Genomic DNA, 144,179 nt, shown 5'->3' with positions numbered 1-144,179 from the left:
TTCCTGGAGGGAATTCTGACAGGAAGGTTAATCTCTGTCACAGAACCATTTTCGGGGCATGTACATTGTTTATACATCATGAGGGTAATTAAATTGCCATTAACTGTAACTATGAGTATTTGTAAAGCCAAAATTATTCTATAGTTGGAGCAATTTGTGTTATAAAGTAGTTTGCACCAGTTATGTGGTAAAATGTTGTGTGAATTCACAGTGCACATTATGTTTTGTAAACTAAAGAAGGTTTATGCCAGTAGACAGAAGCATCACTGTAGCATTACGTACAGTAAAATAAAACCCTCTATGTGTCGTTCACCTCCTCTCACTACCATTAGTGTCTTTTTGAAGCAATGCATTCACCACAGCAATGCATTCTGGGCCGCAGTACTCATTTGTCTCTGTCAAACAACTATGAAGTGTTTCATAATTTCGGAGCCAATTCTTCTCTCGGATTAGAGGTGTTTTGTAGAGTAACTTTTCGTATGACTGTGCATGACAGAGTGCTTCTTCCTGTCAGTGCTTGACATGAGGAAAGTGGGTTCCGATTTCAAGTGGAGATAAATAACCTCTCCAAGTTTGCTCATGTTTATTTTTCTTTCAACTTACATTTAAAGCTGAAGTGTCATTTATTTACCATGTTGAAATACTGTTGACCCAATCTTATGTACAGAAACAACTGTAACTAAGCTATTTGTAGGTTAATTCAGCTGAAAAGTATAGATATTTTGCTATCAAAACTGATTTTGTAATATGATTTTATAATTTAAAACTAGTCTGACTCAGAATCAAGTCAGGCTACACTGAGTTAGTCTTCCTTTTTTTTTTTTTTTTTGCATTTTTAGAATATTATCCTTTTGTGTTTGTATGTTTTAGTGCTTTGATTAAAAAGAAAAGGCTTTTTAAATGCATTAAAATGAAATAAAAAATATTTTTTTTACTCAAAACTGCTTGACATAAATGAAATCTATTATTATTTTTGCCATTCCATTTGGTCCCACTATCAAACCCTGTTTTCTGTCTAGTCCAGCTAGTCCGAAACATGCACTTAACGAATTGTTAGGCTTCACTGAGCAAGTCTTTCTTTTTATTTTGGTTGACTGGTAAACAAAAATTTATTTTTTAGCTTGTTTGAGGAGCAGAAATCTTCACATCAGCTTTTTGGGTTATTTTTCACCGTAAAAGTATCTCCTTTTTTATTTTGTGGATATTTCACCATGCCTTTTTTTCTGATTGGAATGAATTGGTCCTATGGTAACAGGGAACTAAACCACACCCCCAGTGTATGATGCTGATATGAATTTGGGACAGGACTATTTTTTTATGGCTAATGGAAGATTTGTGAGCGTTCGGGAAACCTGTTTGAATATAGTCATTATTTTTGTAGCTTTTTTTGTAGTCACAAACCATGTAGAAACAGGGCATTTCACCTTTAAGGGAAATGTATCTGTGTTTATGAACTTTTCTTTGGCAGAGACTAAATTCAGGAAATCTAATATCTTTCTGTGTACATCATAGATTGTAAAAAAAGACAAAGTGCAGACATGCTAAATGTTATTTAAAATCCATCAGCATCTCACGGAGCTCTTGTCATGTTTGTCTGGTTGAAATGATCGATGGCAACATGGGATTAATGATTCCTCATCATGGCTTCTAAGTTATATTCTGTGAAAAACAGAAGCTGGCATAGTCAGATGAGTGATCTTCATCAATCAAACACAAGCACACACCCTATACAGTATATAGACACGCCAACTTCCTCCATAAATGGGTCATGGGGGGGGGGCTGCAGTTTATATGGTTAAAACTCACGAAACCTGTCAGAAATATGCTAAATATAATTTCCTTTGATCTTAAGGTGAAATGTGACCCAGCTTTTTTTTTTTTTTTTTTGTGAGATTCACCCATATTTTTTTAGCCATCATTGCCATTATTTAAAATATTATGGCATCTCAAGAGAACTTCTGTCCCAGATGATTGCTTTGTTTGTGACACGTAATTCATGGGAAATAAGCATAATACCAACATCCCTCACACTATTGCTGCAGGGTTTTGCTGAGAGAAATTTGTGCCATCTAAATTGCCAGTCAAAGCTCAACTTTTGCTAAAGGCTATAAAAACATCCAGACTTCCATCCCAAGATAACACATTTGAGTCTAAACATATTTTTTCCACAAGTAAGCTCACCGAGTTGGAATATGATGGAAAATAATTGTCTCAGGTACTTAAAGCTAATGAGGTCTATAATAACAAAGGTAAGCTGTAGGTAATCTCATTCATCTCAATGGCAGTAACTTGCAGAAATGTTTATTTTGTCAGAAACTACTTTTGGATGGCCATCAACTTGTAGGTTAGACTTCTTTTAATAGCTACTCTGTTCTGTTTTCCGATTGTCTTTTTTTTTATATTGTCAATATGTTAAAATTAGATGTATTATTGTTATTATTTGATTGTATTTGATGTTTGTTATTGTAAAGCAACACTGTGTGTGTGTGTGTGTGTGTGTGTGTGTGTGTGTGTGTGTGTGTGTGTGTGTGTGTGTGTGTGTATACTTACTTTTTTCCCAGTTAGGTTTTTCATCTGATATTTAAATGTTATTTTATTTCAGGTTGACTAACAAATTGTTAGTTTTTAATTATCAAATTATTACTTTTTTATTATTATTTATCTCTACATATTTCAGTTTTAGTAATTTTAGCACTTACAATTATACAGTTGGTTGCCATTAATTAATATAATATATAGTATATGATATATTAGTATTCTTATTATTATATATTAATATTTTGTTTACTTTTAATAACTATATTTTATCTGTCATAATACATGGTGATCAGCATAAACTAGTTTAGTTTAGTTTAGTTTAGTTTAGTTTAGTTTAGTTTAGTTTAGTTTAGTTTAGTTTAGACTAATCCTGTCCACTTGAATGAGGAAACACCAAAATCTATAAAATTGTTTGCCAAACATTTCAATAGCACATGTCAAATAACCAAAAAAAGCTTACAGAATATATATAAATTATTTAACTAATAATTATAAATTGATAAAGTGCTACCGTTTCTGTAAACTTTTTTTATCTTTTTATTTTTATGTTTTGGTGTAAAATAAAAATTGCCGTTTTAAACAACATGTCTGTTTGTGTATTTGCTTGTTCTCTCTCTCTCTTCTTACAAGAATCAGGAAACTCAAAATTTGATTCAGTTGTAGTGGGAATTCATAGTTGTCTTATCTAGGCTCTTGGAGTAATCAGCTCGGCTATGAAAGCTGCATCATTTTCCGCTGTCATGTTGGCAGGTGCTAAAGACCAGAGGAGTGACGAGAATCAGGAGAGTAGGAGTATACGAGGAAGGAGCGGACAGACTTCCTGAGAACATCAGACGCCATCTTCCTCCACTCTTCCCCAGCGCGATGAGTGACGCGACGTCTGGCAGCTCCCTGACAGTGCAGAGGCCAAGAAGTTAACCGCCATGTTGTGTACCATGAACAAAAGCTGAACGAGACCAGACGACGGATGACATGCTCTGAGGTTAAAGTACAAACAGTCGTGATAAATCAGATACCGACTGCAGAGAGAAAGCAGTTCAATCCTCAGGCATGTAGTTACAGGAATTGATACAAATTGGGGTGCTCATAAACTGGTTTCACTTCAGGATCCTAGTTTTAAACTGAAGCAAGCCTTGACCCAAAGCAGAGCCATAATTGTGTTATAACTGTGTTATTATTATTCATATACTCATATAGTATTTATTAATATTTATAATTAGCTTCCATTTTTATATTTTAGTTATTTCAGTAACTTGCCTTTATTTTTTTGTTTGTTTAAGTTTTTCTTTTCAGTTTATTTTATTCTTCTAATAAAATGATTTTCTATAAATATGAATTATTTACCTAATACAGTAGATAAATAATAATAATAATAATAATAATAATAATAATTGTAATATTTGATTTTAAACCATTTTTTTAATTTGTACCGGTTTTGTTATTGATAACTAAAACTATTACAAATATTTTTTGTTAATTGAACTGCAATAAAATATAGATAAATATAGGTTTCAGTTTGAGTCGTTTTTAGCACTATCAAGCAATAGTAGTTTAAAAAAAATAAAAATAAAAACTTTTCCCAGTTTAGGTTTTTCATTTAATAGTTATGTTTTATTTTATTTCATCTCAATGAACAAAAATGATTTCTAATAGTATTAGTTAACAATAACAACACTGGTACAAAAAATATGTTGTTAAAATAAAATATTACATTTTTATTATTATTTACCTGTGTATTATGGCAATAATGCAAGGCACATTAGATGGCAGTCTGCACAAACTATTATTTTAATTCCTTGTAGTATTTATTGCTATTTTCAATTAGCTTAATTTTATATTTTAATGTAAGTATAGGTATATATATATATATATATATATATATATATATATATATATATATATATATATATATATATATATATATACCTATAAAATGCAGTGATAGGTCAGCAGTTTCAGATACTCGTCTCATTGTGTTTTGCTGGTTATTGGCTGAAGGCGGAGTTCCTCCGTCCGGTCAGTGCAGATATTGGAGGTCTGATTGGTTGTCTGGCTGGATCTGTGTTAGGTACCTGCTTTCCATCTTCTAGAATCTCTCTCAGTGTCTGTTCTGTCACAACACGGTATATATCTCAGCAATGAAGATGGATTACCATAAAGCGGCATACGGCTGAGAGAAGGAAAAGAGAGAGAGAGAATAGCTCCACATAAATAATAACAGAGGAGTATTTTCATGTAAAGAACAGAGGAGGAACGAACGTCCCTCTGCCTGCTACCTAGCTGTCCTCACCCATTCATTCATTAGACCTGACCTTTGACCTCGCAGAAGGTGATCATGAGATCAAATTACAGGCTGGCCTGAGGTGCTGGGGAAGGCATTATGGGTAATATGCTGCCGTGCACATGCGATGTTTCTGTCAGGCAGCGTTCAGGTGCTGTCTTTCACCTTCTGTGATGTTGAGTCTGTCAGGAGTCTCGAGGGGTTTGCCTGAGCACAAATGGGGGCTTTTGTTTTCAAACAAACACCTTCAAGATGACTCATGTTTGCACACAGCTCAGTGAAATGCACTAGTTGTGTTAAGTTAAGCTCTATCAGCAGCACATGCACAGAATATAGTATCAACCAACCCTCACAGTTTGCAGAGTCAAAGAAAGCTGTGTTGTACACAATTGCAGTGAAACACTTTTTCAAGGACAATTTTACTTCATTTCAACTAGAGTACCTAGAACTGTGAATTATAATATAATTATATAAGTCGTCTGACATTTGTATCACAGACATATAATTAAACAATATATTCATTTTTAATGCTATTTTTATTTATTAAATTGTATTTTTAGATTGACCTATAATTTTATGTTGGTATTATTATTATTATTATTATTATTATTATTACTTCTACTACTACTACGTCATACAATTTTTTTACTCTATACTTCTTTATACTAGTTTATAGTATTTTTTTTATTTTTTTGTTTTTTGCTTACAAAATATGAAGTATTTTTTTAACCATACAAACAATTACCTTTTTTATTTTTATGAGTATTAACTTTTGTGTTATATATATAATCATCATGATTATTATTTAAATCAATAGATGAAAAGTTCAGATGCAGAAGCCTCTAAGAGCCATTTGCAATTTTATTCTAAAAATTAGCATTTTTATCAGGCCTCCTATGTGTAGGTTGAGTAATTTCCCTTTAAAGGCAATTAACAGGTTCTTTAATTGCCATTAAAATTAAATAACTGAACATAAACATAGGAGCAAAATGAAAATTATAGAAGAACATTTCAGACGCCAGTTAAAGGCTTTTGCATCTGAACTCTTCAGTAATTAATCAATAAATTATATATACTCTCTATAAAATAATCATATGTTTTTGCGTTAGAGTGATGAGAATGACATTAATATAAAATTGTTAATTTTAAAAACTATCTTCATGCTAAATACAATTTCTTTTCTTTCTTTTTTTTTTCTTCTTCTTTTGTTTATTGGATAAAATATTACCTGAACGTGTTCTTCTCACTACTGCTCTAATGTACTTCAGTACTGAACTCCACACAAGGATTTATATAATATCCAGTAATGTCATTGTCTGTCGTAGTGTGTCTGTCTGATGTAACAGAATGAAAGTATTGTAGCAGTCTGGACAGAGACTTTCCTCACTTAAGGGCCCTAAGAGTCTGAAGTGCCACTGGACAGCACTTACTGTTGGATTGTCTTTATTAGCCATACTGTAAAAGTTTTTTGATCACCTAGTGAGGTTCTTCAGATTGGAGATGGATTCCTTTGTGTCGTCTGTTGAATTTTGTACACAGATAAATGATGTCAAGCAGCCATAAAGAAGTCCATGATTATTCCATGATTATTCACGTGAACAGAACTTATCCACAGTCAAATACAAGTTACATTTCAGAAGTCACACTGAATGACAAAATTGATGACTGAAAATTAATTGTGGATTTATTTGTTTGATTTTTGGCCTTCTCCTTCTATTTGTCGTTTTTCTCACTGGAAATGTCATTCAGTCGCTTAATTAAATTCTAATTTAAGTGTAAAGTATAAATCAACTACAGTACTAAAAAAAAAAGATGGAAATTGCTGTAAAAAAAAAAATTATTGTTTAATGTTACAAATAAATGAAAGATATTTATAATATGCATTCTACATTTGTATATATGCGTGTATAGATGTGATATAGAATAGAACATTTATTATAGTGTAAAACAGATTCGTATGTGTGTACTTTGACGAGCTCTGATGTTCTCACTTGAGTATGTGATCAGAAGCATAATGTAACAGCAGCAGCAGCAATATCTGATAGCAAAACCGTTGAGAGGAGAATGTCACAGCGGAGACGTCTAAACCGAAAGAGCAAGAGAGAGCGAGAGAGATGCAGTGAGAGAGAGTGAGACAGACACACAGAGAGAGCAGCTTTTAAAAGGATTTTGTCGGTTATTGACTGGTTGCTCTCCACTGCTAATAGCCATTTAAAGATTATAGGCCTGCTGGTGGAAATCAAGGCCTTCATTGTTCTCCTTATTGCATTCTGGCAGATGGGGGCTGACACAACAACACGCTCTCTCCCCGCGGGCAGCCTCACTCCACACCGCTTTCCATCAGCAGCCATTCTATTGAACCGGCCCTAATAACTAGCCATGAATTATTTATCTCCATACGATATTGAGGGCCAAGAGGAGGAAGAGGACGACGTGAGGAAGAAGGCAGGGTGGGGGTCTGCGTGCAGGTGCCAGGTCGGAAGATCTTGTGGTCCGCCCCAAACACTCCCAGGATGGCTCTTTCCCGGAACGCAGCAAGCATTCCGATCACGAGAGAGGAGGAGATAAAATATATATTCATTAAATGTCAGTCGACTGATGAAATGAGAGCGATCCATTAGAGGCTGGCCGGGGCGGCGGTGTGGAGGGCTAATGTTTCCCGGTTGTTCGGAGGGCCGGACTGCTTTTAGTGGGCACGCCGGTGCCGCAGGGAGCAAAGCTCTTCATCTAGCCTGTGCTGCTTTAATAGGGGAAGGGCACAGGACAGAGATGGAGGATCATAATCTTTATTATTTGGGAATTGTGGCCTCAGCGCCTTCGGGGTTGGTCCAACTTTTACACATTACAACTTCAGTAATGAATATGTTCACACTTTTCTACTGGAAGTCACAAAGCCTTCTTATGAAGAAAAAAGGGCTGATTTAAAAAGCACATTTTATCCCAAAACTGAAAAGTAGGCCTACAGTATGGTGCACATTGCTGCCACACACATTTTTTTCAAACTCACTTGTGTCGTAATAACATGATATGTTGTTTTAACGACATATTTTCTCATTTAAAAGGGGTCCTATTGTGTTTTTTTCACTTTTTGAATTTTAGTCAGTGTTTAGTGTGTATTTTTGGGCATAAAAAAATATTTACAAAGTTACAAATCTCAAAGTACACTCCTAAGTGAGATATTTCTCTGACAGTACAATACTGGACAGTGATGTAGACTAATCTGCAGAATTTACACTTCAATTATGAGACTTCAGTGTTTGCCATACATTAAGTGCAGGTGTTTTTATATCAATGTATTTCTGAAGGAAACCGACTGTCTTCAGAAAATTGGATGTCATTTTCATTTCATTTTGCATGTAATGTGATTTTTAAGCCGTTATTGACATTCTATCTAAAACAATAACATTACCACTGTAATAAAATGCCTTGCAATATCCGTGCATGCAAAGGTTCTGTGTGATCCTCTTATATTCAATATTCTTGGGGTCTGAATCCAGCTCAAATTGATAGGCGCCATCTTTAACTATGCCGAAACAGATGGAACTTGCTGCTTTGGAAAGGGGCGGGGCAGTACTGAAACACTGTCTAAGCTGTTCGCCAATCACAACGCACTGCATGGGACAGATAGCCAATCACGACACATTTCTTTTTTCGGAAGGCAGGCCTTCATCAAACCCAGAACTAACCAAGTCGTTTGAGCCAGGCTGGGGAGAGAGATATAATTTAATAAGGTAAATGATATGAATAATAATGCTTTTTTTGAACCACCAAGCATGAGAGCATGTTTAAGTACACCCCCAAAACAAAATCAAGACTTTGTAAAAGAGCATAATTGGACCCCTTTATTCTCGTAATAATGAGATGTTTTCTCATAAAAACGAAATGTAATGTTGTAAAAACCATATAATTATCTCTTATTAAAAAAAATATATATATATCTTTTCTTGTTAAAACGCCTTTTTTTTCTCGTAATAACGACATATATTTTATCATAAAAACTATGTTTTCCCGTTATTATAGATTTATGGTATATTATGTGAGCAAGCTAAGCGATTGTCTGCACTGCTGTTGCCAAAGCCAGACATAAACGGAGATCTGCAGGCTGCTGAAATGATTGAAATACACTGTTTTAAATGTATTTAAATGTAATAGTTTTAATTGTAGTGATATGTTTATTAGGATTAATCTCCAATCTGTTTACAATATAGTGCTATCCAATAATTGCACTCAGACAGATGTCTCGTTTAAGATAATATATATATTTATATATATATATATATATATATATATATATATATATATATATATATGAATGATAATATTTTTGAATAATCGACTCTGGGATTGGAAAATTTCTTTATTTGAATGACTGAAGTTTGATTTAACAACAAATCGAAATACAAACAAAAAAAATAAGATATTTTAAAAGGCTAATAATAATATATTTTTTATTATTATATTATTATTATTATTATTTTCTGTTTGAAAACAGGCAAATGAAAATTAAGCTAGATTTTTTGTAGGTCCATTTTTGTTTGTGGGTAGACAACATGAGCATATCAGCATCATTTCTTGAAACATAATGGCCTGGTTTCATAGACAGGGCTTAGCCTAAACCAGGATTAGGCCATAGTTCAATTAGGACATTTAAGTAATTTTTATAAACATGCCTTAGAAAAAAACATTACTGGTGTGCATCTTGAGACAAAACAAAGGCACTGATATATTTTAAGATCAATCAGTACAAGTTTCTTTCATTTGAAACAACTCAGACTTGCATTTTAGTCTAGGACTAGACTTAAGCCTTGTCTGTGAAACCGGGGGAATATGTTGACAGTTTTCCTGACATATTTTTATCTGTAAATGCCTAACATCTTTATGCCCCTAAATCTTTTTTCTAGTTGTGAATTGGTTTAACATCACATTTATTGTTGAGTGTTTCTCAAAGGATTTTCGTTCCTTTCTTGCAATTTAACACAGCATCTAGAGATGGCACACTGGAATTACATGGCCAGTGGCAAAGCTGTTTTCATAATGATTTGAAATTAAATATGTAGAGTGTTTGATCGATACAATTTCCTTGGTCCAAATATAGAGAAATAATGAGCAGCAGCTGAAGAATCCACCTCAAACACTCATTATGGACAATAATGTTTTAATTGCCAAGAAACGCTGTTAAAAACACTTTGTCATTTTAGTTTGCAGGGGATCATTCACAGCCTTTGATTAAAACTCCAACACAGATGCGTCAATCACATTGTTTTCATAAATACGTATAACAGAAATATTTATTGCTTAACTGTAATGCTTCTGTTATGTGAATTAATCCATTTTATGCCCTCATTGTGTCAATAGCGCAGTCTTGATCTTTCTAGAATGATATGCGATTTAGTGACTCACGTAACCTGACCAGGAAGCTGTCTTATCATTTTCCTTTTGGTTTAACATGGCAATATGCATCAAAATGACTTAAAATTAATGTTTGTGTGTGTGTTTGGGTCAGTGCCACATTTTAATCTTATGGCAGGGAAAGAGAAGAAACTTTAATAACAGTTTGGAGTCCAGCCAGAGTCAAGACAAATAGCCTTGGATCGCTTCCAATGAAAACATGCCAACTGTCCACAACTGGCATCATTACTGGCTTCTTCACACCCAAAGGAAATGCCCCCAAATGACACAATTCCATGCCAAAGCCATATTAGAAATGGAGACAATTATCCTGAAACTTAGCATAGGTTTAAGACCCACAGACCAAATAAACGCCTTCTCAAACATCTTTGAAAAATGGGAGAGAAGGAGGGAGAGAAAATGCAGGTGTCACTGAACTCAACTATAGTTCCGCTATAATGAACCCCACTGAAGCAGAAGGAAACTTTACATCTCATGCTACATGACTGGCGCCACATCTGATCTCCCATCCATCAGAACAGCAAACAGAGTGACGCAGAATCCAAGACCATTCTGGTTTGATTCATGTTATATGATATGCAGTAAAAGATGCTGAAATATTCCAGTAGATCTAGAGTGGAATAAACGGACAGATAAGTAGACAGACAGACAGACAGACAGTAATACAGATAGATGGGTGGACAGACAGCCGATAGATGGATAGATACACTGAACAAAATTATAGATGCAGCACTTTTGTTTTTGCCCCCATTTTTCATGAGCTGAACTCAAAGATCTAAAACTTTTTCTATGTACACAAAAGGCCTAGTTCTCTCAAATATTGTTTGGATATTGGCAGGAACTGGAACACACTGTTGTGTATGCCAATCCAGAGTAGTGTTGTTTTTGGCGGCCTATTTTAATTTTAGTTTTAGTCTAGTCTTTGTGTGAAGCTGTCATTTTAGTTTTTGTTAGTTTTAGCCACGTTCATACTCTTTTTAGTCTAGTCTAGTTTTAGTCAATGAAAACTGATGACATTTTTGTCTCTGTTTAGTAATGCCATTCTATTTAACCCAGTCAATATAGTACAAGTAACTAGTAGTATAGACAAAACCAAAATGTTATTTTAGCCAAACCCATTTCAAACAAGGTTATCAATTATACATCCATTCCAGACACGGAAGACTCTTTAATTTAAATATACAACATTTATTTTACCTACAAACATGTTAGAGTTACACACACATACATTTAAATAAAATAAATAAAAACAGTAAATATAATAAAATAAAATCTTGTAATTCTTCTCCCAAAGACAAACCCCAGCTGGCTGCACATCTGTCCGATTCTCTGTTTCGTGTGGCGGAGTGCACGGCATTTTTTTTTACTTTCCGCATGCTCCGCATCCGAAATTGAAGTATGTTTTATTTTTATTGTTTAAAATAGAAGTATAATTCATATAAATATTAATTACACTATTTTATACACTATTTGCTTAAAGTTGTCTTGTGTTTGCTGCGAAATACAGCCAATAGTTTAAGATTGTTTTAAGTTTTACATAAATAAATTATTAATTCATCAACTCATTCATCACAAGACTTGTACTGGCCATACTGGAAAATGACTTTTTTCCACCGGTGATTCCCAATGGTTTTAGAGAACAATTACTCCTTGCCGCTCACCCTGTCATTTCAAAGAATAGTGCAACGGCGAACGCAACAAGTATAAAAGCCTCGTTCGTTTGGGAAGGTGCGCTCGCAATCAGTGGAGGCTCGTAAAGCGGAGCCAGGTGAAAGTATAAATCCCACTTAACTTAGTTTGTTGTCGTCTTCTAAATAATGCTGTGAGTGGGGCTTGAGGAAGTGACGTCGGTTGCGTCTGTGCAGTGCGACCTGATGTAGCCCCTGAAGTGAGACACTGGAAACAGAAATACTGCAAAATAATAATAATAATGCGACTAAACGAGAATGTTATAACATTTAGTTTGGTCTGGCTTTGGTCATAGAAAATGAAGAGATATTTTAGCATAGTTCATAGTACATTTAGTCTTGTTTTTTTCTTCAACAATATTGCGTTATAAAGTTAATTATAGTAATTGTTTTCAGCTTCCAGGAATTGTGTACAGATCCTTGCAACATGGGGCCATGCATTATCATGCTGCAACATGATGGTCGTGGATGAATGGTACAGTAATGGGCCTTAGGATCTCGTCACGGTATCTCTGTGCAAAATACAATCAATAAAGTGCACCTGTGTTCGTTGTCCATAACATATGCCTGCCCATGCCATAACCCGACCCCCACCATGGGCCACTCGATCCACAACGTTGACATCAGCAACACGCTCACCCACACGACGCCATACACGCTGTCTGCCATCTGCCCTGTACAGTGAAAACCGGGATTCATCCGTGAAGAGAACACCTCTCCAAAGTGCCAGACACCATCAAAAGCGAGCATTTGCCCACTCAAGTGGGTTAAGAATGAGTGACGTGAAATACAGCCAAGTATTGTGACCCATACTTAGAATTCATGCTCTTCATTTAACCCATCCAAAGTGCACACACACAGCAGTGAACACACCCCCTGAGCAATGGGCAGCCATTTATGTTGCGGCGGCCAGGGAGCAGTTGGGGTTCAGTGCCTTGCTCAAGGGCACCTCAGTCATGGTATTGCCAGCACGAGACTCAAACCCGCAACCTTAGGGTTAGGAGTCAAACTCTCTAACCACTAGGCCACAACTTCCCCACAAAATACAACGACGGACTGCAGTCAGATCAAGACCTCGATGAGGACGATGAGCATCCCTGAGATGGTTACTGATAGTTTGTGCCGAAATTCTTTGGTTATGCAAACCAATTGTTGCAGCAGCTGCCTGGGTGGCTGGTCTCAGATGATCTTGGAGGTGAAGATGTTGGATGTGGAGGTCCTGGGCTGGTGTGGTTACACGTTGTCTGCGGTTGTGAGGCCGGTTGGATGTACTGCCAAATTCTCTGAAATGCCTTTGGAGACAGCTTTTGATAGAGAAATGAACATTCAGTTCATGGGCAACAGCTCTGGTGGACATTCCTGCAGTCAGCATGCCAATTGCCGCTTCCTTAAAACTTGCGACATCTGTGGCATTTTTATGTGTTATTATGGCCAGCCTAAGGTTTACCTGTGCAATAATCATGCCGTCTAATCAGCATCTTGATATGCCACACCTGTGAGAAGGATGGATTATCTCGGCAAAGGAGAAGTGCTCACAAACACAGATTTAGACAGATTTGTGAACAATATTTAAGAGAAATAGGGCTTTTGTGTACATAGAAAACATCTTAGATCTTTGAGTTCAGCTCATGAACGATGGGGGCAAAAACAAAAGCGCTGCGTTTAAACTTTTGTTCTGTATAGATAGATAGACAGATAGATATTTTAGAGTTTGCCACTCTGAAGAACATTTCATGTCATTTCAGCCAAGTTTACACAAAACTATTACACTGCACTATTACAATGCATTTTGTCTCTAAAAAGGAGGAGTTGAGATGGTGTAGGATGTCTTGAGATGTAACTCAGTGCTCTGTAGGAGAAATTGGGAGAGATGAAAACAGAAAAAGGCAAGAAATGAGTGAAGGATGCCTGCAGGGTAGAATGAAAAACCCAAATAAACATTTAGGGGAGGAACTGTCCACCAGCTACTGCAAAATGAACCATCTGGGTACAAGAAAAAGAGGGTGAAGACAACAAACAAAAGAAGCAGGGGTGCCAGAGAGCGTCCGACCCTCCTCCAGGCAGGCGCTTGGCGGTTCTCCTTAAAAGGCCATCTCTCCCCGGGGGCTGCTGTGAGAAGCAGAGGAACCGCAGACCCCTGCAGGCTGACAGTGATCCAGGCTAATGGGCCGGTCTGTGTACTCTGTAGTGTGGGGAGTGGATTAGAGGGGTAATTAAGGTTAATGATCCACCCGCTCTGATCTGTGCTTCACCACCTCAGGCTACATGCTTGAGCAGATGCTAACTCCCGCCACACACAGGTGGATTCAACACCAGCATGTTTAGAAAGCTCTGGTGAATGATGGGATGTGTCCACAAATTATGCTAGCAGTGTGTCAGGGTTGTGCAAAAGTAAAAATTGAAGAATTGGAAATTCATGAGTTTGGTTTTAAATGAATTGTCCACACCCCACAGGAACTTGAATTGGAATTTGAATATGAATGACATGGAATTGAATGAATTGTAAATCAACAAAAAAGTGCATTCTGGGAAATAAATGGTTTTTCAACCTGGGCCAAATCTATCTATCTGTCTGTCTGTCTGTCTATGAGTTATAAGACAATTATTTTTTAATTCTTTCTTTAATTAAATTATCTTTAATTCTGTACTACCCTACATTCATATTCAAGAACTGAACTGGAATTGAAAAGGCATTGTCGTTTGAAAATAACCCAGATGTGTGTCTTGTTGTAACTGGTTGGATGTCTTAGTTGTCTAATTTAGCACTAATTTACCCATTGGAGTATCCCACACTGGACTTTGATTCAAACGCAGTTAGCCAACAGCTAGTTGACCAGTAAGATTTACTTTTTTCACATTGTAGCAGTTTAGCTTTATTAATATCATTGAGTTTTGATGAAAACCTCCGAAGTTTGGTCTAATGAGCCTTACGCAGCCTTTGAAAACATATCTGCTTTTCATATACATTGTCGAAACAATTGATATAAATAGATGCCATCACAATAATTAATGATCTCCTCATATAGTTGTAATTATTTTATCACAGTCGGAATGTCTGACATCTCCCTTTCTCTCAAGCAAATATGAGTGTAAAGTGAGAATGGGGATTTCCACGGACATAATGCGTGGCATAAATCATCTTAAATGTAGCGCCTTTCATCTAATTGCTCTGCTTTGTGTAGCACATGTAACAGAAGGCCGTCCCCACTGGAAGGAAACATGGTCGTTTTTCACAGTATAAACTGATCAATTGAATGGGACATCAAAAAATTAAATTTGAAGAAGCAATTTTTTGCTCTTATCCATCTTTGAAATACCACAGTAATAGCAACAAAGTGGTTTTTCCTCAAAAATGCAGTTTCTGCTGATCAAATCAGGATTTCAGGGCAGCACATTTGAGAGTATGAACGACAGGACCCATCAGACTTAAGTGAATTATGACCCTGTTAAACCAGGTTTTAGTGCCATCCAAAGCAGACACATTTTCCAGCCTTTTCCTGTAATTTTTGAAAGCCTTTTTGCTGTAATAAAATATCACTTTTTCCAGCATTTATGCATTAAACGCTCATCGTCCTTGTGTCTCCGATGATAATCACATTGCATCTCGCTTCCTTTTCTACGCCTCTCTCGGATCACTCTCGATAAAGATGACACGAGGGCCTGCAAACTGGACCAAATTGACCTTGGTGTCTCTCTCTCGCTTCAGTTTTTCCTTCAGTCATTCGTGTTATGATTACATCATCTAAAGTAACACTGAGATGCTTGTATGACTGTCACCAAGGGCTCTAATGCCCCATCATGTAGCTCTTTACACATAATGCCTTGGGACCAAGTCCCACACATATTCACTGCTCCGTAACTTGGTACACATCCCCAAACTAGCCATTACAGCACATCGGTGTGTCGCCAATGGCCGTGTTTACAAAATCCTGATGTCCCCAACAGGTCCTTTTACTGTGAGAGTGAAACACTTTCAGTTTTATTTCTCATAAAGCAAACCCCCCACTTATTTCACTCTGGAAATATGATGACTGGTGATGTGGTAACTCACTGAGAACCACTGAAACCCAGCTGTGGATATTGGCAATTAAGACAGACATAATTGTTTGGAAGTGAGAATAGGAGGCGATAAAACAGGATGGAAGAATTGACGATCACTCTCAGTCCGCGATTAGATGGCTCACAACAGGTTTGATTCTGCATTACTGATTTGAGTTGTTCAGTTGAAGTTAACAATAATGCGCTCCTCGCCTGAGGTAGCCCTACTGCAATTTTTAGAGTGCTCAGGACCAGAGGCAATGATAGGTACCCATCCATTACCAACAAACCTCAGCACCTGCTGTAGCCTCCGGTGCCCATTTATTCTCGCAGCATGATGTCACTGCAGATTGTCCTGAAATGCATTGCAGTTAGGATTTAATTCGTTTTGGCCTCTGATGGCACATTCACTGTCCATTCAGTGACCGCTTGATCTATATAGCACACAAAAATTGCTGAGAACTGGCAGGAATCTAGTAACAAAGGCATGTACAAGGTACTGGGTTGAGACAGGAAGCACATTTAAAAAGGAACAACGATGAAAATGTTTGGTCTAGGATTAACTCTAAAACAATTTTCACTCAAATTTTTTTTTTTTTTTTGAATGTAAGGAAGTAATTAAAGTGAAAGAAAATCAAATTACCATCATATAAGTTGCAAAGATAGATAGATGCATTTGCTTGAGAAGCACAATTAAATTCTGTTTTCTGAAGAAAAAAAATTTGACTAAGAAAAATCTATTTTTTCTCTTTGGAATTAAGTTTATTTTGTGTGTGTGTGTTAAACATATTTTTTTAACTGTATATACTGTTTATTTAAAGTTATGTATGTATATTTCTTTTTTTATTATTATTATTACTTCTGGTCGATCTACACACAATAAATTCATTGATTAATATGGAACCAACTTTTTCAAATAAACTCTGCACACAAACTTAAGTAAGATGAACTGTGTGGGTTATTGAACAATGGTAATTAACAGTCAAGCTTGTTATTTAGGGTAGCTAAATGTTATTGTTTTAGCTTGAATAAAAGAAATGGAATATAAAAAAGAAAGAAATATAGGTTTTGAAAGTGAACGGAAGCTGGGAGAGAGTTGCCAAAAGGAAGAACGAATGACTAGACAGTTGATTTATTATGTTGGTGACAGTACCTGCTGGCAAACTGCATGACAGCTTTCCCTGATGGCACCCTCAACACATCAAACACCACACTCTTCCATGTCCTCACAATAGGCACTGTGTCAGTCTTAAAGGACAGGCGGCACTGTCAGCGGTGGCTAGGTTGGATTAAAGACAGGCAGTAAATAAAAATATGCCACATCACCATCACAAAGTTTCTCTGGGGATCAATACATCTGTCAATCACTGACTGCTGTCTGCCTGGGCCAAATGGAAATGCATGCATAAGAAAACATGCGATTTTTAAACATGCGAAGTCAAAGGCAAATATACTTTTATTTGAAACATGAGTATGCTATAGCTGTCACTTTAAAGAGAAATATGAAAAAGATTATTAGCACAGCTACAGAATGCATTATGTTCCTTCAACTTGTTCCAGAAAGATTAAAGCCATAGTAACACCCTCGCCATCTTTACTTAAGTCAATATACATGTTTGTTTTGAATACACAATTACATTTTTAACATGCCGTACTGCAAATATTTATTGTTCCGTGCTATTCATTTGACTGTATACATTATTAAACAGTGAACAATTCCGCTAAAAAACCCTTAATAGTTACTGACACAACAGATTTTAAAATGAAAGGACACAAAAAGCGCTGATCTGATGTGTTTGCAAAGGCAAATGTGAGCGTGTGTAACACTGTGGTTGATTCTTAAGGCTATGCATGGCTGGCATTGTACATTTACCTGCATATACTGTAGTCTCCTCTGTGAGGGTTTGTTTGCGTGAAAGCTGATCTGTGAAAAGTGCCATAGACAAAGCTGCATCCACAGGCTCCGAGGCACTGAACTCAGAACAAGCTGAGATGGAAAAATACCTGCATGTTTACCACTTACCGTAGTAATCAAATCCTGCTTTCACAGGAAAAAGCTAAGTGAAAGAGTACCTCTCCGGAGAGCAAAATAGAAGGGTTAAATGATACATTTCTGCAAATGGAAGTCCATTTCTACAGCACTGTATTCCGTCTATAAGAGTAAGGATTTAAATAAGATTGAAACTCTATTATGGCTCTGTTTGCTCCTGCATTTGGAAAAAAAAAGTAATGTTTTTAAAAACTATACAATCTAACACAACTAATAGGGAAGCTGGGGCTAGTTGTCACAGCAGCCATATCTCAACTATTTTGAGTCAAAGGTCAGAAATGAACCACTGTTTTCTCAGACAGTGGTTTTGGGTGTTGGTTTTAAACAATTTCTGCTTGTTTGTGCTTTTTAATGAATTATTTTACTGTATAATGTTTTGCTGAAATGCCATTAAATACCTTAATGTAACTTGACTGCTGGGTCAAGATGTTTAATCATTTTCATAGGCCTGCAATAGCCTATCTTTCTTTTCTTTTTTTAAGTATTTATGTAAAAAGTGCACCCAGTCTCCCAGAAGAGTAATCTTAAATATTGTTTGTTTTACTCGCCTATTGTTGTTCTTGTATTTTGTAATAGTGGCATGAAATCAAAATTCTTTATTTTACTGTCATATCACTGTTGTAAATATTCAGTTTTTTTCCCCAAGTGTTGTTTAATCATTGGAATTAATATTCCTTATGCCCGTGGTTATTTCATATTGGCCGGTCTATGAGCAGCTGGTTGTGAAAACACCAGTCAGACTGTGCCACCTAATGCCACTGCAGAAAACGCACAGGCCCTTAACTAATTCACCGCCATTTCCAATTAGTCTGACAACAATAACCTTTCATCCTGTCATTTATCAATTAGAAGAGAGAAAAAAATTGTACAGCTGAGAGCTGTGCAATAATGTGCAGCTGTGGTGAAGAATTCGGCTTCCCTTTATTACTTTGCGACAAAGGGGAGACAAAGACATATTTCACTCATTGCGTGACTTAATGACTCTAAATGCCGCCCAAGAGCCGACAGAATTCTCGCAAGAGTTCCTTTAAAAGGGAACAGGGTTCTCGCGAGAGTAACTGCCGAGAACGAATGAGACAGCAGCACGCGCCACCTGATGGTGTTAATGAGACATTTTCCATGGCTTTTCCCAACTTCATCTCGATTCTGAGCTCTTAGATAGCAGGCCTATTAAAACTTGGGAAATTAGCAATAAACTAACGATTTCCGCATGAATTATTATTTTTATTTATTTATTTATTTATTTATTTATTTTTCTGGCGTTCTCCAGACACGAGGACAAGATCTTGTAAAGCAAAATGAGGTAAATAGGAAATACAGTAACAACTATCAAATAAATAATAAATACATAAAAATCTCGTTTTTGTATTTCTTTCTTTCTTTTCTCCCTTTCTAAATATAATATATAATATCTTAATTATTCTTTCTTTCTAAATATAATTAAATAATAATTGATAATAATTAATGAATAATTCATGAATTAATTGCATTTTATTAATTAAATTCAGTAAATAACGAATTCACTAAGTAAGTCTTATTATTTTTTTTATTTAGGTTTGATCCTCCAGATATGAATTTCTTTGCTTTGTATGAAATAAAAAAAAAAAAATCAGTTGAATATCTGTCAGCAAGCGATTCTTTGCTAGAGTCTGTTTTACTGCAGTCAATATGATCTCTGTCCATCTCTCCTGTGGATATTCATGGTCTTTTTCATCGACCATCACAATATTAAAATGCTTCATTCACTGTCATGACTGCTTCATTAAGTCCAACGTCTTTCCTGCATGTTTCTTTTTTCACTTTTATTTCAATTTTCTATATTTTTCAGCTTATTTTTATATGAAAATAATTCAGTTTTTTTTTTTGCCAAATAATACCTGTCTGTCTTGATATATACTTATTTCATAGCATTTTTATTGCAGGCTATAGTGAAGATTGTGACCACATCCTCTTCTGTTTAAATGATGTGAGTCTTGTGTTTACACTCTAGTGAAATAATGAGTGTGTGTGTGTGTGTGTGTCAGATCAGGCTGGGCAACTGGTAACCCGACCCTGCGTTTTATTGAGATGTCCATTAATCCTAGCTCTCTGCCCATGACCTCTGACCTCGGCTGACCCCTGCACATGGTGTTGCCGGCCAGAGGGACTCGAGCACTTTTGCGTCCGGATCGTGTCTCCCATCCTGACAGCAGCCCACTCTCTCCCATCGGAGATGGAATCATTAAGCGCGAATCTAAAACGAGGGCCAAGGGAGAGCTTTATCCACACAAATACAGCCATGAGAAAGAGGCTCGGCTCTCATCTCAACGGATAGAGTTACGCTGGAGTGAGAATGATTCAGCTTTTAATTGCATTCTTCTAACTTCATATCACATCTTCATCCATCTCTTCCTCTCTCTCACTATGTCTGTCTCTCCGTTTCTCGCTCGCCCAATCGCCTTGCACACTCCCCAACAAATGCCTTTTGAAGTACAAATCATTCCAAACTGGAATTCATTTTCAAAGGGCTTTTAAGAAGACGAATATGAGAGCCACTTACTTTAAATGATCCATTTATTTGAACGCTCAACGTCGTATCGTTTACCTGCTGCCTATAAAAGAAAACCCTCACCTGTTACCAAGAGTCTAAAAATAAAAGCCGTCCCGAAAGCGCATAGATAAGCTTTCGTTAGGTATCACTGCTTTCTCACCGACGGTCTGAAAGAGAACACCTGATTGGCTCGCTGTCTCTCCTCGAAGCTGTTGTCACCTATCCAAGCTCTGGTGAGCAATTACCTGGCCTGTCGGAATCCAAGCCGAACAGATTGAATTCTGATTGATTTCTGCCCAGGAAAAAGGAGAGAATTTAAAGGTCTTCTTTTTTAATTGGGTATTTGGTGTGTGCTGATGTGAGGAACTTGTCCCTCCCCAGGGATCCTTTATGGGGCAATAATGGCGCTGAGAAACAGCCTGGTCTGCTCTCTCCCTGGAAGGCCGTAACCCCACATTTGTTCTGAGTGCTTTTCTATTATGCATTGATAGCTAAGCATCAATCAATAGTGGAGGGAAGAGAAAACCCAGCGAAACCAACTTCTTAAGTGTAAAACGCCTCTTAATACCAGAGCTTTCAAACAACTTAACCTGGGTGCTTTTATTTCTGCTCAGTGTCTTTGAGAAGAAAGAAGTGTGGAGAGACACTGCTGATGTTTTATTCAACAGCAGGGAATGGGTTCAGGGTAAATGCATGCCACAACAGCATCGATGGCATTTTTATTTTTATTTTTGGCTTTTAGAAAAGTTTGGCATATGCATTTTTGCATAATAACTTTTGGCAATAATGATTTAGCCTAACCGGACTCTTAGCAAATATTTTTGATATTAGACCACAAACAATTAAGCACTCAATTCGTAAAACAACTATTTAATTAAGTTCTATTTTTAAGTACAATTATCAAGAGTGAATAGAAATGATTTGGATTTATATACAATGCTCACACATAAACATAAACCCTTAAAAGGGCAATAAAACATTTTAATAGTACACATTTTATGCTGAGCTGACATTTCAATCATCTGTGTTTAAATGCTATGATTTTATAATCTCTGTATGTTACAAATACATATATCCACTCGGCTGGCCTTCGTAATCTTCATCGTCTACATTCTCCTCTTCGCCTGATATTCTATAAGCTCCGTTTTCTTTTTCCCGGAACTCTTTCCTGAGCTGGGAACCTGGGAAATATAAAGACAAAATGTTTGATTAATTGTAGCATTAATTAATGCACTAAATAAAGCGCAGCCTGTTTACTTTTGATCATATTTAGAAAGCTCCACATTTTCTTAATATTTTTGCCCACAACTTCCTGTAAAACATACACACAGATGCTTGTTATATTTAAACCTCCTCTTTCTATTTTTCTTATAGCTTCTGAACCTATAGGAATGGGTCTGTCCTGTGTCCAGAGTCACCTTTAACTTCCACCTATCCCAGAGTTCATAGCAGTTGGGACGTTCTGGGAAGCAAGGGATAGGGGGGTTGGGACGGCAGGCACTGGTGGTTAAGATAAGGGACAGTCTAAAGGATCAAACCCCCCAGAGAAAGAGATAACAGCCAGACAGTCACAGCAACGACCTGCCACATAATACACAAGCCCTTCCACCCCTTCTCTCTTTCCCTTCCAAATCTCCCCCCATCTAGGACCCTCTCGACCTCCTGTCATCACCAGCCTTTACGTTCCTGCTGGAGAAAGTCCTCGAGTGGTGTACGGTTATCGTCAGCTCTGTCGGATTCTCGGAAGGCCAAGTTCACCTTTAGTGATGAGGAGATGATAAGCTTTGATAGTGGCATATGCGAATCGATCTCCTCCCACTGTTGGTGCGTTCGCATGTCTTTTCTGACCACGCCACAGACCACAGAGAGAACACGAATAACCTAACATACCTCTTTCTGCAGTGTGGACGCATGTTTTTCAATGTTAAAACAAGACAAATGTTCAGGTTAAACATCTGTTGCTTGTATTAAGTTAAAAATTTGCACTGCAATTAGATGAGGAAATCAGCTTGCATGACCGCAAAAGAGTCAGCTAGTCAACTAATATACTAACACTTTTTAATCAGTTTTTATCAGATTATGTAGTTTCAAGCAGGTTTGAAGAGATTACCAATCAGATATACATTATATATATACTCCTGATCTATGAACTAGTTCTGAACAATACAGTTTTCATGAGTGTAAAACATGGAAACAGTGTTGTCTGTGTGTGTGTGTGTGTGTGTGTGTGTGTGTGTGTGTTGAAGCAGCCCCAACAATCATGTTTTTTCAGCTTGTTGACCTCTGACCTTGTTTTCTAAAGGCCGTGTCTGTCTATGAATGAGTGTGTTCTCAGACATACCTCCATGTGTAACCTGTAATCTGGCGGAGGCAGACACCTCTCCGAAGGCGTTCCTGGCGGTGCATGTGTACACACCTGCATCAGTCGGCCCCACTCCTTGAATCTGGAGCCAGCCGGTCAATTCAAACCGCCGCGGACCCCCGCGGGCCTGTAATTACAGAGACACACACCATTGCACATTTAAGCGAAACCAGAACTGTTTCTGAACATTTGACTAGAACGTAAACCTCCTGTTTGAGAGGTTCTTTATCTGTGTACTCTTAAAAATAAAGGATCTGTTAGAATGTCAAGGGTTTTTTTTTTTTTCAATTTTATTGTCCACCAGGAACAAATTAATGTGCACATACCTGTACAGCTGTGCTTGAATCATCAGCAGGAAAAGAAATAACGTCTCCTTCTTTACTCCAATGGATGGAGGCCAATGGATAAGATGACACCTCACAGGAAAAGATGACATCACTTCCTTTGGTTGTGACGATGTCACGGGGAGCATAAGTGATAACTGGTTCTGTAAAGTTTGCAGAAGATAGAAAACTTTGAGCTTTAGAGTAACTGATAAAAAACAATCATGCAAGATTAAAAAAAAAACACCCTGAAGAAAATCTTTGCTACTGAATGCATTTTTTACACGAGCTTCTGTGTTTACTGTAGCCATTTGTTCTGTGTTTTGATTAGCTTGGTTAATTCTTTTAAAGTGTGAGATTGGACACTCACCAGCTGCTAATCATAAACACGATTATAAGGTAAATTCAAACTTAATGGCTGACTTTTTATTCCCACAGCTGAACAAATGGGTTTTCATTTGGGCTTTTCCATGACAAAACTTTTAAATGTGATGGTTATGTTGGCACTCAGACTGTATCCATGACAATGGTTCCTCCTGAGAAGACATTTACATCTATATAAACATTTACATTTACATTAGCAGATGCATTCATACCAAACTGATGAGGCCATTACTTTAGCTGAGGTCACTGAACAAACACGCACTAGACCAAAAATTAAATATCAAATACCAGTAAGAATTTTTTTTAATAGCCAAAGGCCTTTAGAAAGATAAACATATGTCAGGACATGTCCCAGCCATATTGTTATCCCCAAAAGCAAAAGAATCATATTTTTAATGATTTTGGGAGGAATAATATTTTCTTGAAGTAAAAATAAACTTTATTTAGGATGATTGCAATTGCAACTTTATTTTTATATTTATTTGATCAATTTAAAGAAATATAAAATATAAAAACTGTAAAATGTTATTTTAAAATAAATAAAATAGATGTAATAATTGATGAGTGTTGATGCATCATTGTAGTATTTGTTGTGCTGCCTTTAATCCATGCAAAATGTTATACTATCTGTAATAAATTCAAATGCACTTTTAAAAGTTGCATTTAAGGACAACAAAAATGACAGTTTATTGTAGTGTGTATTAGGATTTAATCATAGTACATTTAGAAATACTCACTTGACTTGCAGGGTCCATGGTGCACCAATGTCAGCATCTGACCTTTGCCTTGCTTGTGTTGGGCCGCCCGAAACTGGCATATATTTTTATATGTCTTTCCATCAGAAGCGCAGACTGCTTCCTGCTTACTGCACACACAGATGGCTCTGGGTTCACCTGCAGGGTTTCTGCGTGGGGCTCTGCAGCGCAGACCTTCAGCACAGCGCCCGTAAAAAGCAGACCCAGATCGGGGCTCCGGGTCACACAGTTGCCCCTCATCGTTTCCACATTCCCAGCAACACCCACACTGGTCACGAACCAGCCCGGCTGGACAACCCTGCAGCTGTCTAACATCTGGACAGCGCTCAGGGTGGCACCTTTTAGGGCATCCCTCACCTGGTCGAATGCTCTTCTGCCAGTCAAATCGACCGAGGCGATCCAGATGGACAGACTCAGATATTGAAACTAGCATCAGCACCAGTACAACTAGTAAATAAGCCATTGTCTGTTAGGTTACACTGGTTGAAGTCACCAAAGTCCTCGTCTCTGATAGCAGAAGTAGCTTTTATGTTGATGTAGCAGGCCAAAAGTAGCAGTCTTGTAGGGCAGTCACTAGGCCTGAAAATCCCAAAATGCAGTGTTTCTAGAATTCCTGTGATCATCAGCAAAGCCTTTTCTCCCTGCTCAGTCCTTGAAGTATCTTTATAAACTGAACTTTGTTGCAGTGTCACAAAAGTGCAACAATGAGCAAGGTGGGAAAGAAAACACAGAGGCAGCTCTAACTTTGGTGACCCCCTCTTAAACTGTAGGGTGCCTCCCCCCATTGGCTCAACAAAAGTGTAAAAAAGGTGTGAGCTGGGAGATGAGCAACAACCAATCAAAACACTCAATCCTGAGTTAGAGTGGGGGTGAAACCTGAGTTTGAAATCATAAGTTTGAAACCAAACTGGACACAGATATGGTCATAAATTAACCCTCGCAAACTTGGTCTCAGGTAGTAAATGATTTTTTACATACCCCTTCTATACCCTAACCAAGGCTGTTTTCCCACATAATATGTGAGTTAAGTAATAATAAAACATCAATTCATAAAACAATAATGATTTAAATATTGTGTAACTCAGAGCTTATAGCTCACTGAATCAAAGCGTTCCTATTCACTTTTTATAGCCAATCACAAGAGCCATAAATATCATGTGACTGATCACAGTTTTCAAGGTGCATTTTACAGATCTGATTACAAGTGGAACATTGTTGATTTACATTTACATTTAATCATTTAGCAGATGCTTTTATCCAAAGCAATTTACAAATGAGAACAATAGAAGCAGTCAGGTCAACAAGAGAACAACAACAGTCTACAAGTGCCATGACAAGTCTCAGTTAGTCTAGTATACGCCTAGCCAGGTTTTTGTTGTTGTTGTTGTTTTTTAAATGAAAAAACAAGAAAAGGAAAAGTGCTAGTATTAGTTGGTTAAGTGCTGTCGAAAAAGATGAGTCTTTAGATGTTTCTTGAAAATGAGTAAAGACTCAGCTGTACGAATTGAGATTGGGAGGTCATTCCACCAGCTGGGCACAGTCCAGGAAAAGGTCTGTGAGAGAGATTTTGAACTTCTTTGGGATGGCACCACAAGGCGTCGTTCACTTGCAGAGCGCAAACTTCTGGAAGGCACATAAGATTTAACCAATGAGTTTAGGTAAGTTGGTGCCGTGCCAGTGGTCGTCTTGTAGGCAAGCATCAGTACCTTAAATCTGAAGCGAGCGGCTACTGGTAGCCAGTGTAACCTGATGAGGAGAGGAGTAACGTGAGCTTTTTTTGCTCATTGAAGACAACCTCGCTGCTGCATTCTGGATCAACTGCAGAGGCTTGACAGTACATGCAGGATGGCCCGCCAGGAGAGCATTACAATAGTCCAGTCTGGAGAGAACAAGAGCTTGGACAAGAAGTTGGGTGGCTTGCTCTGATAGGAAGGGTCTAATCTTCCTAATGTTGTATAAGGCAAACCTGCAGGACCGGGTCGTTGTAGCAATGTGGTCTGTGAAGCTTAACTGATGATCCATCACAACTCCTAGGTTTCTGGCTGTCCTCGAAGGAGTAATGGTTGACGAACTCAGCTGTATAGAGAAGTTGTGATGAAGCAATGGGTTAGCTGGAATCACCAGGAGTTCTGTCTTCGTAAGGTTAAGCTGAAGGTGATGGTCATTCATCCAGCTAGAAATGTCACTCAGACAGGCTGAAATGCGAGCAGCTGCCGTCGGATCATCTAGCTGGAATGAGAAGTAGAGTTGGGTGTCATCAGCGTAGCAGTGATAATAAAAGTTCATAAAGTACAAAAAGATATTAAAAAGAAAGACAGTAAGAGTCTTCATTTTATTGTGTTGTTTAATCACAAATTTGACATTTTAGCTCTGTAGTTGCAGTTGTTGATATCAGACATGCTGAAGACGTTCAGTAAGGTATTGCACATTTATTTGGACACGTTTCTACAGTCATTCAGTCTAGGTTATTAAGTTATTTTTATTTTTAATAGTTATTTATTCATATCCTTTGTTGCTCAAATGCTTTCAACCAGCTATTTGTTAATAGGACCATGTTGATGTGAAATTGGTCTGGAAAAAAACGGTTTGGACCCTGTTTACACCTGAATTTAGGTAGACTTTGTTCTTTAATCTTTTTTTTCCAGTGACACCAAGAAATTACTAATTTAGTGTAAGTGTTAAGACCGATTAAAAGCCACAAAACTCTCATTTTGACTAAGAGGGGACTAAAAACATTGAGCAGATTTGTTGTTGCAGGCCTATGTGAAAAACAAAATGCTCCTCCATTACAAGAGAGCTTATCTGTGCTGTGAAAGAAAGTGAGAAGACATTTAGCTCCTCTCTCTCTCACTAATGTCCTTAGTTTATCTGCTGCTCTCACCTCGCCACGTTAAGCCAAAACAAACAATTAGGCGGCCATTAAGGGCCCATTGTTAATTGTAAATAATCCATCATTAATATTGATTAGCTGTGGCGAGCAGATCTCATTCACTTCTTACCTCCTAATGAGTGGGTCTTAGTGGGCTAATTGCTTCAGGCTATTTCTATCCGACACCGTAGAGGCTGCAGCGAGCTCTGGAGTGTGCCTTGAGTTTTACTATTAACTAACACAGATTGAACGTCCATGATAAGATCAGACCCCACTCCAATTAAGTTTCTTTGAGAATCTTTCCCAAGGTTACAATGTGCTTTTTCTATTACTGTCTGAAAAGCACCATAAATGCAGGTCACATGACTCGCACAACTCAAGTCTTCTGAATGTAGAGTACAGGACATAAAGACCATTTGCTTTTGTTGTTGTTGTTTTTTTTATTTGTTTTTTACCTCGACAGCTTCTGGTCAGTGTTATAAAAATTTTATGGTTTGAGTAACCTTTAAGGACTTTAACTTAAAAATGCATGCTGTCACAATAATTAGACAGCCTTCAAAAAGACTGTATCTACAGTATTTCCGTAAATGCGCTGTTAGAAAGTATTATTTAGCCAGAGACTGTATCATAACAAGTTTTGGTTTGAAGGCAAACCAGCTGTCTGTAATTGTGTAAACTCTTGTTGAGATGACAGCAACAAAAGATGTTACATCTTCTCCCCATGTGAGTGAGGGGAGCATGATGTCTGTTGAAGTTTTAAATATGTTGTCAAAGTCAAAAATGTAAGCAAAAAATCTAAAATGAGCTTAATTTATTTACTAATATTTCTTAAATACTTTCTCACAAAATAAATATATATATTTGTCATGCATTTTATATACCAATTACAAATATAAAAAAAAATAAGGGGCATTAAGATTTTGCATTATTTTTCATGACAAGACATTTTGTGAGTGTGTGCATTTTCCATTATGTGTCCATATGTTAATTATTAGTATCCTCATTGAAATCAGCATTTCTCTGCATTATTGAATTTTTAATATTCTTTAAAAATAAGCTGATTAAAATCAACATATTAAACATTAAATTCAAGGCACTAGAAAAAATGTAATAAATACTTCACCTCAGAATTTATTGTGCCTTCATGGAAATATTATAGTGGATAAAATAAATTAATAAAATAACGCAAAATATAGTTTCTTATGGTGTTCTGTATTTTGGATAGAAATATGATCCTTTTTTGCACATGTTAGTGACTGAAGAAACTTTTGGAAGCTATACCAGCATTATAAATCTAGGCTAGTTAATCATAACTAAATAAATGAAAGTTATTACGAATAAAACAGAGTCGAACAACAATGCAGAATTATCAGATTGCCTCACCCAAAGAAATGCAAATCTTACCAATCAAATATTCTTTAGAAAACCTTTAATGGCAATTAGAGACCTGTTTAAAGAAAACAAAACTTGATATGTAAATCATTCTTATTCATGTCCATTTCTGTTGTCTGTTTTGCAGTGTAATGGGTACCTTGCTCTTGTGATTTATTTTCAAGTAGACAGGAATGTCAGTTTCATGAAGATCAATTGCCTTATCCTGTCTCGTCTGTCTCTCTCGTGTGTCTCTCACTCACACACAAGCAGTCTCAGTCTTCAAGGAGCCTCCGCAAATTCAATTGCTTTATAACAGTGATGTCACCAAGCGGAAGTCACATGTGGAGCAAATGTTTGTAAATCCAAATGTCTGTAGTGTATTAAACAGTGCCAGCAATGGAATTACAGGAGGTGACGCAGGGGAGAGGTTCAGCTCACCTCGGGGAGTAGAAATATTGGTTTGTGATAACACTGAAGCCATGAATCAGCGCAGTGTGAGCCATTATCATGAGCCTTTAAATGATGATCAGTAGGATCTTTATTTGACTCATTTGCCAATTTGAATGCTGTAGTTTGATAAGTTCCTCTACAAAACTGTGAAATCACCTCAAAGCAGAATCAGTCAGGGATTGTTAAATATTTCATATTAAATAAATGTGTATTTCTTATTGTTTCTTGAGAATATATGAATATAGATAAATTTAATCATATCTTAGAGCTGCTTTACTGTAAAATGTCATCTGTCTGTGTCTAAGTTTCTATTTACCACTGTAAAAATTATACAATATAAAGTGCTAATGAAATAACTTTATTTACTACACTAAAATATATATTGTATACAGTGTATATACCATGTATAGACTACTTCTGTTGTGCTGTAGGGTAGTTGTTTTCATCATGGTGCTCTGGCAAAGCACGTAGGGCTTTTATTCATTACACTCTTTTGTTTTGGTCTCCCATATAAAGATGCATTTCCTTGAGAAAGCAATATAAATCCCATTCAGCACATCACCTGCTGTGAAATCGCAGTAAGATGTTTTGTCGTGCTGTGTACGCATGCTGTGTTGAAAATATTGAGTGTAGCATAATGGATTTTGGAAAATATTTCTGTTGACGTTTTTGAATTGTATCTTAATTCACTTGCATCTTGTAGCCTGTTAGCGAAGGAAACAAGAATATTAAACAAAACAAGTCAAATACATCAGCGCAATCATTTTCTCCAGCCCATATTTGCAAAATACACCAATCCACATTTATGGCACTTTCATTATCCATTATATCCCATATTATGAAACACCTTATAACCTGTCAAGTCCTTTATCTCAACAGGCAGGTACTTAACTTCAGCGTTATTAACACGATTCAACTGCCGTAGACTCACCACAGGATGCGTTTCCCGCAAAGTTCACCCCTTGATTTCTTTTTAAATTGTTTTAAAGTGCCTTTATTTTCCTTTGACAGACATTAGCCTCACAGCGTTAGCCACGACTTGAGGACTTGGCACGCTAGGACACTGAAATGGTCAATCAGAGCAAGTAATATTGGTCAGGGAGGGTGGTTGATTTCTCTTTTCAATCTTCCAGTCCACATGAATTGCTGAGACGGACCATTTAAGCAGCATTATTCCATCGTTTTGATAGTTTGAATGCTCAACAGGTACACAGATCTGGGCAGCGTGTGCTGTGTTTCCCAAAAGTCACACCCTGTGCCAAGCTGGACTTGAATAATTGAAGTGGTTTTGTGTGCACTCATTCATCTGAAGTGCTCTCTCATAAGTCTTTCTCCAGAGATGGATTTGAACGGGAAAAGGCGGCCCTGTTCCTGCATTAATGAGAAGCTCTTTGCTGCATCCCAGCTGGACTCTGTAGAGAATGACTGTACGACCCAACATTACAGTTGTTACAGCCATTAATCACATCAATCACAACTGACTTACATGTGTGTGTGTGTGTGTGTGTGTGTATGTGTGTGTGTGTGTGTGTGTGTGTGTGTATGTGTGTGTGCATTCTGATCATTAATACTTCTCAGTATACACATTTTGATATTATATGGTTTTTATTATTAATTAAAAGGTTTTTATTAATATTATCATTATTTTTTCATTATTATTTATTTATTTAACCGAAAGCTGTGGATTTGAAAATTTTGGGTATCAACATTTGTCTTCAATGACATAAATATACAATTTTCCCGCTCCTCTATGGCAGTGAAAAGAACACATCTTAGGTGCTTAGAAATGCATTTCATGGCTTTGGTACATTGAGGAAAGTGTGTTTAAAAATACTTAATTTACTAAAAGGACCTAATGTGGCCACCATACTCATAATACACTCATAAATGGATGTTTTATATAGACAGATAAACATAGTCTCATATCAAGGCCTTTAAACACAGTGGATGTCTAATTAAAGCCTTAAAGTTGGCTGAAAAATTACTGCTTTTAAAGGTATACCGTTTTTTGTAAAGTGAGTCATTTTGTTCTTCTTAATACATCAGCTTATATATATATATATATATATATATATATATATATATATATATATATATATATATATATACAATAGGCACTGAAACGGACACCCGGCAAACACAGAGGACGTACCGATGCAGCCCAGCACCACAACTTCTACTGTTACACAAACTTTGCTTTTGCCCCCTCTAAATCAAACCCCTTTACCAGCATCTGCCATCTGTTCCAGGAGAATCTGTTTCACTCTCCGAGCCAAGCAAGGCCGTTATTGGTCCTAATGGCGCTATCAGCTAAGCCGCTAAACCCAATTACTGCTTAAAAAGGGAGGCCACCCCAGCTAATCATAGCCGCCTAACCTGATTTGGCTGTGATGAAGAGATGGGATAAAGATCAGTTAATGCAGGGAGAATGATCTCACAAATACAAAAAACTCAATTCATTTCTCTGGGAGGCCAATCTGTCCGATTCAGCACTAATGGAGTGGAGTTTCATTAGACTCGAAGCGTTCTGCTAGCTCTTATCAGCCTGATGACAAATAATATCAAAAAAGGGTGATCTTCATTAGAGACATGTCTCCGAAAGCTTTGATTTGTGAGGGGGTCAAGCAGAATATGTTAATATACTGATCGGGACATAATGGTGGTGAGACAGGACCAACATGGAAGTTTCTACAGTGCACTAGTGTCTAAAGGGAATATACATAGGGATTTGAACAAAGTTAGCATGTATTTGTGTATCATTTGTACAGACATGAATGATACCTTTAAGTAGCATGTTCAAAAGAGTGTTTTTGGAGTGACTTTTCTCATCTTAAAATTAAAAACAAAGGAATGATGTGAAAATCATTGAGATTTGGGCCAGGTCATTTTTCAAACTATATTTCTAAATATTTTCTAAAACTAGTTCCTGGTCGAACAGAAGTGTCCTTGTTTTGTCTTATGGTGGACATGTTCAAACATCCGCTTTTTTACAGTGTGGTTTTAGGCCTTCAAGTCAAGTCCTCTTAACACACTGTTAATGACACCATCTGTTAATAGGTCTGGACCCACAGCGTGTTTGCGTGTGTGTTCACCTGAGGCTACAGATTCATTTATTGGTCCGTTCTCATCTGCAGCCCTGCAGTAAGCGTGAGCTGTGCATGAGGCCGCGGGGCTGAAGGGCAGGTCTGGTCTAACAGAGCCGGGTCTGGTCTAACAGAGCCGGGCCAGGCCTTACAGACGGACATTAGGCCAAACCGGAGTTAAAATCCTATTAGTTTCAGCTGGGAATCAGATTATCGTCGTCGAGAATCACTCGTCTGGCAACTAGGTTCTAATTTATGCCAATCAACAGCAATTATTGAGGGGAAGGGGAGCATCTATTAGGGAAGCTCATCCACTTAGGCTAATGAATGGGGCAGATTCAATCTCTAACTGAAGAGACATATTTGGGAACTGCAGCTGGGGGCGAATGCGCTACATTCAAGGGGCACCAGTTATCTGAGTCTTAATGTGTGTGTCTGTGTTTGTGGACTCATTCATATAGTGAGTTTTATTATAGATGGCAGCCGTATAGATCGGACGTTTCAGTATTTTTGTGTAGTATATTACCTTTGCAGTATACTTGGATCAATATATGACAAACTGTTATTTGGTTTGTCAGTATACTGTCAAACTGTTCATGAGAGAGATGTAGTTTGCTACAGTTAATGTACCGTAATCTGACTGATTACCCTGAAGGAGAAAAAGTTGGAAAAATAAAGAATTGTATTGTTTTATTAATCAATTTAATGGTTAATTTGTGAATTAATATGGAGGGCTAACAAAAAGTGATAGGACATGACAGCCGAAGTTCTGTTTTGAGAGTTTGAGAGTTGGAAAGAACATTGGGAAATAAGAAAGATTGTGTTGCCCTCTATTGTTTGAAACCCGCAAGTGTTTCTTGCACAAAATGAATTCCTTACAAAAATAATAGCCTATAGAATTTTGTACACAATGCAAAAAGGTGTTTTCCCCCACTTGAAGATTATTAATATTATGATTATTAGAATTTTTTTTTTTTTAGCAGAATTACAAGTAGGCCTACATGTCTAAAATGTTTAACTTTTCTGACAGGATTGCAAAAAAATAAATAAAAATAAAATAAATAAAAAAATATATATAGTACCAAAAGTTTGGAAACACTACTATTTTTAATGTTTTTTGAAAGAAGTTTCTTCTGCTCATCAAGCCTGCATTTATTTTTATCAAAAATACAGAACAAAATGTAATATTGTGATATATTATTACAATTTAAAATAATTGTTTTTAAATTTATTATACTTTAAATTATCATTTATTTCTGTGATGCAAAGCTGAATTTTTAGGATCATTATTACATGATCCTTTAGAAATTATTCTAATATGATGAATCATTATCAAAGTTGGAAACAGTTCTGCTGCTTAATATTTTTTCAGAACATGTGATACTTTTTTAGGATACTTTGATGAATAACAATAATAACAATATACACTACTGGTCAGTAATTTGGGGTCAGTAATTTTTTTTTTCTTATTTTTAAATAAAATCAATACTTTTATTCAGCAAGGATGTGTTAAATTGATAAAAAGTGATAGTAAAGAAAATATATTATTAGAATATATATTATTAGAATTTTTTTTTTTTTTAATAAATGCAGTTCTTTTTAACCTTTTATTCATCAAATATATTAGACAGCAGAACTGTTTCCAACACTCATAATAAATCAGAATATTAGAATGATTTCTAAATGATCATGTGATAGACTGGATGTTACATGTGACACCGAAGGCTGGAGTAATGATGCTGAAAATTCAGCTTTGCATATATATATATATATATATATATATATATATATATATATATATATTTATTTTTAATCCCGTGGAGGAAAACAAACTTCACCACTAGAGTGCTAATCTGTAAAAAAAATAATAATAATAATTAAAAAATAATAATAATAATTTAAGGCTGTGAAAGGTTGTCAGACTGTATCGAAGTTCATATTCCATAACGCAAGATGTCAGCCTTTTGACTAAAAAATGCGCCTGCCAAAGCAAGTGAATAAGATGATGAAAGGTGAGCTGTCCTTTGAAAACTCAAGAGGAACATAGAAGCTATACTTACCAGCTCGTCCACTCTTCACTATTTAGCAGTTATCAAATACGCAATGAGAACGATGGACTTTTAACCTAAGGCTAATAACTGAAATGGTAAATGCAAAACAGTAATTAAGGCACTTATTTTTGCAAAATAACACATAGATAAATATTTACAGTATTTATATAATAATTAATAATTCATTACATTTATATAGCGCTTTTCTAGGCACTCAATGCTTACATTGTCGGGGGTATCTCCTCATCCACCACCAGTGTGCAGCATCCAACTGGATGATGCGACGGCAGCCATAGTGCGCCAGAACCCCCACCACACACCAGCTTACTGGTGGAGAGGAGACAGAGTGATGAAGCCAATCAGCAGATATGGGGATTGTTAGGAGGCCATGATGGTCGGAGGCCAATGGGCGAATTTCGCCAGGATGCTGAGGTCACACCTGTACTCTTTTCGAAAGACATCCTGGGATTTTTACTGACCACAGAGAGTCAGGACCTCGGATTAACGTCTTATCCGAAGACGGTGCTTGTTGACAGTATAGTGTCCCCATCACTTCACTGGGGCGCTAGGACCCACACGGACCTCAGGGTGGGCACCCCCTGTTGGCCTCACTAGCACCTCTTCCAGCAGCAACCTAGTTTTCTCACGAGGTCTCCCATCCAGGTACTGACCAGGCTCAGTCCTGCTTAGCTTCAGTGGGAAAACAGTCTTGGGCTCCAGGGTGATATGGCTGCCAAGTGTATAAAATATCGGTTTCGTTGTATTAACGAAAACACGTTGCTCTATATCAAACAATATATATATTATTTGCAGATAACTGTACTTCTCCTATAATTATTATTTGGTGGTGTGCATTGTTAAATATTGAGAAATATAATTCTTGTGTAAAACCCATAGAAACTCAGTAAATCGAACCGCAACATCTAGGGACCAATCAGATGCGCCACAGCGAAGCACCTGGCCTAACACGGAAATAGCTCTGGAGTGTCTAATCTCTCGTGAAGTTCTTTGTTCCCCATCTAGAAACATCATCAGCGTCTCAACATGGCGAATAACAGCACAGGCTAATGGCGAGCTAGCGTCTCTCCCCTCTCACCCGACGTTAAAGTCTGAAGAATAGCATGCAGCAGCCTTTGAAAATATCCAAGAAAGAGTTTAAATAATGGAAACGCGGGGGATTGATCAGATGTTCGACTTCCAGCGGTAACTTTCTCACATTCCAAGCTTGAAATGATAACAGTTGCAGAGCTAATGTAATTAGCCGTAGCATGTTCTACATCAAACTCACAAAACACAAGCGTATAAAGTCTGACACGTATACAATCTTCAGATACATGTATATGAGAATGGATTGTCAATGTATGTTGTCCGTTTATTCCTTTTCTTTTTTTTCTTTTTTTGCTCTTATGTAATTTAATACACCATATTTGCCCTAAAGGTTATTCATAACGTTATATGCATAATATGGTTAATGAGAGTACTGCAGTACACAAAAAACCTAAAATATGTTGCAAAATAACAGAAAGTGTTAATATTTGTGGATGTCATCAGTAAGGCCTGTTGCATAACACTGATCTAAGTTAATTAAAATAACAATGAAAGAACCTATATTAGCTGATTTTCTCACAAAAACCAATATGTTTGCCATAACACACGTTTGTTAGGTTTGTCTTTCTGATCTCTGAATAACTCAAGCATGATAGAAATGAAGCCCTGGTTAGTTCATATTATTTGAATTGTGTGCACTGCTCAGGTCTCTGACATTAGAGATGTTAGTTTCTGGCTAACTGCTCTGGTCATAAATAGATCCTGAAGCTGGTTGCTATTCCTGTCCATACTCTTTCCACAGGTTACCAAATGATCGCTTCATCCTGCTGTTGTTGTTGCTGTACTCCCCTGTCGGCGTATGTTTGATGCTACTGCGAATATTTATTGGTGTCCATGTGTTTCTAGTGAGTTGTGCACTGCCTGATAGTATTGTCAGAAGGTAAGATTCCACACTGGAGCGTTAATTGTACAATTCAGAACAGCAAAAGGCTACATTTTGCTTTTTTATTTTATTCGTTTTGAGGGATTTCAAATATTTCGGTTTGGCTTTTAAGTATTTTTTTTCCCTCAGTTTTTACTTATATTTTACAACTGTTTATTTTTATTTCAGATTTGTAATATTTTTAGTTAACAATAACAACAATGTGACATTCTCAAGTTTTTTTTAAACTGCATTCATATATAACTATCACACATGCAGATCAGATTAATATTATTATTACACATGTAGACTATTATTATTATTTTTACTTTTAAAACTTAATATGTCACAGACAGGATATTTAATTAAGCTTCAAACAAGCTAAAAGGTGTTAAAAAAATTGGAATAACTTGTCACCTAGAATACAAACTTTTTATAATACATGTATTTGATTTTTGTTACTTTTGGTTTGGCCAATTTTGTTTTTGCATTAGGAAGTGTTTTTAGTATTGCTTGTTACACATTTGTCTTTTGTTGTTACAGGTTCATAGTGAGAATAATGTGTTCAGTGTTGGGTCTGCATGTCCGGCAGAACAATCCACGCTTACGGGACAAAACCGCCCGACTTTACATCTGCAATCACGTTACACATTTCGACCACAATATTATCAACCTTCTTACCTCCTGTAACACGGTGAGTGTCAGTGTTTTCCCAGCATGATTTAATCTTTTTCTCCTCCTCTGCTCTGCCCTTGACCTCTGTCTTTTGTTTTTTTCATTGGTTTACTCACACAATGAGGTCTGTTTCTCCTTTGGCAGCTGAGCTGACTTAATGTTGGGCCAGAGGCCAGTGAATGAGGTTTAGTTCTCTCTGTTTGCTTACTTCAAATGATTCAATTTGTTTGGTTGCAGGGCAGCAGGAATAACTTAAACGTTAAGTCATGCATGAATACTGTCTGCATGACTTGACCTAGGATTTAGTTCGAAAATAAATGTTATATATATATATATTTGTTATGAATAATTCTTTGTAACTATATTAAAATAAACATAAGATTCACAGTTAGTGTATTAAGTCATCAAATTATTATAAACTTATGAAACATTCCAGAAATCCTGGAAAGTTTTCAGGATATTATGGAATCTTTCAGGGATTTTTGAAAAGTTTCTGGAAATTTTCCACCCCTTTGCAACCCTACATATTATATATGTAATATATAATTTACATTTACACAACTATTACAGTTTACGTTATATGCTAAACATGGGTAATATGAGTTTATTACTAGCATATATATATATATATATATATATATATATATGTACACACACTTTGTTAAACATGAATCCTGAAAAACTATAACAGATTTCACAAAAATATTAAGCATTGATAATAGGGGTCATATGACTCATGACTAATATTTCTACACACTGATTTTACTTTGTTTTTGATCAAATAAAATGCAGCCTTGGTGAGCAAAAGAGACTTCATAACATTAGCATAATAACAGCAAAATATTTTTCCCTGATCACAAACTTTTATGTGGTAGTGTATGCATTGCTCAGATGCATTTTAAAATGTACTTTTATTTTCACACAATGTTCCCTACTTGATTCAGCTTCAATAACAAAAGAATAAGATACTTTTAATGACTATATAGCCCTTTATATTTATTTTACACATTTCATTATTGTGGACTTCATGACTAACATCATGCTTTAGTTAATCAGCTACATGTAACCATGTTTTCCTGTCTGTTTCTTTGTGTTTAGCCACTGCTGGAGGGCCCTGTGGGGTTCCTGTGCTGGGCGAGGGGTTTTATGGAGCTGGGTCAGGGTGTCCAGAGCAGGGCGGAGCTGACAGAGACCCTCCGCAGGTATTGCTCATCTCCTGCCGCTTTACCCCTCCTGCTTTTTCCAGAAGAGGACACCACCAACGGCCGAAACGGCCTCCTCAAGTTCAGGTACTCCAGCATCACACAGCTGCCATCAAAACAATATTCCTTTATACATTTGACTATAGTCAAATTAAAGTGCTTTTTTTCAGCTTTTAAAGCAGCTTTAAAGTAAATCATAAAGTTAATGTTTTATAATAACTTGATGCTTTATAGTCACATTTAGTAGATTACAAGCAACTGCTATTTAATATATATATATATATATATATATATATATATATATATATATATATATATATATACAGTACAGACCAAATGTTTGGACACACCTTCTCATTCAAAGAGTTTTCTTTATTTAAAATTATAGATTCAGACTGAAGGCATCAAAACTATGAATTAACACATGTGGAATTACATACATAACAAAAAAGTGTGAAAAATAACTGAAAATGTCATATTCTAGGTTCTTCAAAGTAGCCACCTTTTGCTTGGATTACTGCTTTGCACACTCTTGGCATTCTCTTGATGAGCTTCAAGAGGTAGTCACCTGAAATGGTCTTCACTTCACAGGTGTGCCCAGTCAGGTTTAATAAGTGTGATTTCTTGCCTTATAAATGGGGTTGGGACCATCAGTTGTGTTGTGCAGAAGTCACGTGGATACACAGCTGATAGTCCTACTGAATAGACTGTGAGAATTTGTGTTATGGCAAGAAAAAAGCAGCAAAGTACAGGAAAATGAGTGGCCATCATTACTTTAAGAAATGAAGGTCAGTCAGTCCGAAAAATTGGGAAAACTTTGAAAGTGTCCCCAAGTGCAGTCACAAAAACCATCAAGCGCTACAAAGAAACTGGCTCAGATGCGGACCGCCCCAGGAAAGGAAGACCAAGAGTCACCTCTGCTGCGGAGGATAAGTTCATCCGAGTCACCAGCCTCAGAAATCGCAGGTTAACAGCAGCTCAAATTAGAGACCAGGTCAATTGCACACGGAGTTCTAGCAGCAGACACATCTCTAGAACAACTGTTAAAGAGGAGACTGTGTGAATTCATGGTAGAATACCTGCTAGGAAACCACTGCTAAAGAAAGGCAGCAAGCAGAAGAGACTTGTTTGGGCTAAAGAACACAAGGAATGGACATTAGACCAGTGGAAATCTGTGCTTTGGTCTTTGAGTCCAAATTTGAGATCTTTGGTTCCAACCACCGTGTCTTTGTGCGATGCAGAAAATGTGAACGGATGGACTCTACATGCCTGGTTCCCACCGTGAAGCATGGAGGAGGAGGTGTGGGGGTGTGGGTGTGCTTTGCTGGTGACACTGTTGGGGATTTATTCAAAGTTGAAGGCATACTGAACCAGCATGACTACCACAGCATCTTGCAGCAGCATGCTATTCCATCCGGTTTGCGTTTAGTTGGACCATCATTTATTTTTCAACAGGACAATGACCCCAAACACACCTCCAGACTGTGTAAGGGCTATTTGACCAAGAAGGAGAGTGATGGGGTGCTGCGCCAGATGACCTGGCCTCCATAGTCACCGGATCTGAACCCAATCGAGATGGTTTAAGGGTGAGCTGGACCGCAGACAGAAGGCAAAAGGGCCAACAAGTGCTAAGCATATCTCGGGGAACTCCTTCAAGACTGTTGGAAGACCATTTCAGGTGACTTCCTCTTGAAGCTCATCAAGAGAATGCCAAGAGTGTGCAAAGCATTAATCAAAGCAAAAGGTTGCTACTTTGAAGAACCTAGAATATGACATATTTTCAGTTGTTTCACACTTTTTTGTTATGTATATAATTCCACATGTGTTAATTCATAGTTTTGATGCTTTCAGTGTGAATCTACGATTTTCATAGTCATGAAAAAAAGAAACCTCTTTGAATGAGAAGGTGTGTCCAAACTTTTGGTCTGTACTGTATATATATATATATATATATATATATATATATATACTTACGTTCTTCTTTTAAGCTTTCAGTGGAGTAAAGTGGAGTGGCTTTCAGTGTGTTTGTTGTCAACAGTTCAGAAGACATGAAATAAAGCACATCCATAATAAAACATACATTGCATGGCTCTGGGGCATGAATAAAGGTCTCCTGTAGCAAATCCATGCGTTTTCATAAGAAAATATTTCAGAAGTAATAAACACTTTCTATCACTTCCACCATCTGTCATATGCGGAAGGCGTTCGGGCTGATGATGTAGGACATCAGCGCTGCGTGGCTAGCGTGGAGAAAGAACAAAACAAATCATTGTTCATGAATTAGAAGCACAAAATTTGTAATGTAAAGGATTTGTAAAGAAAAATGTTGGAGGATTTCGATATAAGCCAATAGGTTTTCCTTTGCTGAAGTAAGGAAACTTTGTTTTCTTTGCTCCTGCATTTCTCAAGACTACATCATCCGCCTGAAAGTCTTCCGCGTCCCACAGTTAGCGGAAGTGAGAAAACAGTGTTTATTAATAAACAATATGAACTGTTTTTTTTTTAAATGCTTCACTTACTTTATGTAACAGTAATATTACTGAGGAAAGTCGTGGCCTAATTGTTAGAGAGTCGGACTTGCAATTGAAGGGTTGTGAGTTCGAGTCTCGGGCCGGCAGGAATTGTATGTGGGGGGAGTGCATGTACAGTGCTCTCTCCACCTTCAATACCATGACTTAGGCTACGTTCACACTGCAGGCTGAAACGACCCAATTCCGATTTTTTTGCCCCTATGCGACCTGTATCTGATCTTTTCATGACAGTCTGAACGACACAGATCCGATCTTTTCAAATGTGACCCAGGCCACTTGGGTATGTGGTCCTGAATCCGATACGTTTCCGATCTTTTGAAATGCGACCTCCGTCTGAACGGTCAGGCCACATGTATCCGACCCGTACGTCATTGATACGCTACAAACGTCATACGTCTGCGTTGAAGTAGGCGGGAACGAGAAGATAAACTGATGAATTCTGTATTAGTGAAGCCACTCACATCAGTATCCCACCACTCCTGGCTGCGACTCCGCACCCACACGTTTCTCTGTACCGAGGTTGCTAACACTGCTCCACAAAACGCCATGGCCAAAAACCTTGCTCTCCTTCTTCTTTTTAATTTTCTTCTTAAAACGAGGAGATTGTAATTGTGCTGGCTCCGTTGGGAAAATAACTTTAATGTTGCAAAAAGAGCTCCTCTGTTGACTACACTGTTGTTGACATTCATGTTTAACGTTAGCTACTTCCGCAAACAACGAGTGACGTTGTTGAGCGTTGTGTACTCTTCTGCGCATGCGGGTCACTTCTGGGTCATTTCACGTTCACACAGGAGATCACAAAAGATCGCATTTAATTGGAAATGTGAACGGCCATGCAAAAAAATCTAATTTTTTTCATCGGAATTGAGCATTAAGCCCTGCAGTGTGAACGTAGCCTTAGGTGTCCTTGAGCAAGGCACCAAACCCCCAACTGCTCCCCGGGCGCCGCAGCATAAATGGCTGCCCACCGCTCTGGGTGTGTGTTCACTGTGTGTGTGTGTGTTCACTGCTGTGTGGATGGGTTAAAAAAGCAGAGCACGAATTCAGAGTATGGGTCACCATACTTGGCCGTATGTCACGTCACTTTCTTTTTTATTTATTTATTTTATTTTTTTACTAAAAGATATCAGACAAGTCTTTAATGTACAACAAATTTAATGTAAAAATACCATGAATACTGTTTGTCATGTCTCATCTGGTTTTAAATGTGACCATACTGTGCATAGACGGTCAGGTGCCTGATATAAATATTTTTTGGTTAGTAAGGACTGCTTTAATACTTAGTCTCTGGTGATTAAATGTTGATCTGTTCTGGGAGGATTGCCAGGTCCTCGCTAAGCATCCTTGAAGGGTGTAAGGTGTAGGGCTGGGTACCGAACTTCGATGCCTTTATGGTATTGAACGAAAAACTTATGTTAAAATTATTTATCTTTCGGTGCCAAATTTCCGTTTTACAATGCCAAAGAGGTCTAAAGAGTATTGCAACCAAAGCTGGTGTTACGGTTTAACTGGTTACTAGTGATGTGCGGATCGATACTAAAATATCGATATCTCCGATACCAGCTTTATATGTTCTAGAATCGATTATCTTATCAAAATATCGATATTTCAGTAATTTGGAGCAAATATGTAGTTTATTGGAAATAGAAAGACAGCGGAAAGTAACCACAATTACCCTCGTTTATCTGAATAATGCCAACTTAGTCGGAACTACTTGTTCTTCCGCCTGCCAAGTCATGAGCGTAATATGGCACTGTACAACTGGCTGCAGTGCAGAGCACGCGTCGCAAGCAGCCACTCACACTCAGTCCGCTGCTGGCACATGTTGTTGTTCAGTCACGCTGTGTCAGTCCGGGGGATTGGATATGGCTGAACGCAAGCGAAGTTACGTGTGGAGCTACTTCACTTCCATAAACTCAAACGATGCGGTTTGTGACACGTGTAACAAAACAGTGAGGTACTGTGGTAATACCACAAACCTAATCAAACATCTACATATAAATCACAAGACAGAATATGACGACGTCATGACGAGGCGGTCAGAGGAGGAGGAAAGGAGAGGTACAGGTGCTGCTAGGGCGAGACAGACATCGCTTTCAGAGTCCTTTGGTGCAGCAGGCAGGCCCTATCCAGGTACAGACTAGGGAGAAAATGAGGCGATGTGGCTGTATTTTGGGGGCTTGGGTTTTAGTGACAATGATAAAACAACGGCAGTTCCCTGATTTCTTAAAACAAATTTGTTTTAGAACTTTGGTTATACATACAGTTTCTATTTTATAAAAAAAATGCTGTGACTCAAATTGAAATGGCTAGTACAATACATAATTAGAGAAGTACCATAATAACTTCATAATTGTCAGAACCCACATTTTGAAATTTTTATTTAACCATCAGTCAAAACAAATGAGACGAAGAATAATACAACTGAGTATTATTCTACTGATACAATATTATCTGTCTTCTTACCTATCAAATACTTTTCCTGGCAAACGTACTGTAAAGTCCAATGCAGCCTTGTCAATGTAATTTAAATGATCTACTCTGCAGATAACCTTACCTAACTAAATCTGGGCCGGCTAAATTGATGTGCGATTATCTCAGGGACACATTTTACTAAAATAAAGTAAATAAATAAGTAATGAAATAATTAAATGACCAAAATGTCTGCAATAGTTCAGCTTGGAGTAAAATGTGAATCTTTTCAAAGGCAGGCGAGGTTGTGAGCAAAAAAAGGAGCAGACTCAAAGGAAAAACTGTTAATATGTTGTTGTTCCTAAACAAAAACCTGTGAATGAGAGAAATTTAGAGGGAAGGTTAAAAATCTTCTAGGGGACCGGATTAACATGTCACTAAACCATAAAGTGTGAATGTTTATTGTTTTATGTTAAGATGTTCAAGCAGGCGTTTTAAGATATACATGCTGCTCAGATGCTGTCAATAAATATGTAAGTTGGCTCTTTTTTTGTATGATAATTCTTCATCAATAAACAAGAAGAACCCATAATATGTCTCGTATTCAGTATGAAGTGACACTTTTGAGTACACTAACGTTACTTGTTACTTTAATTTCCCAAACAGTAATTTTTGGGCAAAGTATCGGTATCGGATCGGTATCGCCGATACTCGCCTTGATTTTACTTGGTATCGGATCGGATAGGAAACCAGTGGTATCAAACATCACTACTGGTTACCGTGTTATCTGGCGACCAACTTCCTGGTTTAGGTCTCCACTGCAGATGTGCTGGAACAACGGCAGCAGATTCGGCGATTCTGAAAGCACCAACTGACGTGATATTAAGTGTCTAATAAACGCAGGCATGCTCATTGCATGACTCTGATATTCTTGTAAATATTACAAGTTATTAGTATGATCACCCCGTTTCACGGCTGAAGTAAGTAGGATAAACAAAAAAATAAAAATAAAGTACGTCTGTGTTCGCGCGGATTTCGAACACGCGCTAAAAGACGGCGCGCTGTGAGACAGCAGTCATGAACCACCAAGCTACCGATCTACACCGAATCAGCTCCAGGTCTCTGGATTCAAGACAGGACTCTCGGCGTCACATCGTACAGCTGCTGAATCAAGGAAATGTGACCTGTGTTTACCTATTATGAAAATAAACCATAGCAGAACGATGACTACATTTTATGGTTCATGATGTTAAAGAACATTTCATGACTTCTCAGACAGCTGTACATTTGTGGCTACTGTGGGTTAATTATAAACTAAAGAAAATGTACCATGTTTTTACTATGGTAAATATGAGTTAACGATAGCATTTATAATTAACCCACAGTAGCCGCAAATGTACAGTTGTCTGATAAGTCATGAAATGTTCTTTAACCCACAAATGCAGTTTGATTTTGCACTAAAAAAAGTTTTTTTTTTTTTTTTTTTTTACATTCCTTTTGGTTCAATATTAGCCTGTACGTACACAATATCATTTGTTTATTTATAATATGTTCATGTTGTGGATTTTTGTTAATTTTGGCCAAGTTAGGATTGATACCAATCCTGAGTGTCTGCTGGCACACCCCTATCCAAAAAGCACAACCAGTTGTATTAATAATGTTATCCTGAATGTGAAGTGTTACCAGAATTTGTTTTAAGGTGAAAAATAAAAGTTTTGTGTTTAATGTATTTGTGTTGATGTTGAAATGGATTTTAAAACATATGGTATCGAAAAAAGTATCGTTAGGAACCGGTATCGAAACTGAGGTATCGGAATTGGCACCGGATCGAAAGATTTTGAACAATACCCAGCCCTACTAAGGTGTGATAAGTCTTTACTGATCCTCAAGGTTTAGACTTTACTGCCTGTAAATCAGCTGACACCCTCTTTGCCATTAGCTTTTAAAATACAACATTCTCTTTCTCTTTAAGAAAGACACCATTTTAAAAGACCAACTTCTACTCTCTCCTCAGCTCTTGGCCTTTCGCTATGTCTGACACCATCCAGCCTGTGGCATTGCTGGTGAAGAGGCCTTTCATATCTGTGGTAATTACATTCAAAACCTCTTCTGTAATCCACTGTTGACAAATGATTGGTCATTATGGATGTGACCCTTTTATATTCTCAAACATTACAACAAAAAACTGATTGTAGTGAATGTGTATGTAATTCGACCCATAGTTTTTGTCATGGCTGCTCTTGTCATTTCTGCAAATCACTTTGCTGTAAAACCATCCACCCAGGCATTTAAATGTGACTGAACAATCTTGTCTAGAGTTTCCATATCTTTTTTCCATCCTCAAGTTCCTGTTTAAGCACATAAGAGGGTCTTTGTGTGAGTGTGACACATCAGGAGGATATTTATAGCAGTTCTGATAAAGTGATTGACTATACAGTAGAAAGATGGACTGTGAAATGCAGACACATCGGCTCATAGTGACCTCTTGCTCCCATTACAGCATTGCAAAATGGGTTTATTTATTTTTGGGTGAACATTGGAGTATGTTTATGATCTATTCCCTCAGCTGCTGTATTGTATCAGGGTTTTCAGTCTTTTAGATGCCACGTACGTTATGGCCATATTGAAATTTAAAAGGTTTCAGGGTGGTTTTTCTACAGTGGTGAAACCACCCTTAACAAGGCAAAATTTGATATTTATGTGTGATCCAATTTATGCATTGAAAAACAATCATACTCATGTAACATTATTTGGAAGATACTTATTTTTTCTGGTAACATGCCTACACTTTTGCCTACTTTTTTAGTGCTGTCAATCGATTAAAAAAAAAATCAATTGCAATTAATCCCAAATAATGTTAAAGTTTTTAAATAAAATTTTAAATTACGAAAACTTAACATTGGATCTTCAAATTAATGCAGAAACAACATAAACAGTATATTTTCTATATTTGTTTAATGCCATCTTTTTTATGACTGAAGGCGAGTATCATTGAGACCAATATTTCTCATGTCTCTATGAAATTGTTTTCCCCCATAATATTTTATGATTGACTATAGCCATACACCATTACAGTGTAATTGAGAGCTATTAATTTTAACTTAAAAAATATTTTTTTTTAATTTAAGTTAACTTAAAAGAATTTCACAAACTCATTATAATAAATGTCATATTTAGCTACCTGTGCACTTCAGCAGTAGAAGTGTACAGAAATTGAATAAAATAATCAAACACTAAATTCAAAATTAAATAGATGATTTCGTAAAGCTTCAAAAGTCATTTTTATCCAGATTTTTCTTTTGTTCTTTGATTAACAGACATCACAGCAGCTGAGTTGTTTTGTTATTTGGCTGCTATTACTTTAAGAGTGGCCAATGCTGAACATGACGCAGATCTGACATGTATGCTCGTAGTTTCATTCGCACTTTAAAATAAAATGAAACCGGCTACAGCACGCGTCACCGGATTTGTGTCTACAGTTTAAGAGCATGCCTTACGAGCACAGTATATAAAGGCTGACAGGGCAGAAAAAAATAGTTTTTACTGACATAATATGGCCATCACAACATCTCATCTGACCAAAGTCCATTGATGATCTACTGAAGCTCCCTCGTAATATGTAGCATTTCCGCGCTCGTTTGACTACTGCCTCGCGCTGAGGTGTAGTGGAGTGTCAGTCTGAATAGTCTCCCATTTGATGTAGTTGTAAAAATGTTTTGCCTTTAAATAAACACAATTCTTGTCAAGAAAAAAGAGACAGTTGTTGGGAATAGGGTGGCTCTGCCCATGCATAAACAGCATTAAATATTTTTAATGCCATTAAACTGGAAAAATTAATTGCCTGATCTTGCCTGAAGTCTTTTGGTTTTGTTTGTCATGTCATCACTTGGTTTTGTTATTGTATAGTACAGTAGTGATATTCTACAGTTTTTAGCTTTTTATTTGCTACCAGGCTTTCTTGCATACAGAGGTTAAACACTACTGTAGCTTTAAGTCATATATTGAAATGACCTCTGTTACGATTTGCTAACCTGTTTGCATGTGAAAACAGCTAGTGCAGCTCGCACTGTGGTTCAGGATGGCATGGGGGTGATTCTCAATACTGTATATAAGTGTTTTATGTAAATGTGGGCGGTCATAAGTTAATGTGCTTATGGTTGTGATGGTAATTCCCGGACAGTTTTTGAATGACCTAATTTTGAAGCTCTGTAAATTATTTCTGTCAACTGGAAAGGGATATTTGCATTGTGAAAGTAAAAGTATGTGTATATAATAAGTGTCAAATCATCTACATTCACTTAACTGTGTTCTGTTAAACACTAACATCTGGGATGATATAAAAGGTCTTTCTTTGATTTTTTTTTTTCAGAACATACCAGAATCCTCATGGCTGACAGAGCTACTATGGACCTTTTTTATACCGTTCACAGTGTACCATGTAAGGTACTACATATTACAATCTCTTCTTTGTCCAGTGGCAGTATTTTAAATGTACAATCCTCTCTTGCTGCTGTCGACAGGCCAGCACTGGTAATATGACAATAATGAAGCTTTTTAGTATTTAATAGCCTCAGGAGTCTTAGGCATGCAGCTTATAAGATTGACAGTTTCAGATTTAGTCCTGAATTTTTGTGCATACTTGCCTGTTGTAAAATATATTAACTTCATTACTATCCCTTTTGAATATTTGGTTAGTAAACACTTTCACACCATTGCAAAAATTTAGTTTTATATAATGTTGACCTTTAAGAATAGATACAAATGTTTAATGACAATGTTTAATGTTGTAAAATTTGAGTGAATAAAGGAAGAACCATTGCAAGAAGCATTGCATCATTCTGAATAGATCTGTACAAAAATGTAAGGTGTAATTGTTTTGAAATGCTTTCAACTAGATGGCTTCCACTACTGTCTAAAGAAGATGGTGAATCCCATCAAGAATTTGCCATCAAAGTACAAGAGGTAAAACACTTTTCCTTCTATCTTTTTGTGTTGCATTCTGTGTCTTTTTTTCTGTCAAATTTCGCATGGTGGCAGTTTGCCATGATGGTTTTTATTTATATTTTTTGCAATGTGCAGTGATTGTAGTCACATTTACAATACAACGATATAGTTAAAAGTGGAAAAGTTTAAAAAAAGTTGAACCTATACACAACAAAGTTTTCCAAACGATTCGCATTTATACATATCCGCAACATGTCCAAAAACATTCTTCTACGTTTGCCAGGCCAGTAGTTGGCGCTGTCACCTTGTTAGTAAACAGTACCTGTAGGGAATTGATCATTATATGTTGTATGTGATAGTGTTGGGCGATATGGTAATTTTTCAAATCGTCAATTCCTCAGCCCGTGAGTTTGACGATACACGATATTATTGTGCATGGGTGGAGCAAGAGAGAGACTCTTTGTTCTTGTCATAGCAGAAGTATTTGGTGTTTTAAACCGCGCAGGTGTGCAAGAGAGAGCCTATGAGATCACCAATAATTGAAAAAATATACTTTCAAACATACTGATAAACTAATGTTAAATATAAAAATACTGTATTTAAAACAGCTAGTTCATATATAGTCGGACGCAACTGTCATATCACGCATCCTGTGACAAATTTGCTAAATTTGTTGAAATGTTCTGCAAAAACAGTCAACGGTGAAAATCAATAGTAGATTTCATTTACTAATTCACTAATATTGGACATAAACGAACATGTTAAATATAAAGTATTCAAAACGGGTAAGTTCATATATTTGGAGTAAGTTGAGTTGAACTGATGCCATCAGTCATACAGCGCTCCGGACCACGCGCCTCATGACGAGTCTGACGCACCGCCACAGAAACAAGAATGAGATGCATTCTAACATAACTGTGGCAATAAACTCAGTTAGTGAGGGCTAGTTTAAAATATTGCACATATATATGCCATTCAGATTACTTGTTAAAGTGCAATGAAACGCCTTATATCAGTAGACGATGTACGTCTGTTTGTGGATGGCGTCGCCCCCTCACCCAAGATGAGTTTTTGTTTTCGATACGTTTTATTTCGTTAAGTAGTAAATTGAAGTTTTCTATAGATATATTTATCATATCTGTGAGGCATGTATTTGCTGAGTTTCGGTTCATTTTCTGAAGCGCTCCTGTTCAAGACCAGATGGCAAAAAGCGCAGCATGTTTGTTTTCTTTGTTTTATAAAAGTACAAAGTTTGTTGATATTGTGAGTGAACAAAAATAAAAGTAGACCCTTTACAGTTATGAATGATGTATTACTCTTACCTTTTATGAGCAAAAATGATGGCGTATCTACTGAAAAAAATGCAAGTGATCACGCTGCTGTCTCCATGTCTTGAAGCGTCTCTGCGCAAACTATTGGATATAGTGCACATTTATCTGAGTCTAACGTTAAAACATTGTTATATGCTTGGACTGTTTTAGTATATCTATAGATTTTGTTTAAGGCAAGTCATGATGATTTTAGAAGGCTAAATTGATCAAACATATATGATCAGCTTACTCAAAAACGATAACTGTGCCGTTTTCAAAAACTTGCACTTTAAAACCCGTTTTCAAAAATATGTCTTCAGTCCCAAAAACGCAGTTTTTGTGTAAACGTACAGGCAAAACAAAAGTTTACCGTTTTTGGCTGAAAACGTGTAAACGGCTCCTTAGTCTGATTAACATGAGCCCCTTTCACATTGCACGTTGGTCCCGGAAAATTGCTGGAGTGCCTTCTGTGTGAACGCAAACATCCCGCGGGATTGGTTCCAGGATCAATCCCGGGTTGGGGACCTAGTAACGTTGCTGTGTTCAGTCCCAGAATAAGCTCTGTGTGAACAAAAGCCAAAACCAAAAAAATGAAAAAATATGTGCAAACTTTAATGAAGTAGGGATCAGGTAGTGCCTATCGTTTGCCAGCTTAAGTGAAACAGAACCCATCACATTGTAATGTCATATGTCATTACGGGATTTGTGTTAAGGTGTGAACACGCATAGATTCCGGAAAATCACTGGCAGTGTGAATGAACCATAACCAATCGCCACGGATAAATATTGGACGAAGCCAAGCTACCATCGTATTGACATTATCATTCAAAATTTATTTTCTTTTTTTTTACGTTGATCAAAAATGCATTAAATTGATAAAATTTAGCTTATTACTTTTTTTTAAACAAAGGCTGTTCTTTTGAACTTTGAACAAAGAATCTTGAAAAAAAAGTGTCCACAAAAAATATTACACACATTCCCTATTACACAATGATAATAAGAAATGTTTCTTGAGCAGCATATTAGAATGATTTTTGAAGAATTATGTGACACTGAAGACTTTTGAATGGTAGTGTTATGTCTGTTAGTCTGATTTTTACAAAAAAAAAGATTTCAGTTGGACTAAATAATTCTTACAAGAATTATTGCATTAGTCCTACTGAAATGTGTCATTTGAAATGCACATAAATGCATTTACCGATCCTCTGCTTATAGCCTGTTCAAAAATCTGTGAGTCATGCTCCTGTAGCAATTAACACTTTCTGATATGTCTTGAAATTGAATGGATTTGAAACCATTTTCCAGTAATGTCATATTTAGTTGAATTACCATTAAGAAGGTTCAAACAAACTATTATCTTATTGTCTGCTGACATGGCTTTTCATCTGCCTAACCTTCAGATCTATATCTTGTCCAGTTCAAAGCTTTGACTTGGTTTGGTTTGTTGTTTGATATAATGTCCATTGTGTCCCTTCATCAGCTGCTGGCCACCGAGCTGGGCGTGATCTCCACACAGATCACTAAAGCAGACAAAGCAGAGCACATCAAAAGGAAAAGACACACGGCCGCTCAGACTGCACATTCAAGTAAGAACGGATTCAATGGTGAGAAAGAAATTATGATGTATATATCCATTAAGTTAGATAACCAAATCTATATAGTAGATGAATTTATTCTTGTAGTGTAACATGAAAATTTTTGTCTTCAGATTTGGGAGCCAGACCTCGCACAGTGGCACAGGGTTTCCTGGGCACAAATGCAGGAGCTGAAGACATACGAATAGCACGTATGGCGCAGCAGGTGAAAGAGGTGCTGCCTGATGTCCCGTTATCGGTCATCACCAGAGACTTGTGTATGTCATCCTCCATGCTTTGAATTAACATGAATTATTATTAGGAGTAAATGACCCAATAATGAAAATTTGCTAAAAATGTACTCCCGATCCAAGACAGGGCTCGAAAAATAAGGACTGCCCGATGAAATATGTTCAGGACAGTTTACAGATTTGTCACTTGCTATTTTTTCATTCACCTATTTTTATGCAAATTTCGGCATATTGCATTAAAAAAACAATGGATGGAAATGCCAAGATGCGAGTAAATTCTAAAATCCTGCATAAAATAACATGTGCGTTCAATTACGCAGTTTTAATTTCTTATCCAAGAAGAAAATATTTGCATATTTGCACACGTGACGTGCAACAAAAGGTATCTTTTCCATGTCAATCAGAGTTTTTTTTCCTAACTAGAGGCGACACATGAAATTTCTAATTTAGAAACAGTTTCTATTTCTGCGACGTCGCAACTAGAACAACAACATACAAACTATAGATAATCTCAGGTGATTACCGTATTTTTCGGACTACAAGTCGCACTGGACTATAAGTCGCATTTATTTAGAACCAAGAACCAAGAGAAAACATTACCGTCTACAGCCACGAGAGTCCGGAAAATATGGTATGTGTTTTATTCTAGGGATGGGCATTTTCCGCAAATATCAAATTCGAATATTTGAGCTCACAAAAAACGAATATTCAAATATTCGTTTATTTAAATTAAGTTTAATGAGACAGACGTTATTTTTCAGCAACATTTATTGTTTCCGTCATTTTGAACAAGCTTACACACAATAAGCTTGAACATTACACATCGTGTTTTGTATCTGAAAACTATGGAATGATATTGCGGACTTTATTCAAAAGGCATTGCAAATTGTATTTGCAATTGCGTTTTCAATTTGTGGACGCATAAAATGTGACATAATCCAAACGCAAATGCAAATCGCGCATTACCGTTTTCATTTTCGATTAAGTGAACGCACAGTGTCTGCCAAATTTAAAATGGAAATGCAAAGTCCGTTTGCAATTGTGTTTCCCATATCTTAGGAGCTATGAGCCTGTCATATTTAAATAGCAATATTAATTACCACATTTCCCTTTTCACTCTCTCTGCACTGTGCATGTAAACTGCCATAACTCAAATGGAATCGCAATACCTTTTGCATTTGAATTTCCAACGTCTACACGGAAACCTGTCAATCAAGTGACAGGGGTGGGGCCGTTTTATTGGGCGTGTTTGCATTGGGAAGTGATGATCGTACTAAAATGTAATATGTTTTTACTAGGGTAAATATGAGTTAACGATAGTGTTTATAATTAAGCCACAGTAGCCACAAATGTACAGTTGTCTTAGACGAATTCTCCTTGATTCAGCAGTTGCACGATGTACAGCTGAGAGTCCTGTCTTGAATCTAGAGATCTGGTACTATTTCAGTGTAGCTTGGTAGCTCAGTGGTTAGTGACTGTCATCTCTCACGGCATACCGTCTTTTAGCGCGTGTTCGAAACCCGGGCAGACATAGACATTCTTTATTTTTTTGTTTATCCTACTAACTTCAGCCGCTGATTTCGGACTTGCATCCTCAGTAGTTCAGACTTTGTGCAGTCGACTCGGGAGTGTGATGTCTGCGAGGACGCAGGTCCGGTAATTCTGCAAACAGCAGCGTACTTGATAACATGTCAGCTCGCCTTGACTACTGCAATTTTCCTCACTGTATGATCGCCCGTTTGGCGGCTGAAGTTAGTAGGATAAACAAAAAAATAAAGAACGTCTGTGTCGGCCCGGGTTTCGAACACGCGCTAAAAGACTGTATGTCGTGAGAGATGATAGTCACTAACCACTGAGCTACCAAGCTACAATGAAGTAGCACCAGATCTCTAGATTCAAGACAGGACTCTCTGCTGTACATCGTGCAGCTGCTGAATCAAGGAGAATTCGTCTAAGACAACTGTACATTTGTGGCTACTGTGGCTTAATTATAAACACTATCGTTAACTCATATTTACCCTAGTAAAAACATATTACATTTTAGTACGATCGTCACTTCCCAATGCAAACACGCCCAATAAAACGGCCCCACCCCTGTCACTTGATTGACAGGTTTCCGTGTAGACGTTGGAAATTCAAATGCAAAAGGTATTGCGATTCCATTTGAGTTTTGGCAGTTTACATGCACAGTGCAGAGAGAGTGAAAAGGCAAATGTGGTAATTAATATTGCTATTTAAATATGCCAGGCTCAAAGCTCCTAAGATATGGGAAACACAATTGCAAACGTACTTTGCATTTCCATTTTAAATTTGGCAGACACTGTGCATTCACTTAATCGAAAATGAAAACGGTAATGCGCGATTTGCATTTGCGTTTGGATTATGTCACATTTTATGCGTCCACAAATTGAAAACGCAATTGCAAATACAATTTGCAATGCCTTTTGAATAAAGTCCGCAATATCATTCCATAGAAAACCTTTAGCAATGCGTGCAAACAAACAAAAGTACAGATTAAAAAAAAAAAAGTGAACAAAGAAAAAACGTAAAGCAGCCTGCAGCAATTAGGCTATTGTAGAACGTAGCCTACACTTAACTTTGAAACTGTCAGCAAATCTTTTTTGCCTTTTTTCTATTATTTTACATGTTCTTGTTAAGAAATACGGGCATGTAAACATGATCGGGGGAAAGTCGGCTCCTTAGTCTGTTAACAATAAGGCCGGTCGCAGAGAAAACGAGCTCTGACGGCACAGACGTTGGCGGGACTCACAAATAACGGTGTGCTAAGCGAATGAGTTTTGTGAAGCGCTTCGTGTTTTCCTTTCACCACTGAATGGGATCCCCATCTGGTGGAAAACATGGCTCCAGCAAGAACTGTTCCCACTCGTCTCGGCTGGACTCTCTATAATCATCGCTGAAGAACTGGCTCAGCCTTTTCCGACGAGTGGGCATTGCATCCTCTTCATCGTTGGTGACAGCGGCTGCATCCGCACCACTCGCATCAAGGAAAATGTTCCGATAATGTTCAAAAAAAAAATTTTTTCTTACTTCTCTCATGTTTTCATTGAGAAACCTGAGATGTTTGTGCCGAGGGTCTAGGGCAGAAGCGAAGAGGAGTTTTCACTGCATTCTCCAAGTTAGCGGTGTTTATTCATTGCTTGAGAGATGCTGCAACAATGTTCTTGAATGCGGTCACTTTCTGTAATTCTCCACGGCATATTTGAAGGACTGTAGAAGACCGCAGTTCTTAGGGGCCGTTCACATACCGCGTCTTTTTCGTGCTCAAGTTCGTTATTTCCAATGTAGGCGCGCGGTATGCGCGCTTATAATGGAAGCGACGCGTGCGCATCAGACGCTCCGTTTTTTTCCAGGCGCGTCCGCACCGCATCGAGTCAAAAACATCTCAACTTTTCAGAATGCCGCAAGCGCACCGTGGGTCATGTGACAAGAACTAAACATTCAGCTCCTTTCCCGTAAAAACAACGTTGAAAGCTCAGCCAAGATAAAGGAACAGCTGATCATAGCTGTATATGGATTGCCATTTTGAAATAAATTTAGTAGCAGAGCTACTGAAAGCGTTTTTTTGTGCTGCAAATCCATTTATCCTTTGCTGAAATTTCTGCGTTTTCATGGAGAGAGCGCGTCATTGTTGATTAGCAACGGCAGAGGCCTCAGGAGCGCTTCTGCCCGAGCGCTTTGGAAAGGAGGAGAAAGCGGCCAGCCTAGCGTTTTCCACGCGTTTTTAGGCGCAATATGTGAACGGCCCCTTATTCATTAATTATTTTTTGCTTGCATACATCTTCAAATATGCTATGGAGAATCACAGAAAGTCTTTTTTTTTTTTTGCGAAATTCGAATTTAATTTTTATTTATCGAATAATTAGAGCAGAACGAATATTCGAATGTTCGACTATCCGTGCACACCCCACTTTTATTCTAAATTAAACATGTCTAATATGAGTTAAAATATAATTTTGCGTGACCTTACAGCCTTACTGAAAGCAACAAAATATGGTTTACCTCAGATCTTGAAAATAAATTAAAGCTAATATGTACGTTAAAACTTAACTCAATGCGAACTGTATTCCGTGACAAAGATTTTATCAGTCACTCAGTATGTACATTTAATGATGTTAAAAAGGTTTAATATTTATGGATTGGATTATAAATGTATCCATTTCGTTGCGAAAGCATGCTTCCAGAGAGAGCCTGCCCACACACGGTTTTAATTGGCTGTGATATTTGATAGATTCTGTCCAAACAGCTTCTAAATACATCACAATAATAAACACAAGTAATCCACAAGGCTACAGTCCATCAGTTAGCATATTGTGAATAGAAAAGCTGCGCCTTTGCAAGAAACAAATTCTTCATTAAGATGTTTTAACTTCAAACCGTCAGACGGCACCCATTCACTACAGAAGATCAATTGGTTAGCAGGTGAATTAATTATAAATTTTTCCCAATCTGTTTTGACAGAGAAACAAACTCATCTTCATCTTCGGTTGCCTGAGGGTGAGCAAATATTCAGCAACATTTTTGGATGAACTATTCCTTTAATTTAGATGTACTTAATTTTCATCAAAAAGCTTATGTGCCATTATACACTTCAGTGGCTTCCACATATGCGTAGGTCACGTGTTTTCTCTACTTCCTGTTGGCCTTCTGTTGCTAGTCGTAGCTCCGTGTAGCTGTTTCTATTATTTTTTTTTCTTCTTCTTTAGAATCTTTATCGTACTATCACTCTCTGTTTTTTAAAGTGATAAAATATAACTTCATTCACACCATATTTCTGATATTATCGATCAATCTATTCAGATTCATTTTGATCATTCACTTTTATTTTATATCCATGAGTGCAGTACACCTGCAAAGCGTTAGCACTCATTAGGTTGTCATTAGCGTTTTCATTCGAACCTATCGCCGTTTTCTTTTCTCCTCTGCTCTCTCTCGCTCCAGTTTTTCACAAGTTCATCAAACAACCGCAGTAAGAATATTTCATCAAGCATGGTGAGTAATGGCTTCTCCTGCTATTGTTATTTGCACCTCTTGCCACATGTACAGTTTATCTATCTCTGTCGCTGATGAGGGATTCACATGTGATAAATGCAGGGAATTAGTTAGGCTGACAGAGAAGATTTCAGAATTAGAGACATGCATCCAAACTTTAATTGAGGACAGTAAGAATGTTAGGGCTCTAGATACGGCTTTGGATGCGTCTAGCTCAGGGGTTCCTGTACATTGTTCGGTTCCGGCAACAGAGCCCCTGCAGCAGGGCAACTGGGTGACAGTGAGGCAGCGTAGTCGTGGGTCAAAACACCGCTCTTCTGTTCCGATCAAAACATTAAACAGGTTCTCCCCACTCAGTGATGCACCCATTGAGAAACCTGATGAAAGTGCTCTAGTTATTGGTGATCCTATTGTATGGAACGTGAATATAGAGACACCAGCCACCATAGTCAAATGTTTACCGGGAGCCAGAGAGCCTGACATCTTGGCAAATTTAAAAGTGCTGGCTAATGCTAAACGTAAATACAGTAAGATTGTTATTCATGCCGGCGCTAATGATGTTCGACTTCGCCGGTCAGATATCACTAAAAATAACTTTAAAGAGGTGTGTGAACTTGCAAGCACGATGTCAGACACTGTAATATGCTCTGGTCCCCTCCCTGCTTACCGTGGTGACGAGATGCATAGCAGATTGTCATCACTCAATGGCTGGATGTCTAAGTGGTGCCCACAGAATAACATAGGTTTCATAGACAATTGGACGAGCTTTTGGGGCAGACCTGACCTGTTGAAAAGAGATGGTCTTCATCCCTCCTGGTGTGGCACCACCCTTCTCTCTAGAAATATGGCAAATAGTCTTAGTGTTTATACTTGACTAACTGGGGCCCAGGTCAGGAAGCAGACAGACTGGCTAAACCGACCGTCTGCTAACTGCCTCACGTCACAGAGGTCAGTTAATTCTCAGCACATAGAGACTCTTTCACCTAGATATCACACTATAGAGACTGTGTCTGTTCCCCGAACTAGAAAATACAAAAAACGTCCAAACCAAGTTAAGATTAACAATTGAATTGAGGTTCAACAAATAAAAAACAGATACGGATAAACAAATGATAAAGCTTGGCTTATTGAATATCAGATCGCTTTCTACGGAAACACTTTTTGTAAATAATATGATCACTGATCATAATATAGATGTGCTGTGTTTGACAGAAACCTTGCTAAAACCTGATGATTACATTATTTTAAACGAGTCCACCCCCAAAGATTACTGTTATAAACATGAGCCGCGTCTAAAAGGCAAAGGGGGAGGTGTTGCTACAATTTATGACAACGTTTTCAGGATTTCTCAAAAGGTTTCAAGTATAACTCGTTTGAAGTAATGGTGCTTCATATAACATTATCCAGAGAAACAAATGTTAATGATAAATCCCCTTTTATGTTTGTACTGGCTACTGTATACAGGCCACCAGGGCACCATACAGACTTTATTAAATTTAATATCCATGTTGATAATGAAAAAGATGCATTGGGATCAGCATTTATAGACATTCTGAACTCTATTGGGGTAAGACAACACGTTTCAGGACCTAATCATTGTCGAAATCATGCTCTAGATTTAATACGGTCACATGGAATTGATGTTGATAGTGTTGAAATTATGCAGCCAAGTGATGATATCTCAGATCATTATTTAGTTTTGTGCAAACTTCATATAGCCAAAATTGTAAATTCTACTTCTTGTTACAAGTATGGAAGAACCATCACTTCTACCACAAAAGACTGCTTTTTAAGTTATCTTCCTGATGTATCCAAATTCCTTAGCATATCCAAAACCTCAGAACAACTTGATGATGTAACAGAAACTATGGACTCTCTCTTTTCTAGCACTTTAAATACAGTTGCTCCTTTACGCTTAAGGAAGGTTAAGGAAACCAGTCTGACACCATGGTATAATGAGCATACTCGCACCCTAAAGAGAGCAGCCCGAAAAATGGAGCGCAGCTGGAGGAAAACAGAACTAGAGGTATTTCGTATTGCTTGGCGGGAAAGTAACCTACCCTACAGAAAAGCATTAAAAACTGCTAGATCCGATTACTTTTCTTCTCTTTTAGAAGAAAACAAACATAACCCCAGGTATTTATTCAATACAGTGGCTAAATTAACGAAAAATAAAGCCTCAACAAGTGTTGACATTTCCCAACACCACAGCAGTAATGACTTTATGAACTACTTTACTTCTAAAATCGATACTATTAGAGATAAAATTGCAACCATTCAGCCGTCAGCTACAGTATCGCATCAGACAGTGCACTATAGACCCCCTGAGGAACAGTTCCACTAATTCTCTACTATAGGAGAGGAAGAATTGTATAAACTTGTTAAATCATCTAAACCAACAACATGTATGTTAGACCCTATACCATCTAAGCTCCTTAAAGAGGTGCTTCCAGAAGTCATAGATCCTCTTTTGACTATTATTAATTCCTCATTGTCATTAGGATATGTCCCCAAAACCTTCAAACTGGCTGTTATTAAGCCTCTCATCAAAAAACCTTGACCCCAAAAAACTAGTTATAGACCAATCTCGAATCTCCCTTTTCTGTCCAAGATACTAGAAAAGGTGGTATCCTTACAATTATATTCCTTCTTAGAGAAAAATGGTATATGTGAGGATTTCCAGTCAGGATTTAGACCGTATCATAGTACTGAGACTGCTCTCCTTAGAGTTACAAATGATCTGCTCTTATCATCTGATCGTGGGTGTATCTCTCTATTAGTTTTATTGGATCTTAGTACTGTGTTTGTCACAATTGACCACAACATTCTTTTGCATAGACTTGAACACTTTGTTGGCATTAATGGAAGTGCATTAGCATGGTTTAAATCGTACTTATATGACCGCCATCAGTTTGTAGCAGTGAATGAAGATGTATCATATCGATCACAAGTGCAGTATGGAGTACCTCAAGGCTGAGTACTAGGGCCGCTACTCTTCATGCTTTGTGTTACCCTTGGGAGATATCAGGAAACATGGTGTTAGCTTTCACTGTTATACTGATGATACTCAGCTCTATATTTCTTCGCGGCCCGGTGAAACACACCAATTTGAAAAACGAATGGAATGCATAGTCGATATAAAAAAATTAGATGATGAGTAATTTCTTACTGCTAAATTCTGAAAAAAGAGAGGTGTTAATTATAGGACCTAAAAACTCTGCTTGTAATAACCTAGAACACTGTTCAAGACTTGATGGTTGCTCTGTCAGTTCTTCGTCATCAGTTAGTAACCTAGGTGTGCTATTTGATCGCAATCTTTCCTTAGAAAGCCACGTTTCTAGCATTTGTAAAACTGCATTTTTCCATCTCAAAAATATATCTAAATTATGGCCTATGCTCTCAATGTCAAATGCAGAACTGTTAATCCATGCATATATGACCTCAAGGTTAGATTATTGTAATGCTTTATTGGGTGGTTGTTCTGCACTCTTAGTAAACAAACTACAGCTGAAAAAAGTGAAAGTGAAAGTGAAGTGACATTCAGCCAAGTATGGTGACCCATACTCAGAATTTTTGCTCTGCATTTAACCCATCCGAAATGCACACACACAGAGCAGTGAACACACACACACACTGTGAGCACACACCCGGAGCAGTGGGCAGCCATTTATGCTGCGGCGCCCGGGGAGCAGTTGGGGGTTCGATGCCTTGCTCAAGGGCACCTAAGTCGTGGTATTGAAGGTGGAGAGAGAACTGTACATGCACTCCCCCCACCCACAATTCCTGCCGGCCCGGGACTCGAACTCACAACCTTTCGATTGGGAGTCCGACTCTCTAACCATTAGGCCACGACTTCCCTGTGCTAGTCCAAAAAGCTAGTCCAAAATGCAGCAGCAAGAGTTCTTACTAGAACCAGGAAGTATTACCATATTAGCCCGGTCCTGTCAACACTGTTCTGGCTCCCTATCAAACATCGTATAGATTTTAAAATATTGCTTATTACTTATAAAGCCCTGAATGGTTTAGCACCTCAGTATTTGAATGAGCTCCTTTTACATTATAATCCTCTACGTCCACTACGTTCTCAAAACAAAAGGCAATTTGATAATACCTAGAATATCAAAATCAACTGCGGGCGGCAGATCCTTTTCCTATTTGGCGCCTAAACTCTGGAATAACCTACCTAACATTGTTCGGGAGGCAGACACACTCTTGCAGTTTAAATCTAGATTAAAGACCCATCTCTTTAACCTGGCTTACACATAACATACTAATATGCTTTTAATATCCAAATCCGTTAAAGGATTTTTAGGCTGCATTAATTGGGTAAACCGGAACCGGGAACACTTCCCATAACACCCTATGTACTTGCTACATCATTAGAAGAATGGCATCTACGCTAATATTTGTCTGTTTCTCTCTTATTCCGAGGTCACCGTAGCCACCAGATCCAGTCTGTATCCAGATCAGAGGGTCACTGCAGTCACCCGGATCCAGTACGTATCCAGACCAGATGGTGGATCAGCACCTAGAAAGGACCTCTACTGCCCTGAAAGACAGCGGAGACCAGGACAACTAGAGCCCCAGATACAGATCCCCTGTAAAGACCTTGTCTCAGAGGACCACCAGTACAATACCACAGGAAACAGATGATTCTTCTACACAATCTGACTTTGCTGCAGCCTGGAATTGAACTACTGGTTTCGTCTGGTCAGAGGAGAACTGGCCCCCCAACTGAGCCTGGTTTCTCCCAAGGTTTTTTTCTCCATTCTGTCACCGATGGAGTTTTGGTTCCTTGCCGCTGTCGCCTCTGGCTTGCTTAGTTGGGTTCACTTCATCTACAGCGATATCGTTGACTTGATTGCAAATAAATGCACAGACACTATTTAACTGAACAGAGACAACATCACTGAATTCAATGATGAACTGCCTTTAACTATCATTTTGCATTATTGACACACTGTTTTCCTAATGAATTTTGTTCAGTTGCTTTGACGCAATGTATTTTGTTTAAAGCGCTACATAAATAAAGGTGACTTGACTTGACCTGACTAATCCAAAGCTGGTTCCTTGGGTGTAAGCAATGCAATTTCATCAAGTATGGTTTTGGTTTAAGTAACCCCTTGATATTGTATCTGTACAGTGCAAACCAATTGTGTGGACACAACCATAACCAACCTGCTGGAGAATACTGACCAGTTCACCTCGGAGGTGGCTGTGGGCACACCTTCAGGTCCAGCTAAACAAGCAGCTTCTTCCACTCCGTCTGTAACACCATCCACACCCAATTTGAAGGTACAGTTGACCCTCAAATCAACCATTGAAAAACTGAAAAGCAAATGCAGGAGCAAGACAAACTTTAGTCAAAGTCCCAAAAGTGTCTTGTCCCATATTAATGAAGACCATTTATTACACAAGATCTGCACTATACAGCCGTGTAAAAAAAAATGGCCCTCAGAAAGTCCCTGCTGGCGAGGTAGTACTTTTTCAAAGTTATGGAACTTTCGGGGGCGGGACTTGGGCGCTAAACATGCTGATTGGTTGTTCACACAGCATTGTGATTTCGACCAACATTTATTCGGATCATTTTCAAAATATTACTGTTATTTTGTCATGAAATGTAATTTTAAAAGTATTTCAGGTGAGAATGTAGCTGTTTAAAACTAAAAATCTTTTATTTATAAAGACAGTGCCTATTTAAAAATGTGTTTCGCCGAGCTCGGAGACATGAGCTCCACATGATCAGCGAGAGCTCAGTCCTCATGTATCCGCCGAGAGCAGCCTCACCTCGGCTAGACCTTCTGATATGTTGCCGCTGTCTCTGGTGTCTCTTTAGTGGTTAAACATAAAATATAATTTGTTTTGGGTAAATCTAACAGGTAATCTTTGGCCTGTATTCAATTTATCCATATGTTGAAATTAAAATAAAAAGAGGTAATTTATATAATATTTCATTTCATTCTAATGGCTGTATATATACACATTTCCCTTAACTAAGTACATTTCTGCTGCCATTGTTTAAATGGAAAAACGAAAGGAGGCAGTGATATTTGATATCATAATTAGTCTTATTGTAAATGTACAGTGAGGAAAATTGCAGTAGCCAAGGCGAGCTGACTGATGTTATCAAATACGTTGCAGAATTACTGGATTTGCGTCGTCGCAGACATCACACTCCCGAGTCGAATGCGCAAAGTCTAAACTACCGAGGATGCAAGTCTGAAATCAGCGTACTTTATATTGAGAAAAACGCGCAGACCTACGTCACCAGACTATTTGCATAATGTTCCCGGTACTTTACACCGCGGTGGAAACACAGAAACCAACAGGTCCGGGAGGAAACAAGTTCCTGGTACAAATTTTCTTGGTAATTTCGTTGGAAACGCGGAATACTTCATTGCCCCACAAAGAAACAAGCTCTGTGTTTTGGATTTGGCCTTATCCTGCGTGAACAGCACAATGGCCTCCATCTTGCATAGCCTATATTAGTGAATTTATCTATAAATATTAATCAAAGCCTTTTGTCTGACAGGATATTTATATAAATATGTCTGTGTATTCATCAACAGCCAGCTGCCAGTTCTTTTGGAAGAACACCCATAGACAGACACATGTCTCTACATGAAAGAAAAGAAGCCTTATATGAATATGCAAGAAGGTAATTGTTTTAAAATCCATAACATAATAATTAAAACGTGTTGCATTTTAGACATATCTGAAATGTTTGGCACACAACGGCATTGTGCCTGAAATCAATTCTATGCCAGTATCAACCAAGTTTTTTTGTGTGTGTGTAATAAGGTATGTTGCACTCCAGTTGTATTTTTCTTTTGAGTAATCTTATTCTCTTTCTGTTCACCCCACCCGCAGACGATACATTGAAAAACATGGACTGAAAAAACAGGACGATCTATGACCGTGGACAAAGACACACCCGAGGAGTTGTTTAGGAAAGACTGCTTAACACAAAATCCACATAGACAAAGAAAAAATTATAGAGTTGACCCAGAATGAAACAATATTTGAGTTTACCAAACATGCTGAGAGAAGTCTGGATTTTTTCTTTTCTTGTTTTGTTCCTTTGTAAATCTTCTTGCATGGCAATCATGCATGTCTTTTTATTATTTCTCTCTGCAACAGAAAAAAAAATATTTTGGTAAAAAATTTGTATTAAGAACCAGTGACCACACTTCATATTATTTTTATAAGGTCCTTGGGTAGAGAATAGGGGATCAGAAACATATGACAGTGAGCTAAAACAACTTGGTTCATTATGTTGTCAAGGATACATGTTGATGCAATATCAGCTTTTAAAGATATTAAAAATCATATAGAAATGCAAAGACTACTCTCCTTGTGTCTATTAATGCATCGTATTGATGCCTTTTTTTTAATGAAAATGTGGTCAGGAGAGATTGGTGTACATTTCTAGGCATAAAGACTGGGCATAAAGCTTGTATAATCTTTAACACTTTTTGGAAAGATTGTTTTTCAGGACCCCTTTATACACGACATTAAATGACTGTACTGTTTGTGGTTATCTTTGTTTACACATTTGCTCACGCTTAATAGATAAGCTTTAAACCTATTAGCGATTTTTATTTATTTATTGCTGCCATATAAAATAACTATCTTTACTTTGTCAACGTGGTGAGTGAGGTGCAAATAGTAAGGTTAAACTCAAAATGACATCAGCCCTGATTTCATTCTTTACCAGCAACCACGTTTTGGAAAATAATATCCCTGCAGCCCCTCCTATTTCACAAAAACGTTTGATTTTAGGAGATTAGCGCTTTGAATGTCTAGAGCCGTTATAACCGCGCTTCCTTTCCATCCAATAGCTATAAGGCACTTGTAGTGACGTCAATGCCCGTACGAATCAATCATAACAACGAGCACACAAGAGAGCCAGTGAGAATGCTGGGGAGGGCGTACAGCAACCAATGAGAATGAAGAAAATGTAGGTGATTTCTCCAGACTGAATAAGTAGGAGCACGTCTGATATTACGATCTCATTGTCGAGGGTTTTGAGTGAGAAGGGGCTTGTTTCAGTTACGTTTTGTGTTGTTAAGCAAGCAAATAATCGACAATGAGGGAGATTGTGCATTTACAGGCTGGACAGTGCGGCAACCAGATTGGTGCTAAGGTATGAACCGAACAAATGTATATATTTTAATCGTACTGTATTAAATAACGATTAGGCTTTTGTGGTTAAAAATAACTAATCCGTGGAGTTTAGAGCTGCGATTTTATTTATAGTTTATGCGTTTGGTCTTAAATGTATAGAGCATACACCATCTTGACTTCGATGGTGGTTATCATTTTTAAATTTCACTTTAAAGCTACTCCAGTCCTGAATTAATCTCACACGCAAGTTTTTAAAAATAAGGTCTTTTTTTGAGTTCTCGGTTCAGACGAAAACTGGCTTTTTTTTTTTAAATGACGTATATTTCACGAAAAATCAGGGCGATTTGAATGAAGTAATGGTGAAACAATGCGTTAGTTTTAGGGTGTTGGCCGCGCCTGACCGGTGTAATATCTGATTCGCCAGTGAATCGGTTCTTTTGATTTGGTAGAGCCGAATTGCTCGAGTTTTTGCTCTTCAACAGATGTCACCCCACTTTGGGGAGTGTTGACGCAAGCGAATCGCGAACCATTCAAACGAGTCGATTCGCTTGGAAGAATCACGTGTCGTAATGTGGCCGGTTGTATCTGGTTCAGCTGATGGAAAAGTGCGGGAACGCTAATATGACGAAAATGCCGTTCTGGCCCCATGTAGAGACCTGATTTGAAGGATTCTGTAGCACTGAGCAATAAACGAGACCAATATTCGTGACTCTAGTTTTGCATTGTCTGCGCTGTTTCTTTAAGCTCCTGGGTGATGTAAAATGGCCCCGGTGACTTGGCAAACTCCATTTTACAAGTCCGGAGCTCGACTAACGGGAAGCGCTGGTCATTAAATATTGGATTAGGCTTTTTTTTCTCTCTCATCTGAATATATTTGTCCAAGGTCCAAAAACGTTTTAAATCTTAACTTTCTTGTTCCTACTTTTGAATCCATCTTGTTACAGTTCTGGGAAGTCATTAGTGACGAGCATGGAATTGACCCGACAGGCAGTTACCATGGCGACAGTGACCTTCAGCTGGACAGAATTAATGTTTATTATAATGAAGCATCAGGTGAGCAGAAATACCATGCCTTTTGTAAGGTCACTTCACATGACAACTTGCATATGCACACTTGGTTTGACCTAAAACTCTGTTTTTTGTTTTTAAGGTGGAAAGTATGTTCCACGTGCTGTTCTGGTGGATTTGGAGCCTGGTACAATGGACTCTGTGAGGTCCGGTCCATTTGGTCAGATCTTCAGACCAGATAACTTCGTTTTCGGTAAGAGGTTGTTTTTTTTATTGTTTTTTTTACAAATATGCACCCTAAAGCGGAGTTTGACTGTCAAATGTTTATTGGGACATTCGATTTGGAAAGGATTGATCCTGCACCGGCTCGGAACAAAATTTGAATGGCAGATTGTGACCTGATATGGATCTAGTTTCCTTTTGCACAGATGTAACTAAACTTCCGACCTTTTTTTTTTTTTTTGATGGTAGGCCAGAGTGGTGCTGGGAACAACTGGGCTAAGGGCCATTACACTGAAGGAGCGGAGCTGGTTGACTCCGTTTTGGATGTGGTTCGGAAAGAGGCGGAGAGCTGTGACTGTCTGCAGGGCTTCCAGCTCACTCACTCTTTGGGTGGAGGAACGGGGTCCGGTATGGGCACCCTCCTCATTAGCAAAATCCGTGAGGAGTATCCTGACCGTATCATGAACACCTTCAGCGTGGTGCCCTCTCCTAAAGTCTCAGACACTGTGGTCGAGCCCTACAACGCCACACTGTCTGTCCATCAGTTGGTGGAAAACACAGATGAAACCTACTGCATTGACAACGAAGCCCTTTACGACATCTGCTTCCGCACTCTCAAACTCACAACACCCACATATGGTGACCTCAACCACCTCGTCTCTGCCACCATGAGCGGAGTCACCACCTGCTTGAGGTTCCCCGGCCAGTTGAATGCCGATCTCCGAAAACTGGCGGTGAACATGGTGCCCTTCCCTCGTCTGCACTTCTTCATGCCCGGCTTTGCTCCTCTGACCAGCAGGGGCAGTCAGCAGTACCGCGCACTGACCGTTCCCGAACTCACCCAGCAGATGTTCGACGCCAAGAACATGATGGCCGCCTGCGACCCTCGTCACGGCCGCTACCTGACCGTTGCCGCCGTCTTCCGTGGCCGCATGTCCATGAAGGAGGTGGACGAGCAGATGCTCAACGTTCAGAACAAGAATAGCAGCTACTTCGTTGAATGGATCCCCAACAACGTCAAGACCGCCGTCTGCGACATTCCACCCCGTGGGCTCAAAATGGCCGCCACCTTCATTGGCAACAGCACTGCTATCCAGGAGCTGTTCAAGAGAATCTCCGAGCAGTTCACGGCCATGTTCAGGCGCAAGGCTTTCCTGCATTGGTACACAGGAGAGGGCATGGACGAGATGGAGTTCACGGAGGCTGAGAGCAACATGAACGACCTGGTGTCCGAATACCAACAGTACCAGGACGCCACCGCTGAGGAGGAAGGGGAGTTTGAGGAGGAGGGGGAAGAAGAGCTTGCTTAAATTAACCATTCTGCTTCGTTTTCCATGTCTTTTCCTTTTTCAAGTCCTGTTACATCAGTTTTTTTTCCCTTACTGCATTTCCTGTCACTTACACCTTCAGTTGTACCTTCTCATGTTAATAAAACCAATGTAAGAACCTGACTGGTTTACTAGTGTTTTTCTTTCTATTTTTAAAGGAAGATCTCGAGTTCAAATAGATGAATTTTATAAATCAAAGCTGAGCCTGAAGTTGTATTGTAAGCTTAAAACTTAGGCTAATGATGCTTCTTGGAAATGCAGCCCAGGTACAAACCATTTGTCTTGTAAATTTAAGACTGGTGCCTGATCCTGGAGATCTACCTACCTGCAGAGGTTAGTTCAAACACACCTGTCTGTAGTTATCAAGTGTTCGATCAGATCCTAAGTGATCGGTTTACGTATGTTGAAGCTGAACTTTGCAAGAAGGTAGATCTCCAGGAAAAGGATTAGGCACCCCCATTTAAGATTATGCGACTGGTTAAAATGTACACTTTTTTTTTTTTTTTTTTTAAAGCTATAACTACTTGGTTCTAAACATTCAGAATTTGTCCGTCTGTTAAATGCATACACATTTGATTCTGAAACCATGACTTCTGAGAATTGCTCTCCATTTATCATGTATGACTGCAAAGGAAAGCTTTTCTTAAAAACTAGAACATTTTCAATCTCCGTTCTGTTATCATTATAGAGTTTTCTGTAGCATTTACTAAAGTCATCTGACTTTCATTTGAGGAAAAATGCCCCGAAACTGCAACATTCAAACCTTTTTGCATTTTTTTTTTCTCTGAATGTAGGCAGAGAAGATTTAGTGACACCAAGATGGTTTTTAAAAGTGCAGTATTTAAACTGTATTTTACAAACCTGATTATAGGACATTCCAGAAATATACAAATATACACATACATTGCACACACAAATCCTTCATGGGCATACACATAAATGCACATACTGTGATGAAGTACAAGAAGCCTATTTCATCCACAATCACAGTCTGTAAAGATATATAAAGCATCTTTTATAATTCCCTGATGCATGTTGAAAATTCATTAAAGGAAACTGGTGTTTCATGTGAACGTCTGCTCTGAGGTGTTCAGCATTTCATCAAGAGGAAGTGTATAGCCACTGTCTTTCTCTAAACCAACCACTTACATTTGCATGGACAAAAGCCCAGGCCACAATCACAGCTTTGTTCTCTCTGAGGCCCTTGGCTACATGATGATTTCTGATGACCTAACCTAAAAGTAAACTCGGCATGATTGGACCACAGTAGCAATGGATTCAAAAGAGAATAAATAATAATGTTAAGTGATTAAAGTTTCTCTTTGTCCTGAGCCATGTGGTTTGCAGTTCCATGGGTTCATTCTCAAAAATGTTAAGATATCTTGTTGTTGAGTTGCCCTGGATAATGTTCAAACTCTTTCTCAGCCTCCTCGCTGAATGAATCACCTGGAAGCACAAACAATACAAATTAAGCTGAAATTGGCCACCAACAACAAAACTGAGGGTAAAGAAACTTCCATTTGGTGCACATCTAAAATATCTGTGTAAGCAAGCATGTAATTTCATTGCCATCAAATGTTTAATCGAATCAGGCAGGTCTGAAGAAGCCAGCGAACAACAGCCCATCTCACCGAGATGACATTTATGCAACCAGACACGGTTGCCATCGTATTTGCAGTTGCACCGCATAGCATTGTTGGTGAAGTCGCTCTCAGCTACCTCAAAGTCGGGGTTTATTATGACCTGCGAAAGAGGAAAAAGATGAGACTGATACTAGAAAACCGGGTAGCATAATTGAAATCAAATTTGATCTAGCTAACAGCATAATCAGCAAAGCATGTGGACAAACGTGGTCTTTTTATTAGTTAATCCTAATCTGGGAGGGGTTTTTTCCAGTAAAACCTGGCCCTCCCTCTGTGTACTCAAGGTTTATTACATCATTAATCAAACCAAATCCTATTATTCTTCTAACCCTTGCATTCTTGGACAGGATGGTGAGCGCTTTGACGCATCTCCACCACTAGAGAGCAGAACTGCAGCAGCTCTTTGACAAACGTTTGACTTGCTGAAAAGCCCAGACAATGGGGTCCTACGGGACCAAAGTCTGCTCGTGTAACAGTCTCTCCTGTTAGTGTGCTATCTAACTATCAGAAATACATTTCTACCAAAGTACCAAGGCGGTTAATCTTTCTGCGACAAGGTAGCACATCTGAATACCTGTAGAATGTAGTTTCCTGGTTTAACATCTGTGATGTCAATCCACTGGCAGTCAATATCATGTCTGTACAAGTCCCAGCAGCCCGCTGTGATGCCCTGCTCACCAAAGTTGGCACACTCGTAGTGTTTCGAAACACCTGTATCAAGATAAGCAACAGGTCAGTGGAGACACAAGCCAGTATTCCTGCTGAAGTACACCTTGAAATAATCAAAGGTGTTGTCCACAAGAAACGTGTTTTTGCAATGGTTTTGCATTCTACTGCACTTCTTTTCCATAGTTTTTTTTCTATTTAAAGTGTTAGATGGACATCTTTGACCATTACTCTCTTGCCATGCATCCTTGCAGCATCTCTCTGATGACAATTGATGACAACTAAACCAGCTTAGATCAGCTAAGACCTGCAAACTACCTTTGGTTGGTTTAATGTCTTTAATATTTATTTATTCAAATTCAAAGTATTGAATAACATACCAGATGTATAAAGGTGATAGAGCAGGTTTACAGTAACGGTCACTGTAATGTGACGTTATTATAACTGATAAATAAATACATTTCTATACTTAAAAGTTTAGGGACCCCTAGTGGATAAACAACTGACCTGACACAATGCTACTCTAAAACAGTTAAAGGGCACATATCATTGATAGAACATGACAGAAATATAATTTTCTTTTATTTTTAGAAAATACAATTAGATTATAGTTATGAATGAAACTTTGGGTAAAAAAAATGTAACCAAAATTTGGGTCTAGTTTCATAAACAGGGCTTAAATGGTTAGTTCACCCGAGAATGAAAATTCATCCATCTTCTAATCATCCTCGAAGCATCCTAGGTGTATGTGACTTTCTTCTTTCAGAATAATCCAATTGAAGTTATATTACAACAAACACCCACTTACTCCATTGAAAGCCTTTGGAAGAGCAAGGACCATATTTAATACAACTTCGATTGGATTATTCTGAAAGAAAAATGTCACATACACCTAGGATGCTTCGAGGGTGAGTAAAAGATGGACGAACTTTCATTCTCAAGTGAACTAACCCTTTGGCCGTAGTTCAGTTAGGGCATTTAAGTAGTTTTTATAAATGTACCTTAGAAGGGTTGGTTGGTTAGGTTGGTTTTCATTATACAGACATGTCCAGCATGACCTTTGACACCTTTCTTACCTTCATGGCAATCTGTGTCCTCTAGGCAGAAGCTGGCTTTATGTCCGTCTGCCACTTTGGTCCCATTTAGAGACAGCAGGTCATAATAGGTGAAGATATCCATACTATGATAGTGCCTGGAGGTTATAAACACAGTCTACTGAAATCTAACAGGGTTAAACCATCCAAAAAACCATTAGATATTGCTGAAATGTGACTGGCTGTACAGAATATAACTTTAAAATCAGCTTACCAATATGTATGTGTACAATAACTGACTTTAAGCTACTCTGAATCCTGGATACAGCAAACTACAAATCTGCCGTTTTCATTGACAAAATGATTTAAACAGCCTTGGAGAGCAGATTCAGTGCTGTAGGCCTGTAGGAGGGAACTGAAGCCATAGAGTAAACACTAGCTTCTCAGACACTGGCCTCTGTCCCAAACCCAACTGTGTGTCCTTTTAGCCTGAGCACATAACAGGTTTCCTCATCATCACTGTGTCAGGCAAATGCATTGGGAAACCTAATGTCTGCTATGAAGCTTACAGTGTAAACACAGACCACCACAAAGAGTTAATGGAGACTACTCAGAGCTGCACTTATTCATTAATCAATCCAAAAAGCATGGCGAGGAGAGTATGAAATTCACTATGTAACAAATAAAATGGAAAAATAATTTACTACTAATTTAAAGGGGATAGTTCATACAAAAATTAAATTTCTGTCATTATTTACTCACTCTCAAGTATTTTTTTTTTTTTTTAAATCTCTATGCTTTTATTTTTTCTGTGGATCTCAAAAGTAGAATTTTTGAAGAACTATATCTTGGGCAGTTCAAATCGAACACAAGAACCAATCAGTGAACAAATCATTCAAATTGGTTCTTGAATTAGTTCAGTTGGTTCACAAATCTGTTAAATTCACTTTAGCTGGTAAGTTTAGAATGTTTGAAAGGATTTACTTTTAAAATATCTAGTTTCTGTTCAACAGAATAACACAAGGGTGAGTAAATGATGACAAAGTTTTCATTTTTAGGTGTACTGACACCGTGCTGGTTTAGCAATGGCATTCTAATTATTGTTATGGTAATTTATTTACCATAATTTTTTTCCCCATTTGTCCTGTGGTTGGACAACATGACCAAAACAAACAAAAGTAAATATAACAGCAAGCAGCAATTACAAGGTAATTTTGAAACCTGTTCCAAATGTTGGAAAGGCATATGGGAGGCCATTCTACAGCTATATGGAGACAGCCAGCATGATATCAGGCCAAAAACTTAATGAGTTTGAGTATGTTTTATAAACGTTGGCCAGTAGGTATCGCATCCACCACCACTACCACCAGTGATTCTCAATAAGAGTACACATTTTAATCATTTAAGATTCAGTTTTAAGGGCTGCCATAGAATTCAATGCACAAAGCAGAATAATCATTTTAACAGATGCAAGAAGAAATTGTAACCGTGCAGACATAAAAATATTAATATTTAAGCACTTAGCTCATGCTTTGCCTCTGTGTAATTAAATGTTAGAACCATGACAAACAGAAACCACTGTTAGACTGTTATAACCAGCCCTGGATCATGTTAGCACATATGTGTTCATTTAAAGCAGAGACAGCTAGCGTGAACTTTCATTCACCCTGTAGGTTGTCCAGGGTCTTGAAAGCTTCTGCTCTGGTTTGTAAAAAACAAATTTATATCAGTTTATGATCTTTGGAAATCAGATGCTCAGCCGACATGACCACGAGCGCTCAGTGTTAGTAAAGCCATATGGGTCCTTGGGGCTGCCGCTGGATCCGAACGGAGCAAAAGCAGATTCAGCAAGGCGGCCAGACACTCAAAAGAAAAACACAGTTGATAGATCCCTGTTCAAAACAGTTTCAAGTGCTCTCTGCGAACAACATTAGCATAAGTGAACATGAATCTATTTATGCATATTTCAGTCTGAGTTTAAATCGTGATGCTGTCATGCTTAGACCTGAAACATACTCTTTACTCTCATACTCTTTCTACATATATATATATATATATATATATATATATATATATATATATATAAAAACATCACAGCTACTTATTTTAAATCTGCCTTCGCTGTCTGGCACAGAGCCAGAGACACATATTTTTAAAGTATTCCCCTTTATAACTAATCCCATATGATTCTGTTGAGCGTATGAATGCAAGGACCAATCAGAGGCGTTCAGATGAGTCACTGCTGAAACACCCTGTTTCGTCACCACTCGCGCTGGCTGACTGAATTGTGAAAGAGTGAAGATGTACAAATTTAAGTAAGATATTAATTCCACAGTGTAAACAGCTTTAGAGATTACTTTGACAGTTTTTGAGAGCAATTGAACTCGTTGGACTGAAGTGAAAATATTCTTTGATAATGCAAAAGTTATTTGCTCTCTTTTTGTACAATGAAAGTGTTATATAGGCTAATTAGTAACATATGTTTTTATTAAATTCACATTAAATAGAAAGTCAGTCATATTAAAAGTATTTTATGGTATGACACCCATATCTGGTACTTGAGTAAAAACACAGGCTTTTATGCAAAGTTAATAGATTACAGTATCAGGCTACTTTGACCATCGCTCATTATATATCAACTTAATCTATAAAGGTGCAAAATTTATTTACTTACACATATTTGAGAATCAAGATATTTCATCATATATTTTTGGGATATATCGAATAAAAACAAAAAACCTTGCTGAAAAAAACTATAGACAACATTACAAAATTAGTAATGGTTTTACTGGTTATAATGGGACTTGTATTGGTTTACCTGTAATGGATCCTGTTGGTCTCTACTGGTAATTGGTTGCCTTCTATTGGTTGCTTGTTAAAACCAATAAATCCTAATAGAATATGTCCCCAAAACACACTACAGAAAACCATTTTTTAATGGTTAAAAGTTGATATTTTGTAATATCTGTAATGGTATTTTTGGTGAAAACCATTCAAATGTTTTTTTTTATTATGTTTCAGTGGGGACATAAGCCTATATTAGTTATACATACAGTGGTATTGTGGTTGCTGTGTGTCACATGAAAAAAATGACAGCCCCAGCAAAAACTGACACTGAAGAGAAGAATTGTTGAATAAAGTTATTTTTGTTTTCTTTGTGCACAAAAAAGTATTCTTATAACTTCATAAAATCATTGAACCACTGATGTCACATGGACTATTTTAACAATTTCCTTACTACCTTTCTGGGCCTTGAACGTTGGTAGTTACATTGCTGTCTATGGAGGGTCAGAAAGCACTCAGATTTCATCAAAAATAATGAAAATGAACAAAGGTTTTATAGGTTTGGAATGACATGAGGGTGAGTAATCAATGACAGAATTTTTTATTTTTGAGTGAACTATCCCTTCAAGTATTAAGTTATAAGTTAAGTATATTAACACCTAACATGCAATCTTACATTACTGGGCAGTAACAAATCTCAGTACTGGAATGATTTTCAAATGTCTGAGGCATTAATTTAGAAGTCGACAGTTTAACTGAGTTTAATTAGCTTGTCTTTAAATTTTTTGCTTGAAAAGACCAAACTGACAATAGAAAAAGACAGTTCATGGACAATGGCCACTGTATTGCCACTGTAGTCCATGTATTAGACACCATGAACTAACAATGATATTTTTTTACATCATTAATTAGTATAGGATCCAAGATTGATAAATGCTGTAAAAGTTTTAGTCCACTTCATTGTGTTAATAGTCAGTCTCATTGTGTTAATAGTCATCTATTTGCAAACTATTCTATCTCAGACTTTCAGGAATAATTTTTTTTTTTTGTAAATAAAATTTAAAGAGCTTAGTACTGGTAAAGCTGAAGTCACGTGACAGCTGCATAATTCGTTTACAGCCTAAATTTAGCTTTTACTTCTGGTGACTGAATTAACCTCATATTAAATGAGTGTTTGCATACTTGTGTAGTGTGTGTTTTTGAGTGTTAAACACCTGCACTACATGCAAGACTGGGCACATAGATCAAGTATACAAGATCTAAAAAACAGCCACAGCTCCAGCATTTACCTATGGCATTCATGCCACACCCAGGAGTGGCGACCGAGCCGTGGCCGGAAGTCAGCCTTGCCGATGTTGTGTATGTAAGAGGAGAAGCGCAGCAGGCGGCGGTGGCCGTACGGCCAGTCGGCTTGAGCAGCTGATTTGGCCAGGCAATTCTCCTCTGCTGCGCAGTACAGCAAGTGCAGGGGACGGTCTTCGATGTAAACCGTCTGCTCCACCAGTGGAGCGTTCAGCACAAGGTCCGAAGCCGCTAGGGATTGTAGGACAAAGAGACCATTATTACACTCAAATACAATGGAATAACATTAGCTATTGCTTTACCCTTTCTCTTGCGAATAAACTTTTGTTTATAGACTTGCATATGACTTACTGTCTGAGCAAATGACGCCAGCAGAGAACTGTGCTCCCGCTCTTTTGCAGCTGACGACAGAATGATGCTGACAGTCGGTCAGAGTCATCTCATCTCCTTTACACTTTACTCCGCTCAGAACCATCTCCGTCACATTACTGCTGTCCCAGTACCAAGTTTCCTTTACACATGGGAAAGCTCATCAGTAGATGAATGAATGTATTAAATTACTGAACACGGATAAAGGAAGAAACCCAATACAAAGCATGTCAGCAGCAGACATTAATCAAACAGAATAGCAAAAATAACAGCAAATTCTTCCAATTGGTCAAACAAACACTATTGGTTGAGTGTTGCTGGTTGCCATATTCTAAGCTACAATGTTTACAATTCAGTATATGAATAGATTGCTTTAAGTTTCTCATCTTTGCAAATAATGAAAAAAAAAACTAATTGAAAATGTTTAAAATTACAATCATTAAGTAAAGAAAACATATACAGTTTGAGTTTCAATGTTTTAGTAACCTTATGTTGACTATTTTAGCTTCCACTAGGTCTGTTAAGTGGGAGAATAATTCCACAAAAATGTAGCCTCTAGCTTTATTATTATTATTAATATTTATTTTATTTATTTATTGTAATTTTTTCATGTTCTACACCGTTCAGAAGTTTGGGGTTTGTAAGATATTTTTTGTGATTAAAAAAAGAGGAAAAGAGTCTCTCATAATAAGCAAGGCTCTGTTTATTTAATCAAAAATACAGTAAAAATTTTAATATTTTGAAATGCTATTGAATTATAAATTTATATTATAAATATTACTTTCTGTGTTAATATTTTTAAAATGTAATTTATTCCTGTGATGCAAATCTGATTTTTCAGCATCATTACTCCAGTCTTAAATGTCATATGATCATTCAGTAATCATTTTAATAAGCTGATTTGCTGCTCAAGATACATTTATTATCAACATTGAAAACAGTTTTGCTGCTTGATATTTTTGTAAAAACAAAATATTTAAGGATTCTTCAATATAGCATTTATTTGAAATAGAAATAATTTTTTATTTTTTTTTCTTATTGGCCCCAAACATTTGAACGGTAACGTACACATTTGAATAATAATTCACATTTAATGCTAACATGGGATTTCATAACCAATCAATCGGCAGCGCTTGATTAGTCCCATAGCGCCTCTCTTACTCACAGTGATAGCATGCAGGCAGTATCTGAGGCCTAACTGTCTGCACGCCACCATGGCTTCTCTTGTGGTCCAGTTGTCACTGCATACAGTGCCCCACCTGGACTTGACCTGAACCTCCACGCGCCCCTCGTGATCCGTCCTGCCCCCCACTATACGGATCTGAAGAAAGACCCCCACTGCAAGGCCTTAGCATGTGAAGTAGTCTAAATACAGTGCTAGCCAGGTATGAGCCAGCTATGCTAAAGCTTCAATTACAAAGTTCTATACTATCTCATACTATCCAGTAGTCATTTTAGTGGATTATTGTGATCATTCACAAAGGCAAGAGAGTATTTTATTTGTAAAGTTAATGTATTGCAGGGATAAGAGGTGTTAGCATTATGCCCCGTTCACACAGTTTTGAAAACGTATAGAGTGTTTTCATGAAACATCATTAATCCGCAAGTCAGCCATGTTGACTGCACACAACATAAAAAATTACACCGAACCGAACAGAACTTGTAAAATTTTCTGATCATCGCTACTTTTTGGTCAATTATTGTTGTGTTTCGGGCTTTAATAATCAGTCGGACAGGAAAAAACATCTGGAGTGCTATAGACTGTCAGAAGGTATAACAAATCAAGGAAAAGTGTGCAAAACCTGAGGAAAAAAGGCATTTGTGGTTGGCCAAAATGAACCAGGATTTCCAGGGCAAGAATCTTGACAACATTCGTGTTTGTTCTTATAATTAAATTTCAGGGTAGGTGAAATGTTAGGGTAATATCTTAACCACATATTAACCTTTGTTTGTCAAAATATTTCACCCTTTCCTGCTAACTGCTTTCTTGCTTACGTCCTTCTCTATGTGATTTAGCATCTACCACAAGTTTTTTCCCCTGGTTTAGACATCCTAAATTATTAGAACGTCTTCAGTAGTACATCAACTGTGCAATCCATGCTGTTGTTTACATCCAAGTATCTCTACGATATAGCCACGTATCCAGGTAACTGACCAAACCGTGATACACTGTAGGTGCAAATGCTCTATTATTATGGTAATCAGCTGAAAACTTCCCGTCAGTGTGAATGCCTACACTGCAAAAAATTTTTTTAAATAAATTATTATCTTGTTGTTCAGTGCAAATATCGAAACATTCCTAAATAATGGATATTAATTAAATTAAATTAGCCCTTGCAGTTCCTTCACGAACCCCAGTTGGGAAACCCTGATAATGAAGTGTTTAATGCACTTTAGGTCACAAACAGAATATATTTTAATATTAATATTTAATATTTAATACTAATTTTGGAATCAGTAACAGACAATTTGTAAGTAATCTACCCAGCTTTGCTAGTGCTTGAATGGGTGAAGAAAAAACTTGTCACTGCTAAAAGCGTGTGTATATATGTGTAAACAATAACTTTCATGCCTAATTACATAACACAAAATAGTTTTCATGGATCAGCCTATCTTCCTTTATTATCTTCAAGAAGCAATCTTTTCTGTTTAGATGCTAAGATTATTCAGCAATCTTGTGAATTTAAAGTCTGTTAGGAATTTACGCCCACAGAAAGTTCAGCAGAAATACACATTAATTGTAAAGATTTGTTCCAGATTTTCTCACATAATCAACACAGAAAATGTGGAAAAGCGTGCATATTCTGTCTGGGTCTACTTATTGTACACTGCAGGCCAAAAAACTGTGCCAAAACATGCTGTCACCACTTGATCTGTTGGAACTGCCTAAAAACATCATTTTCAGATTTTGAAAACCCTTGCAACAAATTGTCTGACTAGCTATCTCTTTACAGTTACCTTCTGATTGATCTGTGTCTCTGTAACTCTGAACTTTTCATATGGTGCTTGAGATGCGGTATCTGTGCAACCCCCTATATTCACCTATTTGTCTACCATATATATGTGCATGATTGTGTTGTATGATATACAGCGGTTATCTTACTCTCAAGCCACTGCTGGCATGTCCCAACCCCAGCTGTCTGCACACTACCATGGCCTCCCGAGACGTCCATCCATCCCCGCAGACCAAACCCCAGTTTCTCACCCTACTGTCTGTAGAGAACAGCAGCTCAACCCTCCCTTCCAACCGTGTTCGACCCCCTGTCAGGCGGATCTGTGATGGGTTACAAAGCAAGCATGAGAATGAATTAAAAGACTTAAGGACCTTGACTTTGATCATTTAACAGTGCTGATCTAGGGCTGTGAGAACTTGATTTTACCATGCATTGCATCACCTATTTGAATAAAAACATGCTCGTTTTAAGTGACTTTACAAATTCTGGTGATGCAATGCTTTAGTTAGGATCAGCCTTGAAAAGCATTGTTAGATTTCATAGCTGAGCTAGGAAAAACTTTTACACAATGCATAAAACTGCACATAAGCGTTATGTTGCACAGGAAGGCACTTTGATGAGAGCCTTAAAGGTTTTCTTAGTGTTGACTCGAACATCAGAGACAATTCTGGTTAAGTATATTAATTGTTACATGCTGAATAAAAGCCAATTTGAGGCAGTTTTTTTATCCAAACACATTATAGTTTACTTTAGCAGTGGGCATCATGTAAGTGTCTGACCGATTTCTCAAAGCCCATGTAGGGGGTGTTGCAGATGACGGAGGTGTCCTCCATGTGTTTGCAGTCTTTAGCAGTGATGCTCTTATGAGGACAGTCCCACAGACTCTTCTCATCACCACGACACTGAACTTCATTCATGTAGATGGGACCCATACCTATGGACAAGAGATCATAACAGTTTTTCAATGGGGAGCATGGATCAACTATGATCAGCTGAAGCCCTACTATCTATTGTTAGTAAAAGCCCACCTTGGCCCATTCGTGCTCCGGTCAGAGCCTCTTTAGCAGTGCCGAAGCCCAGCTCTCTACACACCACACTGGCGGACTGCAGGTTCCAGTGATCGTCACACACCGTACCCCACTCACTCCCATTTAGGACCTCCACACGACCCTCACCTGTCTTTGCCCCGCCCTTCAGACGCACCTGAGACTGGAGAATGAGAAGGAGCATGGTCACTGGAAGCCTTAATGCAGGTGTTCGTTGTTATACTGCTGTTATTACCTTCATAAATCTTAATGATTTGAAATCAGTTATTAAAACGAGTTTTATTTGATCACCATTGGATTCAGCTTGACTCTGCGAGCTCTGCCCTGTGTGAACAGTGGCCCGGGCACACAGCTGACTACAGCAGCTCCTCCATCGGGACAGGAGGCGCTAGAGTTCGCATTGCTAAACTCCATAGAGCATGCTGAAAGATGGGCCTCATTTCCTGTGCAGGCCACTGAGTGGATCCTATACACAGTCTGGAGACTAAACACAAACACAATTGATCAAATGAACACAAACTAAAAAAATATACATTGTATCCGTAAACAGTAGGAAGAGATTCAGCTGAAAGAATAATGACAATGACAGCAATTTATGTACCACATTCAGTAAAATACACCAGAAGATGTCTTTGAAAACTGAACTTTGCAGTGTTCAGAAAACCCCACCGAATAGAAAGCATGACAGATTTCTCACGTTCTGTCAGCTTGCTGAGAAATAGTACCCGGTCCAGTGTGAGCAAATAGGGCATGTTGACGATGCTTTTCCACTGAAGGCCTTGTTTAATTTACCCTTAGAACAAAAGTTTGGAATAATTATAATATTTAAATGTTTCTGAAAGATGTCTCTTATGCTCACGAAGGCTGCATTTATTAAAAAAAAAACACTAAATGAAAATATATTCAAATCTAGTAAAACAGAAACATTATTACAATTTATTAAAAAAAAATTCAGTTTGAAAATAGTTTAAATATATTTTATTCCTGGGATCCAAGCTGAATTTTGAGTATAATTTCTTCAGTCAGTGTCACATGAAATCATCAAGAAATCATATTAATATGCTGATTTGCTGCTCTCAAGAAACATTTCTTATTATTATCAATGTTCAAATCAGTAGTGCTGCATAATATTTTTGTGAAAAAAAAACATTATTTAGTCCATAGACACATGCATACAAAGTTCTGTCATGAAACTCTAGATCAGCACAGGTCTAACTCAGTCTGACATAGTGATATCATTATTCACATGGCTCAAATGATTGGATTCCTTCACATAAGCAGCCAATGGGCTTGCTTCTCAACATTCAAATACTCAGCTAGTCTTTGCTTTAGCAGGTTCAGCAAGCTTCAGAAACCCTCCACCTTCCCCAGCTCCACCTGTATAGATCTGTTATGGGGTGATCAATGTATTTTACATATAGGGGTTATTTTATAAATATTATATGTGCAGCAGCAGTTTTTCTTACATGATCAAAGAAGCATGTCTGTGGATTTATTGGCAGTAGCAAGTCTTGATGCTTGCTCTGCAACAGCAGCAGCAGCAACGCTGCAGATCTATTCTGCCAAGACCCATTAACATTGACAATGACATGTACATTACCATGCTAAACTCTCTGAGAGTTGTCCTAAAACAGTCCTTAAAAAAGGGTTATCTCCTATTTCTTTCTATTATCGGATGAAATATGACCCAGAAATGTTCTTGACAGCTTTCCAAAGATTCACCCACAGCATGTCTAGCTCACACTGCAGTATTTGCTTTATGAAAGGCTAGACTTTTACATTGGTTTGTCTGATTTATGACACGTTCTAGACTCTCATGCAGGCGATGACATGACCATGAGAAATCTGGTATGGAGTAATATTACCGTAGTGAGTGGCGGTATGAGGTTGAGTCACCGAGGTTTTATCACACTCCTGAGAGAAAGGATACTTTCCACTCACGTGTGTGTGTTACATATTCAGAGAAAAGCAATCTGTCCAATTAAATGACCATATAAAAAAATCTAATAAAATATTGGAGAACATTGTAATGTACATTGGCCCCAAAAATATTTACATGCTTACAAATGTCTGAATGTCATTGCATCACAAGGAATAACACCAAGTAAGCAAACAAATCATTTCACTGCAAAATTTCACTTTTTAAAACTGAATTTCTCATCTGAGAAGTGTAAGATATCCACAGTCTTCTGAATGTGCAGAGTGTGCTATTTCTGAAGTGTATCTAGCCAAGCACTTATGGCACAAACCTGATATGAATGTCATAATTACAAAGATGAAGAGAAGTATAGTATTTTATACATTTCCTTTCAGTAAATTGTCTGAGCCCACAATCATTTAAAAGCAATGGAAAAGATAAATGGCATCTTTTTCATCCACTGAAGATTACTTGTGTTTAGTCAGCTGGTAGACTTTAATATTAAACGACATTCAGTGTAAATAAAATGGACTTCTGTCAAGAGAGGATTTTTATCTGTCAGAATGAAGAACAGCCAGCAGGAGTGTGTTTTTGGAGCTTAACTTCAGCATGCTGAGGACTTGAGCTCATGTCTAAGGGGGTATGAGTCACTCATTCAGTTTAATACACACACAGAGAGCTCATTGGTTGAAATTATAGCTATTCTGTCAAACAATGAGGATGCACACGTGAATTCTCAGATGCTTGCTTGTTTTTCTGTCCTGTCACAGACTGCTTACATTTCACCATCTGCTGTGAATCTGAGTAAGTGTCTCAGAGTTCAGATGTGGATGATTGTTCCAATGCAGATGAAGAAGAGAAGCCAAACAAGCAAAGCAGAACAAAGCAATGCAATCACATTCAGCCTTATTATAAAATCATCAAAAACTTGCACAAGCTGGTGCCAGAGTATTGCCTCTGGAGGGTCAGAACAACCCCCCCCCCCCCACCCCCCCCCACACACACACAAACACACACCTAGGGTTGTCCCCCCTAAAAATAAAAAATATGATTTAAAAACCATGCTGTATTTTACGATTTTAGCTGTATTATTTGTGTCCCCTTCAGAAAATTTCTCTTCAGAAATGACGTGTTTATTGCCCCCAATCCCCAACTGTTAGAGGAATTTTACGCCACCTGGGAGTTTGGTCTTTTTGTTTAAAGAAATTGAACAACTGAGGGGTTTAAATGGATTTAAGAGATTAAAGAAAATTACAAACAGTTTTTTTTTTTTTGTAATCAGTTTGAACTATTTGCAAATAATATTTTTATTTTAAAACCAGCATATATGTAAGTATGAATGTGTGCACAATGTGCATGTCGAAAACACAAAATGGCAAAATGAGTCTTACCACATTCAGTTATGAATTACATTAAAAATGTAATGATTCATCCTATATTTTCAATTCAAAAGGCAAAATCTGTCAAAAAAGTTGAGCCGTTTGGTCATTTAAATTTCTATTGTAAAACAGTTGACAACTATTAAATAGTTTACATATTACCTCACACTTTTTCACTGTTTTGATGCCAAAAACAAACAGCCGCAATTTGGCTATTTAGAATTATATATAATATGATATTACTTCCAAAATGAAATACATTATATATTACTAGTTACTGTCTTTTGAAAGTAATTAGTTACATTACAATAATACTGTCTCTGATTTGTAATGCGTTGCACTACTTTAGTTACTTTTGAGTTACTTTCACCAAAATATCCACAAAAGTAGGCTATGCATTCTAAAATGACAAAATATAGCTTATTGCTGCTCTTATACTTCAGGTGGAGGATGAAGGTCTACTATAGCATTAAATTTATAAAATCATATTTAGATACCGGTATGTAGTTCTACATTAATGTTAAGTTGAGGATAAACACAGTTAAGCACAAACCGGATTCTAACCTTCAGAAATAAAGGGGAATGTTTTAGCCTAATGTACAAACTATAAACCCAATAGCTAGCCGATAGGCTATTTTTAATGGTATTCAGAACAACAATGGAAGATATAAGTTGCTCAAGCAAAAACAAATTAATTTAAAGCGAAATAAATAAAGCAAATGGCATTGTTCTCACGCTCTCATTAGACACGAATCCAATTTTAAAATGTTTCAATATTCTCAATGTATTTGAATGCTAAACCATTATTTATTATGTAAATAAAGCTCTGTATTTAACACGCTTTCCGCAAAATAAATAAAATTAAATCATAATCACCCTCTTCAACTGAGCATATGCATTTGGCCCGAGCTCAGGCTGAACTGCACAGATATGTTAGACTATATTTTATTCTGATAATGAACAACAGGTTTCAGCATTAGCAATGCTGTATGTGTGTGTTTTAAGCGCTAGTGCAATCAAACAGAGGAAACATAAAATTATCTGTACTTTTTGGTCATAGATCATTCGAAGCAATGTGTTTACTTTTATTTTAGGATGTGCTTTTTGTCATCTCAGTTTCCTTTCCGTGAATTTGTTTTCTAGAGCACCGCGCCACACAAAAATAAACCAAACTTAGCTGCATATATTCACATTTTCTTTTTCTTTTGTTTTGTTAATCTGTTAATTATTTAAGTCATTCATGTATTCATTCCTTTTATATAAAGACTATGATTAATAAAAACAGATTTTGTTATGTTCAGCTTAACCCCAATTTCTGTTGCTTGTCTGTGCTCGTCCGCCACATTCTTTTTTTCTTCTCCGACCGCGCAGCTCTCAACGTTAGCTTAGTGGTACCAGACACTCTTTGTTACTCATGCTTTTTTTCCATGTTGAGTTGGGTGTTGCACATAGATTGCACCTGACTATGCATTTGGTCCTTTTCTCTGATGAACCGAAAACAACGGGTGTGTCCGTCTCAAATGTAGAACATGTCTCTGCAGTCGTCTCACTCATCCATCGAATTACAGCAACAGGAAACAAACCGTTTTACCCCCGGGAATTTATTCTCTGGTGCTGTTTTGCTGTGAATTTTGAGTTAAAATATGTTGTTGTAACTTGCATTACTGAGATTGTAACGAGTAATGATATTACCCACATTTTATTAGTAATGTGCAAAATGTAATATACTACTGTAACAGCGTTACTTCCAACTCTGGTTACAGACTGGTTTGCAGTTCAGGATCAGATCAAATTAACATAACAACATTTTATTAAATATCGATATGATATTAAATCAGAATAAATCAGAGAGACAAAAACAAACACTGCAGCGCAGTATGAAATTCCCATCAGGGCCTCACTGTACCATATGGTACATTTTTCACTGGCACAATGATAAAACTTCCACATCCCTCACACAGTTAAAAACACGTTGGCCAGCTGCCCAGTGGCCACATATGGGATTGATTTCACTTTTTGCAGGGCTTTGTAAACATTTGTCAGTACTTCATGTGACAATGCACAGAAACTGCCAGCAGAACAACATCGCCTATCTGACCCCACGAAACACTGGGGTCTGCAATAATGGATCTTTCTCTGACACTTAATATATCCATCCAGATTTGTGTGTGTGTGCTCACATATGCTGCCAGGTTTCATAACTACATATTTTGACTTGCATAAGCAGATTCTTACAAAAGTCTTTTTGGCAGGAGCATGGAAGTATACGATGATCTATAATGATTCATTGGCCGAGGTTCATGAAATAGAGGCAGTTTCCATCTTTTTCATGAGCACATGTAGTAACCTATACATCTTCTTACTTGTGTATATGAGCTCTTCATTCCAGGTATTTGAAGAAAAACTATCTATAAGGCATTGTAGTAAAAAAACTGTGTGTGTGTGTGTGTGTGTGTGTGTGTGTGTGTGTGTGTGTGTTTGAAACAATCTTTTGAATCCCTGGATGCTCTGGTTATAGGTTTAAAATAACATATACATAAATAAATGCACAATAACTTCTCCTAAGAATCCAAAATAGTCTAGATCACACAGACAAATGATAATTTAGAGGAAGCCAGTCAGCCGCAAATTAGACAGTCAACGTCGAGGAATTCCAAACAGAGCAGGATGCTTTTAAATGGCTGTTTTGATCACAAAGTGGCTTCAACTGTAAAATATAATATTTATTTTGATTTAAAGTTATAAAATACCTGAAACTGCCCCATAAACCACTGCATTATATAATAAAATATAAAGCCAAGTGGTATGTAAAATAAAGAAAGATACCATAAGCACCCTTTTTAAAAAAAAAATTCTAATTTCACAAAAAAGATGTTTGTAAGTGATAAAGTTTTCCGTTCAAAAGTGCCAATTTGTGGTTGTCAAACATTAGTGGACCTCATGTTCATTAATTTAATGAACAAACCTGTGATTAGTCTGCGAGGACATTTAGAAATTATATCAGACATCCACAAAAAATATCCAGCTGAATTTGGTACTCTAGGTCTAGCCACTTTCTAGGGGGAAGTCGTGGCCTAATGGTTAGAGAGTTTGACTCCTAATGCTAAGGTTGTGTGTTTGAGTCTTAGACTGGCAATACCACGACTGAGGTGCCCTTGAGCAAGGCAACGAACCCCCCACTGCTTCCCGGGTGCTGCAGCATAAATGGCTGCCCACTGCTCCGTGTGTGTGTTCAACGCTGTGTGTGTTTGCACTTTTGTACAGTATGTCACTTTCACTTTTATTTTTAGGGCCCAAGTTACGATGGTGTGAAGATCCTATTGTAATTGCTCCATTTTTTCTTCTTCTCCAAAATGAATTGCATTTTTGAGAGCCTAAACATGCTCAAAACTCACAAAACTTTGCACACGTGACAGAAGTGGCAAAAATGTAAATCTGATATGAGTTTCAGAATTAGGTGTGGCAAAATGGCACGATAGCGCCACCTATAATATTTAAACGGCTTGCGCCTCGAGCTATGTTTCACATTCATGTGATTTTTGTGCAGTTTTTGCCATTTTCAGGCCTTGTACACAGTACAATATGCCATTGTGTGCTAAACATGTTAGAAACATGCTCAAACATGCTAGAAACACTTACTAAGTGCTAAAGCATGCTATTAACGCCATCAAACAGGAAGTTGTTGTAACTCATGATACAATCATGTCCAATCTGCCTCAAACTTTGCATTTGATTAGAGTCCTGGCCTAGAGTCCTGCTCATATTTTGTTATAGTTATACCGCCACCTACTGGCAACAGGAAGTGGCATCTTTAACAGTGTGACTGTGACCTTTTCATCGCTGCTTGCAGCCTTAATTTTATATGCACCTTTTATTATTGACATTGATGGTTCCATGAAGAACCTTAAACAGCTATAGAACTTTTCCATTGCTCAAAAGTTTGCACATACAGTGGAAAACAGTTATTCATATTATTAAAATGTTCTTCACACTAAGAAAGTAGAGGTTATTTTAAAGACTGTTCAATGAAAGTTTATTTGGATAACCAAAAATGGTTCTTCTCCACTGAAAAATAAAAAATAAAAAATTCATTTAAAATGAAGGTTTTAATTAAAAATAGTGTGCTTGTTTTATTTTATTTTTTTTAATGTGGTTCAGTGTTGTAAATAAAATATTGAGAACATTTCACTAATATAACCAAGAGTCATGTTTTCCAATTTTTAAGGAAACTTGAGCAATTATGAAGCTTGAACTGAGGAACTGATAAAGCTGCAAAAATTAAGCAAAGAAGGCTTTTTATTTATTTCAAGAGGATTAGCTCAATTATGCAGTTTTATTTTGGCAGTGATTTTAATTTCCCAGCATGCTTTGCATATGGCTGGATATGGAGGGTAAATATTGAAATGAACTGCTATTTTATGTGTTTTTGAGTCAAGGGAAACATCTGTTTATGTTTAATGTTCAGTTATGTTTGACATTTGAAAGAGTTTCTGTGAAGTTTCTATCGTTACCATTGTGAAGAAGAGTAGAGCTTATGGTTAGGTTCTGGATAACAGCATGTACTAATACCATGAGGCATGATGCTTTGTTTAATGATCAGCTTGCTAATGCCAGAGCAGTAACAAGTTTTTTCCTACATGAGCTGTTTAGCTGTATATAGTTTTTAATTCGTATAAGATGACTCAAAGTCGCAAACTTTTGAGGATCAACTTAAAATGAATGAGCTCATCTAGTAATATTACATTCATTGTGTCATAGATTAAACAATTAAGAACAAGGGTTTCTCAAATCTTGCCCTGGAGGGCCAATGCGCTGCAGAGTTAAGCTCCAACCCTGATCAAACTCACCTAACTGTGATTTTCTATTGATCCTGATGATATTGATTAGCATGCTCAGGTGTGTTTGATTGGGATTAGAGCTAAACTATGCAGGAAAGTGGATCTCGTGGGCCAAAGGATCCCCGATTTAGGAGATGATTTATTCTGGTAGATTCCATTAAAGAAATCAAGCTTTAAAAAGTACTCAAAAATATTATGTATAATGTAAGTACATAGCACATGCCATTTTTACAGTGTATGGCACCACTGTAAAAAACAAATGCAGCTTAATTATTTTCAAATATCACTAAAGACTACTTTTTTGTTCCAAACATCTGATAAATATAGTCTAAGAGGTTTTTTTTGGACAAGCATACAATCTGACCCTTGTATTATTTAAATGTCCTTTACCTGCTTGGCTTCTTCCCCATAGTTCTCTGCGAGGGGAATCCCATCATGCCACACACCACACGAGAGTTCTTGGTGGTCCAGCCAGTGTTGCAGATGTGACCCCATCCTTCCTTAAACTTCACCTCTATCACTCCCTCCATCACAGGCATGCGGCCGGCATGGGCACCAGAGAGAGGACGCAGACGAATGTTCTTCATTCGGTTTTCATTCACCTGCATCTGAAACATATGCAGAACAGGTCAATTGGATGTAGGGCATATACAGGCTTTGAGATCATCCAGTATGTTGTTCAGATGGTTATAATAAGCTTTCGATATGTTTAACTAGTCAGCTACAATCTCCTATTCCATGAGTTTTTAATGAATGAGCCTGTCTCTTTGACTCATGCGGGATATGAGTCATCTCACATGAGGGTTTTGGATCTTTAATGGCCAAAACCGCACCGTAACTGTGCAACAGAACACAAACTCTCTACACCATTTACACAAGCACTTCCAAATGTCTAGCCAGAACGGTCCACAAAGTCTGCTGAGCACCTTGCCATAAGACCATCAACTGAAATCTGAATTTGGAGTCGCAACCTAAGGCTGAACTGCAAGGCAAAGAAGTAGCAGGCCACATCTATTCCAGTCAGCCTTCTTAAGGAAACATGAAAGAAAGAAAAAAAAAAAAAAGATTCTGCTTCTTGCTTCTGCTTTTATTTGGGACCTTTGGCCTCTCAGATGATCTTGTCAGAAAGAAGTTACAGTGAAGACATTTTAAGGTCTGGATTCTATTTCAAATAAATGTTGTTCTTTTGAACTTTCTTGGAATATTTTTCCGAGAATCATGAAACAAAAAATTGTATCGCACTTTCCACCATAAAATATTAAGCAGCAAATCAGCATATTAGAATGATTTTTGAAGGATCATGTGACACTGAGGACTGGAGTAATGAAGCTGATATTTTTTTAGAGGGAATATGCTAATGATTATTAAAATGATTATATAAAGTGATCTAATCATTTTTTTTAATCTAGTAATTTTTGCTGTCTAACTAAAATACTAAGTTAAAATCTATTTTATAAACATCTGCACGTGTGAATAATCATCATACAAACATTCAAATTAAAATGATGCCAAAGACTAAATGTCATATAGTGAGTCTGGTGTTCTTTTGTTTATTTGTCTGCAAGTGTTTTTGGCTGTGTGTGTGGTGGGGGTGGGGGGGGGGTGGTATGTCACAAGTCTACACTCGGAGTTAGGTAACTGACATCTAAAAACAGCAGAAAACAAAACAAATGACATTCAGTTTCAAATGGAAAGTGCATTTCTTTGAATCAAATAGAGTGCAAATTATAATTCTAATTTGCGAAGGTCTTTGAAAATAACATTCTTCTTGTCAGTCTGTGTTCTGAAAAACATTTGTACATTTGGAAGTGAAAACAGTAATTTGCACCATTCCAGTAAACTCTGACACATATGTAGTGTAACACAAACTGCTGTTTGTCAGAGGTTCGTCTGACACCCACTCGTGTTCTGTGTTCCTTCTGCCTTCCGGACAAGAACACAGAGAAACCTGGCATGTAAACTGAGCAGTGGAACTTCTGCACGTACTCAGCCCTTCCATCTCTTCATTTCTCTTCTGCTGTTCAGTCTCTAATTCTCCAAGCTCTCGTATCTCTACATCTGTCTCTCTCTTTCTGGTGTGGTTCCAGCACACAAGCAGATCATCAGAGACTAATTTACAACAGAGCAAAGACTTTCAGTTGAAGCAGTGACATTGGCTGTGGACTTTCATTCTTTGCATGTGGATGAGGAAGAGAGAGAGAACATGGGAGGGGAAAGAGACTGGCAAATGTAGAGAGAGAAGATGAAAAATGCAGTAGAATAAAACAGGTGAAGAGATAAAAGGTGTGCATAAATTTGGCAAAAAGTAAATGCATTTTAAACAAGGTGTCACAAGTGGTTGCTTAATGATCCAGTACACGAAAACTCTAGCTTTGAAAAGTAACAGCCCCACTCTTTTCAAGATGTCAAGAAAACAAATTTGAAATTTAAAAACTATTTTTCCCCAAATTATGGACAGCAATCAAGTATGTTGTGTAGCAGAAATGACTCGAACCAGACAAATTAAAGAGTCGATCAGGGCTGTGGCTGAAACATGAGCCAAATTCCTCAGTAAGGCAACAGGAAGTCATAAAACATTCTGTATCACAAGTCCCAAGCAAGATAACCAACCAACCAACGTTTTCACAGAATAGCTTTCAACATTAACACCACTAGAACAATCATTGACAATTTCAATTCGGAGAAGAGATTTGTCAAATTTGTTGTTCGTAATTGATAGGCAACGCCGGACATCACGTGTAAACCCATGAGAGAACTACACAAGTTCCACTGACTTCCCCCAGCAGAACCAGACTGAAATTCCTAAGGGGGTGGCCTTTGAACCTCTGGTCTCCACAGAAATCTTTGTCAAGAGAATGGCAAAGAAACTGTCTTTTCTACATATATATGGACCATAATGAACTCAAAAGGACTTATAAAGGAATATCAGTCCATCGCTTCACTCCATATTCATTTATGTGTAACCCACACATTTGACTATCATGTTATAATCACTTATTGTGTATGTCTTTTAATAACTATGGGATAGCTTAAGGATACATATTCATGTCTAGTATCTATGTAATCGAATCTGCTTGCTTGAAATAGTCCTGACCATCAGTTATTTGTCAAATGTATCATATTCTTGTTATAGGAATCATGTCCAAAATTAGACCCTGCAAGAGCGAGAAAATTCGGACCACATGCTTGATAAGATAACATGATTTATGATACCCCCGAGCCAAGACAATATCTGATTGGTCAAGACAACATTTGAGGTGTGGCCAACAGGCCAGTTTAAATACTCAGGACACCATAAAATCTTGCTTTTAGTTGTTAGCTTTGCTTCTGCTACTAGTCTTGCCTGCTTTTAGTCTCTAGCTATGCTTCTGCTATTAGTCATGTCTGCTCTTAGTCTTTAGCTCTGCTTTTGCTATCAGTCATGCCAGCTTTCAGCTTTGCTTCTTAGCTTTAGCTTTTAGCCATGCTGTTTGTCATCACTGTTCTCTGAGCGCGCTTCCAGCGTGCTTCAGCCTGCACGCCTGCTGCTACTTAGCCACGATGAGAAGAAACACCACCTAGTCTCGGCAAACTTTATTTCTTTTCTTTTCCGTTTGAGAGTTTCGTGTTCTGAGTTAAGTTTTGTAATGTCGAGTTCAACTTCAACCAGCCACACAACTCTGCATCTTCAGCCAATGCCCAACCACGGGCTTGCTCTTAAACTCATCTTTCCCTAACTTTCGATCTTCCTGCAACTTGTGTGAATGTGTGAGTGCGTGCGTTTATGTGTTAGATTAGTTTATATGTCTTAGATTTATCTAATAAAGCCTTATTCATATTGAAAAGAGAAGTATCTTGTGTTCTGTGCTTACAAGTTAATGTCTTAAACTGCCGATCTTGTTACTGTGCTAATTGATAGTGTTTTCACTATAGTTTGGATATTAATATCCAGCACAGATCTGATGTTAAACGGCTCGTTCAGTGAATCGCAGGGCGCATCAGTGATCAGCCGTGAAACAGTGATTCTGTTCAAATTCCCTTTAAAATCTTAAATGATTCCCTTTGAGCTAAATTTACCTGTTTCCCTTACAGTTGAATCTATAAGCATTGCTCCAAAACACCATCTCAATAAGCATTTTCAAATTTATCTTTTTTTTAAGAAAAAGAGGAACAATTGTTTTGAGATAAACCACAGGCAAACACAACATCAGCAATAAAAACCAGTAAAAATGTGCTCTTGATTCTAAATGTCTTGCATGCAGGTTGAGAGAGCTTTGTTATTTGATATGCACTTCTCAATCAGCACTAAAATAAGGTCTGTGGTTATCACAATATATGTTTTTTAAATCTGTCATTAAATACATAAGTAATACACCCTTGTGATCTTTTGAAGCCTTTACTTGTCATGAAAAAGGGCATTGCTAACAAATGAAACTGCAGAGGTTTTTGAGCAATGTTAAACATCACAGGTAAACTCATCTACTCACCGCTCTACTTTTACAGCCCCGCTGTGTTTATAATAACCAAGACCTTGCAAACTATTCTAACTCAAACTTTCATGCAAAACAAAACTAAACAAGTTGTCAGGAGGTTAATGGCTGGGACATGTGATTGTAGTGTAGATCTTTATAACCTATATTTAGCTTTTAACTTCAGACAATTGAATTTAGGCTTAAAAATTCATAAAAGTTGTGTTCTTTTGTGAAGATTTTTATATTAAGAATCATGAACTTTGTTGGTCACAAAATCTTATTTTTCGCTGTGATTCAAAAGCCAATTGAAAAATCTTATTGGGTTTTTGTCGAGGGAGCCAGGGTGAAGCTAACATCCAAATATATCATCACTGGAGCTCTCTAATGGCATCAATGTTATTTTTTTCTCGCTTTGCCAGAATCAGTAGGATTGCATTGGATGAAAGTCTCCATTTACCTCAATGATGTTGGAATCTGCAAAGCCTGGAAGTCTCTCATCTTTACAAACTACCCCTGCGTCCTCCTGGTGTGTACAGTCACTGTTCCCCCAGCCACGGGACACACATTTCTCTATGCTGTTTTCCGATCCTCCACACAAGACATTATCCAGCCAGATTTTACCTGTAGATTTTTGACCACCAAGGTTAGCTTACAACAGCTTTTCTTCCTTTTTCTGAGAGTGTATAGAGAAAGCTGACTTTCAGATGTGAAAAATACCTAAACTGCATTATGTTTTGCTAATAAGATTCATTTTAACTCACCAGTGCCCGGTCCATACTTGGCACTGTGCGACCAGCTTAGTGCCTCCAAAAACCCTAGATGGCGACAAAGAACATGAGCGTTGGCCAAGGTGAAGTCGTCATCACAGATAGTGCCCCACTCTCCATTGTAAAACACTTCCACTCTCCCTTCGTTGTGCTTGCGAGGGTATCCCGCCAGGCGAAACTTTATTTTTCCATCCTGAGAGGGTGAGGTGGTCTGGGAGAAACAGGAGGGCAGCCAGACGCCCCATAGTGCCATGGCAATCACCATATCCCACAATCCTCCTCTCAGCATGGCTTGAAAGTGTAAAAGGTGAAGAGAGCAAGAAAAACTGAAAGAGAGAGTAAACATTCATTTGCAAGGTTTTAAAATGTGCATTTTATTACTCTAAAATAAAGCAAATCTCACTTTAATTCTCAATGTTTCCTGTTTCCATGAAAAAAGCAGGGCAGAAATAATATCAAGCAATAACAATAATTATATTAGAATATGTAGGAATTAAATTCAAAATAGTGTGTCAAAATATATAAGATTGAGAAATATAACTCATTGTTTTTTTTCTATGTTTATGCATTTTTGTTCATAATTTATGGTTTTGTTATTTTTGTATTGTTAGAAACTTAAAATGTGCAATAGTTAGTTGTGTATTTCCACAGGAATGACTAAATATATCAGGCCAAGGAATTAAACCGGTCAATTTTACTCATACTATCAAGTTTAAATCTATTTTATGTTATTCTCATATACTTAGAAACTTAAAATGTGAACAAGAGTGACAGAATTTAGAGAGCATATTTCAGCTGTGGGACTTACACAAATTCCTGACAAAACGTTGGATCTTACACTGTAGCTACTAAAGCCAAACCTTCCTCAAATCTTTCAATATCTTCTTAACAGAGTCATGTTTAAGATGACAACACGCAAATAACAACTGAATTATAACCAAGTTTAATGTTTACTATATATCCCATATAGGAATATTATTGCATGCAACTATTTTAAATGAAAAAATTATGTTAATTTAATTTGAAATTCTAAAATAATTGCATTTTTGTATTTTAAAATAAAATGCATTTAAATTAAATAATCACATTTCTATAGAGTCCATGCTCTACTTACCTGAATCCAGGAGATAGAAACGTGCACAAAATTTTCTAATAAGTCAATAGGTTGTGGGCTCAGTTGAGATCTGATTGCACAGTTTGATCAGTCAGTGGAAGTCCAGAGCATCAAGAGAAATCACAGGACGCTGTTGCTGTCTGCAAATAGAGAGAGAGAAAGGGCTGGCGGGATGCAGGGGTTGAGCTGGGACTGCCCGCTTCACAGGTTTATGAGGAGGCAGGTCTTATGTAGAGGTCTCTCTCAGAGTCACTTGATGGAAATGTCACGTCATGTTCTCTCCATTTCTGGCAGACCTGTTTTTGCATAATCTGGAAAAGACTCTCTGAGGATGCACATGTGCAAGGAGTAGGAGCGATGATCAAGCATTTCTCCACTCTCTCCTTTTAATTTTCTATTTTCTATTTCACGTGCATTCATGTCATTCTTACATAACTTGTAAGCCATTTAAAGGTCACCCATTTTAGATAGCATCTTCTAGGTTTGAAATTAAACATCCCACCTGTGTAGTAAACAATTCTCCCCTGCAGCCATAGACTGCCTCAAACTCAAGGCAGCTGAGAAACAGCGTCATCTCTTGGTCAATAGCGCATAGTGCATAGAAGTTAATACTATACAAAGCAAACATGGTTTGACATCGTGATATTGATATTGAAAGAGACATTAATTCAAGCTTTAAAGACAAAATAAATTTTTATATCTTAAGTATTTGTGCTGGAGACTATGGTTTGTTTGTTTGTTTGTTTACTATGGTTTCGACGGTAATGACCAACTTTTAGAATTACTTCTAAAGTGTATTATTGATTGATATAAACAAAGAACAATAAAATCAAAAGTTTCAACTCCAAGGCCAATATTTCGAATCAATAGCTGGTAAGTTTGTAACAATGCAACGTTACAGCCGGTCATTGTCGCAAAATAATGCACCAATATTAAGTTACTTAAGATAAATATCTCAATCTCTCAAGGGGGTCGTCGTCGTTAGTTTTAAATCGTGTAGGTTTTCAATAAAGAAACAATTTTATTTATAAATCAGCAGAATCATTTTACCTTGACACTATCGACAATTAATTCGTGAATGAATCAATCTTTTGAGTCGGTTCTCGAATCAGTTTTGAATCATCCACGTGATTATCGCGGTGAATCATTTGAGGCTGCGTTTCACTATCGACAAAACAATGAAAACATTAAAGACAAACGTTAGAACATAGAAACAGTCGCTGAATAAAGTGGATATTTACCTTCAGTCTAACCAAACTCGACAATTACTTCAAACGTGCATGTGAAGCTTGTGAACGACTCTGTGTAGGCTACTAACTGAAAGACTGTCGGTACTCTTAAAATACCAGTTATATTAAAGTACCTTGATATTATCTTGACTTGATACGCACACAGCTAAAGGGGATATCAAATTTCTATTTCTGTTATATCTTTATCATATATTGACTGTTTTTAATATTTAATATATATAAAGACAGAAAATATCTTATGTAGCAACATTGCTACTTATCACCATGTAACTTTTGTTACATTTTCTTACATATATACATTCGTCTAACAACCTGTTACCAAAAGAAAATACAGTACTTTTACATAGCTAGTAAAAGTGTGGGTGTGTGTGTGGTAATGAATAATTGCCACACAGATTAATATTTGCATGGTATTCCAACCCATGTCTACCAAGGTAAGAAAATGTCTAAATGTCTTTGAAAATTTATTTAAAATTACTCTTATTCTGCACCTTACATTTTTGCCCTTTCTTAAATGATCCATTGAGACAGTTTGATATGATTAACACCTGTTAAAGGCCTTAAGGTAAGGCAAGCTCATACTGAATTACCTGCCCTTTTTCAAATGTGTCGTGTCATACTGCCTCAAACCTTTTAAATCAGCTTGACAATCATGCTGATGACACCTTTCCTATTCATTCATCTCAATATGAAGTGTCGACTGCTGGTCTGCAGAAACAGTGCTGTTGCTCTGCAGGAAGTCGTCTCACCCCAACCCATAATTTAAACGGGTGGGTGTCGGGGGGCCAGTGTCAGGCAGTGTCCCCTCTGATCAGCTTGTCTTCATTCCCCTCACACCGCCGAGGGAAAAGCAAGGCTGCAGCAAAGAGCTGTCATTTGCAGCTGTCACTCACTGTTCAGTTTTGTATACACTCCTCTTCAGGCCCAGAGATTTTTCAACCTCTGCTCTTGAGTGCTTTTTAACATTTTATTGAAAGTGATTGTAACAATATGTTTGAGCTGCTTTATAAAAAAATTTTGTGCTGAATAATTCTGTTATGGAACAGAGTTGGGAGGACAAATAGTAAACAGCTTAAGACAACTAGATTTTTACACAGTTTAAGTGTTTTTACACCGTTTTTTTTTTTTTCATTCAGCAAGACTGTTATTTTAGTATGTTATTTAATTTTTGTTATATTATTAAAATATTTTGCATTTGCTTTTATTTTTATATTTTCAGTTTTATTACATTCGTTAAGTATAAAGTCATTCTATTAGTTGAGATACATATAGCTCAATATATAGTTCCTGTAGCTCAATTGGTAGAGCATTGCGCTATCAAGCGCAAGGTTGGGGGTTTGATTCCCCTGGAACACATGATAGGTAAAAGTTGATAGCCTGAATGCACTGTAAGTCGCTTTGGATAAAAGCGTCTGCTAAATGCATACATTTACTTTATATATATATTTAGTATATTTAGTCATTTAGCAGACACTTTGATCCATAGTTACTTACAAATGAGGACAAATAGAAGCAATCAAAACCAACAAAAGAGCAATAATATACAAGTTTTATGACAAGTCTCAGTTAGCCTAATGCAGTACTTGTAGCAAGGTTTTATATACATGCATATATACAATATAAAACAAGTAAATAGAATAGAGAAAGCTAGTATTAGAGACTTTTTTAAAAGAAAAAAAAGCAATAAGAAAAAGTCGTTTATATATATATAAAGTGTAAATTGGAAATGTTGCCTTGGCAAATAACTGAAATAAAAGTTTTTCATGTAATATTTACGTTTTAATTTATTTCAGCTTTATTTAAAAACAATTGAAATTTATATTTTAATAATTTTAATAATTTTTACTTTGCTTGAGTTAATAACACTACCATCCAGCAGGCAAACATGAGTTCCTTAATAGCACACCTCTATTCAACAAGCTGAATGATTTGGGACATCAATTATGTCCATTGCTCTAATGATGCGTAACAAGTTACACACCAAAGCACTTAGTGTAAGAGGTTCGATATTGTGTAGTCATGTCAAACACTGAGTGATTTTATAGGCTTGTGTTTGGTTGCATTTGATCGATGAGATCTGTTAAAATTCTGCATGTATTTGTAGTCAGTATCATGTTAAATATGTTGCGCTATCATAAAATTGTGATTTAAAACATTATATTTCAGTGTCTGTATGGAATTATTATTTCTTTAAAGGAAACCAGAGCAGTAAAATGTCATTATTCAAGCATATCTACATAGAAATATGTGGCAGTGGTGTTCTTTCTCTGGTTGATAAAGCTGTACGCCCTGAGTATGACATTCAGTATGTCATTCACAAGCACTGTGCTGCATATTTAACAGGCGGTTTACCTCAAGAGCGATTATTTCAGATGGAAGGTCAATGCCACTTTTGCGCCTTCCACTGTAAAATCCGCCATGCATGTTGTCTTGAGTGGCTGATGTGTGCAGGTCTGACTGGTGTCTGTCGGAGTGTAATCGTGGAGGGAAGTGTGGCTGTGGAGTCTCAGTGGAGTTTGATGGGCGGATGGAGTCGAAATAAAAAAAAAAGAGGATGAACAGTGTCATGGAGTGCCATTGAATCACCTGACAGGAGGGTGATAAGGAGAAGTCACACAAGGTGAGACCTTTTCTAAAAGAAAAAAAAGGTGAGTGGTGATTATATGCAGTTTTTTAATGTGTTGATATGTGGTTGCTAGGGTGTTTTCAATGGTTGCTTATTATGGGACCAGTCAAAAGGGCCTAGTTTCTATGATGTTCCGATCTCTAGATAGATGGCTTGGGTCTTTTCAATGGAAGTCTACGCTCATTTTATCATCCACCAAGCCTGCTGAGAAAAGTAATTGTCATAATGATGCTTTCCTGAACATACTCCAGAGAAAAAAGGCAGATGAAAAGGCTGAATGAGGAAGATAAGAAGAAAAACTGTGTCTAATATCCACCGCTGTTACATGCCCACATCCATTGTTTTTTGTTGAAAGATCTGTGATTTTCAGCTTACCATACAATTACACAGATAGAGGCCAGCTACAGCATTATAATTTTCACTGCCGTGCTCCAATTACCGTCCTCTGCTCTGTTTGATTGTGGGTATTTGTCTGTGTACGGGGAAATCACTCACCATACATTGTCAGAAATAGGCTTTAAAATTGGAATCACATGCAAATGCTGAATATGACTGCAGATCAATAGGTCCATTCATCAACAGCAAGTAGTATTTAGACACTGCCAAGGCTGCGTTCTACAGGATCGCAGAAATTACTCATTGTCATCTCTAAGTCAGGTGATTAGCACCTAAAAAGGACGGCCCTGTTTTTCAGTTTGCCCCTCGATGAAGAATGTTGTTCCTCAGGATGACAGAGATAAATAGTAATGCATTGACATTATCGTCATCCAGATCTCCTGAAAAGCCATGTGGGCTGCTGTCCATCAAGAAAATGTTACCTCGTAGCTGGCTATGTTTTGATCCCTTTAATAAGGTTGCTCTAGAATCTACTGTTTGACATCTTTTAAAAATGCAACACTCAACATAGGTTAAAAGCCTCATGCAACTGTTTCAGTGACCATATTATGGTTCAAACTTTCATTTTTCTCCCAAATTGTCATACAAGTTTTGATTCTGTGTCTCTAACCAAGTGGTCTGTGATTCTGACCACATTTACAAACTCAATCAATGCCATCTCATTTCCCTCTTTGCTAAGAAAGTGCTTTACAACTTTTTCTCATTTTCTTCAAGTTCTTTACAGAGGTGTTCTTAAAGAGTGGGAATGCAAGAAATGACAGAAAGGATGGTCAATCATCCATCAGTGTTTTTTCAAATTCTGTAAATGAATGAAATGTGTCAGTTACCAGAACGTCTCTGTCAATGTAAATTGCATTTTGCGGGGGTATAGCAGTTGGTTCACGCTTGACACACATTAGAATAAAGGTGTAAATGCATGCGGCTAAAAAATATTCAGATATTATCCTAATGCCAGATATTAAGAGTCCACCACCATTTGGAATGTGTACCATTTGCTAGTTATTTTAAGATTATCTGATTGGTAACCCAATTCATACTAATCTAAAAAAAATAAAACATTTAATTAAAATATGGATAATTCACAACCAAATGCAATGGGAAAATGTACCAAATAGCTTGTAAATACTCTCCATCCAGCATTTATTTCAATACTCACAATGTTATTAAATGTATCAAGAAATCATTTTAAATCTCACTCGGTTTTGCAATCTGTTGTTCATTCAGAAATTGAAATACATTTTAACAAAACTGGTTATTGTTTTACTGCTTATCTTTTCACTTTCAATGACAAACCTAGGGCCCCTAGGTGGCAATATAGTCTACTGGGTGATTAATAAAGCGCACTTCTCTCTGTCTCTCTCTTACTCCCTCCGTTTTAATGGTTTGGCAGTGATAATGTGAGAATTACAGCTAATCTGTGTTTATTCCCATGAGACAATCACATTGTGTGCCTGTTCATTATTCACTGTGCCATAACATGCAGACATCCAACTCAATTACACAAGATAGTTATTTAGAGAGATCATTCTTCTACACAACATGCACTTAACTACAAGAACAAATTTCTCATTTTCTTTTTCTATGGGTTTATAACTTATCCTTCGATGGTAATTATTTTTTGGTTGCATGCTTTTTGGTAAATCATTGTGCTGCTGTCTCTTTAAAAAGGCAGGACTGTGCAGCTACACCTCCACTCCCTCTCTCATTCTGTAGATGATGTCATTGTGGCTTCCCTCAGACCTTGGACAAATGATGTGGGTCTCTGTTTGGCGATCCTCCTCTTTCCCACCCCCCCACCCCTCTCTCTCTCTCCCCCAGTGTCTCCATCTCATACTCCACTGCTCTCTTCATCAACAGAGGGACAGCAGCTGAGGAAACTTGATAGCACTCCATCCCCTTCTCTTCTCCTCTTCCCTTTTTCTTAATCTCCCTCTCTTCTTCTCTCTATCCCTCTCTCATTCTCTAGCAGCGATGTAGTTCTCTCTCAAACTTTAACAGCTGTTTGGCAGTGAAGTCTTGACTGAGATCCATCACGCCTGGACCTCCATGGATTCGCTCCCTGCTTCTTTTTGAGATCTTTCCAGAGTCGCCTCTCTATTCATTCTGTCTTCTGTTTACATTGTCGTGTCGGTGGGTTTGGACCATGGCCATGAAGGAAACCATACTCCCTATTAGTGAGGTGTCGAGTCCATACCCAGAGATTGTGGAACTCAACGTCGGCGGCCAAGTGTACGTCACCAAGCGCTCCACCCTGGTCAGCGTACCTGACACCAGTCTCCACTACATGTTCATGCGATGCAGCCCGCACGAGTTGCCCCGCGACAACCGAGGGCGCTTCTTCATTGACCGCGATGGGTTCTTGTTCCGATACGTGCTGGACTTCCTACGGGACCGCCAGCTTGTGCTGCCAGAACACTTCCCGGAGCGGGAACGTCTTCAGCGTGAGGCCGAGCACTTCCAGTTGGGGGAAATGCTTAGACTTTTGGGCCCACGTGTAGCCAAGCAAGGCTCGCTCAATGACGAAGGCTGCCAGAGCGACATTGAGGAAAGTTCGCAGAGCAGTGAGTTGGTGACTCGAACTGGAAGCTGCGCCACCAACTATGCGACTTCCTCTTCAGTCCTGGACAAGAGGTCTGGGTTTATTACGATAGGTTATCGGGGATCCTACACAATGGTGAGGGATAACCAAGCTGATGCTAAGTTTCGCCGTGTGGCACGGATCATGGTCTGCGGGCGTATCGCCCTGGCGAAGGAAGTGTTTGGAGACACTTTAAATGAAAGTCGAGATCCGGACCGTCCACCAGAGAAGTACACCTCCCGCTTCTATCTGAAGTTCACCTACCTGGAGCAAGCATTCGACAGGTTGAGTGAGGCTGGGTTCCAGATGGTGGCCTGCAACTCAACTGGAACAGCTGCGTTCGTTAACCAGTACAGAGACGACAAGATCTGGAGCAGCTACACGGAGTACATCTTCTTTAGTAAGTGACAGAGCAGCTCTCGCAAACCTGTCTGTGCTGCACTTTAATTTCCTTGTCATGTAACCGAGTGTTCCAAACCTTGTTCCCAAGGGACATGTCATACGTTTCACAACCCAACCTACAGCCTTTTCCCCACCAAAAAAAGAAAGCATGCACTTTATTTTATGTGTGTGTGCATGCATGTATTTTATTTTGTGGCTTATGTAGAACAGGTGTGACGTATGTACATTTCACTTCTGCTCACTGTGTGCAGATTAAATCGAAGCATGCATACTTTTAAGTACCCAACGTCTGTGGATAGTCAAATTAATTTTAATCTTTAATGAAGAAATTCAGATATTGCAAGACCTTCAAGAAGGAGTAATCAGCTTAAAATCATTGCACACTTTATCATTTTATCAATTTACAAGAAGGAAAGAACATGCACATTTCTTTTTGACCTAACCTGCTGTTTTGTGTTGATTTTTTGTAGTTGCCAAATGTTATTTTTGCACACAGCTAGAAAAGGGTTAATATTTTAGTTTAGATTACTTTATAACAGCTAATAGGTTTCTCTAAAATCAAGTGCACTTGATGCCCCTTGGATAACTCTGATCGTTCTATCCTTTCATTCAGTCTTCTCTTTTGCTATTCATCTGCAATCCTATTTTGCCCTTTAACATGACACTTTTTTTCTCTCTTTTTTACACCTAACTACCCACACATGCTCTTTCTCCTGCTAGCTCCTCTTCAATATGTTGCGACTTTGATGCTGTAATTCATTGCAGTACATGTAAATGTGTGTCATAACTGGGACAGCTAGTGCCTCGGGCCTGACATACTGAATATAGAAGATAGTAAGGCACACTAGGCAATACCACATACCACTTGTGTCCAATCATAAAGAAGTCGAACAGATCAAAGCCTCCTCAGCCAATGTAAATCAGAGTTGGATTAAACGATTGCTGCTTAGTTAATTCTTAGTGGTTGCCTCGGGTTAGTCATTCTCAAATTGTACAGACTAGTGCTAATCCACTGCAAGCTGATGCTTTCACACTGCAGTGACTGTGAGTTCACTTTTTTACGAGGTGTCAACAAAAATGCAGTGTCGCATGAGGTCTCTAACTGAGCTGAGGTGAAGGTGGTGGGCCGAACCACAAGCTGATTTGATTGATTTGTGATTTATTGTTATCTGGTTAATGGTGTTTTTTTTATTATTGTTATTGAATTTGTATGCTTTTAAACTCTTTAAAACATTTAAGCGTGTTTTAGCATGTTTTGTGCATTTGCATAGCTTAAGATAAAGCATAGCTGTGTGGACAGGTAGAGAAGTGTGAAAACATGCTGATAAGGAAAAGAAGGGCCGTCTAGGAGTAAGAAAAATCTCACTTTGGTAGACTTAAGCGAGGTAATGAAACTTCAAGAGCTAATCCTACCTATGCATGTCGCAGATAATGAGGCTGTGTGTGTGTGTGTGTGTGTGTGTGTGTGAGAGAGAGAGAAAGTGAGAGTGAATGACTATATTTGTCTTTCACTGTGTTCCCTGTTAGGTTTTAAAAGATACTTGATGAAGACAAGATTTCCACTCTGCGAAGGAGCCAAATACTTTATTGACATAGTTGTTTAAAGATGATGTGTGCAGTTATTTTGATGTTAAATTCCTTCTTTTATTCTAACTCCAGACATATTCCGAATATTTAAGTGGGGTTTTTACGTTCCTTTAAGTTTTGCGATTTCTTATATTAGTTTCCATCAAATTTGGAACACGGTTACATAATTTTGCAGAGACAAATACTCAAAAAACTAAATTTAGACTAGGCTGCACATGCACCCCAGAGATGATGAGATGAGATCCTCCAAAACTAAAGGTGGCAGTTTGGAAAAAATCTCAGTTGAATCAGTAAGGAACAGGAATGAGAGCTAGTTTTCTGAACTTTAGCTACTTTTACCTTACCTATGTGTAATATTAAGTGTTAATTTGGGTGTTGATGAAATTATCAACAAAAATACCAAACAACTACTATCACTGGCTGTGTATCTCTCTGCATTTTACAGCATTATGACTTTTGGATTGACTTATGTTTAAAATTTAATTTTGAAATCAATCTATTAAATACACATTTAGAAAAATGAACTGTGAACTCTTTTACAGTTGTATTTTTGTATTTGTATATAATTTTTGCATCTAGTGGTGGTCAAAATTATTAGAAAACTAGTATTTGCATCAGCTAAAAAAGGTGTTTAGTCAGTTATTTCTATCTTTTGCTTTAATGTGTCAGTAGGAAATATTAGAAATTACATTTACAAACCTATAGAAAATAACATGAAGAAACAGAACAAACTGAGACAGACTAAATCCAGAAGAACTGTGGCAACGTCTCCAAGACACTTGTAGAAATCTACCTGAAAAGCTACAGTGCTACAGTAGTTTTAGGCACTTGTGTAAAATCCTGTGAGATTGAAGATGCTTTAAAAAAATGTCATGAATATATTTGATCTATCAATTAGATTTCAATTAAAACTTCTATTAACTAAATTCAATCGAAATGAAAAAAAAAAAAAAAAACTAAATTTTGTGTAATCATCCCTAGAGTTTAAAGCAGCTTTTTGCACAGTGCACTTGTTTTTCAGATAGCCTTGCAGGTAGGTCTCTTGAAGCATCTTGGAGACGTTGCCACAGTTCTTCTTCTGGACTTAGTTTGTCTCAGTTTGTTCTGTTTCTTCATTTCATTCCATAAGGAATGGATGATGATGCGGTCAGATCTCAGTTTGAAGCAGTTGTAACAAAAACCTTTTGCATCTATTTTTAAATGCACCTATTAACATCAAAACTTACCTGCACAAATGCATTTTACATTTTTCGAACAATTTAGGATACACTTGAGGTTTGACTTTGTTTTTTTAAGTATTTCCTTCATTTCATTTTAAGTTTAAATTTGTTTATCATAGAGATGGAGAAGGTGTCCCCCTCTCTCTCTGTCTGTCTCTCCATCACACCCCTGTCAGTTTATATTGTACCAATATGTGATTGCAAAGGCAGCAGTGACGGAGAGCCTGAAGAAAGGAGGCGAGAAGTAGTAAGTGATAGAGAATGAGGGACGCAGTGTGTGTGTTTGGGCTGAGGGGGTGGAATGGTCACCAGTGGTCCTGACTGTCATTCAAGCTTAGCGTGATGTGTGTCTGCCCCGCAGGAGCATCAACACCGGTTCCTTATCTCTGTCAGGATGCTAATCACGGTTCTGTAGGCACAGAGGAAGAATGTGGACATGCCTCAATGTGCCAGAGGGCTTTACAGTACAATAGCTACTACTTAACAATAGCAGAGCCCCCACCAGTATACAAGGGTCTGTCATCCAGGGAACAGTCAATAATTATTGATGTTTACTAAGATAAGCATCAATATTACTATTGCTCATACTTAGTTGGCGATTAAACAACCTATTAATAAACTTTAGTATTAAAATGTGGTGTGCAACAGACAGGAATGATTCTTGTTTTGTTACTTAATAAGTGACTTGAGATTTTTACCTGATGGACAGGTGAAACTATCTAGATTTATACTGAATGAGGGATGAGGGATCTGAGTCATGTATAGACTGGTACATACATTTACTTTATGAAATGATTTACATATTATTACAATTGTTTAGTTTTTTCATTACTCTGTTTTGGTGGATCATCCTTCATTTACATTATTTTTCTACTATTTTCGGTAGCTTACAACAGAAAATGTATATGTGGTATCGTTCAAAAGTTTGGAATTATTACATGGTTTTCATGTTTTTGGAAAGAAGTCTCTTATGTTCACCAAGGCTGCATTTATTTATCTAAAAACTAGAGTAGGAAACAGTAATATTGTAAAATGTTATTAAAATGTCATTGTAAATTCATTATTAATAAATATAAATAACTGATTTCTAATAATAATTAATAATAATTGAGCAACAAATCAGCACATTAGAATGATATCTGAAGGATCATGTGACACTGAAGACTGGAGTAATGATAGTGAAAATGTATTTTATTCTTATATCCATAATTCAGTCATATATTCATTATTAAATTCAGCTTATCATATACTGTAAGCTTAATAAAATGTTAAATTGAAATAATATTAAACAAAAGAAAGTTTTTTTTTTTATTATTATTAATTGCAGCCTTGATGATCATAAAAGCTAATCTTATTGATAAATTGGGTTTTGACAAGTGGCTGTTACATACCAAGAATTGCACTTGTGAGTTTGCTAAAACAATGCCTAAATAGCTGTTTGGCTGTTAGTTAACCATATACTATAAACACACCAGCAGGACACCAGAGTTATTACAAGAAGAGCAAATTGCTGCATTTTAATGAAAGATTATGTAGGCAAATCTTTTTTTTCTTTGGAATAACGTGCACAGATGAATCATTCACAGTAAGACTAGAAACAAAGTAAACAATGTCGAGTTTGATTTCAAGTTGACTTTAAGTGAAAGACCTTCACTATGTCTGTGGACAATTGTGTGTGATCTATGTTTTAATAGAGACCAGTGTTCAGATAGCTGTGGGCAGAATTCGATCATGCATGTTTGCGCTTGTCAGTATGTTTGTGTGTGGGTGTGTTGTGAATGTGCGTGTTTCTCCACACATCCTCATGCGGCGCTGCGGTAGAGATGTGAGTGTGCGGGTGATTCTTACTCTGTCCAAGGACAAATCAAACCTCTGATTATGAAGCCACGATGGCCTTAACTCACTCAGAGGACACAAGTAAATCTCTGTCATCTGTCCAGCGTCGATCTCTGGTGTCCTCCAAACCTCTGGATAAAGGAGCTGGAGCCAGTCAGTCATCTCATGAACTGCTGCTTTCAAGCAAAGTAAACAAGCTCGAAAGAAAATTTTTTGCCTGTTTTCATCTTTCTCTTTGATTTTTCATTATGTCCGAGCTCCCCAGGCCGACAAAGCAAACTGAAATGTTAAATTTTCATCTGATTCATGTAATTTGGTGCCTTAGCAGAGGAAATTGTGAAAAATACTGTAATTTTACATTTCTGCGATTAACTGACCCCCACTTTTTTTTTTTACTAAAAACAGCGTAACTGTTAGATCAGTGCATGTCTGTGTTAGCGAGGTAAGCAAGGAGACGGGAGAATGAGCAGGTCAAGGTTGAGTATATGTATCTGACCCGCATGAATATTTATACAAATTGATTCACATATTCAGCAGATATTAACAAGATTTTAAACAGCTGTTAGGGAGATACATGTAGAGTGAAACCAGAGATGGGATGGATGACCCAGGGATGTGCCATTACAGGCTGATGCTCAGCAGCACCACAACACATTGATAGTCTTGACAGACCACAGACATTTGACACTTACAGTGATAGTTAAACCAAAAATGAAAAATGTCATGTTATTCCAAAACACAATTATACTCTTGGTAGCTCGAGTGATATTATTACAGTGAATTTCTTTAGTTATTAATGTGGCTACTGGTCACTGGAGTTTCATTCAGAATACATAAATGAAGTTTCAGAATCTAAAACAGATTGGAGTCATTTTGACTGATGAAAATTAGTACGTGTTAACATACCATGTGGTGTTTAAACTACATTAGATCCCACTGTCTTTCATTGTACGGACAAAAAACTTAGAAATCAGACATTTGAGGTTGAGTAAATGACAGGATTTCATTTTGGGTGAAATATTCCATGAAAGGGCACATATTATGCCCCTTTTTGCAAGATGTAAAATAAGTCTCAGGTATCCCCAGAATTTTTCGGTGAAGTTTCAGCTCAAAATACCTCACAGATCATTTATTATATCATTTTGAAAATGCCTATTTTGAGTAGAAGCAGACTGTTTTTGTGCATGTCTCTTTAAATGCAAATGAGCTGCTGCTTCCCCGCCCTCTTTTGCCAGAATAGAGCTTTGCCTTTACAGCTCTGAAGTTACCTCAGATACAAAAAACATCTGTTTGGTTTTGATGATCATGAATATTGCACTGAAAGCATTCATTTTAACGCCATTTCAGTTTAAACACCTAAAATACGATGTCCCAAGTTCGAATCCAGACCCGAGGGCCTTTCCTTTACTTCACTTCCTGTCAGTTATGATCTGTCCTATCGCAATAAAAATGGCAAAAATAAATCTTTAAAAAAGTGAATTTTATAATGTAATGTAATTTTTTTTGTATAATGTAATTAGAAGCTGAGAAAGACCACCAAAGCTTCATGATGGCCACTCATTTGTTTTTGTCACAGCACAGGGTAGTTGTGGTGTGTAAACACTGTTAATGTTCTGTCATTAGGTTTGGATGGTTGGAATGGTTTTGTCACATCGTGTAAACAAATTACAGCTGGGGATGAGAGATTACAGTCACTAAATTACTTGAGCATGAATTGATACTGTTTAAAGACAACAAAGAAAAGAGAAGAATAGCTGCATATTCATTAACAGGATGAGAGTAGTCAAATCTATTGTTGTTCTTTGTTTTATTGGTTGCTTTACGAATTTATTTGTTTTATTTATTTATCTATTTAACAATGGAAGCTATTTTTGGCCTCAAAAAAAGATAAGTGTGACTATATGTCACCATTATGTAATTTATATATATCACAGTTTTTGTGGTTAATACTTTCTCATAATAGTGATTTTATATCTAACAATGTGACTGTATTCCACAACTTGTAAAATGTTTCTTATAATTGCCCCTTTCTCATAAATTGTATTTCTTTTAGTTACAAATTTATATTTTACAGTATGACTTTATCCACTATTTTTGTTTGTTTGTTTGTTTGTTTGTTTCTCACAATTGCAATTTTATTGAATATAACACAAATTATTTCTCAGTTTAATATAAGATTTGCAATTTAATGTCTCACTATGGGAAATATATTTAATATAAATGCCATAAATAATATTTAATATAATTAAATTGTTATGTAAAATTTTATCTCAGAATTACATTTTAACTTTTTTACTCTGAGATGAAAACAGGTTTCAATAGAAAATAGATTTCCAGTAAAGGTTTTACAGTTCAAACCTCAGAGCTTACTAGAGCAGATACTGTCAGTTTTATCTAGCAGCTTGAGAAAACCCACTCAAGCTTCATCCATCCTCTGGTGAACTTATAAAAGATCTCTCCATTTCTAACCCTCAGGGTGAATAAGAATATTCAGAATGAAAGAAATGGAAAAAGAAAGCGCTCTGACAAAAGAGCAGATGATAAGGTAAGCCCTGCTGTCCTGCAGGTGAGGAACTGTTCTTCTCTCTACAGAGAAGCCATAAATGACCTAAAAAGAACATTGTGCCATAAAATTCTTAATAATAATGTAGTATTTTTACACAGTATGCCTTTGTAATTCTTCTGCTGAATTTTAGAACAGGGTTATGATGATATTTATGCAATATAATGCCATTAAGTGCATGATCCTGCACTGCGTCTTTGGAGAAGCACTGTCGCTTTGTAAGTAAGGAGAAAACTCTTTGAATGAGAAGGTGTGTCCAAACTTTTGGTCTGTACTGTATATATATATGTGTGTGTGTGTGTGTGTGTGTTTTTTTTCTTCTTCTTTTTTTGCAGTGCATGCAACATTTAATGCCACGACTTTAAGATATTCTACTCAAATTTAAGACCTTTTAAATGATTAAATTTGTGCAAATTAAAGAGATTTTTAACACCTGAAGAAACCCAGCTAAGCATTAAAGTTCAATATGTAACATCCCATAGTCGGTGCTATAAAAATAATATCTAAAATTGTGCAGAGAGGTATGTTATTACTTTTCTCAAACTGATAAGACAAATGGATTTCACATAGCAGATTATAAAAATGGCAGAAAAAAATCCAGATTTAGAGACCGGAGTAATCAAACAGATTTGAGAAGAAACCACCTAGCAACACCATAGAAAACATTCAGAACAGTTATGTGCTTAAAAGCAGTCAGAAAACCAAAAGTTTGGACACACCTTCTCATTCAAAGAGTTTTCTTTATTTTCATGACTATAAATATTGTAGAGTCACACTGAAGGCATCAAGGGCTATTTGACCAAGAAGGAGAGTGATGGGGTGCTGCGCCAGATGACCTGGCCTCCACAGTCACCGGACCTGAACCCAATCGAGATGGTTTAGGGGTGAGCTGGACCGCAGACTGAAGGCAAAAGGGCCAACAAGTGCTAAGCATCTCTCGGGGAACTCCTTCAAGACTGTTGGAAGACCATTTCAGGTGACTACCTCTTGAAGCTCATCAAGAGAATGCCAAGAGTGTGCAAAGCAGTAATCAAAGCAAAAGGTGGCTACTATGAAGAACTGTATATATATATACTGTATATATATATATATATATATATATATATATATATATATATATATATATATATATATATATATTAATCAAATGCTAGTGTAAAAACTGAGGCCAGTGTAAAAAGACGGCCTGCGTATCGTCACAAAAGCTTATCATTTGCACGTGTTTTAAGCCTTGCCAATTTAAACATTCAAAACTGTTTAAAGTATTCAAACAGAAAACGCGGAAAAACTCAACTGAGAGTTCACGCGCAAAGTTCAGTGCACAAGGAGAGCCACGCAAACAACAAACCGAGCTCTTCTTTGCTTCCTCCCGTGCCTGAACGAACAAATACACCTCACCATTTTAAACATACAAGCACAAAAAGACATTAAAAGCTTAATTCAGCACACGTGCGCTGTTTGGTGCATACAGTGTGCATACAGAGAGCCATGTCTACAGCCCTTAAACACCGAATTGAGTTTTGTCTGTTCTTGCTCTTGAAATGACAAATACATACAAAATTGTCACCTCGAAAGTATCCTCGAAGAAATGGTCGGTGTGACGAGTGGGGCGGGGCCGAGGGACATGGGAGCGAGGCCGGGGGAGTGATTGGAGATGAACTACACCTGTTCGTCCCACCGGTCTCGAGGCCCATGGAGGAGATGGAAGGATATAAAACTGGAGCGACGACAGTGAAGGACGAGAGAGGACCAGGCCTGGGCTTTTAGTTGTGTTTTGGTTTTTATTTGCGCGCACCAGTCGTCCGTGGGGGGCTGGTGCGCTGTTTTGTGTTTATTTTAAATTATTAAAATGTTTTTGATTGTCCGCCGGTTCCCGCCTCCTTCTTCCGGATGAATATGAAGGTTGATATCGTGACAGTGGTGCCGAAGCCCGGGAGAAGGAGGGACGCGCTGCTGAAGATCCCTCGCCGCTGTGGTGAATCCGCGGTGCCATCGAGCTGGCGAGGAGTGTGCCGCCATGGACGCTCGAGGCGGTGGACTGGAGCGAGTTGCCGGGGACGGGCGAGCTCGCTACCGGCCGCCCACGATGTGGAGAGACGGCTGCCGTCCGTGAGGGAGCGGAGGAGTCGGCGCCGTTCGCCAGGTGGCCGGAGCCTGCTGCCTCCGCCGGAACGGGGAGGAGCAGGGAACGGGGGACTCCTGCCGGCTGCCCAAAACCGGAGGAGCCGTCGCCGTCCACCGGGCGGCGGAGGAGTGTCGTGCCGTCCGCCGAGGGCCGTCCAGTGCCACCGCCAGGCACCGCGGAGGAGATCACCCAGCTGGTGGAGGGCCGAGCAGTGGTGCGTCTGGGAACCGGAATTTTTTTTTTTTTTTTTTTCCTCTCTCCCCTCTCTCGTCTCTGTCGCTCCTCCTTCCATCTCCTTTTCTCTCGCCTCGCCTGTCCTACCCCCAGGTTCCCGCAGGTCCCCGGGAGCGGCCCCCCCGGAGGGAGGGGGGGGGGGGAGTAGAGCGCAGTCTCGGGAGTACCCCCCGGCCTGCGAGGGGCGATGGGGGTATGTGACGAGTGGGGCGGGGCCGAGGGACATGGGAGCGAGGCCGGGGGAGTGATTGGAGATGAACTACACCTGTTCGTCCCACCGGTCTCGAGGCCCATGGAGGAGATGGAAGGATATAAAACTGGAGCGACGACAGTGAAGGACGAGAGAGGACCAGGCCTGGGCTTTTAGTTGTGTTTTGGTTTTTATTTGCGCGCACCAGTCGTCCGTGGGGGGCTGGTGCGCTGTTTTGTGTTTATTTTAAATTATTAAAATGTTGTTGATTGTCCGCCGGTTCCCGCCTCCTTCTTCCGGATGAATATGAAGGTTTTATCATGACAGTCGGTTATGTCTTAAGTGAAAAACTAAACAGTTGCGAAAGAAATGGATGTATTATCATAAAAATTGTGTCATTAATCACCCCCATGTCGTTCCAAACCTGTAAAAGCTTCTTTCGCCTTCGGAACACAATTTAAGATATTTTGGATAAAAACCTGTAGGCTTGAGTCCCATAGACTGCCAAGTAAATAACAGTGTCAAGGTCCAGGAAAGTATGAAAAGCATCATCAGAATAGTCCATCTGCCATCAGTGGTTCAACCGTAACATTATGAAGCGACAAGAATAGTTTTTGTACACAAAGGTTTTTTGTTTTGTTTTTTAATACAAATATTGAAATATCCTTAAATCAACATACATTTATTTGTGATGCAATATAGAGATATAAAATCTTGTTCCTGAGAAATTGAACAAAATTAACATCTGTCGATTTTCTGAGTCCATCGGCAGGTATTTGTTCTTGTTATAGTCATGAACTGACTATCATTTTGTGTGTCAAATAAATGCATCTTGATTTAAGAATCTTTAAACATTTGTACTAAAATACTGAGGAAGAACATTTTTACAGGTATCATAAATAAATATGGTTATTTCCATATAGTGGTTGGGAACAAATGTATTCAAGCCTTAAGCTATTCTTTTGTTAAATTAATTTAAAAGTATTGGAGATCTGTTGAAAAGTGTATTTTTAAACTTTAAAAAGTGTTGCTAATACAACTCATTGTGTGCTCCCTATACAGTTATAATAAGAAAATATATTGACATATTGTGTTCCCTTCAGTGCATTCCTTAAATTTTCTTTACTATTTGGCCTTAAAAAAATTCTTAAAAAGGTGTTTCATTTACCATCAAAAAACCTGCATGGACCTTGCTTATGATTAGGGCTTTTGAATAATGCCAGAAAATTACAGTATAGCTCCTGCTTTAAAATCTGAATTCATGAGCCACATTCCAAGCTACTGTAAAACAGATAGTATTTTCATTGAAATACAGTATATGTCTTCACATGTTATTTCTATACTAATGCGACACATTGCTAAATGTTTCTAAATATAAAGTTAATGAACTATATTACTAGGAGAAAACAAAAATACATTCACAGTGCAAAATGGCTCGGATGCAGCATTTGATTTAAATGTAATCAAAGCCTCAAACCTAATCCTGAACTTTTCTTTTAATTCCTTGCAAGCAGTGATATTTAATTCTGGCAATGCAAATCTTGATATTTATGTCCTGTTTATATTATGTCTGCACAACAAAATTATGCCTGTTTTTCTTGCACTTCCCCACATCATTGCTCCATCCCCAAACTCACGCCACACATTACCTTTTAAATTGGTAACTAAACATATTTTACACTGTGCATCATGCTTAACAATTGCACTTCAATGCATGACCTTTTGTAATTTATTTATTAATTATTTCACATTTAAAAAACAGTCACAATGACCATCTTGATTTATAGCAATATAATATAATGCAATTAGAAACTTGATTATAAAAGCTCCATTACAGCTGCAGCCCTTTGCAAACTGTAATATGTAATTCTAGCAATGCAAATCAACAAAAAGTAATGCCTGTTTTCCAGACAGGTTTTTTATGCACTAACATTGCTCAGACAAAATATTTTAGCACTTTGCATCATGCCCACCATAATGCACAGCCTTTTATGCTTTTGTATACTCAGGATAGAGGATGTGAGAGCAGGTTTGTGTCACGGCCTGATCTCATTCCCCATATCCTCCACTTTCCTGTCTACTTCTACTATCCTTTCAATTATAAGCAAAAGCCCATAAATGACAATGAGAAAAAGGTTTTATAATAAAGGAAAGGCAGCCGAGCTCCTCCTGCTGGTTCTAATTAACAGAACAGAGATAAGAGGCACCGCCTTTCTTTCAGCCCACTGGCTAAATTGTAAAAAGCTTCTGGGCAGCAATAAATTTGCTCAATTGAAGTCATTTGGGAAAGAAAAGGAACCTTACACAGAGAAAAGGACAGTCTTCGCCTGCCGTTTAGCTCTAATCTGTTTCATACTGTATATCCACTCCATGAAATCAGTGTTCACAATCACTTCAGTGGCCAAAATGTAGAAACTTTCTCAAAACGATAATGGAATGTCATTCCAGTGAAAAGTTACTGCTGCAAATCTCACAAAGTAACATTTTCTCTCTGGGTAGAAGATATGGCAGGACTATTGTTCATTTATCAGACTACCACAGGCCTCTATCTCACCACTAAGTAAAGAAGAACCAGGCTGTTGAAACATATGTAATTCTTTCAGTATCCTATCTAAGCTGCTAGACAGGGCTGCATTATCTTTCCCCTGGAAATACTGGATTGTTGTATGTTCTTGCCAAGGTGAAGAATGAGATGGAGAGAATCTGTTGCTCCTGCCGTGTATTTCTGACTCAACCAGACCTTGACATTTTTGGGTTGGTTTGGAGATTTTTCCAAGTAGAGGTCTGTAAGGTAAAATATTTTGGCCTATCTGTAAATAAGTATCTGCACTATGTATTTAAAAATACTTGTTATTTTGCATTTTACTGCCGCTATACTTTAAACTTGCCTTAGTATGAATATTATTGCCATTTGTCACAAATTGCTTGTGATGTTTCTCATTAGTAAGTGGATAAAATGCTAAATGAAAGGACATGTAAAATGTGAAGCTGCAAAAAATTGATGGAGAGAATGTCCTCTAACAAACAAATGTAGAAAAATATGGACAGTTCAATCCTGTGATTTGGCTGTAGCAAATTGTCTAACCTAAATAGTACAACACTTGAAAATACAGGTTCTGTATTGGCATCTTTGTGCTATGGCCAATAAATTTGGCAACTATAGTGATATGGCCAATGCTTACTTATTATGTACACTTGTAAGACTTCTACTACCTGTGTGAAATCTGACTAGTTTTCATATGTGCACACCATTGTCATATTACGAGAAAGAGCAAAAGCATGCAAAAGAGCAAAAAACAATAAATAATAAACATCAAACTACTCTGCACATCTACCCAAGCAAAATCTCATCTATGTTTTCATCTTGTTTTCATCTTTCTCACCATTCTTTGTGAATCAGTATAAAAAATCTTCAAGCTCCTCTTCCTTGTTAAACTCGAGTTTCTGTATGAGAATGAATTCTGGGTTTGTAGCTTCAGTCAGGGTGGTTTTGTTTGGCATGTGCTCAGACAAGGCTCAAAGAAAAGACACTGCGAGTCTGAGAGTGATGTGCTTCAGTCTTGTAGAGGGCATTAGGCTTTAGTGTCAACTTCTCAGCCTGAAACTTCAACTCAGATTTACATGAAATAAATCTCTGCTATTGCTCAACACTCCCTAAATCCCTATCCTAATCCCTATTAATTAAAATTCATTTAATTCATTTATTTCAGTAATTCAACTCAAATTGTGAAACTTGTGTATTAAATAAATTCATTGCACACAGACTGAATTAGTTTAAGTCTTTGGTTCTTTTAATTGTGATGATTTTGGCTCACATTCAACAAAAACCCACCAATTCAATATCTCAACAAATTAGAATATGGTGTCATGCCAATCAGCTAATCAACTCAAAACAATTCCTGAGCCTTCAAAATGCTCTCTCAGTTTGGTTCACTACAATACATTAATCTCAATAAATTAGAATACTTCATAATTTGAATAATTTTTAGTGAATTGTTGGCCTTCTGGAAAGTATGTTCATTTACTGTACTACATGTACTCAATACTTGGTAGGGGTACCTTTTGCTTTAACTACTGCCTCAATTCGGCGTGACATGGAGGTGATCAGTTTGTGGCACTGCTGAGGTGGTATGCAAGCCCAGGTTCCCTGTCAAGGGAACTTCGAACTGCGTCCTCTGAGGGGACACTATGGGGAACACCTCGTCGTGACCCGTGTCTGAAGCATACTTTGAAAAACGCCAACGTGTTGGCCGGCGTCAGCCTCTGACGTCACTACCAGCGCGACTATAAATACGCGCCCGTAGGACCCGTCACTTATCTTCTTCATCTTCATTGACTGTTTTGTTTGAAGCGTGCATCTAAGAAACTACCAAAACGGTAAGAGCGATCTATTATTGTTATCATGGCATCAACTAGCAAGGCGTTTAAACAGTGTGTGCATCCGTGTCAGCGTTATTTGACACCTGATGACACACACACTCTTTGCGTCTCTTGTTTGGGCGAAGAGCACGCACGCGATGTCCTTGAGGGGGCAATTTGCGTGCACTGCGAGCGTTTTTCTGTGAAAAAGCTCCGCTCTCGTTTGTCTCTCTTTTCGAGGAAAGAGAGACAGCCATCTGGATCCCGCGGCTCAGGACCCGCCGTTGCCGAGGCACGGAGGAGAATTAGCTCGTGGGGATCACAGGTGGATCTCACTGAGGAGTGTAGAGAGGGACTTTTCCTTTCACACTCTCCGGCGGCAAACGAGAGTGAACTTCGGGAGGAAGATGCATTGTCATTAACCCATTCTGACACTGAAGTTAGTGCTCTGCTGGGTCTACCCAGAAAGAGCAGGAGATGTCTGAGAGTGGCGAAGAAGCTGAGGCTGAGCCTTCTCAATCCTCCTGCCCTGCATATGAGGAGCTGTTAGAGGTTATGGATCGCGCCACGGCAAAATTAGACTTGCCATGGAAGCGTGCCAGAAAGGTAATGTCACGAGGTCGCCTCGATGAGCGTTATTTGTCTGACCATAGCCCTCCAGCCCAGGTGAGCCTTCCATTCTTGCCTGACTTGCATGCAGAAGTCGAAAAGGAATGGAAGAGGCCGTTTTCCTCTCGCATCCATCGGTTTCAGCATACGAGTTATGCTAATATCGAGGGCATGCACGAAAACGGCTATGAGAGGATGCCCCCTGTAGAAGAGACGCTGGCTAGCTATCTCTCTGTGGGGAAAACGTCCTCTCTTAAATCTCCCTCTTTGCCATCTAAGCCCCTCCAGGATACATCCCGCTTAAATGGCAAATCATACGCGGCAGCAGGTCAGGCTGTGGCTTCATTGCACACGATGGCAGTGCTTCAGGCTTACCAGGCTGACCTGCTGAAGGACCTGGATACAGGCGAGGGCCTTTCACCTGACCAGGTAGCCGAGCTGCGCCGCACCACAGACCTCTCTCTCCGGGCTACCAAGCAGACCGCCTCCGCCATGGGCAGGTCTATGGCGGCCATGGTGGTAACGGAGAGACATCTGTGGGTGAACCTGGCAGACATCGGGAGGGAAGAAAGAGGGTTTCTTCTCGATGCTCCGGTCTCGCCTTCTGAGCTTTTCGGTACCTCCGTCGAGATGGTGGTCGAAAAGTTCAGGGAGGCAAGGGCGTGCTCAGCTGCCTTTAAATCATTCTTTCCACGAAGGTCCAGGTCCGAGCCCGAACAACAAAGGGGTCCTGGCCCATCTCGATCTGAGGATCATAGACGGGCGCAGAAAGCTAGTGTCGTGGCTCGTGCTCCTCCCCCGCCTAAGGGCAGGGGCAAGAGGAACCGCGGGTCACGGAAAGGTAAGCAGGGTCTGAGGGATGTGATTCAGACGAGGCAGCATCCTCGCCCGGATCAGAGCGATACCTAGTAGCTCCGGATGTTTTTAACCTCTGTTTTAACTTCTGTTTTTATCCTCCCCTGCCTAATTCCCCTGTAGCCACCAGCTCTCACAGGCTTTTGGTAGGCGGCCGCGCCGCGTGGGTTCCGCCCCCCCCGGGGCACGACACCCGCGCGTGGGAAGCAAGCGCTCTGCGGTTGTCCATCCCACACCCCCTCCCGAGGAGCCTGGCTGATCATCAGAATTGGCACAGCACTGCAGGGAATTTCATGGATGTCCAGCCAGGTCACCCTGAGAGGCCGCCTGGCCGCTTGGCGCATCCGGGGAGGTGGTAGTTACGGAGTCCTCTGTATGTACTGCTTCAGGTGATGCTCCCCTCGCTTCAGGGTTGGAGCTCACCTCTCCCGTGCGATCCAGCACCTCTGCGATGCTTAGGAACCTTTTTGTACACACGCTACGCCTGTGTACTTTCTCAAAACCACATGGTGGTCAGTGTGCACGTGAACACTCTGCGCACTTTCTGAAATCCACGTAAGTGGTAAGTGTGCATGCAAGATTTTGCGCACTTTCCGAAATCCTGTACGGTAGGGGTTACGCGCTCCGCTTCGTTACCTTTCTTAAGATGATTAGCCCTGGGTTCCATGGGCTTCATTCAACCAGTGTGTATTTGTTATACACCTCAAGCATCGCTTCCCTCAACATGCTGGGTGGACTCCCACATATTGTGGTTATCAGGTAGTAGGCTTCATCAGGCCTCTCTGATGGTGAGCTCACACATTCTGTGGTTGTCAGGTAGTAGGCCTCACCAGGCCTCCCTGGAGATTTAGCTCCCACATACTGTGCGTTTCCACTAAAAAGCGAGCTCCCACGGTTTGTGTTTGTCAGGTAGTAGGCCTCACCAGGCCTCCCTGGAGTCGAGTTCCATATTACTTTCAGTTTCCACTTGAGGTGGTTATCTGGTAACAGGAAGTAGGCCTCTCTAGGCCTCCATGTAGGTGAACTCCCACATATTGTGGTTATCAGGTAGTAGGCTTCACAGGTCTCTCTGAATGTGAGCTCCCACATACTGTGGTTGTCAGGTAACCTTTCAGTACACACACTAAGCCTGTGTACTTTCTCAAAACCACATTGTGGTCAGTGTGCACGTTAACACTTTGCGCACTGTCTGAAATCCATGTAAAGTGGTAAGTGTGCACGCAAGATTCTGCGCACTTTCTGAGTGCTTCGTTCCCTTTCTTAAGATGATTAGCCCCAGGGTTCCTTGGGCTTCATTCAACCGGTGTGTATTTGTTATACACCTCAAGCATCGCCCCTCAACATGGGGGGCTGTGTGGGGCTCTCATGGGAGACTGATTCTCGGTTCTTTCAGAGTGCTCCAGTACTACATACTGTTTTGAGACGCACTGTGAGAGCAGACAGGGGCTGAGGCTCGGGGAATGGCACCTTCGCACCAAGGTGCTGAAGCAGAGTTGGAGAGGTTGGCCAGACTTGGGTGGATCAGTTTTGCGGCTCGAGAGAGCATCGCACTATCCCCTCTGGCTTCCTCTGACTCATCCAGCTCCATTGGGGGCTGGACGCCATGGTACAGGCGTGGCCGAGGCTTCATCTGTATGTTCAGTCCTCCAATTGCTCTGCTCCTGGGCCATTCCATCTATGAGCTGCTCTATCAGAGTGCCACGAGAGCCCCTCCTTTGTGACAGGCAAGACTTGGTAATAGACAGTGCTAGGTTCTTAGCCGTATCCATTTAAAGGAATCTTTCGTGATTCCAAGCCTTCAGCTCTACCCCGGGCCGAGGCCCTACAGGTAAGTTGGGTATGTAGTTTAGGCCTTTGGCCATAAGGGATAATGTCATGGACAGCCGTCGAACCGTCCCAGGGGCGACTCCCGGTGAAATGGTAGAGTTGGTACTTAGTTTTTGCCATGATTCTGGCCTGCACTCCCCTCAGCATGGCGGCGTGGGTATACTGTTCCCCATAGTGTCCCCTCAGAGGACGCAGTTCGAAGTTCCCTTGACAGGGAACGTCTCAGGTTTCGAATGTAACCATGGTTCCCTGAGAGGGAACGAGACACTGCGTCATCTAGCTCCCTGCCATGCTTCGGACGCAAGCTTCACGAAGAAGATAAGTGACAGGTCCTACGGGCGCGTATTTATAGTCGCGCTGGTAGTGACGTCAGAGTCTGTCACCGGCCAACACGTTGGCGTTTTTCAAAGTATGCTTCAGACACGGGTCACGACGAGGTGTTCCCCATAGTGTCCCTTCAGAGGACGCAGTGTCTCGTTCCCTCTAAGGGAACCATGGTTACATTCGTAACCAGAGACGTTTCTTTGACAGTGGCCTTCAGCTCATCTGCATTTTTTTGGTGTCTTGTTTCTCATTTTCCTCTTGAGAATACTCCATAGATTCTCTGTGGGGTTCAGGTCTGGTGAGTTTGCTGGCCAGTCAAGCACACCAACACCACAGTCATTTAACCAACTTTTGGTGCTTTTGGCAGTGTGGGCAGGTGCCAAATCCTGCTGGAAAATGAAATCAGGATTTTCAAAAAGCTGGTCAGATTTCTTGGTAAACGGGTGCAGTGACTTTGGTTTTCAAAAAACACAATGGACCAATACCAGCAGATGAAATTGAACCCCAAATCATCACAGACTGTGGAAACTTAACACTGGACTTCAAGCAACTTGGGCTATGAGCTTCTCCACCCTTCCTCCAGACTCTAGGACCTTGGTTTCCAAATTAAATACAAAATTGTTCTCTTCTGAAAAGAGGACTTTGGACCACTGGGCAACAGTCCAGTTCTTCTTCTCCTTAGACCAGGTAAGATGCCTCTGACATTGTCTGTGGTTCAGCAAATTCCTTGACACGTCTGTGCGTGGTGGCTCTTGATGCCTTGACCCCAGCCTCAGTCCATTCCTTGTGAAGTTCACTCAAATTCTTGAATCGATTTTGCTTGACAATCTTCATAAGGCTGCGGTTCTCTCAGTTGGTTGTGCATCTTTTTCTTCCACACTTTTTTCTTCCACTCAACTTTCTGTTAACATGCTTGGATACAGCACTCTGTGAACAGCCAGCTTCTTTGGCAATTAATGTTTGTGGCTTACCCTCCTTGTGAAGGGTGTCAATAATTGTCTTATGGACAACTGTCAGATCAGCAGTCTTCCCCATGATTGTGTAGCCTATTGAACCAAACTGAGAGACCATTTTGAAGGCTCAGGAAACCTTTGCAGGTGTTTTGAGTTGATTAGCTGATTGGCATGTCACCATATTCTAATTTGTTGAGATATTGAATTGGTGGGTTTTTGTTAAATTTCAGCCAAAATCATCACAATTAAAAGAACCAAAGACATAAACTACTTCAGTCTGTGTGCATTGAATTTATTTAATACACAAGTTTCACAATTTGAGTTAAAATTACTGAAATAAATGAATTAAATGAATTTTAATTAATTTGATAAAATTAATTTGCTGTTTCAAAATGATAAATCCTCTGATCTCTAAAGTCATTTCTGTGCAATTTCATGATAATTTTCAAGCCATACAGTTAGGTCCATATATATTTGGACACAGGAACATTTTATTTTTATTTTATTTTAGCTGTTGACCAAAATCTTTTATAACAGTTATATAATGAATATGGGCTTAAAGTGCACAATCTGAGCTTTAGTTTGAGGGTATTCTCATTACAATTGGACGAAAGGTTAAGGAATTACAGCTCTAATATTTACCTCCCCTTTTTTTCAAGGGACAATAAGTAATTGGACAATTGACTCAAAAGCCATTTCTTGGACAGATGTGGGCTCCAAAGTGTTCATTATTTCTACATCAATTAAGCAGATAAAAGGTCTGGAGTTAATTATAAGTGTGCCATTCACATTTGGAAGCTGTTGCTGTGAACCCACATCATGCAATCAAAGGAGTGCTCCATACAAGTGGAAAAGACAATTGTTAGGCTTCAAAAACAAAACAAATCCATCAGAGAGAGAGCAGGAACATTAGGAGTGGCCAAATCAACAGTTTCAGTAAATCAACAGAAAAAAAAGAACCCACAGGTGAACTCAGCAACGGAAAAAGGCCTGGATGTCCATGGAGGACAACAGTGGTGGATAATCTGAGAATCCTCTCCATGGTAAAGAAAAACCCTTTCACAACATCCAGCCAAGAGAAGAACACACTCCAGGAGGTAGACGATCAAGAGAAGATTCATGAGAGCAAATACAGAGGGTTCACCACAAGGTGCAAACAAGGCCTGATTAGACAAACATCTAAAAAAGCCAGACCAATTCTGGAAAAGCATTCTTTGGATGGCTGAAATTAAGATCAATTTGTACCAGAATGACAGGAAGAAAAAAGTATGGAGAAGGCTTGGAACAGCTCATGATTCACAGCATTCAACATCATTTGTGAAACATGGTGGAGCAGTGTGACGGCATGAGCATGCATTTATTGATGATGTCAGAAGACAGAAGCATCCGGATGAATTCTGAAGTGCACAGGGATATACTCTCTGCCCAGATTCAGTCAAATGCAGCAAAGTTGATTGGATGGTGCTTCATACAGATAAATGACCCAAACATACTTCAAAAACATCCTTGAACTTTTTGAAGGTAAAAAAAGTGGATTATTCTGCAATGGCCAGGTTAATCTCCTGATTTCAATTCATTTCACTTGCTGAAGACAAAACTAAAGGCAGAAAGACCCACATACAAACAACAACTAAAGTCAGCTGCAGTAAAGGCCTGGCAAAGCATCACAAAGGAGTAATCCCAATCTCTGGTGATTTCCATGAGTTCCAGACTTAAGACAGTCATTGCCTGCAAAGGATTCTCAACAAAATATTAAAATATTAAAATTGTAAATTTTATTTATGATTATATATTTGTCGAAATACATTTGAGCCCCTAAAAATTGAGTTTCTTTGTATAAAAATGGTTGTAATTCCAAAGCTTTTTATGTTTTATATTTTTTCAACCCTTTGAATTAAAGCCTAAAGTCTGCACTTCAATTTCATCTTGATTGTTTCATTTTAATTCTATTCTGGTGGCATACAGAGCCTAAATTATGAAAATTCTGGACAACGATTGATCTTAGCGCCTAAGAGCATTTTCTACGAGTAATTTTACTATCGTTCGTTATTGTTTCACAATATAGTGTTTCCCAAAAATGCACTAATGACAATCGCATGTATCTGTGCTTTAAGTGCTACTTAGAGGAGTAGCTATCCGTTTGTCAAGTGCTGAAATGTCACCTTATAGAATGGCTCGTAATTGTAGTACATGATCGTTTATTTGGGGAAGTCATGGCCTAATGGTTAGAGGGTCGGACTCCCAATCGAAAGGTTGTGAGTTCGAGTCCCGGGCCGGCATGTACAGTTCTCTCTCCACCCTCAATACCACGACTTAGGTGCCCTTGAGCAAGGCATCAAACCCCCAACTGCTCCCCGGGCGCCGCAGCATAAATGGCTGCCCACTGCTCTGGGCGTGTGCTCACAGTGTGTGTGTGTGTGTTCACTGCTCTGTGTGTGTGCATTTCGGATGGGTTAAATGCAGAGCACAAATTCTGAGTATGGGTCACCATACTTGGCTGAATATCACTTCACTTTCTTTATTGACGTTAACCTAATGCTGCGTTCCAGACAGACAACTTGGATATAATAACTATAATACAATACAATATTATATTATATTATAGTGTATAATATAATACTTTACATAATAATATATAATATACTTTATATACAGTATGGAGAGAGAGATGTTATTTCCGGGTCCAATACATAGTTGGTTTTCATGCACTTCAGCAAGTCATTGACAGATTATTTTTCTCCCAGTCTTTGAAGCATTTCCTACATTACTACTTCTTAGGCTTACAAAGTTTTTGGCCTGACCAGTGTAGAGTGTAACTAATTACTTAGTTATTTGTTACTGTAATTTAATTACTTTTCCCTTGTAAAAGTATTTCTATTATTTAATTACAGTTACTTCTTATGTAATTGAACTTAATACTGTGTATAGACTCGGTTAAACGGTTATACACAATACAATAGTAGATTTAACATCAGAATTTCAAGTCTAACCTTAATATGCATGCTTTTTATGTACCTTCTAACTTTAATAGTTTGAGTAAATAAGAATATTGGTAACACTTTAGTGTCCAATTCTCACTGTTAACTGGTTGGTTATTAGCATGAATATTACTGGTATAATGGCTGTTTATTATAACTTAAAAAGCACATATTAATTTCTTATTCTGCAAAACCTTATTCTAAATCCTTAAACCTACCCAATTCTTAAACATAATAAATATTTTACTAAGTATTAATAAGCAGTAATTAGAAGTATTAAAAACAAAAGACATAGTTAATAGTTAAAGGTGAGAACTGGAACCTTTTCATGTCTTTCCTTCATTAACTTGTTGAGGTTGATTAGTAATAAGTAATTAAATACTTTTCGGAGAGAGTAATTTGTACAGTAATCTAATTACACTATTGAAGATGTAATCAGTAACTAGTAATTAATGACTGTTTTAGAGTAACTTAACCAACACTGATCCTGACTTTAGATGCAAGGCATGTACAGGTAAGTGGCCATGGAGCCACTTACATGCTCCTGGCCTTATTGTGCACAATTATTACAGACATCCCCAACAGCAATTTCAAAGTCCTTCTGTTTCATATCTTTACTTTCATTAATTGTTGATTGTAAATTTGTTCTACCGACTCTTTAATGTTGTCCAGATGGCCATCAATTAGATTTGAGTCCTTGTAAATTCCCTCATTTCTGTGCGAAGCCATGGGGGTGGATCAAATAATGGTGGGTTTGTGTTTCCTGTTGTGTTCCCTGTTTTTCATCTTTCATGTTTTTATCTTCCTTGAAGCTGGCATTAAATAAAGCTGGCTGCAAGCCTTACAATAAGAAAGAAGCTTAGGTTATATATTGATGGTTTATTTTTATATGTGGCTATTGTGGGAACAAAGCCTAATATTTCCTTAATAATTTATATATATTTACATGCAATGTTTTATGCATTTGGCAAGTGTCTTTATCAACTTCAATTTCTGTTTAGAGAGATGAAAATCTTTACCTGCGTTTCAAACATCCTCTGAAAAAATGTAAAAAAAATTTGTAGCTTTAAATTTCTTTATTCAAATAGCTGATAATTTACTGTAGAGCATTTTGTGGTGAAATCAGCTATATGCTGACACACACACACACATATATATATATACATGTGTGTGTGTGTGTGTGTGTGTGTGTGTGTGTGTGTGTGTGTGTGTGTGTGTGTGTGTGTGTGTGATTAGATGTGTAGCCTTTGACATAATCAAAATGATATGGGGAGCATTTTTTCCTTCCTTAAGGTGAATAGCCCTATTTATTTTTGCTGCTTCTCTATGTACAGTTATATGGTTAGTTGCATTTTATTTTTGCATTTAGCATTGTTTTTCCCTGGTGTTTGATCAGAACCCATCTGTGCTTGAGTTAACTGAAATTTCATCATATTATATTCATTTCTGGCAATAAATCCGTTGCAGTGTTCCATTATAAAATGAGTTAAAAAAACAAGACCATAGTTTTGAATCGGAAAATTAAGACTACGGTAATTATCTCTTGGTTAACTGCTAGTTAAAACTAAAATAGTTCATAAGTGAATAATAGCGGCTGTGCAAATGTGGCACAAATGGTGCAGGATGAGTGTAACTTTTGGAAGATAGTTTAAATCCCATACCTTGTGCATTTCATATAGTAATAGTAATACATATTTGGCTTGCCATTATAGTGGAAGAGAGTGGACATTTTATTGCGTGGAATTTTAATTACCATATATTTTTGTTACAGTCCCTCTGGCATTATCAGTTTCACAATGACATCTAGATAAAGCACAGTCTGTTTCCGGCTTCCAGTGGAACACACTCTGATTGGCTCCTTTTATCACAGTTATCACGATTATATCATAACCTACGCCAATCTATTACATTATCTCTGCCTAAACATATTTCTATCAGTGCAAGTCAGTCCTGAAGGTCACTTCCTGTAGTTCTCATGCCCTGCTGTTTGGCCTCCCGGCTGATGGCTAGACTCCTGTAATCCTGTGTTTCTCCCTGTGGGATTACAGCCTTATTGAAATCCCTATCAGATTTCTGCCTTTTATCAATCCTTTTCTATTCCTTCTGCAGAAATGCTCTGTGCATCTCAATGATATATCAGCATTGTATTCAACTTGTCTGTTTTTCCATAATCCATTCTCCCCAGGCAAAGGTCAGGGTGCGTTCAGTTGTGTCGGCCTGGCAGCGCCAAGAAATGCTAAACAGATGAGCACAGGGAGGGGCAGAGTTTCATTCCTCGACGACATCTTCCAGCAATTGCTAAAAGTTTGTGAGGCATCCTTGGAGTGCTTTCACATTAGTAATTTTATTAAAATTACACAAACACACACACACACACACATGCATATATATATATATATATATATATATATATATATATATATACACACACATATATTTCCACACAAATGTTATTGCTACAGTATTGAATTATGCAAGTTTTCATTTTTAGCTGAAATAATAAAATAGCCTAAATATTGCTAGATTCTGGCGGGGCTGTTCTGTTCTACCCCAGTAATAAAAAATAAAAAAGAATAAGAAAGAGTAACTTCACTCAGCATATTGGAATGGCTGTAAGAATCCTTCTCAAAAGAAAGGATCCTTCTAAAGCGGCTCGTGTCTCTGCCAAAGCTAGTGTAATTGGTCTTTATTTCACGAGGGCAGAATGAGGAATAAACCTGTGTCTCTCTGCCAACAGCATTCTGACAGCTGGGAGGATAATTAACATTTTTCAGCAGTCATTATCCAACCTTAATGTGTGGTTTCACATTATTACAAGAAGCATTTGGCATATTTGTTTAGTTTTTACAATTAATACTATAATATACAGTAGGGCTGTGTATTGCCAAGAATCTTGCGATACGATGTGTATCACGATACCGGGGTTGCGATACGATATGTTGCGATGCACTGCGATACTGTCAGCAAGGCGATATATTGGGATGTTTCTTATTTAAGGAATATTATATAGGCAATTGTAAGAAAAGATGTCATTAAGAACACACCACAATATGCAAACCTTAGCAATAAACAAATAAATAAAAATTAACCAGAACACAGTGGGATCTGCATTTGCTATAATCAGTCCCTGTAACATTCAATGTTATTGAACCACTTTTTGTGCAGTACGAGTAAAGGGGGGTAAATTAAAGTGCTTACAGGATCCTTTAGTTAAATGTATAATACATATAAAATGTATTTCATAAAAAGATCATATATATTCTTAGACCCTGCTTTAAAGGTTTACAGTTTAAGTTTATATTGTGACATACAATGTCATAACATTTTGATCTGAACAAAAGAATTACATCTCCTTAACATCAATGAAAAATAATGTGCTTATAGGATTCCTAAAGAAAACAAAACAATTGTAAAACAATAAAATAAATACAGATGTTGAACCTTTCCACTTGTATTTCATAGGTTTTTCAGTTTGTATTTATGTTCTTCATTCACCGAAGCAGAGACGCAAGTTTAATGCATTAAAAATATTTAACGCAATTAACGCAGGGGCGGGGCTAGGGTTTGCCTCGCCACTCCCCTCACAACTGCAGTTTTTGTCACTTTTCTTTTGACAAGAAGTGCATTTATTCAGTTGCAGAATGTCTTTATGATCACATCTAAACAGAAATATTTCCGACACGCGCTCCAACTTCACTTAAGCGCCAGGAGTCAAATGAGTGCAGAAACGGTACTGTTTTCGAACCAAAGACTTAAAATACTTCAGTCTGTGTGCACAATTTGAGTTGAATTACTGAAATAAATGAACTTTTCCACAACATTCTAATTTATTGAGATGCACCTGTATGTCTGTGGCTTCACCCAACGGTTCTATCATGGAGCAACACCATTAGCAACATAAACAATCAATAATATAGCATCAAAACTTTTGTTATTTATTTAATGAAGTATGACCCCTGCTGGCATTATGTTGCATCTTTCATCTTTAATTTTGCCACAACATTGTGATGTCTATCAGCTAGGGCTGGACAATAATTCAATATCAATATGTATCGCGATATCATTTTTTTCAATAATGGTGATTTTTAAACACATTTTCGATATTTCGATATACATTACCAGTATTTCCCATACATTGATTTATTTGTGGAATTTTACTTCGTTGAATAAACATGAGCACTGCACTTTTCAAAATCAAAACACATAACGGGTGTTTTATATGAATGTATATCTGACGGGAACCGACTGTCTTCAGAAAAGTTTTGATTTTATCTGATAGAGAAGTGTTCATAAGCGGAGCTGCTTTGATTACAGCCGTTACTAGAGAAACCGCTCTCACAGTGCCTCCTGCTGGCAGACAATCACTTTGCATTTAAGTCCGTATCTTTCGTTCGTTATCTGGCTCGGCTCGGTCTTCAGTTCTCTCTTCACAGCAGTTCAGTCAGTGTACTGTTTGAGTAAATGAATTACTCCGGGATATTGGTTTGTTTGAACTCAGAGGGAGTGTCAGCCACATTAAAAAAGTTAACAGCTTAAGTCATTTGTGGATTAATGCGTATTGGAGGCGTGAACCGTTTAAAACGATTCAGTTCGATTTGGTGAACTGGTTCAAGAAGATCCGGTTACATCGAATGATTAATTCGCGAACTGGATATCACAAACTCTTTTGTTTTGAACTCTCTCACAACAGACACGGAAGAGAAGACAATGCTGAATAAAGTCATAGTTTTTGCTATTTTTGGACCAAAATATATTTTTTCGATGCTTCAAAAAATGCTAACTGACCCTCTGATGTCACATGGACTACTTTGAAGATGTTTTTCTTACCTTTCTGGACATGGACAGTAGACGGTACACACAGTTTCAATGGAGGGACTGAGAGCTCTCGGACTAAATCTAAAATATCTTAAACTGTGTTCCAAAGAAAAACGGAGGTCTTACGGGTTTGGAACGACATGAGGGTGAGTTATTAATGACATAATTTTCATTTTTCTGTGAACTAACCCTTTAATGATCTCAGTCCAAGATGCCCCGAATGACACAATTGTATGTTATGGGACAGTATTTTAGTATATACCTCCTCTTCCATGATTTATCAGTCTTACTTCCATATGTCACAGCTCATGGCCTGGTTTGGAGATGTTTTACGATGCAACGTTTTTCCGCCTGTAGAGCCAGTACAGTTATTACCTCCGCTTATTTATGTTTTCTTATGCATTTCATTAACCCCCCTGACAGTTTGATATAGACTGTATTTACTCAAAAGAGAGAAGCTATTACTGTTTTCCTTCGGGCCGCTCATGTGTGAGGCACACCAGTAAGAGCTAATCTGTGGATCTACATGTGTAATTGTTTTTCAAGTGAGATGGGAAGTCTGTGTGTGTGATCTGAAGCCATTCATTAGCCCGGCTAGCTCGTTTGCTGCAGGCCCTGATGGTTATTGCTGTTGTAGAGATTATGAAGCAACAGGAGCAAGTAAGATGAACAGACTGTTAAAATGCCTCCATCTCACCACATGTGCCGTAATGATCAGCTCACCATATGTTATTCAATAGTAGGATATTAGTTTTAAAAAAAAACACCCAGTCACACATAATGACTTTACAATGGACCATTCAAGCTAAAATGCCCAAAAATGGAAGATGTTCCGGAACATTCCAGGCCTCTAGACAGTGCTCATGCTAATTCAGAAAGGCAGGGGAGTGTAGAGGGAACATCTGTTGGGTTTAATAAGGTCACGCTGCGCTATCTACAGTTGCATCTGAGGCCCCTTGACCTCAGCAAATGGATATGCTGCTGCTTCAGATATGCAGCTACGCAATTTACAGCATGAAGGTTGCATGTGGTCCTCTGACGGTCAATTATGGTGTAAATTGTTGTTGTTTTTTCAACCCAGTCAGTGGGTATGCTCAACAAGCTAAGGTTTATAACATGTGTTTTTAACCTATCATTTTATTGTTTCTGAAGAAAATGTGGTTGCTACATAGTTTTGGGTGGTTGATAGACTCTAATAAACCCAAGACAAAAGAGACTGTCTTACTGTCTTATCTAGACGTTTCTATGATATTCTGGTCTTTAGGTTTGGGCCCTTGTAAAGGATTTTGTCATTAGCTTTATATGTTCTCTACTAACTTTACTGTATTAAAGTACACTAAGAAACATTTGGTGTGTATATATATATATATATAAAATAGCATAATAAAGCGAATAAAAAGTTTTATTGAGAAAATTATTATTAAAGAACCTTAGCATTGTTATGTAAGCTTTTATAATAAGACTTATATACATCACATATATGAGACATTCTCCTCATTCTACCCTCATTTTTTTCTAGTCTGATGACTTTTCTTGTTAGATCTGGCAACAAGTGCACCTTTAAAAATGTTAGATCTTTACGTTACTTTTCCCACCTCACCTGAATATGCAGAGACACCTGCAAGTAATCAATTTATATGATGATTGTGAGAAGTATAAAAAAGATTTCACAAATTCTCATTACATTTCCCTTTTCTGTTGCAAATGTACACACCTTTAAAGGAATATATGTTCTGTCTGCATTTAAGTTAAAATGTTGATTACTCCAAAATATAAAAAAAGGATATCAAATGTAAATCATTGATTTTTATAAAAGAAGTTCTTCTCCCTCATCTGTTAAAAGTTTATATTTTTTGAGTTGTAAATCAAACTTTTTAGATTTAGGCATTACTTTAGCATAAAGTTTTTAAATTTGATGTAATTTTACTCAGAAAAGTTTAATAACACATTGTTAATGTATTTTTGTTATAATATTGTACAAGTGAGTATTTGGAAAAATTGAAAAATTCATTAAAATAAATTTTTTTAAGGAAAGAAGGGATCTGTTAAAATTAAATTTTATGTTAATTAACCTTATGCCTTAAATGCTGTCGGTTTAGCTTGTACCAAACCCAGAATATTCCTGTAAGATGCTATTCGAACTATTTTTATTTTCATCAGTGTGAAAAACATAGTGTATAAATTTCGGTTTTACCATGGTGTGCAGTTGATTTTACGCTGCCGTAGTCAATGTCCCAGAGGTCTGTTGGTCAGGGATCTGTGTCCAGCCAGTGGTCAGATGTCCCGTTCCCAGAGGGTCTCCTTCAATGATCTGTGTCCAGAAAAGCGACTGATGGAGTCTTTGTTTTCAGCTACGCCTGCATATCTACATTTAATCACCAATTAGTAGCTCTTCTGCATCACATTAAGAGACTTGCTGAAGCATGCAGTTACAGCTTGCTCTTGATTCTCTGCAAAAATTTATTTCATCATTATGAGCTAATACAGAGATAACAGACAAGAGATTAGATGTAGTTAGTCGAGTTAGTTGTGTTGGTCATTTGCAAAGCTTAATTTTTATTTCAAAATTAGCTACATTTTCTCTTTTGCAGGCAGAGAAAATAAAAGCTATCTCAAAGAACTCTGAAGCCTGGACAGCAAAGGACTTCTTAGGGGGAATTAAGACATTAACTTCAGGACTTGCCTTAATCTGTTCAGTGTAAACCACTTTAATGTCTTCTGAACATATCTCTTATGTGTGTAATCACCACTGAGGCCTTGATATTGCACTAAAATGTAGTCAGTTACCATTTATGGACCACATTTCCATGTTTCTGAGCCGAGCACAAGTGCTTTGGTGTTTTTAACTGAGAAAACCTCTATCTGAGAACACATTCATGACATCCTCTCACAGACTCCTTAAATCTGTGGTTTAGACGGAATGCAGTACGGCTGGTGTTTTGAATTAAAACAGATATACTGAATGAATCTATTTTTCTGGGTTGATGAAAAATAATCATGTGTCCTTTTAGTGTACTTCTGAAGGAAGACTTATATTCACAATCCCAAATTGTAGGGAACATTATACAATTATATATATAGATATATATATCTTCACATTATTTTTTCCATACTATGGAAGTCAATGGTTACCGGCAATTGTTGGGTTACTCGCATTCTTTAAAAACAAATTCATATTTTGAAAAAACAAACAAACAAACAGAGTAAATGATGACAAAATTTACATTTTTGTGTGAACTGTACATTAAAATTTCTGAATTTACTCATTAGCTTACATTTACATAACATTAACTTAAGAAGCAAAATTGCATTAGAAAACAAGTGAAAGATAAAGTTTAAGTTTATATTTTATGCTGTTGGCATTTTTTTTTTCTTGTAAGCTTACATTTAGTTTGATTTAAAAAGCAAGTCCTGATGCAGTTTTTTGCTTATCAAGTAAACATCTTTTTTTAAAGATATTTTTGCAGTGTACGCATAACAAAACTAATGAAGAGAGAAGAAGCAATGGATATTTGGTGATTTATTGCAAATGCTAACACAAAAGAGCTAAGCATTTCATCAATTCAGTCTGTGGGACTTTGACATTGGCCTCTAGGGGTTTCTATTGGTTTATCAGCTATTTTTTCTTTATCTGTCCAGGACCAGCCTGCAAGTCAGCATCCCCTAAACTGGAGCGTGAGGAGCCCAAGTCCGAGAAACTGCTGGATAAGGCCAGTGAGAGCGGAGCCTCATTGAACGAGCTCTCCACATCCAGCTCCGAGACCCACTCAGAAGCCACGTCCCCCCAGGACAGGGGTCCCATCCTGGTGTCACGCGGTGAGGTTGTGGGGGGCTCGCTGGCTCCATGTGGCGCCCTGCACTCGGTATCTCGACCTCCGAGCACTTTTACTCTAGGCCGACCGCCCAAAAAAGGTTCCTCTGTACAGTGGATGGAGCTGCCGGATAAGAGGAGAAACAGCGAGCTGTTCCAGTCCCTCACCAGCGGGGTTGGTCCGAGGGAAGGTGTGGGAAGCGGTCTGACCCGGAGGAAGACTCTGGAGAGGCCCAGCGTGGAGGAGGAAATGAAACAGTGCATCCGAGAATTCCGAAAGATCAAGATCCCTCCGGCGTTCCCAGAACGCAAAAGGCAGTGGCAGTCAGAACTGCTTCAGAAATACGGGCTTTAAAGAAAACTCAGAATAGGCGGTTTAAACTATCCAATTGATTCACAATCTCGCACAATAGATTGCCCAATAGACTATAAAGTCCTCAAAGGTCTTGATTCACACTGAGAAACCAAACAATTGAGTATCAGAAAAGAGAAAGAAGGAACTTGAGCCATTAAAACATGTTCCACTTTGCTCCATTTTTGTTCAAAATTGACAGCACCATTCATATCTTTGAACTAGACTTTAAAACCTACCAAAAAGTGGTGATGGAGCACATTTCGATGAAAAGCCATTCCATCTAGACTTATCTAAATAAACCTTTCCATTGTTCAGAAGGTCTGCAAACAGGGCTCATAGTATAAACTACAGTACTGACAGACAGTGTTTACTGACAGACAGCATTGGCTATCTTTGGTAATGTAGACATATTGGGAAGTAAATTCTTGTTGTGTCCAAAAGAGAGATGTCACTGTGCATTAACTAGTTGTTCAGTTTGGTTCTATACAAATGATGCAGATTTAATGTAAATGTTGTTGTCTCTACCTACCTTTGTTTCAAAGATTAATTTAGGTCTGTCTTTTGTATACATGTATTAGGCCTACAAAACTATTTAATATGCCAATCAAATTGCTATATGCTGATTATTTCATCAAATTGCAATTAATCACATATACAGTGCATTCAGAAAGTATTCTTGCTATGTTGCAGACTGATACTACAAAGGTAAAAAAAAAAAATCACATTGATCTACACTCCGTACCTCATAATGACAAAGTACAAACAGAATTTTAGAAATGTCTATAAATGTATAAAAATAAAAAAAAATGAAATATCCCATTGACATAAGTATTCAGACTCAGTGAAGCACCTTTGACAGTGATTACAGCCTCGAGTCTTTTTGTGTATGACACAACAAGCTGTGCACACCTGGATTGGGGGATTTTCTGGACAGGTTGTATGGGGGCCATCGGTGAACAGCCATTTTCATGTCTCACCAGAGATAGGGTTCAAGTCAGGGCTCTGGCTCGGCCACTATAGGACATTCACAGAGTTGTCCCTGAGCCACTCCTGTGTTGCCTTTGCTATGTGCTTAGGGTCATTTTCATGTTGGAAAATGAACCTTTGCCCCAGTCTGTGGTTCTGAATGCTCTTGACTAGGTTTTCATTAAAGCTCTTAATATTTGGGTGCATTGAGCTTTTCTTCTACTCTGACGAGTCCCTCAGTCCCTACAACTGACAAACAGCCCCACAGTATGAGGATGCTACCAGCACAATTTACTTTTGGGATGGTACTCTGCAGGTGATGAGCAGAGCCTGGTTTCCTTCAAACATGATGCTTAAAATTGAGCTTCATCAGAGCAGAGTTTGAGGGTCCTTCAGGTGTTTTTTTGCAAACTGCATGCTGGCTTTTATGTGTTTTGCAATGAGGAGAGGGCTGCAGTGATGGTTGTCCTTCTGGAACTTTTTCCCATCTCCACACAGGATCTCTGGAGCTCAGTCAGAGTGACCATTGGGTTATTGGTCACCTTTCTTACTAAGGCCCTTCCCCATAAATTGCTCAGTTTGGCTGGGCGACCAGCTCTTGGAAGAGTCCCGTTTGTGCCAAACTTCTTCCATTTGAGAATTATGGAAGCCACTGTGCTCTTGGGAACCGTCAGTGCAGCAAAATGTTTTCGGATTTTTTCCTAGATCTACACTGTAAAAAATGACTGTAATTTTAATGGTAAAAAACTGTGAAAAATGCTATAGTACAGACCTGTTAAATGGTTAACAGTAATTTCCTTTAAAATTTAATAGGGGTGCACGATATATACTGGCCCATGATTAATGCACGTCAAGTCAGTAAAGCCGGTTATCTAGTCAGCGGTAAATACCATCAGGTGCGTGATTTCACATAGAGCAGCTGTTACTACATGGAGCCATGTTTGGATTTGGATTTGGATATATATCGTGCACCTCTAAAATTATAACATTCCCAGAATTCTCTGCATTCCATTTCAAATTTTGTTTGAGTTTTATGTTTGTTTGTTTTTTTTATAACTATGTTTCATCTTATTTTTTTCTTATCTGTTATGTTTATTAGGGTTGTATGTTACTTATAATGTTCCTAAATTAATGTTTATTACATATTTCAGTTTAACGAGTCTCACCATGATGGTGTTTAGTGCTTGTGTGAATGACTCTGTGCACCTTCTATGTATATTATTATTTAAAAGCAGCTTGTGATGGACTTTGGTTCATCACGTGACTTTCTCATTACCAACTGTTTTTGGTAGTTTTCAGTGTATTACAAAGTTACAAAACAGATTTCAGTACTTCAATAGGTAGGTATATTAACATTATATCAGTTAATGAAATTACGGTATTTAACTGTAAATTTAAGGTAAAACTGTAAAACCTAAAACATTGTTAACATATTTTCTATGGTAGAATTCTGGGAACCACAGCTGCTGTTTTTTTTTTTCGTACATTTTACAGATTTGTTTTTTCTACTATCCTGTCTCTGAGCTCTGCAGGCAGTTCCTTTGACCTAATGGCTTGGTATTTTCACTCTGATAGCATTGTTATTTTTTCACTTTGTCTACGGACTGATTAATGAGAATTATTTTTTTTATTATTTAAACAGTTGTAGTATCAGGCTGCAACATAACAAAATTGCAAAAAGTGAAGGGGGTCTGAATACTTTCTGAATGTACTGTATATCACCATTTATTAAAGAAAGCCCCCATTTTTTCAGTCAAGTCTGTCAATCAGTATGTATTCAATCAGTCTGTCCTAACAGACCTTTCTTAATTTTTAGTTTATGTAAACAAATTCCAGATGGGTGTCTTTGGATGTTGAATTATTTCTTATGTCATGTATGTTTTTTACAGCATGTGTCACATTCAAAACTGTTTTATGTGTCTAAAGACACTTTCTTGAACGTCTTGAACTAAAAAAAAAGTCATTTTTAAAGAGCGACTCTTTAGTCGTTCTGTGCTGCTTGCTCTTGGTTAAGTCTGGTGATTAAATGTGTTAATTTTTTAGAGAATGAATTACACTATGTTAAATTGACAGCCCTACTATATATACCTCTATACAATAGAAATATATAAAAAAAATATATAACTGTATATTTGCTGAGAATCATCAAACTAGAATTGGAAGGTATGATGAATGAGTTAACATGATCGAAAATCTTAACTGGAATATGAGGTTGTTGGAATTTTATATTAGCTAGGGTTAATGAGCACAGAAATATAATATAATGGATAAATTATCTTCTCATTCCATCCCTTTAATTGACCCAATTGTTGCATTTATATGATGGACTACTATGAACATCTGCACAGTGGATCTTCTCTGTGTGAGGTTTCTCTGACTGATGCCTAGAAATTGTCCATTGTCTGGGACGGTTTTGCTATGAGTTTTGTGCCATACATTTTCTAAATGTTTGTGCGTGTGTGTGTGTGTGTGTGTGCTTCTGTCCATATTTGTACACACACTTTTCTTTATGTACTTTTCTATAGTATCATTTGTGAAGGTAATTTTGATGTTGAATCACGAAAAAAAAAAAAAAAAATTGCTACAAATTGCTATTCATAAAAAACCTATTGTTGGTCCAGAGCTGATAATGGAGAAGACCAGGAGTTGACCTCCAATGATGAATGCCCATGTTGGTTCCTTTACAGTTTTTCTCAGTGCAAAACATAAATGTGAAATCATCTTTAAGAATTGATCGTCTTTACACAGATTTATCTATGTTTGAGCCTAGCGAGATTTATTTTTAAATGAAAATAGCCATGGCGTCAAGCCAGTAGCCTAATCCACGTGCTGAAAATGGTTCCAAGATATTGTTTATGGCAGAGCGTCATTCCAGACTCGTGGAATGATCTTTCCATCTGCCGTAGGCTGCGTATCAAATGTCAGTGAGCATTCACAGTGCATTTCCATCTCCATAAAGACTTGTATTTGAGATATATTAGATGATTGCCCTCTAATTGATGTGTGTGGTGTTCTGTGCACGTTTAAAGCACAAAATTCTGTTAATGCCGGTTTGAGACATGATATGGTCTCAATCCAGGACACAGGTTTGAAAAGCACAAGGCGCAGTTGACTCTTATCCTAGAAATATAATGTTTAATTGGTTTAAATCAGGACTTAGTGTTAGTCTACTGTGAAACCTGAATGCTCCAAAATTTGTGAAGACGTGTTATATCTGTTGATTTGCCTCAGTGTCCTGTAATAAAGGTGTCATGTTATGATGGGTAATTTAATGTGCAATTTCCTTATTTCATTTAGAGTGATTTTTTTTTTTTCCATGGTAATTTACTAAAATATTTACCATCTAGCACTTTTTTTCTCATTTGTTTATTTATTTTTGGTCAAGAAAAGGTCAATACCAGCCTTTTCCTGTTTTTTCCTGAGACAACAAAGCATGTGCCTGCTATTCTTCCAGATAGAACAGTGTTGCCATGTCCTCTTATTATATAATTGCATTTAATGGCCTTTTTTCCCAGAATTGTTACTCCTTTTGACTCGCTATAGCATAGTTCTTGGCAGATGTAAAACATCCCCCCTCTACATAATGTTACTCATTTCATCCTGTATTTCTGCCTTTTCCAGAGCCTCCCCACTTGAGTGGTGCATAAATGCATGCATTTTCCATTCCTGAAAGGGAATTATCTTATTGATTTAGATTTATATATATGTCCTCTTTCCATATTTAACCTCCAACAAGGCCTCACATCCTCTGGTGAGTTTTTTTTTTTTTTTTTTATCATTTTAAATCTTTATGCTTGCTTATATTTTCTGTCGGCTTTGTCACCCAAAGTGTATTGAAACTGTTTGAGATGTTTTCTCAATTATAACTTAAAATTAAATGCTATATATATCAATGCTTATATGACATATTGTTGACAGGAGGATGCATTAAAACAACCAGCAGTTTGGACAAGCTAGAAAGCAGCTGCCAATTTCCAAAACACCTTAAGCTGGTTTTGGTTGTATTTTAAAGCAGGGATTGCTTCAACAGAAACGTCATGGCATTTCCCCTGTCTCAGATAGCTGGTAAGTCCTCAATAGCATAATTATGCTGAGAAGAAGCAGCCAGTTTTATTATTCTTATAAGTGAAGACTTCATTTAGGCTGAGTCTTAACTTTGACATCCGAGGCTTCTCACTTCAGCTCGGCCTAATCATTTCAGACATCTGAAATGATGCTTGTCATGGAGGCGCTGATACTTTAGCCATGTAATCAGTCAGGCAGATCTGAAAATAGTTTATTCATACCTGTCAAAATGACGTCTGTCTTATATTTGGGATCCGGTAATCGGTGATTTAAAGTAAGTCATCGTCCTTGTCGTTCCCGAAGCTCTTTCCTGGAAGTGTTTCTGCAGTTTGGTTTGAGTTTCTGTCAAAAAAGCTACTAAATGCTATTTTGCCATGTATAAGTTATCCGTAAATTGGATGTTGATGTGAGGGTTTTTACAGGTTAGCTTGATCCGGATAGGCCTGCTAGTCTACACCATCCACACTCAAAATGCTTTTTTTCTTCTTCATTGATCCAATAAAAGAAATTCAAAAGTATCAGTTTCTAACTACGTATATAAATAGTAGAGCTTAGATTCTCTGCCCGAGCCCGAGCCCGAGCCCGAGCCCGGCCCGACCCGATCCGACCCGACCCGCGGGCCGGGCCGGGCCGATATTTCCCGCCACCGTCCTTGGGCCAGGTCGGGTCGGGCCCTTGATAAAGCACGTCACGTGTCATGCGCAGCGTCTCGTCCACTCGCAGTCCCGCATGCGTGATGCATCACACCTGCTGTGCGTGCTGTACTATTCAGTCGAATAAGTGCAACATAGAGCTTGAAGAAGCAAAGAAAAAAATTAAAACAGGAGAATTAAGTTTGAGCAAGTCTGGAGGAAAATCGGAGGTATTGGAAACATTTTAAACATGTCGTGGGGAGTGACAACATATGTGTTGGCTTTGTCTCGTGCATTAAATGCGGCACGCATATATATATATATATATATATATATATATATATATATATATATATATATATATATTTAAGTGCGGCACGCATAGGCACTATATATATATATATATATAACTGCGCAGCTCCCCCGTAGCCTAAATGATCTAGCACAGCAGCACCTGCGGTAAAAAAAAAAAAAAAAATGAATAATTCTGGCGCCGCCCCTGGTTATAACGGCCCACATATTAAAAATGGTCGGGTTTAAATCGGGCTCGGGCTCATAATTACATTGAACGTGTCGGGCCGGGCCGGGCTCGGACACAACGTGCTCGAGCTCGGGTAGGGTCGGGCTTGATTTGTTGGGCCCGATCTAAGCTCTAATAAATAGCCTATGTTACCCTGGACCACAAATACAGTCATATGGGTATATATATTTCTTTTTTTTCAAATTAAATTTTGGTATGTTTTAGCTTACCTCAAAGACATCCAAGATGTAGGTTTCTTTGTTTCCGCAGTATTTCCCATTTTGACATTTTTAGGTCAAAGCGTTCTTGTCTGTGACTCATATAATGGAGGTCGGAACACGAAGCGAGCGGTTTGTGTAAGAAAACGAACAGTATTTATATTGTTTTTACCTCTTGTACACAACCACATCCAACTGATCTGAGTGCGCGAGTGCTTCCTGATGTAATGTGCGCGCGCGCTCTGGCTTAGTCTGTGCAAGCGCGGAAAGCGCCGGAAGTGATCTCTCGCGCATGAACGTCCCTCATTGTTTACTGTTTACCACACGATACACCACCAATCTGCACTGTCTGAAATATAATGCAGTAATTGTAATTAATTCATTTGTTTTTAATGCACCCTAATCGTTGCGATTATAATAAAAATACAACACATTACTCACTCTATTGACAACATGCCATTGGGTCCCTCTGGCATTGGACGTCGCCTCCAGTTTATACATGGCAAACTAAACACAACATGCAAAACGCTGGGTCTCAACAGCGGAGAAAACTCAGGATCTTCAGCCAGGCAGGTGTGTGATGCGATACTGTCAATGTCCTCATCGTCGTCTTGCAGATGTGGCATTGCTATGTTCCATTCGTGACAACACAGGCTCTCCACTTCTGTTGGCATCTCACAACACTTGCTACCAGGGGCGCTGCACAAGATCCCGGGCCCATTCCATAAGATCTAAGATCCAGACTTTTCAAGGGCCCTCTCTTCCTTTGGGGCCCTGGTAATAAGTACTGGTTTTACCCCCAGTCCGACGCCCCTGCTTGCTACTAAAACACCACCAATTTTGAAGAGATCTCTGTCTCTCTGAGGCTTGAAGACGTGCTGCTGCAGCGGATCGCTCCTGAGTACTTGATCTGTGTATTCTGATTCAAATAAATATGGTTGTGAAAAAACTTAAACGTTGTATGTTGATATATTGAAATCGTCTTCCATTGCAATTTCCTGTACGTCTAAATATGTTAAGATCTTCACAGTGAAAAGAAACACTTCCCAAATCTCTGTGTAAACCATAGACAGTAAGTGTAAACAATGAGTCATGTACACGTGCGAGAGATCACTTCCGGCGCTTTCGGCGCTTGCGCAGACTCAGATCAGTTGGATGTGGTTGTGTACAAGAGGTAAAAACGATATAAATACTGTTCGTTTTTCTTACACAAACCTCTCGTTTCGTGACTTAGGTCATCAATGTTTACTTATGATGGGGAATTGTTTAATTTGGACTCCTCTGTGCATGGTCTTTGAGGTGGTGACCATAGACCTCCATTATATGAGTCACAGACAAGAACGGTTTGACCTAAAAATATCAAAATGGGAAATACTGTGGAAACAAAGAAACCTACATATTGGATGCCCTTGAGGTAAGCTAAAACTTATCAAAATTTAATTTGAAAGTGAACCATCCCTTTAAGTTTTGATACATTTATGGTAGGAAATTTACTAAATATCTTAATGGAACATGATCTTTACTTAATATCCTAATAATGTTTGGCATGAACGAAAAATCAATAATTTTGAACCATATAATGTATTTTTGGCTATTGCTACAAATATAGACTATCCGTGTGACTGGTTTTGTGGTCCAGGGTCACATGAGGATTAGTAATGCCAATATCTTGACAAGAAAATATAGGCCTACTTCAAAAACAAACAAAAAAACTAATCTTGAAAAATGTTTCTCAAAATCTTTGGAAATTAAATAGAAAAGACTGGCTTTCAAAGAACTAAAACCTTCTGACATGTGTGTGTTAATGGAGAAAGAGCTCTGTCTAAATGTCGTTCCAAATGGAAATTAAAAAGAACTATTATTGTGTAGAGTCTAGCATTTTAAAGTGAAAGATGGAGAAACACTTCTTGGAAAGGCTGAGCACTTCTGCTTCCATTAAGTACGAGTCAGCGAGAGAATGAATAAAATGTTCAGAAGGCCTATGCGAATTAAAGCCGTGACACACATCTGTATAGGCCTATTCCATTTCATCAATATCAGCCGTATTCGAGCGCACAGCATCAATCTAAATGCAAACGCACGGCGTTTAAAATGCTGCCGTTCAGCTCTCTCAGATCAAATATGGTGATATGTTCTACAAGAACGCCTCGAGAAGAAGCACTTTGCCTGCTAAGCCCTCTCTCGCTGTCCTCTTTCCTCACAAAAGCAAAGCACTTACATTTACAAATGCACGACACGCCACTGAAAGGATGGAACATTTAAATATATTTGAATAGAAAACAAAAGACTTAAAATTAGCGCCGTTTTCTTCCCAGTGATCTCCATGGCAACCTCGGAGTAAGTGGCTTCCCTCACCTGTTTTAGAAAGCCGGTGTCCGAGCGATCTCGAGGGACGCATACATTATGCCTCACGGTAAACTGCTAATTTCAGCGCTGCTGCCTGTCACGCGTGGCTACAGTATAGAGGGAAAATAACAACCGCAATTACGAGGCACTCGTAATCCATCACGGCAAGTAACGATAATAAAAACCAGGCGAAATTTCCACCAAAAAAAATGTCACACGGCCTTTTAGGCTGTTCACTACCTGCGAAACAACCTCTCGTGACTGCTCCACTTGAAAAGTGGGATTCCCTATGTACATTACATTTAATCATACAGTATGGATGTGCAAAAGTAGCCTACATATTTTCAAAATAGAACCTGGACTCATTCATTTATTTATTTATTTTTAAGTGTCCAGTGACAAACAGAAGTTGAGAAAAGTTAACCTGTATGCAAATACAGAGCGAAATGATGGAGCTCACGTGATCAGTTTCTTTGAGTGTCAGCCAGATGAATTTAATTGTGGTAAACAGTTTATACATTATGTCACATGTTTTAATATAAAGATTATAATTGTTTTATAGATAATATTAAAAAAAATTATAATATATGTTTATATTAAAAAGTAGCATGTCTGAGATATGGACGTAACCTACAGCATATTATACTGTAACTTATTTTTTTTACATGATTGTACATTGTATTAAATTATTAAAATTGCGATAATAAAAATTATTTTATATTAGAAAGTAACATGTCTGACATCAAGTTTATTATATTATATTATACATACATTTTTTCATGATTATATATTTTTTATTAAATTCTAAAAAATAATCATGACATGATAATATAAATTATCTTACATTAAAAAGTAACATGTCTGAGATCATTTTTTGCGTTTTATTGTTATATATTATATATGTGTCACTCAATTTCACATGATTGATTTATTCAGTTTTTACAAAAAGCACAATATAATTATTTTTATGTTAAAATAAAATCATGTCTGAGATCATGTGTTGCATATTTTTGTGTGTGTGTGTGTGTGTGTGTGTGTATATATATATATATATATATATATATATATATATATAGTTTCGTCTCCATATCTGATGTGAGCATAAGTATACAGTTGGGACAGTCTTTCTATTAAACTGTGTCCTGTTGCATTAATTCTTCAGATATTAAAAGCAGGGAATGTGTCTCATCACTTATATCCTTTGCTTCTGCATTCTGAGTCTTGCATTCGATGACGACACATACAGACCAGGGCTGCGTTTCCCAAAAGCATCGTAAGCCTAAGTTGATCGGAAAAACGATCGTACGATTGATCTTAATATTACGGTCTGTTTCCCAAAAGCATCGTAGCTTAAGTAGCACTTGAAAATCTTCGTAGATCTACGAGTGCTCTGGAGTAATCGTACATCCCCAAGTGCATCGTAAGAAGACAGATTTATGAGGACACCTGCAGGACAACCGGCAGATTACACTTTTATCTAGATTTAACACACTGCAACGCGAGTAATATAATAATATTTTGATTGTACTTTATTGTACACTTTATTGTACTCGTTTTTTGTTTACATGAATTTATAAATGAAATAAATAAAAAGGGGAAAACAAGATAAAAAAAACACATCTAAATTCAATGAATGAACAAAAAAAATCATAAAAGAAGTAATGTGGGAAATTTGCTTCAAAGACTGGGCAAAATAGGAATTAATTCAAAAAAATCTTTCAATGACTTGCTGACGTGCACGAAAACCAGCCATGTATTGGGCATTTCTTGGTTGGCCATGTGGTCCCATGCCATCTTCGTCCTCCACATCCTCCTCCTCCTCCTCCACCTCTTCATCTTCCTCCCTGTTAAGTAAGGGCACTCTCATCTGCACTGCAATGTTGTGCAGCATAGCTGTTACTATTATTACTGCACAGCACTTTTGTGGAGCAAACAAAAGACCACCGCTGGACTGGTGTATTGCCCGAAAGCGCATCTTCCACCTCCCTATTGTGCGTTCCACAATACTACGTGCAACACGGTTTTCTCCCTGTTATTCATAGGATTAGCCACAGGCATGAAGAGATATGGCCTCAGTGGGTAACCACTGTCCCCAAGCAGCCTCCACTGTCCCTGTAAGTTTTGTGCCTCCTGACTAACAGATGAATTGGTGAACATGAAGGAGTCGTGTGTGCTTCCGGGCCACCTTGCCACAATGTCTGTAATCAAACCCTTATGGTCACAGATCACCTGGCAGTTGATAGCTGCATAGACTTTGCGGCATATATATACATGGCCATCCACAGATGGTGTAAGGAACGGGATCAAGGTACCATCGATCACTCCAATGACCTGTGGGATGTGATGATGTGTTAAAAAATACTGTTGTATTTCTGTGATGTCCTGTCTTGATGCTGGAAATTGAATGTGTTCCACAGCAAGTGGAAGTAATGCATTGGTGACCGCTTGAACAGCTCTTGAAACTGATGCCTTACTTAGTCCAAGCCCATCACCAAGTACCTGGAGAAAACTGCCTGTTGCATAAAATCTCAAGGCTGATAGGAGTTGGATTTCAGGGGACAAGGCAAAATTTCTCCTGGTGGCACGCATCAGCTGAGGTCCAATGCTATTTAGCAATTGGGCTATTTGTCCTCTTGGCAGACGGTATCACCTTATTATAGCCATGTCATCAAGGATATCCAAGGGGTTTTGATGCTGTCTGATGAAGGCATTTAAAGTCACCAGTCTACTTCGTGGTCGTCTCTGTCTTTGTCTTTCTCTGACCCTCAATTGAAGAACACGCTGTAGTGCAGCCATGATTTCCTCTGCAAGTCTAGTGAGGTGTAAACTCTATACTAATCCTAGCTTAATTGAAGAAACCATGTGAAGGTCATCAGGCTGTGATAATGTTCACATATCCCACTGCCTATCATCAATTTCAGTAATGACATTAGGCCCTACCTTGAAGAAAGTGAAGGTGTGGCGTGCTTAGAAACTGTATAGATTACATATTATATTCCTTTAATCTATCCTCTGTTCATAATGATGAAAAGTTGTGCTTATTATAAAAATGTACACATAGAACAGTACTGGTAAAAAATGTTGATTTTTTTGTCTATACCTGTAGAAATGTATTGGCTAGATGAAGTACTGTATATATATTTGTGTTATCTGTCACGCCAAATATATAGACTTTATATTAATAATATTGAAACTTAAATGCTTATGTCTGAAAATAATCATCAACCATTAGCCATTTACTTCAGAAACATTTGGAAGAACTCATAACAATTATTTTATTATTTCATATGGTCTTAGGCCTCATGTGCATGGTTCAACAAACACATGGACATCAAAAACACTGCATATAGCTTTATTAATAAAAAAACATTGCATAGTTTTATTAATTTGGGTTATTCAGTTCCCCACAACCTGCAAAATACATTGTACAGTGAGATGAGTCATAACTACATATAGAAAACATTTCACATTGCACAAATTACTGAAACAATAAATCACATTACCTGTGTCTTCTGGCAAGATAATTGGTACAGAAATTGAGGGCCTTGCAAAACTCATCTCCTCTAGTGCAAGCCTCCTCTCTTCTAAGGCCAGTTTGGCCTTCTTGAGCTCAATGAGCTGCTGTTGGAAGTTGTTGTCTCTCTCATTGGCTTCTTGAAGGCATTGCCTAATGTCTTTCAAGACATCTAGTTTCTCTCTCTCCAGCTGCACTAGGTCCTGACTACAGCTACAGACATTCTCAAACTGCTGAGTTGTTGTGGCTGCAGTCTGGACCACTGAAGATGGAGGCTGTGGCCTGGGAGGGTTTTTTGGAGGACTAGGAGATGGTAGGTGCTCGGAGATGGCAGATGAAACTGATGGTTCCACTGAGCATGAAGGACCTGACTCAGGTTCAGGCTCAGGCTCAGGTTGAGTTATCCCTACTCCTCCATGGATGTCAATACCACCACTAATTCCATCTGAAGCACTCATGCCAAGTATTGACAATGCCTTTTCTTCCTCGGCTGTAAGAAGGGGGGACTCATTGGTCCCACCACCTGTTTTTTTAATTGCAGTCCTCTTTAGTGCCCTCTTCCTTTTTGCCAGGCTTGCAAAATCCTGCCACTTCTTTTGGACCTCCTACCCCAAAAATGGCTGCATCTAGCTTATAATCCCTTGAATATGAAAACACAATAAATTCATTAGTCATAAAATGGTGCAACAGTGCAGAACAAAGTGCAGCCATTAAGTTGCCCCATCAAAAAGTTAAATAAAAATAAATTAATAGAATGAAGAAAATATTTAATATGTATAATAAAAAATGTATATCTGAAAGAAAATTATGCATTTAACTGGTTGGTTACCAAAAATCAGCAAAATATAATATTTTTGCTAAACAAAAGAAAGAAACTCATAGGTTTGCAACTTGAAGATGACACGATGACACAATTTCCATTTTTGGGTGAACTTTCCCTTACTTAGTGAAGGTTTAAGTAGTTTTATACATTTTCATAAACATGTTTGCATGCTATACTTTGTGATGTGTA

At 38.0% G+C, this 144,179-nt stretch overlaps 5 protein-coding genes across 7 annotated transcripts; 3 read left to right on the top strand and 2 right to left on the bottom strand.

Annotated features, from left to right (window-relative positions):
- Positions 1 to 21,388: 21,388 nt before the first annotated feature.
- On the bottom strand, positions 21,389 to 24,852 carry kazald2 (Kazal-type serine peptidase inhibitor domain 2). The gene is made up of 4 exons (XM_059516765.1): positions 24,341 to 24,852; positions 23,223 to 23,383; positions 22,876 to 23,023; positions 21,389 to 21,715 (listed from the first exon to the last, which is right to left on the bottom strand). Exons 1-4 carry the CDS (start codon positions 24,819 to 24,821, stop codon positions 21,594 to 21,596), a joined length of 912 nt encoding a protein of 303 aa, XP_059372748.1. The 5' UTR covers positions 24,822 to 24,852; the 3' UTR covers positions 21,389 to 21,593.
- A 10,346-nt stretch (positions 24,853 to 35,198) lies between these two features.
- On the top strand, positions 35,199 to 63,406 carry aup1 (AUP1 lipid droplet regulating VLDL assembly factor). Of its 2 annotated transcripts, none has more exons than XM_059516213.1 (12): positions 35,199 to 35,388; positions 36,035 to 36,172; positions 36,698 to 36,848; positions 37,928 to 38,118; positions 44,989 to 45,061; positions 47,344 to 47,417; positions 47,870 to 47,936; positions 50,709 to 50,814; positions 50,937 to 51,080; positions 61,207 to 61,358; positions 62,633 to 62,721; positions 62,934 to 63,406. In XM_059516213.1, the coding sequence occupies exons 1-12, from the start codon at positions 35,348 to 35,350 to the stop codon at positions 62,977 to 62,979; spliced, it is 1,272 nt and encodes a 423-aa protein (XP_059372196.1). In that variant the 5' UTR covers positions 35,199 to 35,347; the 3' UTR covers positions 62,980 to 63,406. The 2 variants fall into 2 exon arrangements, with proteins under 2 accessions (XP_059372196.1, XP_059372195.1); XM_059516212.1 differs by having other exon boundaries at positions 50,709 to 50,832.
- Positions 63,407 to 64,049: 643 nt separating this feature from the next.
- Positions 64,050 to 66,871, top strand: tubb4b (tubulin, beta 4B class IVb). Its single transcript, XM_059516211.1, has 4 exons — positions 64,050 to 64,209; positions 65,135 to 65,243; positions 65,341 to 65,451; positions 65,670 to 66,871. Exons 1-4 carry the CDS (start codon positions 64,153 to 64,155, stop codon positions 66,728 to 66,730), a joined length of 1,338 nt encoding a protein of 445 aa, XP_059372194.1. The 5' UTR covers positions 64,050 to 64,152; the 3' UTR covers positions 66,731 to 66,871.
- A 700-nt stretch (positions 66,872 to 67,571) lies between these two features.
- loxl3a (lysyl oxidase-like 3a) lies at positions 67,572 to 92,224 on the bottom strand. Of its 2 annotated transcripts, XM_059516209.1 has the most exons (14): positions 91,894 to 92,224; positions 91,590 to 91,753; positions 87,072 to 87,289; positions 78,838 to 79,030; positions 78,529 to 78,709; positions 78,280 to 78,434; positions 77,650 to 77,820; positions 75,712 to 75,867; positions 74,529 to 74,688; positions 74,165 to 74,408; positions 70,134 to 70,249; positions 68,966 to 69,102; positions 68,380 to 68,491; positions 67,572 to 68,194 (listed from the first exon to the last, which is right to left on the bottom strand). In XM_059516209.1, exons 1-14 carry the CDS (start codon positions 92,186 to 92,188, stop codon positions 68,121 to 68,123), a joined length of 2,376 nt encoding a protein of 791 aa, XP_059372192.1. In that variant the 5' UTR covers positions 92,189 to 92,224; the 3' UTR covers positions 67,572 to 68,120. The 2 variants fall into 2 exon arrangements, with proteins under 2 accessions (XP_059372192.1, XP_059372191.1); XM_059516208.1 differs by lacking the exon at positions 75,712 to 75,867.
- Positions 92,225 to 99,090: 6,866 nt separating this feature from the next.
- Positions 99,091 to 131,575, top strand: LOC132109832 (BTB/POZ domain-containing protein KCTD8-like). The gene is made up of 2 exons (XM_059516210.1): positions 99,091 to 100,263; positions 130,380 to 131,575. The coding sequence occupies exons 1-2, from the start codon at positions 99,429 to 99,431 to the stop codon at positions 130,904 to 130,906; spliced, it is 1,362 nt and encodes a 453-aa protein (XP_059372193.1). The 5' UTR covers positions 99,091 to 99,428; the 3' UTR covers positions 130,907 to 131,575.
- The last annotated feature ends 12,604 nt before the right edge of the window (positions 131,576 to 144,179 follow it).

This window comes from Carassius carassius, chromosome 29 (assembly GCF_963082965.1).
Source record: "Carassius carassius chromosome 29, fCarCar2.1, whole genome shotgun sequence".
Lineage (NCBI taxonomy): Eukaryota > Metazoa > Chordata > Actinopteri > Cypriniformes > Cyprinidae > Carassius > Carassius carassius.
The sequence above is the reverse complement of the archived record's forward strand: the minus strand, read 5'-3'. Positions and strand labels throughout refer to the sequence as shown.

Bases quoted from the DNA above. Each gene is read 5' to 3' on its own strand.
- kazald2 (XM_059516765.1), bottom strand. From the start codon at position 24,821: ATGGCTTATTTACTAGTTGTACTGGTGCTGATGCTAGTTTCAATATCT. The intron at 23,384-24,340 runs GTGAGTATTTCT...CAAACTTTACAG, and splicing joins CCATGGACCCTGCAAGTCAA to AACCAGTTATCACTTATGCT. The intron at 23,024-23,222 runs GTATGTGCACAT...CTGTAATTACAG, and splicing joins ATTCAAGCACAGCTGTACAG to GCCCGCGGGGGTCCGCGGCG.
- aup1 (XM_059516212.1), top strand. From the start codon at position 35,348: ATGGAAACGCGGGGGATTGATCAGATGTTCGACTTCCAGCG. The intron at 47,418-47,869 runs GTACTACATATT...GCTTTCAACTAG, and splicing joins TTCACAGTGTACCATGTAAG to ATGGCTTCCACTACTGTCTA. The intron at 61,359-62,632 runs GTACAGTTGACC...ATTCATCAACAG, and splicing joins CATCCACACCCAATTTGAAG to CCAGCTGCCAGTTCTTTTGG.
- tubb4b (XM_059516211.1), top strand. From the start codon at position 64,153: ATGAGGGAGATTGTGCATTTACAGGCTGGACAGTGCGGCAACCAGATT. The intron at 65,244-65,340 runs GTGAGCAGAAAT...TTTGTTTTTAAG, and splicing joins TTATTATAATGAAGCATCAG to GTGGAAAGTATGTTCCACGT. The intron at 65,452-65,669 runs GTAAGAGGTTGT...TTTTGATGGTAG, and splicing joins ACCAGATAACTTCGTTTTCG to GCCAGAGTGGTGCTGGGAAC.
- loxl3a (XM_059516209.1), bottom strand. From the start codon at position 92,188: ATGCTGAGAGGAGGATTGTGGGATATGGTGATTGCCATGGCACTATGG. The intron at 87,290-91,589 runs GTAAATGGAGAC...CATATGTTTCAG, and splicing joins CAGATTCCAACATCATTGAG to ATGCAGGTGAATGAAAACCG. The intron at 78,710-78,837 runs GTGATCAAATAA...CTCATTCTCCAG, and splicing joins GAGTCAAGCTGAATCCAATG to TCTCAGGTGCGTCTGAAGGG.
- LOC132109832 (XM_059516210.1), top strand. From the start codon at position 99,429: ATGGCCATGAAGGAAACCATACTCCCTATTAGTGAGGTGTCGAGTCCA. The intron at 100,264-130,379 runs GTAAGTGACAGA...TTATCTGTCCAG, and splicing joins CACGGAGTACATCTTCTTTA to GACCAGCCTGCAAGTCAGCA.